The sequence below is a fragment of the Ochotona curzoniae genome, unplaced genomic scaffold (assembly GCF_017591425.1).
Source record: "Ochotona curzoniae isolate NIBS_2020 unplaced genomic scaffold, NIBS_Ocur_1.0 contig_43, whole genome shotgun sequence".
Taxonomy (NCBI): domain Eukaryota; kingdom Metazoa; phylum Chordata; class Mammalia; order Lagomorpha; family Ochotonidae; genus Ochotona; species Ochotona curzoniae.
This window is the reverse complement of record NW_024466218.1, coordinates 8,932,030-9,076,208: the sequence shown is the minus strand read 5'-3', so window position 1 is coordinate 9,076,208 and position 144,179 is coordinate 8,932,030. Positions and strand designations below refer to the sequence as shown.

The 144,179-nt window shown below is 39.4% G+C and overlaps 1 protein-coding gene across 1 annotated transcript; it reads left to right on the top strand.

Annotated features, from left to right (window-relative positions):
* Positions 1 to 27,885: 27,885 nt before the first annotated feature.
* KLHL14 (kelch like family member 14) lies at positions 27,886 to 127,923 on the top strand. The gene is made up of 9 exons (XM_040984865.1): positions 27,886 to 28,289; positions 30,406 to 31,416; positions 57,166 to 57,287; positions 106,346 to 106,435; positions 111,961 to 112,039; positions 118,949 to 119,139; positions 119,221 to 119,379; positions 122,471 to 122,628; positions 125,857 to 127,923. The coding sequence occupies exons 2-9, from the start codon at positions 30,449 to 30,451 to the stop codon at positions 125,995 to 125,997; spliced, it is 1,908 nt and encodes a 635-aa protein (XP_040840799.1). The 5' UTR covers positions 27,886 to 28,289; positions 30,406 to 30,448; the 3' UTR covers positions 125,998 to 127,923.
* Positions 127,924 to 144,179: the final 16,256 nt, after the last annotated feature.

Below are 144,179 nucleotides of genomic sequence, written 5' to 3'. Positions count from 1 at the left end.
GGTTTGGCTCATTTCCCTTAGCATTATGATCTCTAGGTTGGCCCATTAGGCTACAAAGTAATGCATTTCATTTTTTTAAATTGCTGAATAGTATTCCGTAGTGCAGATGAACCACAGTTCCTTTATCCAGTCCTCTGTTGATGGGCATTTAGGTTGCTTCCAAGTTCTTCTGATTGCTGATTGTGCTGCAATAAACATTGAGGTGCATGTTGCTTTTTCATATAACAAGTCTTTTTTATATATCCCTAGAATTGGTATTTCTGGGTCATATGGTATGGGTCGTATGGGCATGTAGGGATGATTCAACATATGTAAAGCTAGAAACATGACACACCATATCAAAAACTCAAGAACAAGAATCATACGGTAGTCACAATGGATGCAGAAAAAGCTTTTAACAAAATCCAATACCACTTCATGTTAAAAACACTAAATAAAGTAGGCATAGAAGGATCAATCTATAGCATAATTAAAGCAATATATGAAAAACCCAAGTCCAACATAATACTGAATGGGGAAAGACTGGAAGCCTTTCCACTAAGATATAGAACCAGACAAAGCTGTCTACTATCACCACTACTATTTAATATAGCACTGGAATTACTTGCAAATACTATTAGACAAGAAAAAGAAATCAAATGGGAAAGGAGGAAATCAAATTATCTGTTTGCAGATGACATGATCCTATACATAAGAGAACCTGGAGACTCAATAAAGAGACTGCTACAACTAATACAAGAATTTAGCCAAGAGCCAGGGAATAAGATAAATGAGATCAACCACTATAGTATATGCAAACAACCCAAGGCTGAAGAAGAACTAACCAGCATGTTGCCCTTCAAAATAACAGAACAGAAAATGAAATACCTAGGAAGAAACCTAAAAAAGGATGTGGAAGACCTATACAAAGAAAATTACAAAACATTAAAACAAGAAATAAAAAAAGACTTCAGAAAATGGAGAAAAATACCTTGTTCCTGGATGGGCAGAGAAAGCATCATCAAAATGGCCATATTACCAAAAGCAATATACACATTCTATGAGATTCCAATTAAAATACCAAGAACATACTTCACAGAACTGGAAAAATAATGCAAATGTTCATCTGGAAACACAAAAATCCACAAATAGCCAGAACTATCCTGAAGAATAAGAACCTAGCAGGAGGGCTCACAATCCCAGATCTCCAGACACATTTTAGGGCAGTGATGATCAAAACAGCCTGGTACTTGTACAGAAACAGGGAGGTAGATCAATGGAATAAAATAGAAAATCCAGAAGGGAACCTACACATGCACAACTACCTAATCTTTGACAAGAAAACAGAAAGCAACTCAGGAAAAAAGGAAGTTCTCTTCAATAGATGCTGTTGGGACAACTGGCTAATAGCATGTAGAAATAAGGAGCAAGACCCACACCTTTCACACAAAGATCAAATCTAAACGGATTGAAGAGCTAACCTATACCCAGACTTTTGGAAGAGAAAAGTTGAGCATATTCTGCAAGACACAGGAGTGGGCAAAATCTTCTTAGAAAAAACACCAAAGGCAAAAAAGGTCAAGACCATGGGCCCGGTGCGGTGGCGCAGTGGTTAAGGTCCTCACCTTGCACGCCCCGGGATCCCATATGGGCGCCGGTTCTAATCCCAGCAGCTCCACTTCCCATCCAGCTCCCTGCCTGTGGCCCGGGAGGGCAGTCGAGGACGGCCCCAAAGCTTTGGGACTCTGCACCCACGTGGGAGACCCGAAAGAGGCTCCTGGCTTGGGATTGGCATAGCATCGGCCTTTGCGAGTGAATCATCGGATGGAAGATCTTCCTCTCTGTCTCTCCTCTCTGTATATCTGCCTTTCTAATAAAAATAAAATAAATCTTAAAAAAAAAAATAGTCAAGACCAAAATAAACAAATGGGACTACATTAAGCTAAGAAGTTTCTGCACAGCAAAAGAAACAATCAACAAAATAAATAAGAAACGAACAGAATGGGAGGAGATTTTTGCGCACTACACAGAAGACAAAGGGCTAATTTCCGGAATATACAGAGAGCTCCAGAACAACAATAACATCAAAACAAACAAACCGGTCAAGAAATGGGCACGGGAAATGGACATACACTTTACAAAGGAGCAAATTCAAATGGGTAACAAACACAAGCTTTCTGGCAATAAGGGAAATTCAAATAAAAACAACACTGAGGTTCCACCTAACATCTGAAAGAATCGCCCATATACAGAAAACCACCAACACCTGCTGGTGAGGTTGTGGAGAAAAGGGAACCCTCCTCCACTGCTGGTGGGAATGCAGGTTAGTACAGCCACTATGGAAGTCAGTATGAAGGAAACTAAGGCAATTAAAAAGTCACCTACAATATCATCTGCATTCTAAAAAGGAAAACTTGAGTAAACTTTCTAAAAAGTCATCTGTTTTATAACAGTGAGCAGAAGAATGTCTCCAACTAGTAATTTTTATATCTACTCTTTTAAAACATTGAGCATGCTATACTCTGAGATAGGCATAATTTTTGCCATTTTTTCATGGAAGAACCCATCAAAAAAGGGTTAAATACTTTAAACAAAACTGTGCAGCTACCAAGTGCCATATCATGGACTCAAACTTAAATCTATGCATGCTGAAGACTGGCCAACATTAAATCTTGCCTCTTAAAGAAAAATCCCCACAGACTATATGGGTAGTTTAAAAACTGGAAAAGTAGACTTAAAAGATAAGCTTATTTTGCTGGGGAAAAAAAACCACCTGAAATCTATACCATTTTTTAGTATATGCAGTTTCCACAAATTTCTTGAAGATTCTTTTATAATACCTGAGAATTTCAGGTTCCACTTTATTGGAAAGCACTCATGAAATGCATAATTACTTGTCCTATCCTTCATCTGACCTAAAATTGTCTACTTATGGATATAGACTGACAATACCCATCCCTGCCACCACCTCTGGACTTAGTTCAGAGCAATCTGAAAGGCTCAGTGCCACTGGACCACTGGCCATTAACTTATGCTTCCTGTTCGCTTCTATGCTTCTCATCCATACCTTTTCAATAGTTGCTTGTGGATGGTTAGTGATCTAGACTCACAACCTCAGGTTTCAAAAAAAAAAAAAAAAAAACAAAACCAAAAACTCTTTCACCCCTTGACCTTGTATGTTTCAGAATCCTAACCTCAGTATGTGATCCCTGATGCCTATTTCCATGGATGCTGGACCCCTTACTTACTAATCTCTGCCTCAGATGACCTCACAGGAATTAATCAATAATCCACCTGCTGGTACCTTTTGTCCCTAACCAACAAACTCCCAGTCCTGGCCCCTCTGGCTTTATCTCTAGTCTATTGTCTCCAAAACCCTATTAGAATTTAATGCTTTGAAGAAATGCTCTGCGTTCTCAAAGACACGAAATCACTTTGAAGCTTTATAACACATGACCCCTGAAAAATCAGTATGTGTACAAAACTGAAAGGAGCAGCATGCTGACCACATGTCTATAGAGCAGGGCACCAGGCATGAGTCAGGAGAGAAAGGTGAACAGGAAGAAGCAGAGGTACCAGAGAGCCACTTGGATGGTGTTTACTTCCAGAGACTTGATTATCTCTATCTAGTTTGTCTCTCCCACTGATTTACAAGCTCTTTGAAAGCAGATTTGAACTTCACTCTATTTTAGCTCCCGTGTCATGCCGTGTGGAGTGCCCAATACTTGCCAGTCCTTCTCAATATTTATTAAATTAATAATTGACTCCTGTTTAATGACTTTGCCACAAGCAACCTTATGAACTCCCAGTCCTGCCAGACTATCTTTAGGACTTCCAGAAGCATGCAAATAATGCATATCCATAACCCTCTTGATGAATTTTCTGCCTTTATGGTGTCAGATTTTAGAAGTAAAGAATGAACTAAAAACATGGACCATGTGGTCTGACACTTATTTTCACTTTGTGCTTAAAAAGTTAGGAAAATTAAATACTACACTAAAGACAAGTAAAGTACTAACACTAGTCCATGTTGTTCGGGCTTAATTTCATACACACACATACAATCTTTCAAGATGTATCTGCATAGATTAAAGTGAATAACAACTCAGGGGCAAATTAAAAGGGAACCAAATGTTCTACTCTTCAAATACATTCAGGAACAAGTGGAAAATAACACTGGTGTTTTGCAAAAGATGAAACAGCTATGAGGATTTCAAAGGGACTGCCTTCTTTTTGCCTGATCAGCGGCACCAGGCCACTGAACAAAGAACAGAGGGGCTGCCTGCTATCCTGAGAGCCCCCTGCACATTTGCATTAGTGAGGTAGACAGCTCAGAGGAGGGGACTTAAAAGAAGACTTGTATTGTTCATGGAACCTTTCAAGCATAGTAAGGGTGGAATTCCATCTGTTCAGTTCAGCTCGGTTCAGTGAGCCGGTTCACTTGTAATGGTTCACTGAATTGTGACACCTAGTAAAAATTACAACCAATGTTTTAAAAAAACCTTTATGCTATCATTTATGAAACTGTGTGACTTGATCACTTTTTAAGTTTTTCACCTCCTTGTGTTTCTGATCTGTTTTCAGGGTGTTAGCCTCTGGATTTTGACAGGAAAAACATGAAAAAAATAACATCAAAATATCTGACCGGAAAAAAAGGAATAAATTTGTTGAGCTCTGTTTTTGCACACTGGCTTAATTTGTGCATGATCTCAGACAAACACAGGAAGTCACAATGCTTTCACTCGGGGTTTGCATTCATCTTGGTCTCCTAACCATGAGTTCTTTCCACACAAAAACAGCTATGAATGCTTAACAGTCTCTGCAGAGCTTAACAGATACTCTACCTTGAGGAACAGGTAGAATTCCACTCTGCTCGCTTGAATGACTCACTGAACAATACCAAGTTATTAAGTTTATCAGTACCGAGATGGTGGGGGTGGGGCACTCCATCTGATGTCTGCTTAGTAGCGTCCTAGAGAAAGTCTGTACGCTTGCAGGGACCCAAGCAGGAGGCCAAGAATGAGCCCCAATGATTATGACCTCAGTCAGCTCATCACTTTCCAAGAGAAAGAGAAACAAACTGACACATTGGGGTAGTGATGCAAAGTGACGGATGGTTTTTGGCAGGGCAGTTTGCAAGCAATGCATTGAGCATGAGAAAGATGACCTTGGTATAATGTTCAATCATCAGAAGACTTTTCTAGTCTATTTTGAATTTGCCACCTCAAAGATGCCAGACTTACTCTCATGGCTTGACGGAAGCATGCAACCTGTCAAGGGAGGAAAAAGAAAGAGAAATGCTTCAGGAATAGATCTCCTGTATGTACCAGAATTCTGAAAAAGAAAGAAAATGATGAAAGAATGCAAAGCAGAAATCTAAGAGTGAAATGTAAGCTAAAAGGCTTACCACATCTGGCAACAAGTTCAGTCGGTTATGCCTTCATAGTGGAACACCACTGATGCTTTTGTCAGCACTCATATCCTGTGTTTCAGTTCGCTCTAGAAGGTAGCTCCAATATTTTTATCAGATCATGTGCAATAAAGGAGCAATGTGTACTGCAAAACAACAAGCTATCCTTGTTTTCAGCAATAAAGAATTTCCTACGAGAATATCATTTCATCAAATAAAAGGATCCCTATGTATTTGCCAACAGAGATATGAAAACAATTGAAAGTGGAGGGCTCACTGAAGTGAGACTTTTGTCATTCTTTACTTCCTAAGCATTTCTGGATTACTGTATCTGTTCTGCAGTTCACAGGGACACACCATTGCCCCGGGACCATTCCTTTCAATGGTGTCCTAAACTTTCTTCAACATCATTCCAAGTGTTATCACTACCATATCATAGCAGGTAGGGTAAGTAGTATTCACTTTACAAAAGATTAAAATAAAAAACCAATCTGATGTCTGATCTGCTTTTCAAAGGTCTACTCTGGTGAAACTCCTTAACCTTCTGGCTGTTGAATGTTTTTTTATCATTGCTGCCTCTATTTACATTTCTCTTGAACTTTAACTCTCCTAACTGTCCCCATCTTCCCTCACAGTAACTGGATGACTAACTACAAACATGTAGTAAGACTGGTCAATGGTGTGATCTCTAGTAATATTTAGAACATTTGCTATTCTTGCTTTCAATTCTTTTTAGCATGTATTTCTCTTTTATTCATTTGCTTTCTTTTTCAAAAATTCTCATTTCAAGTATAAAAATCTGTAGGTCAAATTAGTTCTTATTAGATGGAAGCTAGATGAACTGAAAAGCAACAAAATTCTGTTCCTTATATATCTGTTCTTCTTTTTAAAATGTTAAAAATGCTTCGTATGCTAATCACTTCAACAAACATCAATACACACACACACACACACAGAGCTGTCCTAATCAGGGCTGCATTTTTGCTCAAACTAATAACAAAATGAAATGCTTCTCTATATGTGAATATAGACATAATGATTCATGTTCTTTAAAAATGAAAATAAGTGTCCAAGGCCTCTCAGGAAAGTGCAGATCAGACATTTATGTGTCCATAGGTTAAATTTTCACTTAACCTAGATGGCATTTAGAAAATCACAGCCTGATTCAAGATTGCTAGCATGGCTTGCAAGAAGAAAGGGGAAAAGAGAGAGGGTGGGATGTAAAGTAAAGCCTCACTAACTTGTTGGAATTTCTGGAAGACACAACAGACTATGGAGACCAGCAGAATAGAATGAACACCTTATTCTTGGATATATTTAAGAATGCTTTTGGTAATGGTCTGTTTTAAATACTACACAAAAAAAAATATTTAGAACAGGTGCACTCATCAAGGCACAGAGAGGAGGCTAGAAAATAGCAAGTTATTTCCTGAAGAATGGATCCAATTGTCCCATTCAGAAGGTAACCAATATTGAAATGTGTGTGAAAATTTCCACAACAGAAAAGGAGAAACGGCACTTATTGAATACCAACTGTGTTCCAGGCATGTCACACACTAACTCTCGATGAATCTTCACTCAACCTTGGATAGGTAGATATGATTGTCCTCATTTGCTACATGAAAAGGTTGATGCTCAATGAGATTAAGTAGATCACCTGAAGTCACCCAGCTGGCAAGAGAGTGAGGGGAACAAGGATTCAAACTCATGTCTAGCTGACGAACCCTTGCATTCCTGCCACCCTGCCTCTCAAGCTCCTGGTCAGATCAGCGCTGGTGTTCCTGGGACTGGCATCTCCCGGCTCCTACTCCAGTTAGGAGCTTCTGCCTCTGCACCACCTTGAAACTGCCTTCCAGCTTTCCTTCCAGATTCTAAACAGATCCCGGATTTTATCCTTCACAGCAAGGTACAAATGCTCTATTATCACTTCATTTTGACCTTGAACTCCACTCCCTCTCCCCTACCCAAATCCCCCAAAGTGTTCTGGTTTGAGCTGAGGAATTTGATTGTCAGAGGACACATCAGCACCTCTAAGGAACGAAGGGAAGAGAGGTGTGCCTTCTGCTGTGACCTCCTCCATGCATCGCACAAGCCCTTCCTTGAACATAGGTACCTTTAAATATGCATATGCCATGCACCATGCAGAGTTCAGCAAAAAAATCTTTTTGCCTAACTAGTTGACATTTTGGTGCTTAATAAAAATGGACGAGCCTGGTCGATTATAATAAGGGTACTGATCTAGAACCTCACAGGAAAGCTGGAGGGAAAAAAAATCTAAAAATACAGTGACTGGAGTTGAAGGAGAAAAATCACAGGTGAGCTTCAGTAATGGCTATGTTAGCTCCTCTTATATTGTCACTGCAGCTGTGAGATATTTGTTAATGTTGTAAATGTCCACACTTCTTAGAGCATAGATTTTTGAGCATCTGGTGTATACAATAGGGCTGCAAAATAGAATTAAAACCATGACTTTCTTTTGCTGCCAACTTTATCATAATGCATGGAAACTATGTATTTGGAAAAAAAATACACATGAATTTCAAAAAAGGCTTTCTACAAAGAGACTCACTCTTTTAACTTCTTTATTACAAATTTTTTTCTTGAGGTGACCTTCATGTTATGTGTGTTTATACACACACAAATACACATCTCTAAAATGTAACCTCAAGGTCAATGTCTGTAAAACTTGTCAAATGTAAAGCAAATTAAAACTAGTCAACACTGAACTTTTTAAATTATCCTTTGAGATAATTATTTAACATCCTGGGGTATACAAAATCTAAGTACCTTATGCTCCAGTGCTAGAAGTATTTTGGCCTTCTAAGAATAAATGGCCTGAGGAATTTACCAGAGGGACTTGCTTAAAAGGAAGAGTCGCTGCTTGTGGATCTTCAGGAAATCCACTGCCCCAGAGGGATCCCTGATGAAACCCAACACAGTACTCTTAACCTTGCTCTGTTGATGTCTTCCTGAGAGAGTGTGATTGACAAGTCAAAATGTTAACAATAGACATTTTAAAAAATTATTCATTTTGAAGAAAAATGTAAAGACACAAAGGAAAAGAGATATTCCATTCACTGTTCATTCCTCAAATGGCCGCTAAAGCCAGAAGCCAGGAACCAATATTCGTGCAGGATGCTAGAGCTCACAAGTGGCTCCTTCGCTCACTGAGCCACACTGCCAGCCCTCAACAGTGGATATTTCTAATATTTTGATCATCTACAGTAGTGATTCTCACAGCTTTTCTTCAGGAAACCTTTGCACTTGTAAAAATTTACTGTGACTACCCCAAAGAGATTTTAGTTAGGAATTACACATATTCATAATAACCTTATCAGAAATGAAAAAGCAGACATTTCAAACACATATTTAACACTCCAGCACCTACAGCACGTACATCTCATTAAAAATAAAAACATGCCATATTAAAATGAATCACTGCTACAAAAAGAGCTATATTATAAAAAGAAAATTAGTGAGAATCATATGGTTGTTTTATATGTTTGTGAATCACTTTAGACATGAAAATCCACTTTAGCAACTGGATTTTCATGTCATCTTCTGCATTGAATTCTTTAGATTATGCCACTCTGGTGAAAGTATATGAAGTAAACCAGATTTATGAAGATACTTGGAAAAGAAAGGATCATCTTAATAGCCACTTCAGATACTTTGGGATATCTTCCTTCATACTTCATCCAAACACCACAAGTAGAAACTCCCAATAGGTTAGTACAATGCAGAATATGAAATCATATTCATTAATATCTTATATCGTGTCACATTCAAATTCCTTGGCTATCTTGAATTTTTTTCATGAATTCTTTATATTACATGGTTATGCATCATGAAACATCAGAGTTTGGAAAAGGTTGATTTACTGAATTTTGCAATGCTTCTAATATTCCACAATATCAGGAAAAAAAATCTCACTCATTAATACCCACTATTAGTCTCACTAAAATTGCCTGCATCGAGTTCATGGTTGTGAATAATGGCTATTTTTAAATTTCATGTTATTTTTTAATTTCATGTTTTTTTTTTACTGAGAAATTTAGATTTTTATCATTTAGCAACAAATAGTTGATTTTTCCTTGAAGTTGAGGGTCAATTTGTTCATTTTTGAGAAAATTTCAGCCATATACCCAAATGTAAATAATAAACATCATTCTTTAAATTCATCATTCTTCCAAGAAAAGGTAGTTAGTTTAGCTTGTAATGTAAACAATTACACAATGGTTTTTCAAGATAAAATTTATGCACTGATATACATTAGAACTTCCCAGTGTAACAAAATGTTAAAAATATACATTCAAGGTTAAGAGTTAACAAGATTAAAATACTCCAATTGTTTCCTCAGATATTCTTAGACGAAACTGACTAAACTTGAAGTGTACTGAATTTAAGAATACAATTACCAGGCCCAGCATGATGACACGATGGTTAAATCCTCACCTTGCAAGCTCTGGGATCCCATATGAGTACCAGTTCATGTCCCATCTTCCTTACTTCCCACCCAGCTCCCTGCCTGTAGCCTAGGGAAGCAGTGGAGGATGGACCAAAGCTTTGGGATCTTGCACCCGCACTGGAGACCCAGAGAAAGCTCCTAGCTTCTGGTTCTAGATTTGCTCAGCTCCAGGCCATTGTGGCTATTTGGGGAGTGAACCAGCAAATGCAAGGTTTTTCTGTCTCTGCTTCTCTCCGTAAATCTGATCTACTTTTCCAATAGAAATAAATAAGTCTTAAAAAGAAAAAAAAATAAGTGCTTGAAAAAAGAATGCGATAACAATTAGTTCAAATTGGTATTAGTATGCCGATTCTTCTTTAAGCAAAAGCAATGTAACTCTCTATATCACATTTTCACCATCAATTCATTATCAACACCAAAAAAAAAATCTTTTTTATTATTAAATAGGTTTGACCTCACAGATCTGAAAGAATTTCAATCACCTCCTGAGGTTTATACACAATGTGCTAAGGACAACAGCTATACATAATTTATCTCTTAGGCCTGTGGAAGAAACTCCTCATTAACAGAAGCTTTGAATTTTTTCCGAAAAAAACTCCTCTACCAGTTTTATTTGTGATTTTATATACAAGGTATACATACCGCATGTGTGTATTGCAACAAGGATCCTTCAACATAAAATGTGCTTTAGTCATTTTTCTCCTGCTAATTTTAGTTGTGCGGTTTTAACTGCCTGTTCAACAATTACTTATGATCTTACAGATGTCTATCTTTCTCTATCATGCTTCCAGAGCTGTTATCATGTCTTATCCTCAAAATCCCAGCATATCATATCCAGCAAAGATTAGATCTCACTGAAGTAAAGACTAATAGGAGAATTTTCCTTTAAGGTGGTGATTAGAGTTAATCTTTATTTTATTGTTGATCTTTCAAAGGAAGCAGTGGTGGTAAGTTGGCAATTACATAAGAGCCCAAGGTAGGATTATCTGTGGACATCATCATTCATTTCCTCAACTTCATTTATGCCTTTAAAAACTCATCGCCATGATCATTTTACCAAAACATATGCAGGCTGCATGAATGTGCCTCTTTGGTCCCTTGTCTTTTAACACCCCAGAATTCAAGAGCAAATTGATTTGAAGTTCTAGATAACTATACAGGAGACTCGCTCACACAAATTGGTAGAGGATCTTGGTATTTTCTCAAATTTCTCATCTTTAGCTACACTAGCTCAACAAATCATGTAATCAAACTGATTTGAATTTGTCCAAAATGTGTGCTTAGAAGTAGCCATAAGAGAAAATGCTCAAGCTCACTGACTACAAGGAAAAAACAAATAAAAACAACATTGAGGTTCACCTCACTCCAGTGACAACAGCCTATATACAGAAATCAACTAACAACAATTAAGAATGTGGGGTGAAAGTTACCTACTTGGCCATTAGTAGGACTATAGGCTGGTGTAGCCACTATGGAAATTAGTATGAAAAATGCTCAGAAAACTGAAAATTGATCTATCATATGACCCAGCTATCCCACTCCTGAGAATATATACAAATGAAATGAAATCTGCACATGAAAAAGTGACCCCTACAATCCTCTATACCAACACAATCCACAATAATGAAGACATGAAAATAACCCAGATGCCCATCAAAACATGAATGGATAAAGAAATTGTGGCACATCTACTCTATGGAATAGCACACAACCATAATAATAAAATCCTACCAATTGCAACACAACAGTACCAATTTAGTGTTTTCATAGATGAACTATACAGTGGAGACTAGCACACTGGAAGGTGAAGATACACTACAGTAGGCATTTATACTCCCAAATAAAAGTAGGATCCTCAATGAAACAGTTCAATATACTGTAGCGGTGTAATATGAGATGCTTTACCTTTGCCTACACCTAGAGTGCCATAAGACACTTAAATAGTTAAACTTGCAAATGTTACTAAAGGACTATATACTACTGTGATTACATGGGGAAAAGGCAGGAGGGAGAAACAGGGAGGAAAGTGGATGAGAGGGAGGCAGGAATCTCTATACCTACAAAACTATATCATGGACAAAATAATAGAAAAGTAAAAGTTCTCCTTCATTCAGAGTTGAATCTCCCTTTATTTTTCTGGGAAAATTAATGTAGCAACCCATATTTATGTATCCTTTCATGTTTTATAAAGAATTGCCTATGCATTCTCGTTTTATAATAAGAACTGTTGTGTATATGGAGAACATTTTTCCAATCACTAGGCTAGAAAATCAGCAGATATTGTTTTTCTAGACATTAACAAAAGCTCAGTGAGACATGTGTCATTCTCATTCCCATCTTATAGATGAGAAAGCAGAGGCTTAGCATGCTAACTAACTTGGTCTTATATCCAGTAAATTACAGATGTGGACTTCAAGCCCAATTGTCTGACTCCAAAGCTTGAATATTTTCCAATAAAGCACACTCCTGGAGTTAATTTTATATGATTGTTGTTGAAAATGTTCCAATATTTTTTTTACCAGAAACTTACTACAATATACTGCATTTTTGGCTTTTCTGTTTTTTTGTAGAGCTTGCGAAAAGCTTAATAGTTTTAGGAACTATGTTATTCTTTTGAGAGTCTCAGAGTGAAGAGATAATATTATCAAACTCTAAAATATCTGGTTAGGATGAAAATCCTGAAAAAAATACTTGAATTTATTTAAGTGCTAGGTTTTATATGAGGCTTCTTTATTTGTTTATTTTTCCTATATCTTCTGAGAAAATTTTAATTTTTTTTACATCTACCATAATTTTTTCAACTACTATTTAAGTCATATTTAATAAAGTATTGGGACATAGTATCTTAATTCATATTAAAGATATAATAAAATGCATTTAAGGATCCTTTAAATCAATTCCTAAATGTTATATTTATGTTCTTGAAAAACTATACTCTCCCATCTTACAGTATTTAATAATAACACAGAAAAATATTGGCCTCATGAGTGTGACCTAATAGCTATCTGGGTTCACGTTTTCCGTTAAAATGAAGATAAAAAGTCAATCCATGCAGCACATCTGAAAGTTAGTATTAACCTTTGTCAAATGTCTTACTATCAAATTTATAGTCAGAAAATTGAAACATTTTCATAACGTTCTGTCTCTGTTCAAATGGAATTGTATTAGAACTCTCATAGATTTTCCTTCTACTTCATGAGCAAAGCAAACAAAAGCATTATTCATCTGGGTATTCATTTGTTAAATAATGTTTATTTTACCAGGTAGAGTGTTTACTGCAGAGAGAAAAAATATGACACTGACCTGCAGTTTATGTTTATTTTTCCCTGCAACTAAATTGTACCATCTCAAACAATATATTTGAATCATTGCAAAATCAAATAAAATTTTTTGTGTCAGCAGCACCTTGGACAATGAAAAAAATCATATAATTTATTGTGCTATTATTACTATGTTATTTTATCACATAATGAGTCATCTTACCATCTAGTCTTTTAATTGTAGGCTAAAGATGGATGAGATAATAGAACTATCATTAATTGTTTAATAACAACATCTGGAAATCTCTCTAGAACTTCACTTGAATGGAAATATTAAAAACTTAACTTTTTAAAAAAGATTTATTTTATATTTATTAGGAAAGTAGATTTACAGAGAGGAGAGACAGAGAAAGATCCTCAGTCAACTGGTTAACTCCCCCAAGTGGCCGCAATGGCCGGAGCTGGGATCCAAAGCCAAGAGTCAAAACATCTTCTGGGTCTCTCCTGTGGGTATAGGGTCCCAAGGCTTTGGGTTATCCTCCCCTGCTTTCTCAGGCCACAAGCAGGTAGTTGAAAGTAAAGCAGGACTGCTGGGGTTAGAACTGGTGCCCATATAGGATACTGCAAGGCAAGGATTTAGCCACTATGCCAACACACTAGGTCCAAAATGTGTGAACTTTCATTCTTCATGCATTGATTCGAATATTTGACTAGAGAGACTCTAGTCTCTAGAACATTGTTTTTCAAACTTGAGCAGGAATCAGAATCACCCAAAGGCTTGTAAAAAAAAAAAAAAAACATTTTGAACCTCACTCACACTTTCTGATTCAGCAAGTCTGGAGGAGAATCCAATAATTTACATTTCTAAGAAGTTATCAAATGATGCTGATATTGATGGTGCAAGACACAAACTTTGTGAATCTCTGTTCTAATACAACTAAGTCCACCTTAGATGTTAGAATGTGACATTTATTACAGATGATTTACGCAAGTGACTGCTGCCATCCCACATTTTGTCAGTAACAATATTTGTGTTAAAGGCTTATAACTGCATTTATAGCAGAAAGAAGAAACAACGAAAAGTGAGGAATTCTCTAATAAAGGAGTTCACGAAGGAAACAGAGAGTCATGCTGCTCCTTGCACTTGCACATCAGCTTAAAGAGACGATGTAAAGTTTAGGAGTAATAATCCTACAAAAAGACAAAGATGTGATAGTACTATGTTTAGAAATATATATAAAAATATTAAAGGGAGTAGAAAAATACAATCTATTCCCTCTCAAGTCAAGAGGAACACTTTGAGTAAGCTTCAAACATCTTTAAGACATTACATTTCATCCATATGTAACAGCGCAAGTCTTAAGCTGGTAAAGGTTAGCTTCATGAAGCATGGAGGACACAACTAAATGATCAATTGCTTTAACAGGCAATCTAGATTCTTGTATACACAGCTGTCCTTGAGGATGCAGCCCTTTGCAGAACCCTTTTGGCCCAATAGCTACAGTCAGCCTATCTCCCTTGCGTGGACCACAGCCAAAGGCCCATGTACCTCCATGAAATTATAAGCAAAGTCAGTTGTGTCTCTGATTCCTAGGCAAATCACTATTGGTATACTTACGTAAGTCTCATTTTCACTTGGGATAAGTTGGGGTACTCTGTAGTGAAGGACTTAGTCTAAAGTGAACTCATAATTCTAAATAGGTCTGTGTCAATTAGTGATCTCACTCAGTTATGAAACACAGTGCCCACCTGCCCACTCTAACAAGGCATAACATACAAGGTTCATTGTCTCATGTGAAAGAGGTTCAATTGTATCCCTTCAGTTTTACAAAGTCATCTTGAGTTAAGGTCCTTTCTACTTTTGTTACATACCAATACCAAGTTTTCATCCTTGTCCTCCTGGTTTAAGATATACTGCTTCTAGCCTCAGCTGAAAGTTCATATGTTCATCTTTCTAAGAGAGACTTCCAATGTCCCTTACATAAGCCCCTCCTGCATCTAGCTGTCAGAAAGTTTGGAAAATGTTCACTGGGCCCCAACAAACTCAGATAAGTTTAGATCCCACGAATAAAGGCAAAGAGAAATATAGACGTTGCACAAACACATCTAACATGCCTGCCATCATTTCCAAGAAAATTAAAATGCTCACATTTTACTCTATAGAATAATGAAAGGGGCAGTACCTGAAAGCACAGTACCTTATATGGGGAAATCTCACACTCTGGAGAACACTGCAGCTGCTTTGCAGTACCTCATAAAGTCCAGAGTCCTGGTGCTCTGTGGATTTTAATACTCATGGTTGTTACTGCACGTCAGGTGACAAAGACCAGAAACACTGTTTTACAGCTTCATTGTCACTGTCAGCAATCCGTCTCCTAATGCCTATCATGTTATTGGTTGCTCTTGATTAAAAACAAAACAAACCAGCTCTGTCCTGTTCCTCTTTTTTTGTTCATTCTCCATCATCAGACCCTGCATGTGGATCGGCCATACTCCCCAGTGTTTTGCAAAGTTATAATAATGACAGATGGATTTTTAGCAATGTACTCAGTCTTTCCTTCCAGGCAGGTGTTAGAGAGCTTTCCTAGGAGGAGCTGACATGGGTTCCAGAACAGAGCAGTAGAGCTGCGCCTTCTAGTGAATCTAGTGGCCAGTTGCTGCCAGGGTCGGGCACAATAGTCAATCTAACAGTGACTGATTTATAGCCAGGTGACGTCTCTGGAATTTTACTCCCTAGTCCCTGCTCTACCTCTTTAACACTCAAGTAGATGTCAAAAATGGACCTACGGATTATGGCTGACAGGGGCAAAAGCCTTCCTGTCGTCCTCCAAAGGTTAAGGTTTCCCAGACTCAGTTGGAAGCCCCAATCTCCAATAACCATTAATCCACTCTCCACTGGTAGGAGTGAGCATATTTATGACTGCAGTCACTAAAGGGTGAAATAAAGATTAGTTTTTAGTTAGGAACGCAAAGCTTTTGAGATCAATACAAACTCACTGCTGAAATCAATCTAAAGTTTGGAATTTTTAAGTAAAGATTTACTAGGCTTCCTTGTACAGCTAATTTTCCAAAGGCAAAATAAGCCCCAAAATGTAACAGAGTAATCAAATAAACACTAGTCAGTTTGCAAACAGACCTTGGTTGTGCACATATTAAATAAGTGTGTAAAGCAATAAAAATGCCCATAACGTGGATCATAAATCTGTCAGTAAACAGGTAAAGCAAAGATACGCATATAGATTTACACAACAAGAGTACCAGCAGCTACATTTGCCTATTTGAAAACATAAATAATCAATAGTCATTAATAATGAGGCTATTCATGCATTTCCCTATTACTATGCATATTAAGTGTTTCAATTATTTCTACTTAGTTTGATAGATAAATGTATAGCCTTTTATGAAAGCTTTCATAAAGGATATGGAATTATTCTTGAAAACAAAAGCTACTGTTTGGATGAAAGAGCAAGCAGACTGGAAATATGTAGCTTGTTATAGTCCTCTACTGTTCATGTTTGATGCATGTATACAATTTATTATGTAATTTCTTGAGATTTGACAAAGTAATTGTCTGGCAAACCATAGCTTTAATGATTTCTTTTTCGGTTTCATATGAAAAGACTGTAGGTATTTTATGAAAATGGCTTAATAGATCAGTGTCTATAAGCATTCTCTAGGTTGTGGAGGCCCAAAGAAGTGTGATTTCATGTAGTAAATTCATTTTCTTCTGCAGAGTAAGTGCATGAATGCTTACAGCAAGCTGTAACTTTAGGAATTATTTAGGCTACCCTTGGGCCCTTATAATGAAACTGAGTATCTTCTCAATCAGATATGAGGTTAAGAGGAGAGACCACGAGAATACGTGCACCATAAAGAGGAGGCTGGAAGACAGGTACAACCTCCAGCCAATTTCTAATTAGGCCATTGTGACAAGTTAGTAGTATCTGCAGTTATTAGAGTGTAAAATTATCAACTACACCTGAATCAACGCTTCAGGTACGATTCATGTGCTCTCACTTGCTGCCTACGTGCCAGACATGGGCTCTTAAAGTTCATTTGCCTAAAATGTGTCTCTTTCACTCACTGAGTACTTCAAGGCAGAGTCCTATAGGATTTGTTTCTAGAGATTAATGTTGCCACATTCTTGAGAAAAATACAAGCCCACAAAGGAAATAAGTGCATACGTTCCTAAACAGTAGAACTCATACAGGTCAAAGGAGACATTTGACAAGTTTATTTAAGCTATTACATACTGTCACGAAACAATATTATAAAAAACAATACAATTCAGGAATTGGCAAAACACTTGTTAAATGCCATAGGTTTCACATGTACAGCAATTACACATTCTACATATGTGTTGTAGAGTAAATATGCATCTATACAACATAAGTAACTGCAATTTTGAGTGCATACACTTTCTATAGACACATACACACACAAATCGAATCATGATATCTACACCAGAAAAAGGACTACTCTGGTTGTCCAGATGTTTTGATCATTATTTTTCAAAAATAGTTTTGCAGGTTTTAAATTATGTAGAAAAATTGAATTTTTATTAGGAGAGTCATTTAGTAAGTAAAATCTGCTCTCAAAGTCTGATTGTAGATGGCGTGTGACCATAAGAGCTAAGCAGTTTGGAATAAGGGTAGCTAAGGAGTAAGGATAGCCATCTGGAGTCTGTACGATCTCAAGAAAAGTAAGATTTGGAGTTACAATACTGAAAGAATTTCCAAGCTTCTATAGATCTCAGAGCCATCTTATTGAGTGATGTAGTGCTTAAATGATCAAATTTTCTGGTAGTGCCAGTTCTTTCACGTTTAATCCTCAAAGCATTTGTTCTAAGAATCAACACATGAGCATAAAAGTCATCTCACAGGAAACACTAAATGTTTTGTAGAATGAATGCATAATGAACTTCACCATAATTGAAACAAGCAAGCAAACCCACGTCTCCTCTGCCCAGTACTAACAGGCAAGTTGCTTCTGTGGCTCCAAGTACCAAGGTGGGTTTTTTGAAGCCACAGGATTCCCCCAGACTGCTAGGAAAAGGGTTGCAAAAATTACAAGAAAATTCTTAGGGTCAAGACCCACAAGGAGGAAAACTCTGAAAGTACTACTCTAGCAGTTACAGATGCTCATTTTACAAGAGATGACCTGAAACAGAAAGAACCGAAGAGAAAATCTATATTCAGAACCGTATCGTTGTGCATCAGAGAAATACATCTTATTCCATGGTTACTTGTTACAAACTTGGCAGGATTCTCAAAGGAGCAAATATGGGGTAGATACAGGAACAGGCACACATCCTCTGATGCCTAACATTATAAATTCTGAAAAGCCAGCAATATCAACAACAGCACAAAATATAGGAAACTAACATACTTTAACTCCTTAGCTGCATTTCATAGTTCTATAATACTCTTTTCCCTGAAAATTCGGCTTCATACCTTCAACTGCACAATGATAAGGATTATAAAACATCATTTTCTAGAGTCTTTTCTGTGTATTGCCTGTTCCTCTACCAAATTCTCACAATACAAGATATGTGAACTTCATTTTATCTTTAAGAAAACTCAATCTCAGAGAAATTGTGCCTTGTCTAATTTAACAAAATGTATTGATTATGTAGTTGGGATTTTAACCCAAGCACTCTCTTTGCAGCGTTCATATTCTTGACCACTGTGCTGTATCATCAATCTAATTACACCTGCACAGATGTAGTCTCTTTCCATTAAAGATTACGAAACAATGCTTTTGGTATTGTTGTAAGATCAAAAATCACTTTCTCATTTTAAAATCTTCTTAATAATTAGAATGGTCAGGAAAAAGAAATGTTGGAATTCCTGTTATTCCATTAAACTAAGGTCTAGGAACTTCAGTACACTTAGGTTTCCAATAAATGAAGGAAGTGACCATCAAATATATTTTCTTTCCATTCTAGATCATTTTCTTTCCTCCTATTTCCACTGTATATTGAACTATTAGGTGAATTATAGCTCTAATCACACTTTTAACAGGAAACTCTGGTGGTCGTTAGGTGCAATGGCCTAGAGAAGTAAGATCAGGCACGTCTGAGATTCTTTTTTCAATCAACTTTCTGAGTTTTAGAAATCTCTCAAAGGCTACAGAATCATGACATTTCTCTTATCCTATTAGTAATGTTGGGCTTCAATTTTAAGTATTCATTTGTTTAATGTAACAGTAAAACCAAATGTGATCCTGGTAACTAGTGGATCTGAATATGTTACTAACAAATGTCATTTACTTCTCCACTAGTTCACTTGCTTACTTCCTACGACAGTTAACTATATTCTGTGTATAACCTCATCAGCTCTAACAGAGGCACTGTATAGCCTGCCTTTCCTTGCCTCGCAGTTTCCCCATATAAAACTACTGAATTAAATAAAGTTGGCTGGCCATATGTCAGAGTTAGAGACATAAGTAAACTCACACATCACTTGATATATTTATGGACTGTTACATATATAAATGTATATAGATATGGGTAAATAGGGTATTTCCTCAAGAATGCAACAGCAATGAACACACCTAAATTCAGATATTCATTTCTAACACCATTCCTTGGATTAAAAAGAAATAGTGCTTTTCAGAAAAAAAAAAAAGGTTAATTCTATGACTAGAGCATAAAATAAAAAAGATGTTCCCATAGAATTGCTCTGTGCAAAGGAAGAAATAAGAGAAAGAAAGAGAGGAAGTTGGAGGAATCCATGAGTCAAATAAAAGAGCTCCCAGAGGCCAAAACCGGAATAGTTTGAGCAGGAAAATACAAATAATAGTCCTGGCCTATAACTCAAATAAATAACCCTGAATATTTTCCTTGGACAAATTATTTCATAAGTGAACATGAAAAACAGACAAATTTACCTTGCTGATGAATGCCAAATAATTTATGTAGATCCTCTGCCCTCAAGTAGCTGAAACATAATCTCTAACCTTTAAATGTGGGTAGTGCATGATGCCTTCTTTCCGGCATGGAAAGAACAGTGGGGAGAATTTGGGAGTAACTTTACTATGGAGAAACCAATGCAGTTTAGCATCAACAGTGGCAAGAAAAATTGACCACATATATCCTTGTCATCATGTGAGGAAAATGGGACCTTATCCCTGTGGTCTCTGCACCACACCCCCCCAAAATTCATAACTCCAGTTTAATGTATGCAGAAAACAACAGACAACTCACAGTTGAAGGTCATTCTACAAATATAAACATTCCCTCAAAATCACCAAGATCATCAAAAACAAGGAAAGTCTGACCAATTCTACAGTTGAATGGAACCTCAGAAGATACAGCAACTGAAACTAACAAGCTATTGTGGAGTCCTAGGCCAAAACAGTAACATTATACAACAGCTAGGAGCATCTGAAAAATGTATGTGCTTAATGTAATAATTCTTAGATATTATTCATGAGTTGTAACAAATTCACCATACTAATGCCAGATGATAATTGGCTAATGAAGGTTATTTTAAAAATTTTTCTTTAAATAAACATCGGTGCTAAAATGTAACACATTCTTTTAAAGTTTCTTTGTATCTTAGGAAAAAAACCAGAATGTTATACTAATAATGATTTAAACAACAAAAAAATGGGGACATACTGACAACTAGCCATGTTGAGAAACACTACCGTTAAGAACAAAAATAACAAATAATAACACACACATAAAAAGTTAACTTCAAGGTAAAATACCATATATAACACGGAAAATGTTCCCTCCAAACATCTATAGCCCAGGCTCATTAAATAGGCAAATCAACACTTAAACAAATATAAAATTCAACAACAACAGATGTTACTCACTTAAGACATACTAGGAAATTTTGTGTCTAGAGTATTATATTTCAGGCTTACCAAGACAGTTATAATTGAAAGATTATTTTTAAATTGAGACCTCTAAGATCTGCATCTTACATAGTGAGAATGCTTTTGACTTGTTCTCTGAAAAAATTTGGATTCTTTTAGGTTCTGTTTAAAAGCCAAGGAAATTCATATATATGTAATAAGATTTTTATTTTACTTTAAAAGCATATATTAGAAACACAGAGATGAGGACTCATATCTAAGCATAGAAAAAATGCATGTTACAGGGTTCTGTGCACTAGTTTAATAAATTATACATTATATAATATTCAAACATAATAAATATATCTGTCCTCTAAAATATTTTCATTTATGGTGAAAATACCCAAAATCCTACCTTCTACTGTTTTTAAGAATGAAATAGACTAACTTAATGTTATCAATAGTTACCTTACAATGTAATAGAACCCAAGAACTTCATACTCCTGGCAAACCAGTCCTTATCTTGACCCCTGTCCTTTTATTAAATTCAATAAGATGTAAAGACAAAATGAAAAGGTCACACTTTTAATCTGTCACCTGATATTAGCTGTGGCTGCAAGTTACTACTGGTAGAGTTTGAACAGCTATTTCCTTTAGTTCATGAGATGCTTTCAAAAAAAAAAAACAGAAATGACATACCCAACACAGCTAATGGGGACCTGAGCTAAATTCCAATGCTTCAATAAGATAACAACATTAACTCATGGACTTTGAATCATTTTTCTGAAATATTATGAAAAAAATAGTTTTTATAAAGCAAATATTATAAATGAGATAGGGATAATATAAATGGGATACTGTGTGGATGGAAGACAAGGAAGGGTATTGTGAAGAAAGTAAGACAGCAATGCAGAAAGATCATTCTGGAAATGGAAATTATGAGAAAGAAGAGCAAGAGAATAAGCAGGTCACTGCTGATGGAATTTTGTACCTCACCCAAGGTATTTATCCTTGTAATAATACAACTTTTGATTTATGCTTGATGATTAGAAGTATGGGCATTTGACTAAGAAGCTTAACCCACTTCTTTTTTATAAATTATAAAAAATTTTTCAGTGCACTGGTGGATATTAAAAATGCAGTCATACATATCTTCCTTTTTGAAGAATTAGAGAAAAAAATTGCCACAAATAAAAGAAAAATTGGAGATGGCACAGGTGATTAGAATAATTTGCAAATTTGGGTGATAATTCTTCATGATAAACATGCATTGTCTCATTTATAAGAAAAGAGTTCCATACATTTCTTTAATGAACATTCAGAATAAGGCATCCCCATTGCAAAACAAATGCTGCTCCCTAAACTGATTCCTCAGAAGGTTTTACACATATAAAATAATTTGTGGATATCCATATCATAATCCATATCATAATTTTTGTCAAGGCCTGCAAAGTACTTGCATATACTTGACTTGCTGTTCATATGTGCCTATTTCTACAGATTAATTGGTAAACACTGCTGGCCTAAATCTTTGGACAATCATTAGAGGAAGAATAATTTTTTTCTTGCTAGATCTATATCTTCAGCTTATCCTACAAGTGACTAGGAAAGTTCCCAAATGTACTTTAGGGATTATTCATTCTAGTCACTTCTCTTTAGTGCAGATCTACATAGTAATTAAATAAAAGGAATGCTATCAGTCTGCAAATACAGGAAAAAAAAAAACAGACCTAAAAAACCTAAACAATGTTTCTATAGTTACTGCTAATGTCAGAGGAAGAAACCAAAATACAACACCATGCTTTCTTATCCATTGACATGAAGGCTTGTTGTTCAAAAGTGGCCTTTATAGAGCTGGAAATTCACACATCAACCTATCATCAGTGACTAGTAATTACAAAACTCCTGGGGCTGGTGTTGTGGCACAGCAGACTAAGTTGCTGCATGCAACACTGGCATCCCATGTAAGCGACATAGTTCCAGTCTCAGCTGTTGCACTTCTCATCCAGCTCCCTGCTAGTGCACTGGAAAACAGCAAAGGATGGCACCAGTTCTTGGGCCCCTACCACCCACACAGAGACCCTGACAGAGTGCCAAGCTCTGGGTTTCCCCAGCTGTGGTGGCCATTTGTGGAGTCAAACAGCGGATAGAATGATCTCTCATTCTCTCTCCTTCTCCATCCCTCTCCCTGTCACTCTGCTATCCCAATAAGCAACAATTGTTAAATATTTTGAAAATTCAACTTTGATTACCCATCAGTAAATTATTCACTAACTACTATAGATAAGGTACAGAACTATGATTTTTCTAGGCAGAAGCTCACATTCCAGCTTTGATGATAAAGCAGATTTCCCTAACTCCAAAGCAGTAAATAAAAAATGCCAAAGGACTATTATAACAATAGGTACTATGGGGAAGTTAGAGATCTGCTTCTTTCTCCTCCAATAGTTCCTAACACACCTTTATTTGAGCTAATACATATTTTAATTATTTACTTGCTGTGTATAATTTACCTGTCTGTTTCTCACTAGTATGTTAGCCTCTTGAGGGCAAGGATGCAATTCTATTCATCCTTGCATCCTCATTACTTAATATACTGTTTAGGTGGATGATAAATATTTCAAATACATTTAATGAGTGAATGAAAAGACACAGGATGCAGGGACTTGTTTTGTGGCCAGGGTAGTACAATGCTTATCTCAATGGTCAAGCTTCATTGGTTAGAATTGCATCTCTCCCTCTGAAAGCTATGTGATCCTGCAGCACTTACCTGAATTTTCTGCATTTCTTGGGGAAAGTGAATAACAGTAATAGTACCTTTCTTTATCAGCTACTTTTACTATGGAACAAATCACCTAAAGCCTGAACATTTGGAACACCGGGCATTTATATGTTCCAAGGTTCCAGCAGCAATGTCAACGCTGGTGGTTCCCAGGCTCTAGCTGAGTTCATACAGGCACCCAAATTCAGTTACCAAGCAACCTTGGGAATGTCTGGCCCTTGTGATGCCTCATCCTTTGCCAGGCTAGCCTAGGCTTCTGACAAGGCCAGATCACTTTCAAGGAGTAGGCAGAGATTCCACTCTTGATGGAGGATATATCAAGGTCACAACAGTACAGATGTATATGCCATGAAGTGTGGAGAGTTGTGATCATTTTTGCATTGGCCATATTCTCTCATGAGATTTTCAAGAAGATTAATAAGACATCTTCCAAACTAGCAAACTACCATGAAGTAATGGGTTCAGCAGGTGATAGCAATCATTATTGCTTGAGGCTGCTTAGGGAAAGTTTCATAGTGGAAAGAATCCTAAGTTTAATTGTGCGCAATGGGTGGGATTTCTCTATGTGGAGCTACAGGGCCTGCATAAGAATACAATCTAAGCAAAGGGCTGAGTGAGGCAAGTCTGGAAATTGGCTAGCAAAACAGTCTGCCCAGCATAGCTGGAGCTGGATATGGAGAGCCTGGAATGCTGGTAAGGGGCTGGGCTTGACACTGGGGCCACAGTGAGTATTAGCCAATAGCACCATTTTCTATGTTTTTATTATGATTCCAACTATTTGTCTCCTATGAGCTTCTTCATGCTGCTGTCTTTGTGATATCCCTGGCTGTCTCTATTCAAAATTCAACACTGGGAAACTAGAATCTCATTAGTTAGATGCACCTGCTCTGAGAGAGCTATAGGTTCCACCTTTCCTCAATTGTATTCCCTCTGTAAAATAGAATTTCTGTCTCTATACACCCATTTCACAGGGTTGACAATCTCAATAGGCCACAGTGAAGTAGTATTTACTAATTAAAAGAAACACAGGGCGGGGCAGACTCTGATGTATACCTAATCTGGTGACACCTCACACATCTACAGCAGAAAAAATGAGAACACAAATCAAGATTCATCATGGCTACCCCTTTCACATTAGCAGTAGAATGCTTCTGTAACTGCTCCAGTCCAGTGCAACAGCTCTGAGGATGCCCTCCACTCATCCACCTGAATTTCTCCCACCTTGAAGGCTGACCAGCCCACTCAGGGCTACCATGGCCTCTCCATGGACTGCTCCACAGTGACAGTTTCAGAAGCTTTCCACTGTATATGGCTTAAAGACAGATTCACTGATGAATAATTCTGATAATTCAGTTGAAGTAGGAAGACTGCTTGAATTAGCTAGCAACATGATTATATTTAATTTTTTTTTTCCCAAAGACAATTCTGGCTTCTCTTCTGCCATGCGGAATCCATCCTGCTGAGTGCTCCTGACTAGTCACGTCTTTCCTGCCATTTTAAAAACAATAGTGGCAGAGATGCAAGCTGCTGATGGTGCTCAGCAGGACAGATCAAACACACAGATGCAATTTCTGTACGTTGAACAGCGGAGTCGGATAAAATTCAAATACTTACAATCGCTTAGTAGCTAGCATCTGATTGCTGCAAATTGAATCTTTCATAACGGGATTTATTGTAAATAGTGTCATATTATTTGTGAGTTCTGCAATAATTTCAGTCAGAGCTAGTGCAAGATATTGGTGGAGGGAGCTGTCTAGGATCTATGTGCTAGTTTCTGCACAGCTTAGAAATAATCTTTTCTCAAGAAAGACAATTGTCTTTCTTACCTGCTGAAAAAATGTAAATAATTAGGTGTTTTTTCTCGCAATTTTAAACATTATCAAATAGGGTAACTTTGAAACACAGAGGAAAAACAGATTTTTTGGCACTTCAACAGCTGTTTTAGGATTACAAGTCCCAACCCTACTCTCTACCTCTTCTACTTTGCTGCTTAATAGGTATTAAGATGAAAGAAAGTTAATATTTCTGAAATGTACTTTTTATATTCTGTGGTAGCATTAAAGGGCTTAGTAATTGCTAGTGATCAATATATACTCTCATTTAAAAAAATGAAATTTGAAACAAAGGGATTTTGTGGCCTATAAAATATACTCACAATTCATGATTAAAAAAATAGGGAGATGGTAATAATTTAAGAGATCAATACTATTATTCACCCTTGGGATTTGTTCTGAATACCACACTGGAAGTTTCAAAAAGAGCAACAGCCAACATCAAACATGAAGACATCACTTGGCATCTGTGAGTTAGATGGCACTCCACATACTTGATAAATGTAATGGCTAATGACACAGTGCCCCCCAAACAGTTGTAGCATAGTCAGATAGCCTTCTTGTTCAAGAGCCACGTAAAGAAAGTTCAAAAAGGAAAAAGTGGAAAAATCAGTAGTAAAGTCAGAAGATTTGGGTAATGTGTTCTTGCTGTCCCCTGCCCTAAACCACCACCACCACCACCACATGCCTTTTACATCATTTTAGGAGACACTAAGACATTCCTATCGTATCTGTGCATATGAGAAGGCAGCATCTCAGGGGGATCTGAAAGAAGTCTTACTCTGAGCAAAACCTAGGATTTGATAGAAAATGGCCTTCGTGGGAGATAAATGCTTTAGTTCTTGATTTAACAATAAGCATTCCTCATACATGCTAATGTTTATTCTTCTGAATGGGAAATTCCCAGTTTCTGAACATGAAAATTTTCAGCTTGTCCCCTCCCCCAAGCAGGTGTCTTTCCATCTCTCACAAAGGGGAAGGATAAAAGATGGACATTGAGTGGGATCCTGGTGTGTATGCTAACACATTTACTAATCAGAGCACACAGAAATCAAAATGATTCAGATGCATAGGCTTAGTTGCAAACAAAACTCATTTTAAATGATGTCCAGCTTTCTTTCATTTCCATTTCATTCAAGGGTATGTCTTCCTCTTCCTGCTTCTCTTTTCCTCCCTGTATGGATACATCCAACCCCCACTGACAACTGAAATGCAGGGCTATAAATGTAAGGGTGAAATACATCATGAGGTAAGTCTGGAGAACATGTCCTCTACCAAAATGCACGTCAATCTCTGGCACTGCTAAAATCCAGAAACATGCTCGAGATCGTTCTGCATGTTAAGCAGGGTCAAACATGTAAGACTGGGGTTGCCTTTGTGTATCCAATGTGTTCCAAAGTGGGAATGGTTACATTTATGAAACTGCACCTGCTTTCCTGGCACTTGAGTCTAGTTCCTGCAAATCAAAGTGTCCTAATTGAAATACAAGTCTGACAAGATGATAATCTGTCCATTACATAAATTGACTTCTGAACCCTTATCTGTTAAGAGATGGTAAAGAATTTCAGAGGCAATTGTTTAGCAGGACAACACAATAGAGAAAATGTGCAGGAAGCCCAATGTCAAGTGAGGGGCTGTCCTCCATCCTCTCCTCCAGGTCTACTCCCCCACATCCCAGGTTTGTACCTTAAGCCACTCACGTCTTGGGCAACAGCCAAGGTCCTGTAAGTTAGATCAAACACCAAGACACAACAAAGTATCATTTGGCATACTTTGAAATCACACAGTTTCCGTCTTTCATGGTGTGAATGTGTGTTGGGGGCAGGAGGGTGGGGGAAATGGAAGGGACAGGCCGCATACCAATGTAGTGAAATCTGGAAACAACAGCATATATGCAGACACACACAAAAAGTTTGCATATTGCACACAGCGCTTGAAGATCATAAATCTATGCATGAGAAAGATGTAGTGGAAATTTTGGGGGGGATTAGAGTTTATTTTTGTCATCTCTGTGAGACAGCTACTCATTCATCCAGATCACAGCTAAGAAAAAAGCTGGTCACAGAAATTAGCAGTTTCAGCTCAGCAGCGAAGTCGCCAGCCTGTGAAGGCAGAGAGAAATTGACTAATTAGCAATGCGCACTAAAACTTGACGGTTCTTTATAGAGAGAGAGAAGAGAGAGGGAGAGGGAGGGGGGGCTCGCTTTTTCCCCTTCTTTCTTCCAAAGATGTTTGAAATCGCAGTCATTTACGCTCGACAATTTTTACAATAGCCTTGAGCCATAATTTTGCGAGCCTCTCCAGCATCCATCCCCCTGTATGGTCTCTCTCTACTGGCCAAGCACGACCGTTTCTCTCCCCAACCGTGGATTTCCTATTACTCTCGTTACGACTCACTGAGCCCCAGGCCCAAGGATAATGATGTGTTGTTTCTTGGTAGCATAATTTGTCACACGTACATTTTTTCTTCTTCTTCTCTTGCAGAAAGCTCTGCTCCCTCGCTCTCTCCCTCTCTCTCTCCTCTCTTTCTCTCTTTTTTCCCTCTCCTACATTTTCTTGCTGTTGCTAATTCATGGTGAGCAAATGATGTACGACAAAATAAATTGTAAAGAGTGACTGCCTGGAGTTGGGAACCAGAAGGTGTTTTCCCCCTCCCAAGGAGAGAACAAACCTTTAAAAAGGAAGGACAATTGATTTCTGGTGGGGGGGAGCTTAAGTGAGCCTTGACTTCGCAGCTGGTTGAGAGCAGGTAAGTTTCTGGCCTTGTGTGTTTGCCTTGTCCGTATTTTTGTTCTGTGGGTTGTTGGGGGTGTACAGGAAGGGAGTCGTTCAGAGGGGTGGGGGCAGTTTTGTGGCAATCGTTCATAAAGAATACAACTCCTATTGCCAGAAACAAGCAAAGAGTGTGTGTGTGTGTGTGTGTGTGTGGCGGGTGGAGGACTGGAGGGGCGGCAAGGAGGCGAACAAGAAGGAAGGGGACTAGGAAAAGATGGGGTGGGGGGGGCGGGAGACGGCGGCGAAACATCGAAGCGGGGAGAGAGGTCTGACCGGGTCCACTTCCAGGCAGAGTCTCTGAGATGTCTCAGGCAAGCCAGAGCTATGGGGGCGGGGGCGGGGGTGCCGCCGGGGGCGGGAGCGCGAGCGAGGCGAGGGTCCACCTGCCAGGGGCTGGGAAAGTGAGTGGAGAAGAGCCCCAGTCCGGTATAAATAGCAAGCGGGCGGTCCAGGACTGGCGCCAGGCAGGGCAGAGTGAGCCGCAGTGGAAGGGGCAGGTCCGGCGGGATCCCTCGGAGCCGGGCGGCGGCGGTGGCGGTTCTCCCGGCCGGCGGGCGCGCTGGAGGGAGGATGTGGGCAGAGGGTCCCTTTCGGTTTAAGCCCTGCTAGGTGCGATTCCAGGTTAAAGACCGGGCATAGAGCTCTCGCCTCACCTTCTCCAAGACCCTACCGTTCCGCCGCCAAGATGCTGGCGGCTCCGACTTTTTACAGAAGTAGTTCCAAGGACCAGGGGAGTGGGGGTGCCCGCGTGGAAGTGGTGGTGTTGGGGGTGGGGGGTCGCTGGAGATTGCACCCACGGATTTGTCAGGAAGCTGCGGCCAGCGGCTACGAGGCCGGGGTGGGGGGCGACGCAGGGACCAGGCACAGGACAAACCCTCCCTCTCCCCGCAAAAAGGAACGGGAGAGCCCCCACCCTCCCCCAGCACCTGCCTTCTAACTTGAACTTCTCATAGTTACTGGAGTTAAAGCGACTGCGCCAGGGGCCCGGGAGGAAGAACCAGCTACTGGAATCCCTCTTGGCCTCCCAGACCTTGCTGGAAACCCACCCTATTGGCCCCACTCTCCACCCCCCACCCCCACCCACCATCCCCGGTGCCGCCGGGCGCTGCAAGAGGGTGGGGGGAGCAGGCCTTTGAACTTCCGTGCCCTGACGCGTGGGAGGCGGGGAGAGGGGCTGGAGTGGGGTGGGGGCAGTGGGGAGAGGCTGGTGCAAGGACTCCCTTGTCAGGTTTAAAGGCGTCTCTGGAAAATTAGCTAAACTGAGTGGCGATGGGGAAACCAACAGTTTGCGAAGCAGGGAAGCAGGCAGGGCCGGGGTGAGGGAAATGAGCTAGAATTGATAAGGACAGCTCCCGCCTCTGCCGAGTCCACTGAGCTGGTCCTCGCCGCGCTCCGCTGCACTTTCCCGGGAGAAGAAAGGGCTTTATCTCCTCCCTCTGACTATTAGCCCAGGAGTTTGTCGGGGCAGCACGGATAATCGAAGGGGTGCCCAGCTCTGGGGGAAGCTAAGCAGCGCCCACCCGCACGCTTATGTGGCCCCCTTCCCTGCTTCCCTGACCCCGCTCACCCCCAACTCCCCACCCCCAAGTGGGCCAACTGCCAGCGGCAAAGCATCGGGCACAAGTTGACCTGGAACCACCGCCGTCCGTCGCCTCTGCGCTCCCGGGGCAGCCCCGGGCCCCCCACTTGCCGGCCTTTCCCTGCCAGCGGCCCGGCATGGACACGAGCCCACGAGGTGTCTCGGCCGCAGCCACTACTCTGCCGTCGCAACTGCCACCGCCGTCGCTGCCAAAATCCGAGCCCGAGTGTTTTTAGGAAAGTGAGGGACGGAAAGTGCTCGGGAGGCGGCGAGAGGGGTGTCGGGGAGCAGTTCAGGCGGCCCGGACCCCAGGTGGGGTCCTTCTGGTGGCTCTCGCGGATCCAGCGCCCGCAGCCCCCTTCCTCCAAGTGTCTGGGGTCCCGAGCGCGCCAGGAGGGAGGCAAGCTGAGCCTTGATTGTTGTTCTTCACCCTCCCTTCCCCTCAACACCCTTCCCCACCCCGACCACACCCCATACCCCCTCCCTCCCATCCCCCACCCCCATCTGCCAGGTTGGAGGAGGGTTTAAAGCCAGGTGCGCCCAGTCAGCTCGCCATGTCCAGATCCGGGGACAGGACCTCCACCTTCGACCCTAGCCACAGCGACAACCTGCTGCACGGCCTCAACCTGCTGTGGAGGAAGCAGCTGTTTTGCGACGTGACCCTGACGGCCCAGGGCCAGCAGTTCCACTGCCACAAGGCCGTGTTGGCCTCCTGCTCACAGTACTTCCGATCGCTCTTCTCCAGTCACCCTCCTCTCGGGGGAGGAGGGGTCGGCGGCCAGGACGGCCTGGGGGCCCCCAAGGACCAACAGCAGCAGCCACAGCCACAGCAGCAGCAGCAGCAGCAGCAGCCACAACAGCAGCCTCCGCCGCCGCAGGAGGAGCCCGGGACTCCTTCCTCCTCCCCCGACGACAAGCTGCTGACCAGCCCCCGGACTATCAACAACCTGGTGCTGCAGGGCTGCTCCTCCATCGGGCTGCGCCTGGTGCTCGAGTACCTTTACACGGCCAACGTGACCCTGTCCCTGGACACGGTGGAGGAGGTGCTGTCGGTCAGCAAGATCCTGCACATCCCGCAGGTCACCAAGCTCTGCGTGCAGTTTCTCAACGACCAGATCTCGGTGCAGAACTACAAGCAGGTGTGCAAGATCGCCGCGCTGCACGGCCTGGAGGAGACCAAGAAGCTGGCCAACAAGTACCTGGTGGAGGATGTGCTGCTGCTTAACTTCGAGGAGATGCGCGCCCTGCTGGACTCGCTGCCGCCCCCCGTGGAGTCGGAGCTGGCGCTCTTCCAGATGTCCGTGCTGTGGCTGGAGCACGACCGCGAAACCCGCATGCAGTACGCGCCCGACCTCATGAAGCGCCTCCGTTTCGCGCTCATCCCGGCCCCGGAGCTGGTGGAGCGGGTCCAGTCCGTGGATTTCATGCGCACCGACCCGGTCTGCCAGAAGCTACTGCTGGACGCCATGAATTACCACCTGATGCCCTTCAGGCAGCACTGCAGGCAGAGCCTGGCCAGCAGGTAGGAGACAACAAAGACGAGGGGGCCAAGTGGGGGGTTGGGAGGGGGGTCTTGCTGAGAGGCCAGAGGAAAGACAGGGGGCAGGAAGAGGGGTAGAGGATTGGGCCGACCCTGAGGGAGGCTGTGGCCAGCTGGAAAGACACACAAACACTTGCAACTGTACAAAGTTGATTGCCGAGGCCCCCAAAGGTCAGTGGGGGAAACCAGCCTCCATAGCATCCCTGAGTGGATGCAAGCCCTGAGTCTCCAAATCCTGGACTCTGAGCCTTAAGCTGGCAGGCAGATGGAGGCAAAGGCCAATCCCTTAGACGTGCAGCTTTGAAAGCCTGTCTTCTGAGCCACCACCACCACCTCCCCCCACCCCACCCCACATCACAGCCGCCGCAAGTCAAGATAGGCTTGGTCACCCAGGTCAAGGGACTGTGTGATGGCCACTCTGCACCTGTCTGCCCCCTGTTAACTGCCTTGGGCAGCAGAAGCTCCCAGGTAACACTGGCAGGGGACAGCTTTACTACTCTGGTCCTACACACAAGTTGGTTGGTTGGTTGTTTACTGGCTCTTGAGATCTGTGACGTCCTTGGGAGATGAGTTCCCCCAAAGCCTGGTCTATGGTCGCTACTGAAAACGCTGACACCCAGAGCCCGGGCAGACTTTTCTATTGAGGGAAGCCTTTCCTCTCCACTTCCAAAGGAAAGCAAATCAAGAGACTTCAGGCGGCAGGCGCCCCTTGCCTAGGGACTTCTGTTCCAGAAAGGAGAGCAGTTTGAGAACTGGAAGCTGGTGGGCTGGGTTGGGGGCCAGGGGAGTCTTCCAGGTTCACTTGGTCTACGTGTTTGTTCAGGAGTCACGAAAAAGTTGGTTTTGCTGTTGTTGCTGTGGTTGCAATTTAGAATGTCTGCGTGTGTGTTGCAAGTAGAGCTTTCTGTCAGAGAGAGAAATTATGCATTTTAAAGTGCTAAGAAAAGGCTGTGGAAATCAACAGTAATGTCTTATTGGCTCCAATTCTTAAATCCTTTTTAATGAGCCCTGGAAGAGTTTCTTTTTTCCTTTTGGAAGAGGGACACAGCATCTTGTCAGGTGACTCCAGCGAGTGTGTCTGAAAGATAGGGTTCATCCTTATGTGCAACCTTAGGTACTTCAACGTGTGTTTGGGGATGGTGTTTTTATCAGGTTTCTGCCACACCTGGCTAACTAAAGTTCTAAGAAATAGAAAATGTTCACTAGAGTTGCTTAGGTAACACAAGGGTTAAAGTGAGACCAATGGGAGACATAACAATTTCTTGAACTTGTAAGAAATTCTTTACATAAATTTTTTGCTAGGATCTCCAAGAGATGTGTTAATGAACTGTGGTGTCAACAGATGCAGAGTAGGACAGACCCAAGCTCTGTGTTCTTCAACAGTGAACACAGGAGCCCATGTGAGAACAAGACCTTGAATGTATTTTTATTTATCAGGAGTGTTTCCTTTATCTAAAGATCAAAATGGCAAGCTCAGAGTGAAGGGCAAATGTGATGACTCCAAGAGGAGTTGGTGATTAATGCTCTGCTGTTTTAATTCTCATCAATTTTAAGAGATACTATCAATATATTTCACTTAGCATATCTCATACATATTCAAGAATTAGACACAACAGCAATAGTCTTGAATGCCTGTTTAGTCCATTTTTTTATAATACAGATATGTAACCTAGTATAAATTCAAACACAAAGAGCTAATAAAATGAAGACTTACTTCTTTAGTGTAATTTTGGAAAATTAACTGTATTAATGCAATCCAATACATAATTTCTAAAACCTTCAAGGCACTTTTGTCTAATAAGTATGTCCTGAGGTTTAATGTTAGGCGAGTTTACTTTCAAAATGCAAAATCCCTTTCCCACCTTCCTCTGGATTCACTCCACCAGCTGGGGCCTGCTAGCTCTGCCCTGTGGATGGCTGAGATACCAGGCTTCCAGCTTCACTGGGCCATGTCATTTGAAGGGTATGTAGTGGTGTCTGACCACTGAATGCTTACAAGTGTCATGGATGCTGCAAGAATCTGATACTTCTGCAGCAGGGGAAAAAAAAACCAAACTGTGCATCCTTTTCAAAAGGAAGATATAGAAAATTGTCCATGTGAACCTATTTTTGATCTCAAAGTAATATAATTTAGAATTTGTTCCATTATTAGTAACTGTAGTGTTCTAAATTGTGGTGGCTAATGGAATTATTCTGACTTTAATTCACAGAAAGAATGCAAAATAGCAATCAAGATTTTAACTTTAATGTGGGTTAATATGCTATAAGTTGCAACCAATAGTATTAAATCAACCCATTATGATACAAGCAACATAATGTAAAAACACTCTCAGCCTTCTGTTGGTTTCATAAGGAAATAAATGTTTTAAATAATTGTTTCTAAAATAATTTTCATTGAAGCTGACTGAATTGAAAGTCATTCTATATAATTTTTTTTTTGTCTGCAGTTTTTAAAGTCTAATTAGGGAAGATTTCATGTCTGGAGAGAATGATGAGAAATTAAAATGGACCGATCTGTGGAAGTAAGGACAAAACAGGAGCAAACAACAACTTCGAAAGAGAATTTCCTTGTTGTTAGGATACGTAATCTATAGAAAGTAAGGGACAGCAATATAAAAATAGTAATTTAAGTATGATTTTAAACATAATCCTGAATTTTAGTCCAGAAATGTGAAGCAATCCAAGTACAAAATCTATAATCCTAAAATTAATTTTAAAATATTGCTGTAGTTGCTGAGTTTTTCAAAATATGTCAGTTTCACTCAGATCCATTTCTATTTGAACAAAATGAATAGGACAATATGCAGTATAACAAACATATTACTTTGCACTCAAACACATACATAAGTAATCTAAGACGACAGGACTTGACAAAGGATATAAAGTGCCAAACAGAGGAGCAAGTTTCAGTCATTTATGGCAGTTTGATTACCATAGTTAATGATCATGTTTGTGTGTTTCAAACTTTCTAAAGGGGTAGATTTTAAAAGAATTTAGCCACAAAAATGCTATAAGTAGATAATGGGTATATTAGTTAGCTTGATTTGAAAGTTTCACCATCATATAGTTATGTCAAAACATCACATTGTATCCCCAAAGCATATATAACTTTTGTTTGCCAATTACAATTTTTGAAAAAAGACAATATTTAAATATCCCAGAATTACAATACCTAAATCTTATTTTTTGTTTCATAGAAAAAAGTAAATGGGAGTTCTTGAAAGTTTTTCTAAATATGACAGTGTTCTAAAGCATAAATTTTAATAAAATATCATGATATTCAATGCTTACTATGTTAAAGTAATTTTCAGTGTTTTTTCCCCTAAATTTGACTTATATAACTGCAAACTGTCTTTTAAATTTGTATTTTCAAATTTTAGCACATAATTGAGTAAGTATTCAAAATAAATTAAGTTGGGATGGAGTAACTGATTTCTTTCTATGCTGTCATTGCTCCTAATACAATGTAATAGCTAAATAAATGCATATTGAAATTTGAATGAATTAAGATTATAAAATACAGAAGGCTTAATGTTGCACTTTATCAATACATTACTCATTTTACATTATTATTACCATGTCACAAAAATCCTTGGAGTGTTCTCGAAGGCAACACTTGTTAACAGATACCTTCATGAAAATAATGAAATATTTCAAAAACATTTAACCGGAGCTATCATGTTCCTTAGAGACCCATGTTGTAGTTTTCTTTTTTTAGAAATTGTGTTTTGGAAGACAATGGTAGACTACCTTATATAGAGTTCATCCTTTATAAACATAGTCAAAGATTCCACAAAAATTAATAGAAAAATCAATTTGAGCATCAGGAGTGCTAATTACCTAGTAACTAAAATAACTTGCAATGATTAAAAAGCCTGTCAATTTTCTAATGCACAGGTTTGATTCCTGGCTTTGGTGCTTAGAAAGTGATTCTGTAAACGTAGGATACATATTTTGCATTTGTTCTCTATGTTCTAAATAACAACCTTAACGAAACAAACTAATCTTGTATCCATGCATTCTCCGAATTGTTACTTTCCTTTATATCAATTTGTTACCTTCAGATTAGAAGTTGTCAGTAACTAGGTTTTTGTATCAGGAGTTATTCAACCATTCAGGACAATTTGTTTATTATCTGTAACAGGACCACTGATTACAAAATTATATCATACGTATGGGAGCCAAATAGGTATGTCCTACAATCAAACGGTAATTCGTGTGGATATTAATGCATTGTATTGGCAGAGAGAACCTACTGATGAAATTTGAAATTCTCATATTCTATTATGTGCTTGTGTTTTTCCCCATATTTTATAAATATTTTGGGATTCACTACCACCTGAGATGAAGTCTAAGGATCTCAATATTCTTTAAAGCACCATGAAAAATGTGCTGCTACCTTATTACCAACACTCACTGAATAACAGATAATGTTCTAAGTACTTGGCAAACAGATGCCACTAACAACCCTAAAGACTGAATACCACAATTAGCTTCATTTTGTAGATGGGAGAAGTTAAGCACTGAGGTAAAAATTGCAGGACAGAGTCCAGGCTGGGGGCAGTTTGCTCCAGTGTTCTCTAGCATGGGGGACCTCGCCTAGGCTCTCACCTAGGGACTGACCTTAGAGATATAGGTAGATATCCCATTTTGGAAAGAAAGTTAAACTGAAATGGGCCTAATTTTCAATAAGCCAAGGAAAGGAGCTCTTGTAGGCCATAAGTCAGTAGTTTTTTCTAGGGATGGCTGTTTGTTCTCTCTGTAGCAGCGGGCCTGGGTCTGATACCTGGTTCCAGCTCCTGATTTCAGCTTCCTAATAACACAGACCTTGGAACGATGCTTAAGGATGAAGTAAATGACTTTCTGCTACCCAAGTGGCAAACCGAGAGTGAGTTTCTGACTCTCAACCTTGGTCCTAACCAGCCCCAGTGTTGGAGGCATTTGGGGAGTGAAGCAAAGGTCATAGCTCCATTTGTTTGTTTCTATCCCTGAAATAAGCAAACCAAGTAATAATTGTTTTGGTTTGGAAGTCACAAGGTCTCTGTTGTAGCTCTTCGCTCACTCTTTCCTAGTAGTGCCACCACAATCATAGACCATATGCAAATAAATGGGCATGAGCATGGTACTAAAATACCATGTAATGTTCACATGCCAGAAAACATTGCTTTTAAATTTTAAGTCATTTAAAAACATTTTAAAAAATATTGTTACTTTGGAACTACACTGAAATAGGAGGTGGACTATATTTATTCTGGGAGCCATGATTTGATTTGCCAATCCCAGTTCTAGGCACTTGGGATATGTCACTGAAAAAAGCGGGAAAAGCGTGTGCCCTTATTCCCATAGAAACTATTCCCTTCAATCTTCTTACTCCAATTTGGAAATAATTCAGTTCACAGTGATCATCCTGTGAAAGTGTCAGATTTCCAGAATAAGTCTAACAGTGATCCTGGGAACCGCAGCAGTGGTTAACAACAATCTCAGGAGGCAATAGATGAGTTGCTGCTTTTTTCAAGCACCCTGGATGAAGAACCTCATAACGCATATGGAATGACCTCCAGAACAGGCTCCAGAAATGTCTGTATGATGTTTAAATGGAAATCAGCTGTTTTAATGCACTTCGAAAGAAACTGGCATTCCAATATCAAGGATATGAAATAGACATTTAAATGATCACAAAAGCAGGTTTTTGTTCTTTAAGATGCCATCCTCCATCTCCTGCAGTTTAGAACAAAGGGCATGTGTTATCAGGATGCCTGACCTCTGAAATCAATCAGCCAGATTGGGTATTCAGACCTTCTCTGCTTCCACCAGGAAGGAGCACTCCTCCTGTCGCAGATCTGTTTTCTGTGTTCATCTCCCCAACTAGACAGTGATTTATCCAAATATTTGTAGCCAGAGCACTTCATTCAGTAGTTGACCTTGATCCAAAATGTGAATCTGATGTGAATTGCTATTGACCTTACATATAACTGAGATTAACAATTAGGATTTGTTTCATCAGAGTGTGAATTAACCAAGCCAATGTGAGATAAAAATACAAGCAATTTTGAAGACGATTACACACATACACACACAAACCAGTAATTTGTCAATAGCATTATTGTTACCACTGAGCAGCTACTAAGACCTTGAGTTATTGCTCCCATTGTTTCAGCATCCCTGTTTCAGTCATTTTTAAAAGATTAGAAAACTAAGACTCAAAGAATGTAAAAAAAAAAAAAATGAGTTGGTGGTTCTTATCAACAGTTGGAGAATGCATTCTTAATTCACGGCATAGCTTCTACTACTACTAACACCAAACTTTGTTTTGTCTCACCTCAGAGTAATTCAAAGTTCCACCTTGTTGCAGTTACTCATCCAATAAAAAAGAGCGAGAATATATTTGGAAGCCAGAGTTTTAACCTGTTGATTGAACTGAACTACTCTCAGCAATAATGAGATTGCTGAGATTTGTGACCATGATTTTGACCTGTTCAAGATAGAGTGAGCCTGGCCATGGGCGTTTACCCTGGTGGTTAATTTCCATGTCTCACACTGGAATACCTAGATTTGAACCCTGGTTCTGGCTCCTGATTCCAATTTTCCCCTAACACAAGCCCTGGGAGGTGGCAGTGATGACTCATGTAAGTAGGCCCTACCACCCATGTGGGTGGGTGACTCCTATCATTTGCCTTCAGTTTGGCACAGGCCGGCTGCTGCAAGTGTATGGAAGAGAGCCAGAAGAGATGAGGCTCACGCTATCTCCTTCTCCCCCTCCCTCCCTCCCTCCCTCCCTCCCTCCCTCTTTCTCTCTCTCATGCGAGGACTCACTCTCCACCTCTCAAATAAAAAGAACTAAAATAAATAAAAAATTTATACGTTTTAAATGTATAAAAATAAGAACATTGTTCAACTATGAAAATTATTTGTGAAAAAAAAACTTGAAGCTTGAATTTAAACAAATAGTTATTTTCCCAGGATTTTTGAGCAATGTAGCAGAATCATCTCAGGGTTGTTTCTATGATAATGGAATACTATTCAGGTTGGTGATACTTTTTGGTAATGAATACAACAGGTAAGCACCTGCATCATAAATAGGACCACATATTTTAACAATGTAGGCTACTATTACTCTAATGGAAATCTGTTCACATCTTTGTTCAAGAAAATCATTTTAGCCATTGTTATGCCACAAATGTTTATGGCTGCTATCATTCATTTAAAATTTCAGAAAATATTTTTACCCAAAGTCCTTTGTGTTAGCTACTGAGATACTTCCCAACAAATGGATTACTAACATTTTTTTTAATGGAAAACAACACTATTTTCATAAAGGCAGAAGGGCAAGTTAACCAGAGGAAGAAATATAAATTATGACATAAATGGTATAAGGAATGTGTCCATCTTACTGTAAATTTCAAATTGGTTTCTCCATTCACAAACAATATTAATGGAAACAGGGTCACACAATATTGAAAGTAAATCAGCAGGATAGTAGGGAAATCTTAAAACAATGAGGAAATGATAAGAGAAAATAAATTACAGGGAAATGAAGGAGGAAGAGAGACAAGTATTAAGGAAGATACAAAGAAATATAATAAAGAAATTACTAACAGGTAAATTACCCCCAAAAGGGATAAGAAAGAGAGCTATGGAATATGACAAGGATATTTCAGAGGTTGGTGATTAGATGTTCAATATTTACTGACAAAACTCAAACCAAGAAGCATTTATAGTGCTATGTGAAACCTTATAAAATACACAGTTATCCAGAATTCCATTTTTTAAAAAAGGTATCTGTCCATGATTCAATAATTATGTATTTATAATCTGAATGGACATATCATTTTTAATTTTTTGTTTTTAATACGAGGTAACACAATAGATTTAATAGTGTTCTCCAGTTATGCCAGAAGGAGGAGATGAAAATACATTTGCCTTCCTTGTAGAAATCATCGTAATGCCTGTTGTAATTTCAGCTGGCACGAGGCCTAAGGAGCAAGTCAACCTTCACCACCTTGAACACCTTTGCTAACCCCTGCCCGTGACAATGTCACACCTCCAGTGAGGACTTTCAATGTGCTGCAATTTAGCACTACTAAGAAGATGTGCTGTGAAATATTTTCCAAGTTTGCCTGGAACATATCTAGTGCACTGTATTTTGAGGCACAGAGTGAAATGAGATATTTTTCTTGACATCATGTAGCTTAAAGACAGGATAATTATGACACAAATTAATTGCATTAACAGTACACACTGTAGATTAGAAAAACACCTTAAGAAAGGACTTCGTGGAGCTAAGTGCTGGAACCTTGCCTTGGTGATCAGAACAGATAGATATTCTTTGCAGAAAGGGCTCAAGATGAGCTTTAAAACACAAGGCAGCTAGTCATCATGTGTCTGGGATGGAGAGGCCCAGGTGTGACAGCACACGATGGATGCCTGAGGCAGACCGAGCTTGGTGCTTTCCCTGAAAACAGAATGTGCAGCTGGAGATGCACAAAGGGGTCGTCATCTGAGCAGGGGTATAGGACCTACTAGGAGAGCTGCTGCAGCAATAAACTGGGTCATGGAAAAGTCGGCATATTTACATGGAACCAAGAAAAGATGCAATGCAATTGTGGAAACACTATTACCCTTGAAATTGAAAATCTAAACAATGGTCTTGACACCACCACATCAGGAAAATGGGTTCATACTGTAGTTCTAACTTTGTCAGCTGAAACAGTGAAAAACTGATAACTATCAATTATTTTTATTATCTTAAAAGACATGAAAGCAAAGTTTATCTCAGCTGCAGTTCTTCCTATCAAAATAACTCTAGGATTTATTTGTGACTTCACCTATGGTACAGCAATTGGGACTTTTAAGACCATAAGAATGACCTTGAAATAACCCAAAGGTTAAATCAAGGGCATCAGGAGGAAATGGGAAAATCTGCCACTTCTCTTTAATTCTTCAAAGGGAAAGTGATGGCCTTATTACACGTCAACGTCTTTCATTTGTTTCCTTCAGAGAAAAAAAATTCCTTTTTTCTTTAATCTCCTACATTTGATTTTAGAGGCTTCTTTTTTACCCTTTACCAGACCCTCTCACATACGTCTGGCTTCTTTACTCCCTCGAGTGCCTGTGAGTGGGTTGGTGAACTGCACCTGCGTGGGGACTCTGAACTTCCTCCCAGCTCAGCTGGGCCACCGTATGGAGACAGGCTCACTGGAGGCTGCAGAGAAGTGAACTGAAGAATTGCAGGCAGTTTCACTTCCCTGCCTTATGTGCCTTCAGGTGCCTCTGAAGACAGGCAAGGCCAGGGAGATGCAGGAGGACAGCAAGCATCAGAATCCCACAAGACCAAGTTTTTGCAATTCTAGAGGCATTGTGAGAGAATGTGGAGACACAAGAGATGTGTGCACGAAGCACATATTGTTGGGTGCCCCCTCCTCATCTTCCTTTCAGTGATTTCTGAGATTTTTTTTTTTTAGTCAGATAAATGTCTGTTGAGTAAGTGGAGTGGAGGTGAGATAATAAACAAATTACTGGGTAATGAGGATCCATTTGTTGCCAAAAATAAAAGTCATATTTGTAAACTCTGCAAACAAAGTAGCAGACTGTTGTCACTCCTGCTATTTAATACCCCTCAATCTCAGCCACACCAGAGCATTCCAAGCAAAAGGAAGTGACTAGAGGTGGGGGTGTAAAATCTGCTATGAAGGGGACCTTGGAAGGGAATGTTTTAATGCTGTAAGAAGGGCAAAGGGCCTTGAGCACCCACAGGAACTCACTGATACTCTCAGGATCTCTGGCGCAATGGGGGTGCTTTGGAGGAGCAGTATGTGCCTGCAGAACAGACCAAGTTGGTAGATTGCTTCCTATGGCAACTTGACTGCCAGTGCCAATTATAACTCCCCATCTTCCTCTCTTCAAGTTTTCACAAGCGTTCATTCCAAAGTGAGGAAGGGGAAAAAGAAATCTAATTGACTGTTTCAGGTTATAATGTAAACTTCTTAAACAGCTCTATTACATAGTAATTAGTACCAAAATATCAGATAGATGTGGTTTCTAATCCTACCCCAACCACTTACAAGCTTCCTGTCCTTAGGTAGTTTTCTTAACCTATATCCGGATTCCTTATCTAATAAAGGCATATACTACTACACTCCTCATTAGGGCAATTGTGAATGTTGAAACTAGTGTGTCCACAATAATTAGGGTGGTACATGGCTGTGAGTATTTAATAGCTGACAGCTTTTATTTTAAAATTTTGAGGAATTTTTGGTTAAGTAGGACTCTTCACAAAATCTACCCAGTCTAGAGCTGGCTTCCCACAGCCTGCATCCAGAGCTGTCCTGATGAAGCATTATATATTTTGTCCCCTATTTTGTGCTTTAGGTTTATGTTTGATTTTATCCACCTTGAGTGATCTATAGAATAGTATCTGTTCCCATCCTTATGATCTATTCATGTTAACAGAAAATTTAGAAACACAATAGCAGATTTACAAAGAACAGCTTTATGGGATGGCAGTTTGTATATTATAGAATTCACTTATCTAAGTATATATATGTCAGTGGGTTTTAGTATATTCTCAGGGTTGTGCAGCCACAGTCACAATCAATTTTAGGGCATCTTAATCATTCCTTCTTCCACTTAACCAACAAGCAAAACTATTAGTAATGAACTCCTCCACCCTAACTCCCCTACCTTATTTCTAGGTAGGTACTAGTCTACTTTCTGTCTTCCTACATTTATCTATTCTGGAATTTTCATGTCAATATCATCATGCAATGATAGACTTCTCTCATGTAGCAATCTTTTCAAGGATAATACACACTGTAGCCTTTTTACGGCTGAATAATGTTTCATTGCATGAATATGTTACATTCAGTTGGTCTACCAATTGATGGTCACGTGGGCCATTTCCAGAGATTCATTTGCTATTATGAATTATGCAGCTGACATTTATGTCAAAGTTTTTGTGTGAATCTGTATTTTCAGTTCATTTAGTCATATAACTAGAAGTGGAAGTGTTGGCTCATTTGGTAATTCAGTCTATGACAAACAAATGTTTAACCTTTGAGGAACTATCAGATAGCTTTTTTTTCCTTCCTTTTGCCATGTCACCAGCTGCATCGGTGGTACCAATTTAATAGCATCTTCACTTGCACCTGCTGTATGTCTTTCTCATTCTATCTCAGTGTGTGTGAAGTGCTCCTTTATGATGGTTTGCATTCTGCCTAACTATAGTGAACATCTTTTCATGTCTTACTGGTCATGTGTGTATCTGTTTAGAAACATCTGTTCAAATCCTTTGGCCACTTTTTAGCTGCAGTATTTGTCTATTTACTATTGCTCCATGTCTTTTAATCATTTTAGTAAACTTTCTTATGCTTTCTAGAGCATATCTAGGCTACCTTCTGTAAAAATGATGTGTTCTATTTGACAAAAATGAAAAGAAAATGCATACAGATGTATAATGAAAATTTTTGTAGAAATTTTTACATGACCCTATTAATATCATTTAAAAATCTTGGTGTTTGATGCGGTGCTGAAAAATACCTGTGACTAATTTTGATCTTTTTTTCTTCTTTGTGTGATTCTTATGGCTTTGTAGACTTAGGCACTGTGTTTCTCAAATGATAGTCTAGACTTACTTTAGCACATCTTTTATTTAAAAAAATTATTCATTATTCAAGTTATTACTTAAATATTCTTACAAACACATCAATATGTATTGCAACAATGTTTAGACAATAATTATTTCAGGGAAATGAGGTGGAATTCTTTGACTGCCAAGACAGTGATAACTCATAAAGAGAAGAAATATGTCAAAAGAAAGCAAAAGTTAAAAAAAAAAAGCTCTGTTTAATGGTGATGCAAAAACATTCTTTGTGAGGATCAGCAGGAAACACTGAAGCACACAATTCCAGTCATGGCTGGAATCCAACAGAGGGCTTCACCACGCACATCACCAAGGCAGAGCCTGACACAGAAAAGCTAAATTCATCATGAGAATTGCTTGTGCAGTTTCCTCTCTCCTTCGATACAGTCTCCTCATCGTATTTCATAGGGACAAAAATATCTGCAGCTCTTAACAATACAGGTCTCTTACTGCGCTTAGTACATGCAGTACTATGACGTCACTGACTTGGTGGAAGTTGTGGAGAGGAAGAAATGTTCAGTGCACACACTCAGTGCTTGCGTTTCTGATGAGAACGCTCCGTTCTGATCATGACCCTTTCTGAGAAATCAAACTCTTGCTTTCTATGAAGAGTTGTATCACTACTGTATAACAAAGACAACGCATGGCCGTGATCACTGCTTAGAGTAGAAGGTCAGAAGAATTTTAACACAAACACTTTCTCTTACCTAAATTTAGGGAAATCAAGTATCATCAAAGTCCATGACAATTTAGAGTGTCTTTTCAAACATTAGTGAAAGACACCAAGAAAGCCATTTACCTTTCCCAGTTAGCTACTACCTTGTCTCAAGACAGCATTGTCTTGCCTTGAAAAAGGCTTATTCCCTCTAGAAGGAATTCTGGATAGTAACTTCAGACCGTAAGTTGTGACAGACCTGTTGCCAGGCATGATTATCCTCAAAAGTTCAACAATGAAAAAGCAGAATGCAAAATGGAAACATCATCCTTAAAATACTCAGAGTCAAGGCTTGCAGTTTCTCAAGTGTTAAAGCAGTAGCAGCCAGCTCAGGTAAAGTTCTTTTCCAAGAAACATGCCCCCCAGACAGCAAAGAGCGCACCTCACCACACACATACACACAGGCCCTGCCTTAGTGTGCTGCAACTAACAGTCCCAGCTTCAGACAGTAGTGTTTAAGACATAGCAAATAATCATCTCACCTCAGAAATCATTTCGTGGAGAGTGCTTCACATTGTGTGTGTGTGTGTGTGTGTGTGTGTGTGTGTGTGTGTGTGTGTGTGTGTGGTGTGTGTGTGTGTGTGTGTGTGTGTGAAGAGAGTGTTTAGAAAATGCTAAAGCCTTACAGCATGAGAAACATTTTAAATTTCTGAAAACTCAAATTCTCATCTGCACTTTCTAGACGTGGTTCAGAGTTCACAATATCAGGTTAGAGGAATCACTTCTCCACATAACTGCCTTCGTCTTTTTCCTTCCTGGTTATCCGTCCCACCACTGCAATATTCTTTTTCATTAATATGCACTGTTCCAGTGCCCAAAGCAACAGCAGAGGAGTAACCGCAAAGCCTGTCTCTGCACTCGTGGGATTCTCTAGACTGTAGCTGAGAGACTGCTCCAAAGGATAGTTACTGCCTGACATGAGTAGCAAGATCAAGGCAAGTTTGACCATAAGGTGGTCTCCTCCAGTGTCAGTGTGCAAGACCGAGTGTGAGACTGCTTGACCTTTCTCAATCCCAGGCTCCTTTTGACAAGATAGTTCTGCTAAAGATGCCTGTAACAGCCTACTGGGGCTGCCATGACAGAATATCAGACATTGGGTAGCTTCACAGAAACTTACTTAATCACCCTTGTAGAGGCTGGAAGATCAAGACCACGGTGCCTCAGAGTTGATTTCCGGTGAGACCTCTTATTTTGACTTGCAGGTAACCATCTCCTGTGTCCTCTTAAGGACTACCCTCTGCTCACTTAGGGAATGGGGGAAGATCAGGTGGATGTGTCCTAGTTCTCCTCAGACCCAGTTCTTGCTTTAGAACCTGTCTTCATGACTTCATTTAACCTTGTTGCCTCCCTAATAGCCATGGCTCCAAATAGGCACAGGTAGGGAAGGAGCTCGAATAAGTCCATAGCAAGACCCAACCAACACAAAGATTTAGTTAACAGATTAGGGAAACGAACTGAAATGGCACTTTCAAATAGATCTGCACAGGCAAAATTATACAGGAAATGAGAAGTTAGAAGAGGGGAAACATGCACATCTTCTTTCCTCAGTCCCCTAAAATCTTACCTAGGCTAGTGGGACTCTTAAGAATGACCAAAGAGATTTTTAATGAAATACATGTTCCTCCAATCTATCCTAGAGGCTTCAAGCATCCCAAGTGGTTTTGTGACAGGTGGATTTTGGGCCACACTTTAAAAATCATGGGAGAAAAAATGATTGGTCTTCATTTATTTACTGCATATCTAGTGAAGATCAGAGAAATAGATAGTAATTTATTTATACTTATTTAATAACTTATTTTGACACAGTTTGGGCGAAGTATAATACAAAATTAAAAGAAATCTGGTTAACTGACATGAGAAAAAAGGAAATGGCTCATGGGAACAGTTACTGGAATGACCAAACTCCAGCGGTCATAATTTATGGGGATGAAAATTAGGTATCTACTGCTCTGGAGAATTTACACACTAATTAAAGCTACACAGTACACTGTGTACAATTCAGCTTTCAAGAATGTGGGAAGCTTTCTCAGAATAACTGGTGTCTGTGATGCCTGAAAGGGGTACTGACCCAGGGTGCCTTGACGGTATGGATCTCAGAGATTTTTGCAGATGCCCTTCTGGGACTGGGGCCTAGGAGGGCCTCCCAGATGTCACAGAGCTCTCCAGCTAGTGTTAACTTGGGCACTAGGGTCCTCCAGGGTTGGCAAAGCAAAGAACAGAAAGAGCTAGTTCACTACAGGGAGTGAGAGGGGAAAAAAAAGAGTCCTATTGCACCCACAGCAGCAGGGTTCCTCTAAGCCAGCTCCCACAAGCCACACCTCATTGTCTCCACAGCACACACCCCTGTGCCTGCCTCATTCGCTGGATGCAGATTTCTCTCCTTCCTTTGTCCTAACCTCAGGATGATTTTGCAGACTTATTTTTTCTCTTACAAATTGCAGGCCCTTTCAGAAAGTAGCAATTGAAACTCCTTTTCTTAAAGATGAATACCAATTTGTTAACATGAATATTTCAATAAAAGACTGGAGTCTTTTCTCCCTGTCTCCCACTGTGGCCATTCCCTCAGTAACTAACTGGAAGGAGCCTGGTTGGCAGGAGGTTGCCTCCATTTCTTCTGCACCAGCTTCCTAGTTGTCTCAGGAGGAATCCCTCCCAAGAGTTAAAGTACCAGAAAAAATTGAGCTGTGGACCATGAGGTGGGACCTGGCCATTTTTCTCCCTCGGCATCATCTGCAATGACTCAACTCCTTTCTCAGACACTCAGACAGACATTGTTCGTGAGAAGAGTCACAGCCTTCTGAATTGACAATTTCATTATGTTACAATGATCTTGGGTCTTTCTGCACTTTTCCCTTTGCTGCAGGTATCAAAGTCCCCTCAGGCTGGAGGTCACTCTTATCTCCTCCAAAATCAGCCAGATGGAGAAAGAGAAAGAAATGTCAGTAATGAGATTGTTTCTCAGGAGGCTGGTTGTCTAATAATTGGGTGTTGTTGCCAGTTTAAATGCAGGCAGTATTGAGGAGTCCTTCACTAGGCTGAGAGTGATGCTTTATCTCAGTTTGCCACCAGGCTAGACAGAGCTTGAATGGCTCCTTAGTGGCAGGCTGCATGGAACCATTCCTCCCTCTTGGACGAGAAGAGCTTTCTCCTATCACACACACAGTGGTTATTTTTGCAGCTGCTTAGCTAGCCAGTAGTTGTGTTAGCAAACCACAAGCCCTCTACATCTCTTGCAAGCAGGAGGATTAGCCTGAGAGGTGATACAGGGACAAGGATGGGGCTGCAGGATGGGATTAATGAGCTGCTATTTCTACTGCAATGTGTGCTCTTCAGGAGAAAGGAGCTAAGCACTGGGTATTAGAATTAGGGATTATATAGGTAATCAAGCAGAGAAGATATTCAACTGCTTCTAGTTGCTGTGGGAAGCTTTAATCTGGGAAGTAGAGAAAGGAGGAGAATGCTGTGAATATGAAGTTGACTAGGGAACCAAGAATGGAGTGTGAAGTTATGTCCATTACCAAGACACTCATCTTAGCCCTGATGGCTAAGGACTGAAGGACTAGGAGCTACATTTTATGGATTCTGATTTTGATCCTAAGGATTTTTGTTTGTTCGTTTTTGTTTTGTCTGTCCCTGCCATCAGTCAGTGTACAGGTTTGGTGCCTAGACCAAAAGCTGTCTAGGCTGCCAAAAGCATGAGCAAACTACCCCATTCACACACTAGAGGATGTCGTTAGGTTCTGAAACTAGGACATACTGGGGAGGAACTGTTAGGACCCCTGGGAGCTCTGAGAGCTGGAATGAGACATCAAGCAGAAGGAAGATGGTCAACCCCAATGTTGATGCAGAAACCTGCAGTCAATACAGGTGTTCATCTCCATGGTCACACAATGGAAAACTGCAAAACTGGGATGTACCTAAAGAGTTTCTAAAGGCCTGATTTCTTCTATTATAGTATGTTTCTGAGTGTGGTTTGTTTACCAGTGGCAGTATGTGAGACTATTTTGGCGGTATATGAGGAAAATTTTAAAATCATTTTAGTGGCTAGCTTAGGTATTATGTTTAATATGTGTTAGAAATAAAACTTTTAACTTATGAATTCTATACTTTCATAAATATTAATGCTGGGAACAATTTTTCTAGATATTGGTTACACACTGGAATTGAATGGAAACGTTTATAAAAAATGCTGAGTCCAACCTGGATTACATATTTTACACACACACATGAAAGGCAGAGTTGGAGAGGGAGAGATCTTTCACCTTCTGGCTCATTCCCTAAATGGCCACAATGCCTAGGGCTGGGCAAGACTGAAGCTAAGAGCCAGGAGCTTCTTCTGAGTCTCCTACAAGGGACAGGGGCCTAAGTACTTGGGTCATCTTCCCACTGCCTTTTCAGGTGTATTAGCAGGAGGATGGATTGGAAGTGGAGCAGCCATGACTCAAACTGGCAGTGCAGACAGATTTACCCTCTGTTCCAAAATGTTGAGCCCTACCATGAATCTTGAATTAGAATCTCTGAGAGATTCCCCAACTGTGAACCACTGTGCTAGGTTCAAATTTTTTTCAGAGTATATAAGTGAGCAGTTTTAAAATAAAAATTAAATAAATCATATGGCAAAAATCATGAAGGTCCCATACTACACCACAAGTGAATGTTAGCAAACTTTGCACTCCATCTTGGGTGACTCCCAGTCCATGAGATAATCCTGATTTATAAAGAAGAGGAAAGTGAAGCAGAGATGTTCAGTAAAAATGGTGGATGGGGTGGTAGTATAATAAGAAAAAGGCTAATAACATAGGTAAGGTTAAGGTGTGGCACTTGGTGAAAGGAACAGGTTAGACTTAGGGCTAACCAACAGCATCATCCTCTCAATACATGGTCCTCTGCCTCTTCCACAGTGAAGCTGGGAAGTGTAACTTTTCTTTCTCCGTTGCCTTTGACAACACCTGCAATAATCGCCACTTGACTCAGCCTTAAATTGGTGAGAATAAATTTTGAAAAGACATGCAGAGTCTACATGTCCTGGGTAGCAGGATTACATGTGACTTCTGCACTCTCCATTCATTTACTCTTTTCTTTTTCATAACTTCCACCCATAAAGCCTTTATTGAGCACCTACTGTGCACTGAGTCTATTTGGCTTTTTTAGTCAGAATTAATGTGTATTGTCTTCATGTCATGATCAAACAAATCTTCAAGTAGCTTTCATCTTAGATAAATACTTAATGAATATGATCACATTTCACAGTTACCACATAGCCTGACTCATGACAGAGAAAGAGGGGTGGCTGCTAGGTTCTGAGGTGAAAACTGAACCGTTGCAGCCACACCTGCGAGTCTCAGTTGTGTGAGGAGCCTCTAGAGACACTTCCTGTGTGAAATGGAGAAAATCAAAGCCATCACCAGGCATTGGAAAAGGTGCCCAAGCCCCCTTTCCTCTATTCTTTCATCTGTTAAATGGGGATAATGATACTTCATGTTTACCCACCTCAGAGAGGCATTATCAAGTCTATTTAAAGTCTCTTCCAATGAAAGCTGCTGTGTAATTACCAAGCACAGCTATGATAAAGAAACCTAAATACAACAGCAAATCAGCTGGAACAAATTCTCAAGGGAATTTGCTTCTTTGGAAAATTTTAAGAAAAAGGTAGCAATTCTCATTTGAGGAGTTTAGGGATTTGTTTTTGCTCGAAGTAGAAGGCAGGCTGGCCCACTTGCCAAGCCTTCTCCTGGCTAGTGACTTGGGATCTTGCCCAGCTGATTGGTTTTCCTATGATCTAACAAAATTCTGTCTGAAATTCTTCTTTCACATTTTCTCCACTCACAAACTCCCTTACCCCTGAAATGAATTTCAGGCTATGTATGTGCCTGTGAAAGAGAAAAAGAGAAAAGAGAGGTTATAATATGGAGAAAGGTGAAGTTTTATACATAATAAGTAGTGAGGACCTCTTTGACGGTTTCTAAGAGATTGAAATAATTGATCATAAATGTCAGGGTTTGTTAAGCTCATCAACAAAATACATAATTTGGGATAGCTGGAGGCAGGACCATCACCAGTACCGCTCAAAAGAAAACCAACCCAGCTCAATCAGGTTAATGAGGGCTTGGCCAGAATCAGGAGATAGTTATAAATCATTACAGCTATGGACACTCTAATATGCACTCCTGAAAATAGGGGGTTAACAATAAGACTTAGTGACTTGAATGTCAGAAAGTTTAGAGGTTGTCTTAACAAAAAGATTTGTTAGGCAAGAGAATAAATAGAGTGAGTTTATGAATGAGATTAGGATCCATAACATCTGTGGTTATATATTTTTTAAACTTATGCTATAAATGTTCTGGCAATTTATAAACAATGTAACATGGTATCTGAAAAGCATCTAAGCAATAAAGATTTCAGAACACCAAAGATTAGTTTTCAGATGAATGCTTTGTGAAATTAATACTTCTGCATAACTATTATTTATCAATTGATTATTAAAAAACTATATAAATATTTTTCCTATATAAATATTTTCCCAGATGTTAACTGGGGGCTTCTCAGGTCTAGAAAAACTGCTACAGATCCCCATGTAACCTGTAGAAATGAAAAATCCATTGCTGCGGATGAAATGTTTGTGTTCTCCTCCCCTCAGCAGTCATCCATTGAAACCCTGATGCCCTGTGTGATACTGTTTAAATATAATCTTTGAGGGGTAATTGCCCCTTGTGATGGGTTTAGTGGCTTCAGAAGAGGAGACAGGCGAGAGCTTACTTTCTCTCTCCTTCTCCATTTAACCCTCCACAGTGTGGCAACAAAAATGGAATGCCACCCTAACTAGGAACCGTATCTGCTAGCTCCTTCATCTTGTACTTCTCAGCTTCCAAACTGTGTGCAATACACTTCTGCTGTTTCCAGTTGCCACTCCATCTGTAATACTTTGATTATAGCAACCTGAACAGACTCAAACACCCATCCCGTACCCATGAACTCCGAGAGGCTTTCTGTTTTCTTGATCAGTCCCACACATGAGCACTGTACATGTGAAATTGCCCATTTACCACTTTCATAAAATATGACACTATCATGAGTTAAGTGCTCTGAAATTGGAAGGTCATAACTTCTTTTGTCTTCTCCAGCCCCACCATATTGGATCACACTGAAAGCATCAACCTTGTTCTCCCTTTGTGACACAGAGACATTTAACTTTCACGCTAAAAGGTGCACAGAAGGTTTTTCATTTGCCAGAGAGACTGGTGCTAGAAGGCGGCTTTGGTGATAAGGAGGAACCGTATATTTCCCCATCCATTATAACTACAAACCTCTTTTAACCCTTGCTGCATTTTTGTAAGAAGAGATAGTTCTCCCCATCGCACAAGTGAGGCAGTTGAGGCTTAGAGTTGACCCAATGCCCTAAATACAAGAAATCATTGAACGATGATTTAAATTCATACACGGCTGATTCTTTACTTGAAATTAACTTGGAAGATGAGATAATGATGATCTACTCTGGTTTACTTTGCCACTTCAAAACTAGAGTTCTTGCAACAACTCTTTGTGTTTTAAAAGAAAAAATACCCCCAAAAGATCATCCACAGGAAATTCCCATGAAACCTGTGATTCAGCTTCTCTTCAGAGATAATAAGTAAGATATCTGAACAATATAAATACAACTCATTATTTTCAAATGATAAAGCTTGGATGGAGACGTGGACCACCTGTTCTCAAGCCTGAAAATTACAGAAAAGAATAGCTAACATAAGTGAGGAGGATGATGAGGAGGGTAATAGCAATGGTCCTGATGACAGAGAATATGGTGATTTAATTTTACTAATACCATTTAAAACTTTTACCTATTTTATTTAATCCTCAAAACTAAGATTATACCATAGATATCTTATTATCTCTGCTTTAAAAATAAGGTTTAGAGGGCCCGGTGCAGTAGCCTAGGAGCTACCAAGATCTCATATGGGTGCCGGTTCTAATCCCATCGGCCCCACTTCCCTTCCAGCTCCTTGCTTGTGACTGGGAGAGTGGTGAAGGTTGGCCCAAGACCTTGGGACCCTGATCCATGTAGGAGCCTCAGAAGAGGCTTCAGGCTTCTGGCTACAGATTAGCTTAGCTCCAGTCATTGCAACCACCTGGGGAGTGAATTCGTGGATGGAAGATCTTCCTCTGTCTCTTCTCCTCTCTTTGTATCTGACTTTCCAATACTTTTTTTTTAAAAAAAGAATAAGATTTAGAAAGGAGAAAGAGGCAAGCCCAATGTTGTTTATCTCTTTTAAAGTTCTAAAGAAGAACTTTAGCCAACTGTCTCAGCATAGCTTTAATGTCTACACTCTTAATAAGTAGGCTGTTTTGTCTCAAGAACCATGATATTTTAATTCGATGCCTCCCCTGCAAAATGGTGTTAAATATAGTGAGGGAAAAGGAATTGATGCCACTTGTTGCAAACATCACTTCAAATATGGTAGGAACTCAGCTAACAATGGCCAAATAATAAATGAAGCAACATGTCTAGATCAGTTGGAGGAAACAGAAATGTTTAAAAAAATGTAGTCAATTATGGCTATTTAAAATCGTTTCAATGAGAAGAAATGGAGGATAGGGAAACCTGGTTTGACACTATCAGTCTGCTTTAAAAAACGAACTATATCTGTCAGCTATAAAATGAAAAGTAGCGCAGGATTGCATATGACCGCTACAAGAGTGCCGTGACTTTGGAAAACATTCAAGGAAAAACAGTACTTTTGTCCTGTCATATATCACCTTTGTCACACAGTGAACAATTCCAAACTCCCGTTTTAGAAGGAGCAGTGGCCCTCTAAGTACTGGGAGGAGACTGGGATACATGGCACAGGAAATGAGGATTTCCAACATGAGGGAGAGAAATTCCGGTATTTGAAATGCTGGCATACCAAAACCCTGGGTGCTCGCTTTTCCTCTTGAAGACCTAGGTAGGTTTTTCAGCCCAGCCTATGGGAAAGAGAGATGTATTTGTTCAACAACTTGTAACAACTGTTAAAACTGTAATAGCTGGAAAACTATTACTCATTTCTAAACATATAAGAATATAGTAATTATGAAAAAACTGTGAAAAAGATTTCTACATTATGTAGAGGACTGCACTAAGAAGGTGGCCTCAAACCTGGCTTTTGTTAGAAGCAACTGGAAGGCTATGAAGACGTATTGAATTTAAAGGACCCATCCGAGTGAATCATAATCTCTAAAACTTGGGAACTGAAAATCTCTGTCAATAATCTCAAATTTTTCAACCCCTCAGATGTTCCTGATAATGTACTAAGCTTGGTAATCACAAAATGAAATTGCCTAAGAGGTTTCTGTTAAATATGATTTAATAATTCTTAGAACATTGGAGAATGCTTACTTTCTTCAAAGAATTATTAGTAATCTAAAATAAACATAATCTTAGAGGCACAGTCGTAGCTCTCAAGTGCTAGCAAGCCAGCTGTTTTGTTTTTTTTTTTTAATAGGTTAAAGCTCTCCTTATGATCTGGCTAATGCAAACTTTTTTCATGTATCATGGAAAGGATAACTTGGCATGTTTCCCAATTATTAAAGTTCCAAATCACTGAAATATAAATAAATGAGATTTTCCTATACTTAGAGCACCAGTATGATGAAAAATTTGTTTACACCAGGAGATTTTGGGTCATCCTTCAATCATTCATCCCCGTAACCAAAGCAGGTACGCACAGGCACACACACGCACAAGCACACCCCCAAATGTGACACATGCTAAATGGTGGGCAATTACTGAGATGGAACAAAGGAGACCTTCAAATTCCATTGCCTTTTTCATGTGATGCTTTCTGAGTGAGAATCCAAGAACTCGGACATCCAAATAGTATTATTAATCATGATATACTCAGTTTTTGGTTTAAATTTTGCTAATTTTCCTATCTTTAATATGCATTACTTGTCTCTAGGTAGCTGAAATGAGGAATGAAAAGTAATATCTAAAAATATAACAAAAACAGGATGAGAACATAGTAATTTTGGCTACATTTGTTCCCCATGTAGGAAGCTTCCCCACAACATATCCTGGCCATTGAAGGAGCTCTAAGGATTATAGTGAGGCTGTATTTGTAGGTTAGGTCTAATCTAAAACCCAACCCATAAAGCTCTGATGGTATTTTTCAGAAAAGAGTCATTAAAACTCCTTTTACCCCAGACAGTTTAGATTTTCGTGATTTTATTTTTCTAGTTCACAGGGTATGCTTTCTTACGCCACGATCTTTTCTGATTGAAATTCACCCATACCAAGTAAATAGCATGATAACCAGGGGTCTCCTATCCGATGTACATTTGTCATTATCTGTCATTATTATCATTGTAGTATTATAATTGTACATTGTAAAAAGAATGAAAGCTTTTCCACAGAAATTATTCACATGCGTTACTTTCTAGAAGTAATTGAATAGTTGACATTGCATTTACATCAAAGTAAAATATGTGATGGTTTTGCTCATTTATATTATTCTTAAGAACTAAGGAATAGAGAAAAATTCCCATTATTCGGATCCAGGAAGGTTTATAGCTTTATGTAACATCAAATATAAGTTTTCTAATAGTAACTATGGGAACTTTTACACTGTGCTATAAAATGGAAATTTATACCATTTGGGGCTTTTTGAAAGTCAGTGGGAAAATGGTGAATAAATGTGTTCTGTTACTTCTGCAGCTTCTCACATGCATTGCTCTATTTTGATTTCTATGCAGTTCACCTTTATACAAGGCATAACTTTAGGCTTCATTTTAAAATGAATACTCCTATTGAGGATGAGTTGGAAAATTGAGTAACACAAGCTTTACAAGCAAACTAGACTAAATGAACACCATAACAGAATGAGTGAGGATACATACACAACACTGTGAAAAATTAGGAATGGGTTTCCATTCATAGTGGCACTGCCTCTGCAAAGGAAACATCTAATGAGGGGAGGTGGATTTCTTTCCTTCCTTGTCATTCTTCATCACATTACCAGTGGACACTCGATGACCTAAAGATTTAAATCCATAAATGTGTGCAGAACATTTCCTGTCTGCCATTGTTTCCAGGGGTAGATTGTTACCAATTCCCATCTATGCAATGGCATACATATTGCTGGTCTCGCTTCCTACTCTCACAGGTCAGACAGGAATGGCTGCTTCTTTATAATGAGAAGATAGACTCTAGAACCCTCTTTGCATCAACAGAGATGATCAACTCAGCTCAGTGCTGGACAATCTCCAATGGGCATAATCCAGGGAAACTTAACTTGGCATTGAATGAAATAACCTTACAAATATATTGGAGCCACAAGATGCTGGTCCGTTGTAGTAACCAGATTTTTAAAGCAGAACAGATTGATAAAATATATTGCTTGTGTCACAATTAGCTCTTCACTGAATTTTTCCTGTGTCTACCTTATTGAAATTGATTCATTTGCTCACACCTGAAGTTTGGTAGCATAGAGACATGTGATGATTTCAGGCCACACCATCTACACAAGGTAACTCACAGCAACCAAAAGATGGTTTGCTTTCATCTTGAATTCTTTTATATATACATAGTAGTTGATTACCTGGCCAAGATCTATAGTGAAAAGAATAGCTATCAGTTTTGCTACCATATATTTTGGAAATTACGTGGCACGTGAATTCTGTTATTTCTGAATAAATAGGTACTTTTCACACATATTTACCTTAGCTTCCTTCTAAAATCACTGCAATCATTGAAATTCTGAAAGCGCAGAGCTCTCTGCTGTTTTGTGATCTGTTTCTCTGCCAACTAGTGTCCTGCATACAAGCTGAGTTCAAAAGCACACTAAATTCCAAGTTTGTTTTTTTTTTCTATCACCTACATCCACACAGTGGCAAGATGAACCTTGTTAGTTATTCCATTAGTCATTTGTTTACACACGCAGCTCCCCCTATTGATAAGTCTCTAACACAGACGTTTTGCTAAATTTTTCCTACTGAGGTATGTACAACAATTCAATGGCATCAGAGTTTCATTAAAGGAATTCTCTTGTTCCTACCTTCAGTGCAATTAACTGCATTAAGTAAACTCTCCCAGTGTTAGGTTCTTCACCAAGAAACAATGCTTCTCCACAAGGGTATATTTTGTCAAGCATCCCTGAGTCAGAACAGGCTAAGTATGTAACAATATATCCAGAGCTACATTGTGGGCTTGGTTCATATTTTAGAGCAACATTTTTGCATGTATTGACTTTTTCCTTCAGTCATGGTTGTTCCATTTCTTCCACCACCACCTTGAGTCTTTCAGGTGAATTAAAAGTTCAATTACATGTAAAGCGACTGTTAAAGCAGCAGGCCCCTTGTAGGGGTCTGGGCCTCCGCTCACTGCTTCAGCGGCAAGTGTTCTCAATCCATTACTGTTCCTGAGGATTGTACATCCATCAGGTCGAGTGTGCCGGCCAGGGTGCATCTTATAGCTTTTACTGCATATGAGACATTGCAGGCCTCTTCTCAGGAACTGCCAGGCAGACTGGGAATCACAGTCACGGTTAATAGCAGCGAATTGCCAGCTCTTGATGGGTGGGTAGTCACTCCTTTCAGTGGCTGCCCCCTGGGGGAGAAGGTAGAAAAACAGAGGGAGGGAATTAGAGTGACTTTGCACAGTTGAGCAGGTTCATGCCGCTGGATCAGTGGCAAGCATTGGCAGGGCTCCACTCTGGGGAGGCTCACAACAACATCACAGTCTCATTTTTACCAATTGGTGCTGCAATATCGCCAGTGGTGCACAGGGGGAGAGCAGAGGGGAGGGTGAGCTGGGAGTAGGGAAAGAGGATGAAGGCAGAAGTGTAAGCTAAATGAAACAAACAAAAAAATTCATGCTCAAACTGGTGAACCCACCCCAGTTAGCACTGTGCTAATTGTACCAAACTGGTTTTTGAACTACCCTAGGTGATTAAAGAGTTGGCTCACAAACTCTCTGCATAACCTTAATTTTTTCAAGGTTCTTTGAGTGGAGAATGGCTTATAATAATGATTTTGACTAATACGATTTTTGACATGCAACTTTAATGCTTAACCTTAGTACAACTCCAGAGCATTTCATGTGTACTCAGCTGTAAAGAGTGATGATTTAAAGGGATAATATAAGAAAAAGGTCGTTCTAGAATGAACCTCTAACAAATTGCATAAAGGGAGCTTATTATTCCACGAGTATGGGGATAGGCAGCTCTTCTGATCATTTTTCTGCTTGGCTCAAAAGAAATGTTGAGACATGAATGGGAGAAGCAGCAGGGAAAAAATGAAATAGAAATCGGCAAGCAAGGAACATTCTTTTGATGGTTATGATTTTGTTGCCACTAAAAGGACTCTACAATAATGTGGTTGTTCATCTCCTCTTTTGTTTTGGGTGAAGAATTCGTTCTAACAAGAAAATGCTGCTGTTGGTTGGAGGGTTGCCTCCTGGACCGGACCGGCTCCCCAGCAATCTGGTTCAGTATTACGATGATGAAAAGAAGACGTGGAAAATACTCACAAGTGAGTGACACTTACTTATTTACTCACCTATTTATTTCAGGTTAGAGCGGTCTTGATGAGTTTGAAAACATGGTTAATCAAATTAGACATTGTATTGATTTGTTATCCTTTGGAGGTTTGCTTATGTGTTACAAGGGGATTTGGAATAAAGGACAAAATTAACATTGCAGAGGTGACCAATTTGGTAGTTGAATGGGCCTAAATTAAAGCTGCACTTAGAATCACTCTACTGGCTGAGGTTTCGGTGGGTGTAGGAGGATCGGAGACATCCTCTCTCTCCAAAATTCTTGGTATTTATTGTTGATTGCTTAGTTGTACATTTTCTCACATTAAATTAGTTGGTTAATGCATAGTTTGTGTAGCTAACCTTTATTTCACTTCTTCAGCATTTCTGTTCATGACTCTTTGGCCTGTGGAAGCCAGGCCTTAGAGAAAGGTCTCCTTATGTTGCTCTGTTACACTCTGGAAGGGCAGCTAGAGAAGTGTTCCTGGTCTTCCCAGAGTGGCATCAAACTGAGTTTCCAGAATGCTCCTCTCCCCCTGCCTCTTCCCTCCCTTCCTTAAAGGGTGATTGTGTTTTACAGCAAACCTATTGCCTTGGGCCCTGAGATTTGGAACTTATTGCTATATTGGTTATGATTTCCAGTCTGACTCAGTCATGGGATCAAAAACCATCGTTTCCGTGAGTGCAGCAAGCTGTGGGCACAAGTCCCCTTGTGGGCACAGTGACTGCACTGGTCAATAAAACTACATTTTAGCTGTCAAAAATCACCCAGAGCTGTAAAGATAAAATAATAAATGAACAATTTTAATCCACCTCTCAAAGCCAGACTTTTAAAAACTGACAAATGTGAATGTTAAATGTTACTATGTATGTCTTTTAAGTAGGCTTTTTTATGAGCTTAAAAACAATAATTTTCTGTGTTCTTCTTGAAAGCCCTTTAAAATAATAGAAACAGAACAACAGTTTGCCCATAAGAGCAGAAGAGGAGTAAAAACGTGTGAGGTGGTGCTTGAAATAATACATTTTGGAGCTGGCTTACCCCAGCGAAACCTGCAGTAGCATTGTCCAGAAACTGCAACCAGGAGCTCCCTGGATACCACTAACAGCACCATGACAGTAAAGCAGTAGCGGAGTAGGAACAGGGAAATTAAGGAGAGGGAAGGAAGAAGCATATGTTAAAGATACATGCTAACAATTTTTATTTTCCTTTTGACAAATTAACCATCTGACTGCATGAACAAAGCTGTCCTTTAAAAACGTATCAGAGTCTAAAGCTAAAGTAAAACCAAACCACTTTCGGACACTTGATCAGTCAAGACACCTTACACAGATGACACATGAAGACAAGGAGAGAGAAAAGAGGCAGGACTAAAGATTGTCAAAGGAAAGTGACATAAAAACAGAACATAAATGACATGAAGACATTTGCACTGGATCTGGATAGGAAATAGCATTCATTTACAGATCTGTCCATCCCCTTCCAAAATACCAAGCTACTTCCAATTTGCCACTTGTTGGAAGCCATGATTCAGCAAAGGCAAAGATATTAACAACGCTTAGTGAATATGACCCAAGAAAAACTTTGCCTCATTATGCTAGACTTATTTATTTATTTGAAAGGCAGGGTAGTATACAGGAAAGGGGCGGGGGGAGAGAGAATAAGAATGAATGAATGAATGAATGAGAGATCAACCCTCCATCCACCAATTCACTGGCCAACTGGCCATAACAGCCAGAGGTCTGGGCCAGGATAAACCAAGAGCCAGGGAATCCACCTCGTCTCCCCTGTGGTCAGAGAATCAGTCTTGCACCATCATCTGCTGCCTTCCCATGTATGTAAGATGTTACACCAGAAAAGGAGTCACCAGGATTTGAACCACCATTCCAGTATGGGATGCTGGCACCACAAGCAGTGGCTATACTACAGTGCTGACTAGTCCGCACCACCTACCGTGTTCATCTTAAATACTGCTCACAGATAAGTTGCTTCTCACATATATTGTCCAAATTTAAATTTATTTTAGCATGAAAAGGAGATTAGTTTTTCTGGGACAGTAGTTACAGACTAGAATATAAGGTAACTCTATTTGAAGTTTTCCCATAGCCTGATTTAACTGTCTTCCTGGAGAGAAATAGTAAGAAATCATGACTTTTGAATCAGATAAGCCTTTGTTTCAACATAGTCTATAACCTTGAGGAAGTCATAAAACTGAAAGCTTCTTTATTTTCTGAAGATAATTTGAGTTCATTTTTAATAAATCTAGTGTTTAGTATTCACACAATAAATGTCAGGAATAGTTGCTATTATTATGTCACCATCACCAATATAAGCACAAGGACTGTTCCTTTATACCCTAAAATCATCAGTCAATAAAAATACTTCCTGGGCCCAGTGTGATAGGCTAGTGGCTAAAATCCTCACCTTGAACATGCTGGGATCCCATATGGGCAATTCAATGTGTAGCTATTCACTCAATTCACTTGATGTGAAAGGGAACTTCTATGTGTGCATGTGTGTGTGTTTATATACATATAGGTATGCACACATGTAAAAGAAAATATATATATGGGAATGAGATTTCCATACCATTTGAGCCATGCTAGTAATATATGAAGAAATATTTCTCATAGGAACAAGGAAATATCCAAGTCCAATAAAACATCAAAATGGCATACTTTCACACTGCTAACCTGACTTTTCAGGGAGCTGAGGGTGATCATTAATGACAGAATACAGTGTTCAGGTTTGAATTCTGCTTGCCTACTGAGTGACTGTCATTATGCAAACTAACAAACTAGTAACAACCTTAAACCTGGGATTCGCCGGTTTCTCAGTCAGCATACTTGGCCCACTTAACTCAGGCACATACTTCTCTCCATGTCTTCATGCTCCTGTCAAAGATTCCATCCGCATTCACCAATGGGAGCCACAACATTCACTCACATTAGGTAACAAAGAAGAGTTAAAAGGAAGGTCCATACAAATTCCCTCTAGATCTCACCTTGTTATGCTCTTTATTTTTATGAAACACTACACTAGGGCTACATCTGAGTAGTAACTAATTGAATGGCATGGACGTGAATAAGAGTGGAAAAATGGGTCTATTTAACATAAGGAATCAAAATTTAAAACATCAACTACCCAGTGTTTTGCTGTACCCTAAGAGCAAAGAGAACACTTACTCCCACTGAAAGGATATTTGTGGTAACTTGCTAGCACAAACTGAATTTAGATTAACATTTTGGGGTAAAAAAATTAATCCAATGGTATAAAATTGATGTGAAGAACAGTGACAGACCGCCCAACCTTATATGAGAAAAGTACTGACAAACGACATGTAAAAATGTCTATAAGACCCTTTGGTAAATGTGAAGCGTTAAGTAATAACAGTAAAATTGGCATTGTTGTTCTCTTGCCTGCTAATAAGAAAAAAAGTTGAGATGCACTTTCATTCATTTTTATTTTACACTACTGCTTTTCTTGCGTTTCTCACTCTTGTACGCAGTCTCCCGTTTCATTCTTAACTTATTAGAAAGCAGTACAGGAGACATGAATACTAAAATGGCCAATGCGAAAAAAAAAAAAAAAGAGAGAAAGAGAGAGAGAAATGCCTCTCAGAGGCTGCAGGCCCTAAATCCTTAATGCAAAGATCAAACAAAGCAATTTCCAGGGCAACTGTGTACTTTTTGTACGATTTCTCCCATGCCAAAGTTGTCGTGAGGTCCACATGTGGAAGCACCTTTCATCTCTTCCCAATAGGAGCAGTGAAGAGCTCTCTGTTCTTGTATCCCCCATTGGCCAATTTCATTCCTGATGGATAAAGGTATTTATTTCTCAAAAAGTGCCTTCCCTTTTACCTCCATTTCAGATAAGAGCTTCAATTCACCAAGTGCCTTTTTTGCTTTCTGTGAGCAATGACAGGAAAAGGGGTTTCAAAATATAGATTTATATTTCCAAGTGCTCATGCTGACTTTCTTTGATAACAGGAGAAGGAAAATGATGGAGCCGGGTTAGAAAGTGTTGTTCCTTCTTTGGACTGTTCTGCTTCCTTTGTGAATGGTGGAGGAAATGTCTTGTTTCTTTTCTGCTGATTTACAGCTCTCTCTGCTACTGTGCAGTATAAGGACTTTTCATTGAAAGGAAAGGGAACTCATGACTTGTGGTCCCTGGCTTGTCTCCTCTGTGAGGACATTTAACTTGATCCCAGTCACATAGGAAGGGCTTTTGGAAGAATCAAAATTAGAAAGCTGATGGACTCTTTGTGTATAAAAAATACATATTTTTCCACCCTGTCAAGGGAACAGTAATGGGAAAAAGCAACCGCATATAAGATATTGAATCTCAGTTCTATATTCAAGATAAATGTACATTTGACCATATTCAATATTCAAGTAATGCACAATGCTTTAACTGCCACTTGTTTAGGAAATAACGAACCTGAAGGTTGGTATATTCCATGGGATTTCTTTTCTGACATGTCTGTTTTTTGATTTTAGTTCATTTCTATTCTTTGAGCATGTAGAGACAAGAAAGATAGTCAAAATATAATCATTTCTTTCCTTTGCTTGTTTTGAAGGGAATATAATGTTCAAGTGAATGGTTTGTGCCTGTAGGTTTCTTTCATATTATCCTTATCAGTAGGACAAATCCACAAATGACTTAAGTTCTATACAGGTAGATAGAATTTACAGACAGTACCACTCTTATAAGAACCTCAGAAAATGAGTTACATTCCAGAGTAACTCTTAAGAAACAAGAATTTTGACTTATTTAAAAGTTCCTTTTCTCACGTAGCAAGCAGTTACTGAATATTCACTTTATATTGAATGGAAGGATGAAATAAGAGAATCTCAATAATGTAAGAACCCAATTATAATGCCTTATGCTAAGATAAAGGGGAAATCCTAGACAACTACAGCAGTATAAAAGGGGCACTTCATCTACACACGAGAGGTTAGGGAAGTTTTCATAGAAGTGGTTTCATGTAATTATGAAAATGGGTAGGAATTACCTAGGGCAAGGGGCAAATGTTCTACTAAAGAGGCTGTTATAAGGATAGCCCTACATGTAAGAAGCAATACAGTACCTTCCAGGGTCTGAACTCTTGCGTATCTATGGAAGATTCTGAACTTGGGCATATTATAAATAATGAAGCTGGGAAATCTACCAAGAGCCATGTCATGAGGGGTGGGCATTTGGCTCAGTGGTTAAGACACACAGCATGCCAAACAGGAGTGGCTGGGTTCAAGTTCCAATTCCGCTCGCTGTTTCTGCTTCCTGCTCGCGCAGCAACATGAGAGGCAGCAGGTAAAGGCTTAAACACTTAACTCCCTGCCAGATTCAGGTTGAATTTCAAGCTTCCAACTTCAGCTTGGTTCAGTCCTAGCTGCAGTGGTCATGTGAGTAGTGAAATACATGTTTGTATGTGTGTGTGTGAACACACTCATGCCTTAAAAATATAACGATGTCTAATATTTTATAAGAACCATGCCATTCAGTGAGTATTTCCAGCAATTTTCAAGAGAATTTCTTCAAAACCTAAGAGAAAGCATACTCCTCTAATTTTTGTTTCTGCTGTTAGTAAAAACACAATGATCTAAAGATTTCATACAATAGCATAGCAGTTCAATGCTCTCAGCTTGGAATTTTTTATTTCAGCTCATGGAGCAATTGTTTCCATGTCTTTGGACAAAGTAGGAAAGAGAATTGTGTTTAGACTTTTTAAATATGTTAGCATCTAATTTACCTTCAATGAGCTCAGTTCTAATTTGAGATACATGGCTGAACATTGCCATATATCTTGAATTATTTGCTACTGTGTATTCATGCACCAGTGCATTAGTGGATTTTTCATAGATTTTTCTTAAAAATATGTGCAATGGTCACCCTGAACCATGTATTGCAAGTAAGTTGAGTCCACAGAGAAACCAGTTGACTTTATTTCCCTATCTTGTTTATTTCTGGTTCATACTCATTTGAATACTGCAAATATTTTTTTTTCTTCAGAGAACAGTATGTGTACAAATGCTGTTTGTACAAACCAGGTATGGTACTTGGCACTAACCGAGTCTGACATGAAGGAAGCATGGGTTATGTAGGCCGCTCATATTTGTTCTGTGTCATTCCTAGAAAAACTGACGAAGCATGGCTCGGTCTATAATTTTTATAAACCACTAAATGTGAGGACTAAATGATTTTTAAATGAATCTCCTTGCCCAACCCTTACTTTACATACTCATTTTGTGCGGTCAACAAATGTACTTGCTGTCTCTTAGGTAATAGACACTGGGCTAAGCACAGAAGATGCAATGTTAAGTCAAAGCAAGTATCACTATGACCTCACTGAGTTTAGGACACAGCATCAGTAAATATTCCCAACATGCAGTACATCATAATAAATATGGTGGTGCTCCACAAAGTGTTAAGTCCACAAGAGCTTGCCCTGGAGACATCTGATCTAGTTTGGGAGACAGAGGTCCTCACATAATGATCATAAAATAGAGGTCTCTGCTTTTAAAACAAAATTACATGTTATAAAATGTTAGGTGGATAAAAGTATGAAATGGAGCTATGGATGTCAGCAGACCAGGCCATGCAGGAATTCTTATGTCAGGTTCACAATCTTGGCTGATACTTTAAGTGATGAGAAGAGAGGGAGACGTGATACCAAGAGTCACAAGATGACTGAATGGGACTGAGAGGTGGAGAATACTGGTCTCTGCAGTATTCCATGAGACAGTGCTGCCTTAGATACGACATCAATCTATCTCACCAAAACGCCAGAGCCCAAGAACATTAATAGGATTCATCAGTGCTGATCCACTTTACCCAGGAAAATCTGAATGCCAATCATGTCCTTAGCAAGGTACCATGGACATCGAATACAACTAGAAAGGGGCAATTGAATAAATAGCTTATGTCTAGATACACAGAAATATAATCTTGGTTTACAAAACAAATGGTAAAATATGTGACATTTGCATTTAAGATAACCAATAAACCTTAATCCTATGCAATTTTCTGGTATTTCCTATTTTGAAAGCATCACCATGTCAAAAAAAAAATGAACCTATACATACACAGAGTGTCACTTTTTGGAACTTGTAAATCTAAATTCAATTTTTTTTGCACATAAAGCTTTTTAAAAACATCTACTTGAAAAAGAACAGAGAGATGGGTGTAAAAGAGAGAAACAGAGGTCTCCCATCAGCTGACTGACACCCTAAATGGCCATAAAGGCAAGGGTACATCCAGGCAGAAGCCAGGACTCCATCTGGATCTCCCTGTGGGGAGCAAAAGCCCACGCACCTGGGCCACTTTCTCCTTCAAATGCTTGGAGCTTGATTGAAGCAGAGCAGCCAGGACTCAAACTGACACTCTGGCCCCACGAAGCTGAGTACGTTTTTATTTATTTATTTTTTTAGTGTGTGTGTGTGCATGCATGTGTGTGTGTGTGTGAGAGAGAGAGACAGAGAGACAGAGAGAGATTTAAATGACAGCATGACAGAAAGAGAAATCTTTCTTCTTCCAGTTCATTCCCCAAACAGAAGTAACTGCCAGAGTGGGCCATTTTGAAGAAAGGATTCAAGATTTTCTTTTAGGTCTCCAATGAGAGAGCAAGAACCCTAGTGCTTGTGCCACCATCCAGTGATTTCCAGGTACATTAAGAGGAAGGTGGATCAGAGGTGGAGCAACCTTGACCCAACTGGTGCCCATATGAGATGCAGGTGCTTCAGGTGGTGGCCTCACCCACTAGGCCATTGTGCTGGTCCCTAAGCTCAGTTCTAATGCACTTGCTTTGCTCAAAAGACTTCTCAGTTTCATATTTTACCAAATGAAAAACAGAAAAAACCTTTGCTTCTTCCAAAGTTCCATTCCTGTAGATTTATGGAATCAGTTACTTAGTGACTTTTTTCTAAGAATGAGAGCCAGAGGGGGTGGGGGGTCGCTGAGGAGAGAGAGACAGGGGATAGGAGAAATGGCTGGGCCAGGCCGAACACAGGAACCTCATCATGATCTACCATGTGGTGCAAGAACTCAAGCACTTGGACCATCTGCTGCTGCTTTTGTAGGCCATTAGTGTAGGAATCAGGCATTGTAGATGGAAACTTCACCCACTAATCCGCAATGCCTGCCTCTCAAATATTTTTCAATCCTGCTTATAAATGGGCCAATTCTTTTTAAAGATCATTTTTGGTTGTTAACATCTAGCCAAATGCAGGCAACAGTAACCAAAACAACACTCATGTTTTATCAACTTGTTCCATTATGGGTTGGAGTTCATTAAATAACTGATTACCCTTTTATTTAAGCAGATATCATTTTTTGCCAGATGACTTAGTAGAGTGGAACATGCATGTCCACCTATCCATCCTGTCAGTCTCCTAGTTATCAGTTACCAAGCCTTCCTCATAGTAATGCCTGTATCAGTCAGCTAAAGCCATTACAACAACAATTGCCAACGCTTAACAACTTACAAATGTAAGATTTAATTTTTTGTGATGCATGTCTATAGCTTTGTTCTACTCATTGCAGCACTGGAGTTGATGGAAATTACACAATTTAGTATTTCATCATTGCCATGGTGAGGAGAAACTTCATGCTGATTTCTAACTCAAATTTATACATTATGAGGCCAGTGGCAAATTACTGGCCCATACTAGTCTCAAAGTGGAGAAGGAAGATAACTAAAACATTTGTTTGATGGTCCTAAGATGAAAATAGTGTGTCCTGACATATGCAGAGATCCTCCATTGAAAAATTACTAGTCAGAACAGACAGCTGCTCCATTCATGTAAATCATTTAAAGACAGAGCAGCAGCACGATCTTCTACCTGCTAGTTCACTCATTCAAATAGCAGCAACAGTCAGGTCCAGACCAGGTCTAACCAAGAGTCTGATCTCCCACATGGAGGGCTGGGACCCAAGCAGTTGGGTCATCTGTCATATTTCCAAGCACATTAGCAGCTGAATGTGAAGCAGAATAGCCAGGATACAACCGAGCATCTGATGCAGGCACAACAAGAAGAGGCTCAGCTCATGCATTGCAGCCCTGGCTCCTGTACATAGCTGCCTTACTCTCACTACATCATGCTTTCTTGTCAGGACTTGGATGTATCAAAGAAATCTTGATGCCTCTGTAAGAATGTGAAAGCTTAGAAATACATTCACCATGTTATTATAAACCTTCTGGCATTGAACTTTTCAAAAGTTGCCTCCCCTCAAATAACTTAAACATGCCTCGGTTGAAATATCTTGACTGCTCCTATTTATATTCTGTAAACCACTATCTATAATAGTCACACAAAAGCCTATATAACTATATATATATATACACACAGAGACATATAAGTTCAAACAATGCATAATTCTCATAGAACACAATAGACTATCAGAATAAAAAATAAATAAACAAACAAACAAAAGAAAGAAAAGGAATCTTTTCAAATCAATGAGATAATTCAGTGATGATGTCATTAACATCATTAACCAAACCTCCATTTGAGGACTACTCAGACACTCAGAATTTGGGGTTTTGTGAATTACATGTGAAACACCCACATTTCTGGGGAATGTCTGGCAACTTCACAGTCACATCTTTGTGCTAAGGGCTGTGATGCACAGAAGGCACCTTAAGGATCTGACTGCATTTTGCTGGCATCCGGATGCTTCTGTGAAAGGGGAATGACACGCAGACACTCTCCCAGCCCCTTGTCTGGGTCGTGGAGGCAGGCAGCTGCTCCATACACTGTGTTCTAATTATTAATCGCACTGACATGCCTCGTTTGGCCATTAAGTCTTAATTTACTTTTAAAAAAATTAAGATTGAATCCCAGTGATTTAGCTAGAACAATAATCATTGTGAGTTTCAGAGACCAAAATGTTCTCACATTTTTGTGTTGAGAACTGCATAGCTCTTTCAGAAAACCCTACTGCTAAGGCAATGATGTATCACTTTCACTTTCATTATATGTTTTTAATCAGAGCGTGACTTCACACTAGACAAAGTGATGCTTTATGCATGGTCTCACTTGTTTTTGCTAAAATCTTTTGACATGATTAATTTTACTTTAATGCTTTTGTCTTGTTGTAATGGTAAGGATGATGGGTATAAACCAGGCAAAAATACATGCTTTTTCCATTATAATGCCTCTGAGCATTCAAAATATCTTCAATGACAGGAAAAAAAAATCACAGGAGACTGGTCTGACTGGAATTAAATTTCTTGCTACCTGAACACTGAGTACATGAGATTTTTTAAAAATTATTCAGTTATTGTTTTTAGTATTATTTTTTGGTATTTTTACAGCAACTTATTCATCTGTATGATTAGATCTGAAGAAGAAGGGAAAGATTGTAGCTCATGGATTTCTTGATCTTTCTCATTTGTTGCTATACAGCATTTAACTCCTTCACCATGTCAAGGGACCAAAATATGGACCACTTTGACAGAAAGTACATCTCCACCTTACCACTTACCCATGCCATATCTAGAGTAGAACCTCTGCCTTCGCCTATTCAGTAACACCACCTAGCCCTGTTCCTCTTTGCGATGACGGGAACGTTTTGTATCTGCACTGTCTATCAGGGCAGCAGTGGCCTCCAGTAGCTACTGAGCATTTTAAAAATAAGCCTACTATGACTGGGAAACTGAATTTCCAATTTTATTATTTATTATTGAGCAGATGCCTTCTGTATCAGCAACACATTTCCAGGAGGAGGAAGCTGTGTGATGTGTTCACAGTCAACCAGGGGCACTGTCTTCCAACCTAACCTTTCTGGATGGCACCCATTCATCTAACAAGCAAGGGGAAAAAATAGGTGATGCCCTATGAAGTGAAATAACTGCATGAACTTCATGTCAGCCTGGTTCTGGATACCAGAATTTCACATTTTCTTGTCTTCCCTTCTACAAACTCTCATTTTTTAAAATGCAGGTTGCCTGTTTATTCATTTTCTGGGACTACAGTAACAAACTACCAAAAATGGACAGCTTAAAGCAATGCTTATTCTGTTGACAGATCTAGAGGTCAGAAGTCCAAAACCAAGGTGGCATCAGCAGGGCCCAGTCAGCTCTTCACATTGGGTGAGGGAGAATGCTTTCCTTGCCTCTTCCCAGCTTCTTCTACCAGCAGCCCTTGGGCTGCTTGGCTGAGTTTCCTCTTTGCAGTCTTTCTGTCCACATGGACTCCTCCTTCCTTGTATCACTCCTCTGTGCTTCTGCATCTAACTTTTTGTCTCTTCTCTCATGACATCTATTGTTGGTTTTAAAGTCCGCGCAGTCCAGTGTCTTTATGTACAAAAACTATTTCCAAAGAAAGGTCTGGCTCCTGGGTAACTAGGAGTCAGGACTTCACATACCCAAATCATGACAGCCAGAGAACAGCACACAGAAGGAGCAGACACAAAGTGGAATCCAGAATCCCCAGCACTTCACTTGCATGTATTCATTTAATTTTCACAACAGCCCTCTACAATGGTAGGCGCTGTAATTGTTTCTACTTGAGATGAAGTAATGAAAGCACGGAGACATGAAATCGTTTGCTCAAGGTCACACAGATGGTAAATGGCAGAGCCAAAATGTGCATCAAGTAAAGCTCCATAGCTGTGCTCTTCGCTGTTTCTCGTTACTGTGGTAATACGGGGCACATGGCAGGAATATTCAAAGGTGAAGTGGGATGAGACCCCAGCATTTATACAGAACACTGCAGAATATCCACTGTACAAGTTGAATATACTAACACCTGAAATACACATTTATCTTCCATTACACCCTGTGTAATTAGTTATGTCTAAAACATGAATATGTATTGGGTTATTTCCTAGGGTAGAATTCTGTCAATTATCTTGAACTTATCTTCATGCATGTGCTGAGCACTTGTAATTTCCACCATCAGTTTTTGTTAACTTCTTAATTTGAAAAAATTTATAATTGTAGGGTATGTGTGTAGAAAGGATTTTCTAAAGAGGGAAAAGCTGTGCATTTTTCTTTTTCCATTGTCCATTTCATTTCATACGAAATGATTCAAAGGCACTCCTCTGCCTGACATCCCATGGAATCTTGGATCTTTATTTCCTGTAGAGTCATAAATTTGTTCAGAGTTTTTCATTGCCATAAACTCAACCAAATATCAGTAGCTGCTCTTGTGCCTATATAAACATCTTGTAGAATTAAATGACCTCTTTGACTTTAGAGCTTGCACCATCTAAAAAATGCTAAAGATCTGTTTCCTTCAAAAACCCAGCAGCACAGGCAGTTGGCATAATGTTTAAGGCATTCCTTAAGATGCTCAAGTCCCATATTTGAAGGCCAAAGCTGAAGTCCTAACTTTTGTCCCTGATTCCAGCTTCACACTAATGCAAACCGTGAGAGACAGCTCAGGTGGGTAGATCCTCTGCCATCCCTGTGGGAGTCCTGGCTGAATTTCCATCTTACAATTTTTGGCATGGCCTAGTCCTATTTCAGGCATGTGGAGAGAATACAAAGATAAAAATCTCTGCTTCTCAAATTAAAGAAAAAATCATTTTTCTCCACCAGAGCAAAAATTAGAAGATACATGTGCAAATGATTTAAGGGAATGTGCAGTGGCTATTTACTTCGAATATTGTCATTAAATTTACAAAGCTTTGGTGTACTGTATTGTATTTGACACAAACATATGTAAATGGGCCTCCAGATACAGCCCAGAAAACCACCCATCATGCTTCCGGTCATTTCTCTGTATCTCTAATATCCAGCCCATCTGCTAATGTTAGCACTGGACAACCCCATTCCTGAAAGTGAAACATCTAAGTAGACATGCATTCAATGTTAAACCAAAAAGTTAGTTCTCCCATTCATCCTCATGAGACAGAAAAACCTTTATCTTGGGGAAATTTAAAAAAAAATTTTTCCATAATCTGTTTAAAAAAAGATACAGTATGTAACCTGTTAGAAGATATCTTTTTGTTCTTTTTATACAATAAAATTTAGTCATTTACAAATATGATAACATATCTGGTTCTGGAATGGACTGTGTGAAGCTAAAGTTGAGAATTTAACTACCTTTACAGCTCAGCTAGTTTCACAGAGAGGAAAAAGTCTTTTGCCAAGTCACAGATTATACCTCAACCTGCTCCTTATAAGCATATGTGACTGTTGATAACAGAAGTCCATTGAAAGGGAGGCTGGAACAGCACAAATCCATTAACACTACTGGAAAATAACAGGGCATTTATTCAGCTGAAAGTAGGTTAGCAGCATCATCCTCATGCGTGTTGTTTCCTTAGGCAGAACTGATGGGGACAGAGAGAGCACACAGCAGTGTGAGCGTGGCCATCTCAGTTTCACTTGTTTGCAGTGGATAATGTCACTTGAAAGAATGCAAATGCATGAGCATAAGCACATGTCTCAGAATAAATCATTTCTATGCCAACTTTTTTTGACAAAGACTCATTAGTAATGGTTGTCTATCCAAGGCTCAGGAACTGTTCTGCGAAAGGCCAGAAGGTAAATACATTAAGGCTTTTTATCCTCGACTCTTGTTGCAGCTATTCAACTCTACCATTGTAGCTTCATAATATCCATAACTACAGAACTGAATAAGCATGGTTGGGTTCCAACAAACTTTATAAAACTAGGTGAAGAGGGCAGCAATGTGTCCTTGGAGGTAAGGCTTTGAAGTCAACATCACATATGGGCATCCGTTTAAGATCCAGCAGCTCTGCTTCCAACTCAACTCCCTGCTAATGTGCGTGGAAAATGCTGTAGAAGATTGCCTACTTCCTTGGACCTCTGCAGCCACAAGGGAGACCTGGAAGAAGCTCCAAGTTTCTGATGTCAATCTAGCTCAAACCTGGCTGTTGTAGAAATTTGGGGAGTGAAAGAGCAGACAGAAGATCTCTCTTCTCTTTCCCCCCCTCTTTCACTAGTGTTTCTCCCTCTCTTTCTATAACTGTACCTTTAAAATATAGAAATCATTTTAAGCAATTTTAGATTTTATTTTTATTGGAAATGTAGATGTATAGAGAGAAGATGAAGAAGAAGAAGAGAGAGATCTTTCATCCACTAGTTCATTCCCCAAATGGCCACAGTGACTAGACTTAAGCCAATTCAAAGCCAGGAGCCAGGAGCTTCTTCCAGGTTTCCAAAAATGGGTGCAGGGTCCCAAGGCTTTGGGCCATCCTCTACTGCTTTCCCAGGCCACAAGCAGGGAGCTGGATGAAAATGGAGCAGCAGAGAAACAAATTAGCACCCTTAATGAATCCTGACATTTGTAAAAGGAGGATTAGCCAAAGGAATCATGATGCTGGGCCCTAAATAAATAAAGCTTCAAAAATAAAATAACAAGGCAAAAGGTTGAATATAGACAGTAGGATATAGCCATATGCCACCCTTTGTTCTCTAAAGATGTAGCTGTTTTTATTAACAAAGTATACAATTTGGTAGTGAAAGAATACTTGTAGCAATGTGATAGTGAGTCTATTTATTACTAGTAGTATTTATTGTTAGGCTGAGCTATTTGCATGTATAAATTCAGTTAATCCTCACATTAGAGATGAAATCCTTAAATCAAAAATTATACTGTCTGTATCATTTCCAGCCTTTGTCTTGTAATTCAGGTAGCCGTTGCTCTTCTAAATATCCATAAAACCCCTTCTCTGACAGAAGAATGAAGGCAGATAATCTCTCTGCTTCCTTGACTAACAGAACTAGCCCATGCCTTGCTCCAGGACACACTGCACAGACCTTGGGCAATCCTGAATCAGAGATCAACCGTCATTCCTGTCCAAGGGCCATAGGTAAATGTTGGCTGATTAGCCATAGAACCTTCTAGTAGGACACATACAGGTTGTTGCAAAACAGCAGTAGCTGACCAAAGAGCTGTATAATCATTGCATGTGGATATGTACATTTTCCAGCATATCTTAATTCCACACTTGAACCTAAAAATATCTATTACATAAACTGAGCTTTTCTGAAGACTACATATGTCAAAGAATTATGAGATAGAGAAGCAAAGGGAAAAGTTTATCTTAGCAAATGAGAATAGTAATGTACACTTTAATTGAGCACTTATGATGCATTTGATATTGTTTTGAATACCTGATGAGTATCTTACTTAGTACTTATATGGCAGATATAATTCCAGGATGAGGATGAAAAGCAAACACAAAACAATACTAAGACCCAAATGCTTAGACCCAATCCTTTTTTTTTTTTAAGTTTCATAGTGGATTTTATTGGGGGAAAGTTAGTGTAAAAAACATTCGAAATCATAAAATTTAAATAAGAGTAAAAAACTCAATTCTTTTCACTTACACAAGTAGTAAATATATGAGCAAATATTTGAAGGCATTATTTTTTTTTTACTTACTTAAAGTGTTCTCTCTCCACCTCCTATGTAATGAAGCTATAAATAAAGGACTCATATGCAAGACATTAAGCTCTTAGATAAGTTCAGAATAATACCATGAGGTCAATATCATGAATGAATTAAAAAATCAAAGTCAATGAATATGTCCAAACCAGTTGATGCAGAGCCAGCAGCTGTCTTCAGACCTTCCTCTTCAACTCAACATGGCTCTGCTTTTTCCTTGCTATATTTTTAAGGATAAGAGTGAACATCTGTTGAGGCTTTTCTAGGCTAATAGACGTTTACATATTTATTGGACACATTTTATCCTGATGACCACTCTAGCAAATATTCCTGTGTAATATTTGCAGTTGGAAAGCACTTCCAGGCTATCATTCATTGCCAATGCTACAATAACCTGGTGAGATAAATAGGTCACCGTTTATTATCATTATCTGACATATGAGGAAACTGAAGTTCAGAGCGGTTAAGTGACTTGTCAAGGTCACACAGTAATTGATGAATTTGTGACTCACACCCTTGGCTTCTGACCTAATTCAGTTCAGTGTGCTTTCTATTAAGCCATGTTCTATGAAACCTTATTAGGAGTTCCTTGACCTGTAACTGACATTATTTGATCTCTTTCTAACATGATATTTTTTCCCCAACTGGTTTGTTTGGGAGAGTATTTATACAGCAGAAGCTTTTGAATCACACTAGCCATTTAATAAGGAAAAGCAATTAACTCTTGATTTGTAAATAAGGCAGAGATGACAATGCACACAGTCTCATATTAAAATTCAGGGATGCTCATGTATAATACAGGTTTCCAATAAACAACACACAGTGGTGTTTAGTAATAAGAGAGTGACTTAGACAGACATGGGCAAGAAGGAACCTCTCAAGAAACTGTACTTGTCTGCTCTATCTCCCTGTGATGCCAACAGTAGGGTCCTATTACCACCAACCCCAGGTGGCAAGGTCAGGAGGGTTTAACGGGATCAGGTGCAGAGAGGGCTGTATTTAAGAGGCCCAACCAATAGGATTTTGTTCCAATGGGAAAGCAAGCTAGGAAAGGAAAGCCAGAGCTGTAAATATCATGGCTTTCCTTTTCAGTTTTCTGAAAGCAAATGTAGCCTGAAGTCAAGGCGCATTAGAGTCCCTAACTAATTTAGTACCCTCTGTAGCTACAAGGGCAGAGTCAGGGTCACAGGCCACAGAGTGGATCTGTAGGGGCAGTCAGGGGATGCCCAGCATACCTGGAGTACTGTTTGCAAATACCTCCTTTCACCAGAGAGCAAAATCTAGCCCTGGAAATGACACGGTATGAGGTTGCTCTGAAAACCTCATATAAACCGCTTGTTAATGAAAAAACAGAGCTGGATTTAGACATTTTTCCCCAGTAGAATAAACTTATCTTTTAATTCCATTTTCTGAGAACTTTTGGAAATACCCTCATGCAGATACATTTTCAGGCCTTTGGGGGACCACAGTGTCAGTCTGGCTCAGCTAAGCTCCCTAAAACCTAAGCAGCTTTATATTTCCATTGGGTTCCACTGGCCACATAGCAAGAAAACAAATTAGAGTGGAAGCAAGTTGCCAGGCAAGGGGCTGGAGGGTGGTCAGCATAAACACTACCACACAACTGTCCTGCAGGTGGTGCAGGACAGTCAGCATGGCTCCAGGCCCATACGCCATGGTATGTACAACCTTGAATGCTCACATGATCTTCTTTGCCAACTGAAGACAATCATGGGGTTTGTATACATCAATGGTAATAGGATGAAAATGCGTGTTTTGTTTGTGTTTATAATAAAGTCAATTCTATTCATGGTGAGAAACGTGGCTTCTGTGTCTTCAGCTAAGTCCTTCTGGGTGCTACTCATTCTTTATTCGCAATATGTGACTTCTGCTCATTTTCCCAGGTTTCTTTTGGTTAATTCACTCAGTCATTCATTCTCATTTTCTCTCATTCTCTCTTTCTTCTTCTTTTGGATTGGCTATTGTTGCTCTGCAAACTAAACTTGAGGCCATCTCTGAACGAGAAACATTACTGCATGTCAGAGCAAAGGGACCAGCTTCTAGTGGTACCTCCTGGTGGTTTCAAATGCTGAAAGAAGAGCCATGGTGGGGAAGATCTTGGGGGTGAGTTACATGGCTGTTTTGAGGTCAGATGAGACTTTGTGCAGCCCAGTGACTAAGCTACAGTGACACGTGAGCAGGTTCACAATGGTTTTGACCAAACAGGGCCCTAGTAAAGGGTTCCCCCAAACAGTTTATGCTGGAGAATTAACAGATACTATCTTTTTTTTTTTTTTTACCACATCAAGATGTTTAGATTGGAACGTGAGGATAGATAGTCATTGGGAAAAGAATTGTAAGGGTTCTGCATCATGGCATAGCAGGCTAAGCCTCTGGCCTAAAAACATCCTACAGGGTGCAGGCTTATTTCCAACTTCTTGTTTATGACCAAGGAAAGCAGCAGAGAATGGTGCATATCCTTGGGACTCTTTATCTACAGTAGAAACCTAGAAAGCTCCTGGCTCCTTGCTTTGGATTGGCTCAACACTGGCCACTGCAGCCATTTGAAGAGTGAGCCAGCAATAAAAGATTCTCTCATTCTCTCTCTCCCTCCCTCCATCTTTCCATCTCTCTCTATCCCCTTCCCTCTCTGTCTCTCCCTCTCTCTCTTTCTCTTTAAATCTATCTTTGAGGTACAAGTAAAAATTTTTTAAAAAATAAGAATAACCCAGTCTGTTCTACACTTACCCTGATGCTTGCAAGCATTAGAGGATTCAGGAACCTAACCCAGTCTTGTACACCACAGTGAATATTGAAGGATCTGGGGTCTGACTATGGAGTGCATGTGTCACAACTGGGCCCCCTCAGTTGCTGAGGCCTGTGCAATGGAATGCATGCCCAGATGCTCACGGGGGACATGACAACCAGTTCATTGAGGCCTGCAGAAGATATCTAGTACCACAGAGGGCAGAACAGATTGGATAGCTCTCCTGTCCAAGCCTTGATGGTGAATATCTGGGAAAATCGAGACTCTAAGGTGGACTGTGTCACTTGGAGCAACAAAATCAACAGCACCTCAGAGCCATTGAAACTATTTAAGCAGCACCATCGGAACATGCTCCACATCGGGGACCCTGGGATGATATCAGGTGGCATTCTCCCATTCCTGGCTATTGATGTGGTTGGGTTACTGGAAGTGACCCTCTCCCCTTCTCTTTCCACTTTCTCCAGATACCAGAGAGAAAAAGGAGATTGGAGGCAGTTGCTTCCTCCACTTTTCCCCAATCTTGGTCGTCTCTGCCCTAATTGGCAGTCCATATGGGCATGTATCCCTCTCAACTATGTCAATATCACCAAAAATAAAATGAATTTATTATTAAAAATGAAAAAATATGAAGAAGACTTTGAACAATTAGCTCCTTAAAAGAACTGTATCAAATTTGAGGAGAAAGGATCCTTCCTTCCCTCAAGGGAACAGAAAATAGGTAGAAACGTAAATTTCACGTGAATCAAGCCTGAACAAATGTTCAATGAGTACAGAGAGTGCAAATGCACTTGCTCCCTCTAAACATTCCTCTGTTGTGTGGTGCCAGGGCTTCCAGTATGCTGATGCCTCTTCCCAACCTCACCAAAACCACAAAAATGTGCATAACACTCTGTATGATTCTGCAAAATGCACAGGATTACAGACCCTGTTGTGATCCCTGCTTGTTAATGTTATCCGAGTGTATAGAGGCAAGGGACTGATGTTGTAATTGTGAGGGTGGCAGGAAATAGGCAGTCTGACCCTCCTGCCTACTAGGGCCTCCCCCATGGAGAACATGTGTAGTTTGTAATTTCATTTTGCATCTTGCCACACTGCCATGTCACCATTCTCTTCTATTTCTGTCTGAGAAAATGATGGGAATGGGGTGACCCCCAAAGCCCTGTGCTTCATGGGACAAGAGTAAGAACCCGACATGGAAGAGCGCCATAACCATTATCAACCTGGATGAGGAATCTTGGTGGGTCTGATAGTGCAACACAAGGAAGACACAGTATTGCATTTAGTAAGACTTCTGGCCCAGAGAAAACTCATTTTGACCTTGTGGTATCAGTAAGATACCCATCACCTCAATGAAAGTTCTCTCTCTCTCTGGCTGTCACCTTCTTAGAAAATGCAGCTGTGTGTAATCTTCTTTGGGCACCTTCCTGGATGTCTCATGTTTAGGTGTCCTTCATGTGCTAGTGGCTGGCAGGCTGTCCTCCTGGGCCTCTTTTTGTCCTTGGGTCTATAACAGTTGACGACAATATAAGCAGATAGTAGCTGGCAACTAATCAGGATTTCTAACCCACACCTTTCTTACCACAGTCTTTTGTATTTCTGAGTATCCTTTGAGTATCTCCTTTTTGCATTAAAATCCTTGACTTCAAACCTGTCCTTGGTTGTTAATTGGGAAAATCACATCTCTATCTCCCCAACCTGAAAACCTAATGTTTCCTCCAACCTGTTCCCCTGCTTATCACAAAGTGCTGTCACTGTCATTTCTTCACCCTTTCTACTCTGTTTCCTTATTTCCAATCACATGCCAAGATCTGGGAATTCTCAGGATGTGCAAGAAAAAAATCCACTTAGCATGGCTTTGGACTAGTGTCTTCCCAGAAGGACTTTCCATCTTTACTCTCATTCCACACCTTCCTCTAGCTTTACCCTAGAATCTGGTCCTGACACCTAGGCCTGTTCTCCCATACTTCCTCCTCTGGTGTTCTTCATTTTTGGCTAAATCCATACATAATCATACTTTATGGTAGGAATTTGTGATATAGCAAAGACATGATCCTTCTTCTTAATTGACACAGGAACCATACATGAACTCATTGAATATAATGCTACAGCCAAGATAAAAAAAAAAGAAGTGCAGGGCACTCATGAAGCATAGAGCACTTGGTTACGCATATTCTTCTGACAAAACAGTGGGTAACTACTGACCTGCTCACCTCTCATAAATTATTGCCACTTCCTCAGTGTGGTCACAAAGCCCTACCAATACTTATAAGGAAGCTTACTGTTTCATGTTGCAATTGTTTAAATACCTGCCTTCCTAGACTGAAAGCAAATATGCTATGTCTAAATCCTTATAGCCACTGTCTTAATCACATATAGCAATTATGGAAAACATGATTGGGTGATCCCTAAACAACAAGAGTAGCTTAAGCAACCTTAGTAAACAATAAACCAACAGAAATCAAAATCAGTTTATCTTCACACCTTATGTATAAAGGATTCAATTTCAATGATTGCTAGATCAAATTGTTAAATATATAAACTGTTAGGGAATGAAGCCTAAAAAGTCTTATAGTTTTTAATGAGAAATAGCCATTTATAAATGTATACTTATATTGACACACTAGTGGACTTGGGAGTTAAACATGCTTATAGTTCAAAAATGTGAACACCCTTAAAATATATTCTTTTCTGTTTAAGTATCTATCATGTTGGCACAAAGCAGAGATTGGCTAATTATCAATTTAAAGCATGTAATTCCAAAAAAGATATAGGATACTACGAATTTTGATGAAACTAGCAGTTGCTATTTTTCCTAAATGCTCATAAAAGACTAACAATTTCGTATGCATGTATTACGGTAGGCACACAAAGATTAAAAAGAGGGTAGAACTAGGCATAGCAGCTCTAAAGTGCTCTTTGTAAAACAGTATTGTTATAAATCAAAAGGTTTAAAAATTGGCTCTGTATGTAAGAGAATAGCTTATATTAAGATATGATGCCACATATTCCAAGTCTTTTTTATTCAGTAAATGTCTAAATCTTATCCTAATCTGATATGGATTCCGCTGCCCAGTGACTTTCATTATCTGGACTCCCTCGCCAATCATAAGACTTCAGCTAGCTCAGAAGTCATTTACACGGGCAGAGCCTTGGCTCCTCCAGTTCTTAAATCCAGGGGCAAAAGCTCCTACCTCCCTCACAGAAGGCGTGAGGAAAAGTTCCCTATAAACTAGAAGGTGTTGTACAACTGTTCTGATTGTGTTGGGCAGAGAACCACATCAGCACAGGCAGAATGTGACATTGCCTTTTCAATTTAGGAAATTGCAAAGAGTTAGGAGTGTTTCAAAAAGAAAGTTAAGCTCGGGTGTAAAGGATTATGTGAAAACCATTTGGATCTTATTCTATAGCCAGTGGGGAGTCCCCAAAAATCTTTAAGTAGAGAAACAACATAATTAAATCTGTGTTTAAAAAGCTATTTTGGATGAACTGGAAAAGGAGAGATTGGAAGTCAAGTTCAATGTATTGCATAACCCAAGCAGGGGATAATAAATGTGATTAACAGAATTGTCTATGAAAATGATGAAACGATGACAAATTTGAAACTCATAAACATAGCTAAACATTTCTCATAACTGCTGGGAAATAGGATGTCTGGCTTGACTGGCTATATTAAGCTGATGCCCTTGATCAAAAGAGGAAACCAAGAAGATGTGTTTTAGGGGAGTAGAATGAATTCAGTCTTGGACATGTAGAGTCAGAGTGTCTATATCCATCACATGTAGCCTTGTGTCTGGCATGCCTGTAGGTATTTGGTAAATATTAGTGTGTGTTGATGAAGAAAGGAACATTTTAAGGCTGAAATGTTCAAGAGAAGTTATACAGAAAGGACTGAAAGGGTCATAGATACAAATTCAAAGTCAAAACTTAAACACCATCACTGAGAGAAAGAGAAAGTAGGAGAGAAGAGATGGAGTGAAAAGAGTAACGCAACTCTAAGGAATCAAGATTTTGTTTGTTCAATGCCAGGCATAGGGCAGAGGTCAAGGACTAATTCTTCTTAGAATATGTGAAAGAAAGAATGAATGAATGCCAACTTCTCAGGGATGGGTGAATAAAGAACAGCTAGAAGTCTTGTTGCAGCCCTTGTATTTTCTGAAGTGCTTTGTCTGAGTCATAATCTAATTCTATAGTTCGACATCTGGATCCCATGAGGATTGAGTCTAAATTCCAGGCAACCCAGAACAAATTGTTCCTCTTCTCCTCTCACTTCCACATGCTATCCTATAAGATTGATTTATTGGCAAATCCATCATCAAATTGACCTTCAACAGATGATTCTTCCCTTCAGACTGGCCATACTAAACTTAATGGCAGGAACTTAAAATACTTGTTCATGCACTAAAAGTGGGCCAAAGAGAATCAAAACATCAGCCCATTTACTGCCTGTACCAGAATCCATCAACATGGTCCCTTTGATGACAAGTTTTATAGGTACTGGTCCAACACTCTATTCATCAGTGAGTAAGCCCTGCTTTTCAATACCAGTCCTAATTGGCCTTGCTCTTAGATGTCTCCCTTCGCCTGGACTGGCAGATGAAGATAGAAGTAAGAATCTATGAATAATAATAAACTAAGAGGAAACTAAAAGTCATAGGAATCATATAGAGAAGGCTTTTAAACATAATGTGAAAAACCAATTTGAAAATATAAACTATATGAAAAGGGGCAAAATTGATTGTAAAAAGTCAAACAAATTTCAAACTTCATAACTTGTAATAATACCTTTAACTTACCAACTTTATTCAGTCACTACACAAACACCATAACAGACTCCTAACTTTTCTCATAGCTGAGATATGATCTGTTTACATTGGGCAGTATTTGTGTTGTCCAGCCTCTGAAAAGTTAAATTATCAAAGGATAAGCTAAAAGAAGGTGACAAAAGAAATAATTCTGGGATATTATACAAACCAAACCATTGGTCCTTGAATAATCATGAATTGATTATGTTTTTAAAAATATAGTCATGCTGTATCATTTTGGTCCAAGAAATCTGGCTTCTCAGCTAATAAAAGCATGTCCCTTAAAATTACTTTTAAATGTCAAATGAACATAACTAAAAGAGAACATGAAATTACTGCCTGTTTTCTAAAGCATTATTAAATGTTTTTAGTAATTTCACTTTTTAGATTTTCACATTGGAGATTCACCTATAGGCATTTGTTATCTCACTACTATGCAATGGAAATGGACTTCCAGCAGCTCTTGTCAGCTCAGAGATCCCGACTGGCTTGAGTTCTGTTTTCCCCACAAAGGATGATCCTACAATCCTCTTTGATGATTAAGGATTCAGACAGTTAACTACTGCTTGAGAAGGTTCTACGTCAGCATAACAAGAAGGAGTAGGAGATATATTGAAACTACTTCATCAAAAATAAAATATCATCTATGAGTATTTGCAAAAAAATCTGAGGTGACGTAAAAGAAAGAAGTTATTTTCATCTTTTGACTTTTGTCATGAAGATATTTCTTAACAGTGCAATTTACTATACAAAAATGAATTCCATAAAAAGCAAATAATATGGTGAAGCTCCTGAACACATCCTTTAATCCTTGGGTAAATTCAAATGTGTTTATAAAAACCTGGTACTTCACATTCAGGTAAAAAAAAAAAGACTTTATTCTTTCAACTTTTCTAAAAAATTTTGCTCCTTACCTTAAAGCAATTTACCATTTTGAAAAGTGCATTTAATAATGTTTGGCCTTTGTGTGGAATTATTGCTTAAAAGACAAAGAAAATTGCAGTTTTCCAAACCATATATATGACAACACCACGTATAGAACTATAAGTTTATGCTGAAACAAGGTAACTTATCAAAGATAGTATTGATTTCATATGTTTCATAAACAATATACATAGTATTTATGTGTAAATCTCTCAAGATATTAAAAATCTAACCTGTATTTTAGAAATTTAACAATCGCAGCAGGGATTATTCCTATGTCCATATGAATTTATAAAAGGCAAAACTGTCTTATTCTGCCTTCAGGACTACAGTATGAAGTTCTAAAGTATACTGAAATGAATAGACAATCGGAAGATTTGGTCCAATTCAATTATTTGTTATTACTTAGGGAATGTAAAGAAGATGACATAGATATTATTCTGCAACCCAGTGTAATCTGCATTTTTAAGTGAGTGCTGGAGTTTTAAAAAGCAGACCCCTTGTTTTCCCCTTATCATTGCAGCTTTCCTCTTTGTTTTGTTGCCCTTAGGGCCACCTATCTGAGCATCGTTCTTAGGTATTTTCCTGGGGGGTGAGTAAAGAACAGTGTGCACCATCTAGTGGCATAGTTCAATATTACACCAGATATTAAAGAACGGAGGGTTGGAACAGGAAGCATCAAGAGGCACCTACAGTAGTTAAGACTAAGTTCTCACCTTAACATTTTGCCAAGAGCCAGAGAAATGTTGATATTGACAGGAATTCCTGGGTTTGGGGGAGTGCTCACAGTACATAAAATATTCAATATAGAAGGTTCATTTAAATAGCCTACTTTATTCCAGCTATGTATTATTACTCTACCTTGATAAGAACTTTCAACTTGCACTCTGATTATAACTTGATGTTACTGCTGTAACACTCTGTAATAAACCAAGCAACTTGGGAGAAAGAGAAAATAGGCTTTATTTGGTCAGATGCTTAAGTGCATTGCCTTTTTAACTCAGCATCACTGAAGCTGTGGTCTCTATTCTCCACAAACCTGGGAGACCACTGAGGCCAGAGGTCCCAGTCACAGGAGCACATTCTATAAACTTAATATGCATGACTTTCAACTATATTAGGCTCATCACTGCTGTTCAAGCATAACTAATAAGAATTACTAGATTATCAATAATTTATTATTTAATTTTTTAAGCATTAGTATAAACACATTCATTTAGGAATTTGTGAAAAATCTATGTGTATGAATATAGCAAAAGTAATGTTTTTTTTTTAAAAAAGGAAAAGATGTTTATTTTTCTGCCACAGTGGAAGCCCATGTACATCACCATAATACACATTTCCAATGAACATTTTAAAAATAATAAATTCATTTTTTGATGATGTTTACATGGCTGAAAGAGATGTACGCCCATACGGACCACCAATTAGGGCAGGGACAGTCAAAGAATGGGGAAAAGTGGAGGAAGCAACTGCCTCCAATCTCCTTTTTCTCTCTGGTATCTGGAGAAAGTGGAAAGAGAAAGGGAGAGGGTCACTCCCAGTAACCCAACCACATCAATAGCCAGGAATGGGAGAATGCCACCTGATATCATCCCAGGGTCCCCGATGTGGAGCATGTTCCAATGGTGCTGCTTAAATGGTTTCAATGGTTCTGAGGTGCTGTTGATTTTGTTGCTCCAAGGTTAAATGGACCTTTGCAAGGTCCATTTGCTGACACAGTCCACCTTAGAGTCTCAATTTTCCCAGATATTCACCATCAAAGCTTGGACAGGAGAGCTATCCAATCTGTTCTGCCCTCTGTGGTACTAGATATCTTCTGCAGGCCTCAATGAACTGGTTGTCATGTCCCCCCTGAGCATCTGGGCATGCATTCCATTGCACAGGCCTCAGCAACTGAGGGGGCCCAGTTGTGACACATGCACTCCATAGTCAGACCCCAGATCCTTCAATTTTCACTGACTGGAGTTCTGAATAGAGTGGTCCAGTTGGAGGGTGCTCAAACAAACCTTCCCAGAGATGACCCCAACCTTACTCCTGTATGCCAGCCAGTACGGGGTCTGGCTCAGTCCATCATCTACATCAGCCTATATACACACTGGTGGTTGCAGTCATCTGGTCAGTTCTGTTTCCAGCCCCATCTAATACACAAACCAGTGACTGCCACAGCCCAACCCAACTCTGCCCACCATACACTTGGCCTTCATGCACACCAGTAGAAATTTCAGCCTAGTCAGCAAGACCTGCAAGAGTTCCCACCAGGCCTGTGCCCAGCCCCAGTTCCTGCACATGCTAGTAAGTGCAGCAGACTGGTCCAGTCTGTCCCACATCCTATTTGGCTCTAGTATAAAAATGGGCATTGAGTCCTAGCTCAGTCCAACCAACCCCACCATCCAGCCTTCACTCATGCTTGAGAGGGTCACCACCTGTCCAACCAGGCATGCCCTCAGTTCTGATTCTCACCAGTGAGAGCTGCAGCCTATTAGAAGGTTGCCCACAGTTTCCCTACTAGGCCCACTCCCAACTCTGGATCTTTCACTTTCCAGGTAGTTCTGTGGCCTTGATAAGACTTGCTCTCAGTCCTAGCACCTGCTACCTATTGCTGTGGCAAAACTCAGCCAGCTTGCACTTATTCTGGCTCATGCAAGCCTCCGTGGATACAGTTGCTTCACCCAGTCTTGTTCTCCCCTTACCCAGCTCACATGCAGGACAATGTGCTTTGCATCCCTACCCAGCTTGGTCTGCCCCTATTCCCAGCTCTCACATTCACCAGTGACAGGAGTGGTCCAGTGGCACAGCTCCCATCCTGGGTCTTACATATGCTGGTGGGTGCTGCAGCCCTGACTAGCATAGCTCACCTCACCTCAGCATTTACCAGTGGGTGCTGGAGCCTGTGTTGGCCTGGTGTGACCCAGTTCCAGGTCATGCTGGAAGGCACTGCAGCTTAGTCCAGCCCAACCAGACGCTAGTCCCAGTCCTAATGTGAAGTGGCTGGAGTTATGGCCTACCCTGACCTGTCCTGCAACCCATCCTGGTTCTCACATATGCTAGTGGGTGTTATAAACTGACTTAGCCTGACCTCCCCCAGATGACCAACACATGTGCCAGCTGGTACTGAAATCTGGCGTGGTCCGGGCTGTTCCCAGGCTTGGTTCTTGTGTTCATCTGCACAGACTGTGTCCTGAAAGAGGAGTTCCCCCACTGTCCTGTCAGGTCACCTCCCAGGGACAGATCTCAAGCACATTGATGGGTCCTTGGCCCAGCCTGACTTGGCCCACTTCCTGCCATGGCAGGTACAGCAGCCTTGCCTAACCAGCCCACACCTTTTCTGGTTCTTACTTTTTTTTGTTTCATTTTGTTTTAAAGAAATATTAAACTTTTATCACACTTTGAGACATTTGCCTTAAAGGAAACTATCATTTGAATGTTCAAAGATAACCATCTCAACGTTGTTTACAAGAACAAAAAATTATAAGTAAAGTTTGACTATTTTTAAGATTATTGGGTAGTAGTCTAGCCATACAAAAAAAAGACATAGCACTATTTAAAAAAAAAAAACTATTGATGAAGATCCATCTTCATTAGAATGTAAATAGTTCACAACATATTCACAGGTGGAAAGAAATTATAAAGGCATATATCCTATAACCCATTTTTATGTTTCTATGGATAACAAAGAAAAAGTCTAAAGGTATAGTTCATACCAAGAGGAAAAATTTATTTTACTAAGCATAATAATAAAAAAAAGGACTGAAAGAAAGACCTGAGAATGTTATTTTCAGCAAGAGAAACAATAAGGTTGACGTTCCCTTAGGTGGTAAGGAGAATATGTGGAGGAAAAAGCCAGGTGGTTGGAGGTAAACTGAAGAGACCTACGTGAGACACACTGAGCTGTATGTGTTTCGTAAGCTTTCTGACTGGCACATCATCAAAGTGCTGAGCTTGGGGGGGAAGTAAGAAAGATATATGGTACAAGGTCTGGGGGCCTGACCAAGTTTATAGATGGAGGTGAACACCCAGTGAGAAAGGAAGGAGGCTCCAGAGAAGACACATCTCCTAGAAGGAGACCTTGGAAGGAATGACCCGCTGTGTCAATGTACCCGACACATCATGTGAAATGAACAGGAAATGGTGACAGTAGATTTAGCAACCTGGAGGTTAATTTAAACAGCAGTTTCAGGGGAATGATGGAGCTAAAACTTGACTGGAGAAGGTTGGATTGACAATGGAAGCATAAAAAGTGGACACTTTGAGTAAAGACAACTTTTTAAAGGATTATTTGTATAGAGATAAAAATTAGGAATGGGAGAGGTAGAAGAGGATATTGAATCAAGACATGTCCCCTTTTTAAAGTGAGCAGTGTAACAGTGTGCTTCTCTGCTGATAGGAGAGATCTGATAAAGAGGGGAAAGTTAATGACGCAGGACATGATAAAATTGCTGGAGAAAATATCCTTGAGTAGTTGAGAAAGAATGGGACCCATACACAAATAGAGGGCTTGACTTTAGAAATAAGCAAGAAGAGTCCATCTATAATAACAAGAGAAGAGGCAGAATGTATGCATACTGATGCTGGTAATTGGAAGGTGCCAGGCTGGGAGCCCGTGGGAGTTCTATTCTAAATGTTTCTATTTTCTTAGTGAAATAAAAAACAAGGTTATCAACTACAAGTAAATCAGAGAACAGATGTTACCGACTTGAGAGAGAACAAAGTATAAAATCGTCATTTAGGACAGAAGTGAGCAAAGTTTTTCTTAGAAAGGTCAAGACAGTAAGTAATTTAGCATTTACAGTACAGTAGATTGCTGTTGCAACTATTCAGCTGTGTCACTGTAGCAGAAAAGTAACCATAGGCTATCCATTAGCTGTCAGTGCCAATAAAAAATTATTTACATCGAACACTTGTTGAGTTAGTTTTTACCCATGAGTCATAGTTTGCTGGCCTTTGACCTAGAAGAGTATAATAGTAAATGGCCAAGGAAACACACAACAACTATTTCAGGCAACAATTACATCCATTTTAGATGAGCTTATTTGCATAGTGGTATAGAAGATTTCTGCTGGGTGAGTGCTGTTGCAGGATGTAGTAGAAGCAAAATTTGGTTTTGCCATACAAGGAAGAGGCAAGAGAGTAGAGTGTGTGTGTGTGTGTGTGTGTGTGTGTGTGTGTGTGTGTGTGTATACCAGGAAACTGCTATGAGCTATAAAATCCAAGCAAGGACAGGAGGAAAATAAGGATAATGAGGAACTTCAGCTTTGGGGAACAGTCAGTTCCTCCCATGGCAAAAGAGCTTGCTCTAATGGACTTAGATCTCATGAAGGTTTTCAATGCTCTGATACTTTTCTAAGGAAAGAGCACAATTCATTTGCCATTTGTTTAGCAAGTAGGAAGTGAACAGTAACTAACTTTGTAGAGTGGCAGTGCATAACTGAAGGGGTAAATACAATGTTACCCCTCATTTACCAACATGAAGGGCAACAGAATTCATTTCAAGGGCACAGTAGGCCTGACTGAGTGTTCATAACAGTAACGCCTAGCTTGTTATTAGCATCACTCCATTTCCTTTTTTTTTTTTCTTATTAATAAATTTTATTTTGACATTCTTTACATAGTTAATTAGGGTAAGAAGGTTCAAGGGCTACAGGAAAGTGGATAATACTAGTATGTTTTCCATATTGTTAGCTTCATATTCAAAGGGGGGTATTTAAGGGAGAAGCCCACCCAATTTCCCACCCTCCCCAGGTCCCGGATATAGGGCATGCTCTGAGGTTCTTGCTCAAGTGGTCTTGATATTGCCACAGTTATGAATCACTGTCAATCTTGCCACTCCAAGCACTATGAGATCTTTGAAAAATCCACTGATTGACATAGTCCATCATAGCTGAGATGGTTGGTTGACCTGTTCTGTCTTCTCTCTTTTCTTCGTTAGGGTTCTGAGTCCAGCATTTAGATTAGGAAGATCTCCAAAGAAACTTCTTGTATGTGCTAACAAGTACAGGGCCTGGCACCGTCCATCGCTCCAATCAGCTGGTGGTTGCAATTCCTGGGTTGGTTCTGTTTTCACTCCCGACTTCCACTGGAACCAATGGGTGTTGCAGTCCAGCCTGGTTCTGCCCAGCACATACTTGGCCCTCACATAAACCAGCAGGAGCTGTAGCCTAGGTTGGAGCGACCCACAATAACCCCAACCAGGCCCACCCCCTACCCTGGTTTGCCAGTAAGTGTAGCAGTAATCCAGTCTGTCCCACATCCCATTCCACCCCAGCCGCTGTCTTAGTTTTATGTCCTCCCATGGAAGTGGTAACCCAAGAGGGATGAGCCCACTATTTCCCTCCCAGGCCTCTCCCACTCCCAGATTCCAGTTGATGCTGCCCAAACAAACCTCGCCCACTTTAATTTTGTTTGCACCAGTAGGAATAATCCGCCCAGCCTGGCCTTTCCCTGATCTAGTCCACATGAGGCGCACAGGTGTGGTAGCTCTGCCTAGTCTGGTCTGCCCCCATCCCAGCCCATGCTCTCCTGTGGAAGTAGCTGTCCAGCAAAGGAACCCTCCCTTATTCCCCTGCCAGCTCTGCCCACTTCCTTTCTTGTTCTCAGGCTGGTTGGGCGCTGCGGTCCCTTCCGGTACAGGCAACCTCACCTCGGCAGTCCATAATGTGCACTAGTCTTTGTTGCGACCGAACCTGGGTCGACCCACACTGGTGCCTGGATTTGCCAGTGGATGACGTGGACAGATTCAGCCTGGTCTTGCCCCCACGTCTGCCAATTGTATGCCAGTGGGTAGTTTTCCATGGCTTTTTCTGGGCTGTTTCCTATCATGTTTCTTATTTCCTTTTTTTAAAAAAAATATTTATCTTTATTGAAAAGGAAGATTTACAGAGAAAAGGACAAAGATTTTCTTTCTGCTGGTTCACTCCCCAAATGGCCGCTATGGGCAGAACTGAGCCTATCCAAAGCCAGTAGCTTCCTCTGGGCTCCCAGACAGGTGCAGGGTCCCAAGGCTTTCAGGCTGTCCTCCTCTGCTTTCCCAGGCCACAAGCAGGGAGCTGGAAGGGAAGTAGAAAAGCCAGAATATGAACCTGACACTCATATGGAGTCGTGGTTCTTGCAAGGGGAGTCTTTTGCCACTGAACCATCACACCGGGCTGTGCTTTCCCTTTTAATATATAAGAATGGGCTTCTCTACTCCCTCTCTCCAGATACGACAGATGCTTATTATGTATGAATGAATAGCCTACTGTTTCTTTTGGCTGTCCAAAATTCCCATTTTCTTTGCCTCTTGGCCTTCATACGCTGTATTTTACTTTTTTCTGGGTCAACACCTGAAGATGTTACACTCGTCATAGCTTTTCTCCTAGAGATGTGTCTATTTTTTTTTTTTTTGGAATTCTGCATTTTGGTCTTACTAAAAGAGAACCAAGATGATGAGAGAGATTTCTTATTCAGAAATAGGGATCCTTAAAAACCTTCCATGCCTTTTCTGCTAAAAGTAGCTGAAATCTCGCTATTTAGGGACTTGGGCCATCTTGTCTCTTGCTACCTTTCCATTTCATGCTCCATGGTTCCTCAAACTTCCCTTTATACTGCAGCTGCTCAGAGCTCCCCAGCACCACCCTTTGTGCACACAGGTGAGTTTGACTGGAACCCCATGAGCTCCTCTCTGTCCAATCTCACTCTTCCTTTTCAAGCCCAACACAGATTGACCTGTACTTAATGTTTCCCAAGATAACCAAACACATCACTCTTCTCATTCTTCTTTCCTTGCACACTGACCTCTTTCCCATTGTTACTGGTAGTCTACTGTGTGTTAAATTTAGATACGTGTTTAAATTTTCTTCCAACAAATGTGAGCCCCTATCAGGCATTGTATTATTTTATGTTTCGTGTAAAGCACATAAGGCATTATATTATTTTATGTTTCATGTAAAGCTTTTAAAAGCTCAGTGGAGAAACAGAATTAAAAGATGTTTGTTTTGGTACAAATTTTTTTAAACCCATGCATTATTTTATCATATTATTCATTATCCTTGACTTTTAAAAAGATTTATTTATTTGAAAAAGCAACAGAAAAAGAGTGAGAGAAAGGGGTAGAGGAAAGGAAAGAAAGAGGAAGAGAGAGAGGAAGGGAGGGAAAAAGAGAGAGAAATGTCAGAGCATTCAAAGCTGTTCTGGTTCCCTCTCCAAACAGCTACAACAGCTAGGACTGGGCCAGGCTGAAGCCAGGAGCCAGGAATTCCATGCAGATCTCCTGCACAGAGAGCAGGAAGGGGGGCCTTCCTGGGGTGCTTAGATCACCTGCTGCTGCCTTCCCAGGCACCATTAGCAGGGAGCTCAGCGCAAAGTAGCCAGAAAATGGTTCAGCATTCCATTAGAGAATGCCAGCATCAAAAGGAGTCACCTCAACCCACAGCGACACAACACTGATCCCTCCATAAACTTTTTGAAGTCTGTCCAAAACACAAATTAACAATGTTTTACATAAAGAATAAACTTGTCTGAAAGGTCCTTTTCCCAGTCATTTTTTTGGTAATTATTTTATCTTGATAATCTTTACTTAGTTGATTAGGGCACATAGGGTCAAGGGCTACAGGAAAGTGGGTAAAGCCACTGTTTCCACATCATCATCATCATTATTTCTGCATCTGGGGTGAGGGAAAAGATAAATGGAGAAGCCCCACCCAGCCTCCCACCCATCCCAGGTCCCCAATGTGGGGCATGCTCCAAGGATCCTGCTCAAGTGGTCTTGATAGTTCAACAGTTCTGAATTGCTACCAATCTCGCCATTCCAAGCACAATGAAACCCCTCCAGAATCCACTGGCTGAGATAGTTCATCTTAGAGTCTCCGTTTGCCCAGATTTTCACTGTCACCACATGGTTGGGGTAGATGATTGCTTTGTTCTGTTCTCCATCCTCTGTTGTGGTACTAGGTATTCTCTGCAACTTCCTATGGTCTGCCATAATCTCCATGTGCCCCTGGATATGCTCTCCACTGCTCCATATGAGCCTCTGAGGAGGCTCAGCTTTTACACATGCACTCCATGGTCAGATCATGGAGCCTGTACTTCTCTTCATGGTTGGGGTTCTGAGATCAGCAGTTCAGTTGGAGGGATCCCTAGAGAAACTTTGTCTGAGGTGATCCCAGCCCAGATTCTTGTGTGTGTCTCCCCAATCAGCTTTTGCACATGCTGGTGGTTGCAACTGCTGGGTCAGTTCTGTTTCCAGCCTTGTCTTCCAAGCAAACCAATGGGTGCTGCAACCACCAGCCTGATTCTGTCCAGCACACACGCAGTTCTCACACAGACTGGTGGGAACTGCAGCCTAGTCGGAGCGACTCGCAATAACCCCACCATGCCTGCTCGCATGCCCTGGTTCCATTCATTTTTGAAGCACTCTCATGAGTTAGTTTAAAATTATGTAATATCCCTCATTCTCATCTAACACATGTTCTTGGGAAATGAACTTAAAACACTTTGATCACTTGATGCTATATCACAACATCAGAACTTCTGACACTTTTGGGGTCCTGTGTCCCTTCATCCTATTCACATGTACAGTTGTAATTAGTTTCTGGGGGGCATATTTCTAGCCTCAATAAGCAAAAAATGAATCTTAATGTAGTTCTACATTGAACCTGTGCTTGAGCAACTGCAGATTTTTATAAAAGAACTGAGTATGTTAAACGAAGTAACTTTCCTGGCTGGAGATATTTTGTCCTGTGTATGACTAAACACTGATAGAATGTTTGGTGAAAGAACTATAGAATGGAGAAAAGAAGAAAAGTACCTTTTGCAATTTGTCTATAAATGAGCTTTTTGCTTTACATAAGATAGAAATCCTCACAATGGTCCTTTGAGGTAAATATTCTTATCAACATCCTGAAAATCAAAACCCTCAAACTCACACAGTTGAATGATATCAAATTTGGCCTATGTAATAATATGCTGTCTTCCAGTTTAAAAAGCAAGATGTATATAAACCTCCAATATCGAACCAAGTAGCTAAAGAAGGTGCTTTCTCTCCTTAACTAAATTGCTTTATTTCTCCATAGGAAATTTAGAAGCACTGGATGTAAATTATAGTATTCCAAGCTCAGTATAACTTAAACTATTTTGCCTTAAATATAACAAAACCTTTTGAGCACCTACTCACTATAGGCACTAGGGACTCACTGGTAGGCAACTCATCCTTGTCTTTCCTATGCAGTTAGTACACTGGTAAACTGATTGCATCCAAACAAGCCAACAAAAAGCACTGTCCATGGTGCTTCTAAAGCTTTGTAGAAAATGGAATTATAGATGTTTTTTAATTGGGTTGCGCTATGGCATCAAGGGTTAAGCAGCTGTCTGTGGCACTGCAATTCCACTTGGGGACTCGTTTGTACCCCAGCTGCTTCACTTCCAATCCAGCTCCCTGCTACTCATCTGGAAAAAGCAGCAGAGGATGGCTTGAGTGCTTGGACCCCTGTTACACATGGTGAAGACCTGAATGATGCTCATGGCTTCTGCTTGGCTCAGCTTTATCTTTTGCAGTCATCCGGGGGAGTGAAATCAATGGATAGAAGATCTTTCTCCTCTCTGACTCTCTCTGTACCTCTGATTTCAAATCAGTTAAAAAGCTTTTAAAAAATGCTTATTTCCATAGAAAGTTTTGAAAGCCACCATTTTTTTTCATAACGCATACTTCCCAGGGTTTTTCTGAAATACATCCTCCCCATGTGAGTGAATTTCAGAAATTTTTACAACAAGATAAACTTCTTTTAACTTATTTGACAATGCTTTAAGAAAAACTCAGAAAAAATAAGTATTAGGCATTATCAAGAACATTGGACATCATAAAGAACATTGAGTCAGGGCAGGGGTATAGAGAATGATGGGGAAAAGGAGCCCTTTTAAATGAAATTAATATTTCAAAAGAGGAACATTTCTCTAAAAGACACCCGCGTTATACATAGGAACAAACTCTGAGACCACAGGGAGGAAGAAGATGCAGAGCAGTGTGCATCAATGCTGAGGATCTCAGAGAGGTTAGAAGTGCTGGGGAGAAAGAGAAGCCAACACGGGCGAAGAAGCTTCTCCACCAGGGCAGGATGGCACAAAAGGAAATGCCAAGGTAGCCAGGATCCAGCCCATTCTGAAACTTTAGAATTTAGTGCGAGGGTAATAAGCACCAAAGAAAGGACTCACTACGTGCATTTGTCCTCATGTGACTCAGGCTTCAGAAGAACTGTTCGGAGCACTGTGAAAAATGAGCTCAAGTGGGGTGAGCACGAAAGCCGGGGGACCTATTAGGAGGCCACTGCACAAATCCAGAGAGAAAAGACACTCAGGGCCTCACAACCAGGAGGCCAAGGCTGCCTCAGGACAACTAAACAACAACAATCTCAAAATCCTACCAGGATGCCTTCAGTGCTAGTGTCATTTCTCTGACTGTGTGAGCCACTGCTTAGCTTAGAGGGACTTCCTCAAGGACACCCCTGTGATCAGAAGAAACAGGGGTCACTCTTCAGCTGTGCTATTGAAACCCCTGGGAAGTATCTGGCTGGCTCACCAACTGTACACCATTCACCTGCTGTATGCACCGCTGGATATAAGGGCTAGGATTTGTGGCCAGGTAACAGGGTATTCCAACACCTCTTAAGAAGGGCAACACCCTGAAAGCATTTGTGCTTTCTGTTGTTTTTGTTTTTGTTTTTTGTTTTTTTAAAAAACAAGGCAACAGAACCTGTGAAGATGGCAGAAGGTAATGCCTAGGGAGAAGCTGAAGATGGCACATTGCTACCTGGCTCACCCAAACCCTAGTGATTTCTCCTTAGATTGCTTTGACACAAATTGCTTTGTACACTACTGTATTACTTCTTCCAAACTGTCTCAGATCTATTCCTATGGCATCCCTGTTTAGATCACAAATTTCCCTAGAAAAAAATCAAAAGGGATATAATGTAATTACTGTGATCATCTTGCACCTCAGGTAAGATGGCGTTGAACTGGGTGGGACTCTCAGGAGAGATATGTGCCTTGCTCCCAACAAACAGAAATTGGGAGCCCTGACTGCCCAACTGAAAGCATTGCTGGGGCATCCAGGAGTCATTTTACTGGAAATGCACACACCCAGGAAGAGGTATTTGACATCAAGTTAAGTCTTTGCATCCCAGAACAGAGTGTTTAGCTTGAGTTTCAGCTCCTTTCAGGCCCAGTTTCTCTCTAATGCACACCCTGAGACGCAGAGCAGGTGATGGCTCAAGTACTGGAGTTCCTGTCACTTATGTGGAAAAAACAGATTGAGGTCAGAATTTGTGGCTTTGGCCTGGTGCAGCCCTAGTTATTATCATTTAGAAAATGAACCAGCCAAAGGATCTCTCTCCATTTTTCTCCCTCTCCCTCCCTCCTTTGCATCCCCTGTCAAATAAAGTGAAAATAAATCTATTTCTTAAAGAAATACACACATCTATAATCAGCTCTTCCGGTGAACTTTACAAATGAGGCCAACAGAAACAACTCAGATTTTTCCAACCACTAACATTTAAACCCTCTCTGTCAGAGGTGTCATCTTTCCCTGCAGGCTGTATCTGAGGAAGTTCTCACTGCAACCCAGTTATTTAGGTGTGCTAAGCCAAAACTTTACTCTCTAAATATATTTGAGGTTTTACATTTTCCTATGGTGTCAGATATTGCCAAGGGCACTCCAAGATCAGTGATCCACCAACAGAACAAACAGAATCATCATGCAGTTTGACTCTCAGCTGTAGTTTGCAATAGTGAAAGGACAGAAAGCAAAATCAGCAAAAGTAAAAGGTATATTAGGCTAGTCAAGAGGAAGCCTTGGAGAGCTTGCAAGAGTGATGCTTCAGTTAAGTTACACAGGCCACAAATCCTTCAGTATCAAGTTGTGGCAACACATGCCAAATGCTATTTACCAGGGAAGTTTCAAGGCCCACTGCTTAACTGGGGGCTGATCAGGGGCATATCCCAATCCTAGAGGAAGAGCAGGCCGCCAGAATCAATCACAATGTGAATATTGAGAGCTTCTGATCAATAAGGCTAATCAAAACCAGATTTGCAAGATCATTGGCATAGACACAGTCTGTGTTAACTCTCCCACACGTGTGAGTTGAAGTGAGACTGACCTGCTCTGGACGAAAGCAACTCTCTTTAATAACTCGGTTCCACCAAGGATCAGGTAGGGTGGAAGAGATAGAGCTCTTACTTGCTTGCTATTTTTAGAATCTGGCTGGTTTTTTGCTCTTCAGGACACAACTGCTTTAAAGCTGACTTCGTTTTCTATGAGCTCCTCAGATTTTCATTCATCCAGGGTTCATCTATTGTGAGCCTATTTATGAAAACTCCCACTCCACAATGATTTAAGTACCATAAAGATCCTTTACAGATCACTTTGAATTGACAGTTAATTTTGGGTCAGGAGCAAAACTCTGGCCAGCCAAGTTTCCAGAACGCAAGTATAGAGAATGGAAAGGCCTGGATGTCATTTTCTTACCATATCCCAAAGTACAGGCCACTTCCACTCCAGCACTCCCTTCACACTCCAATTACAATCAGTTAACCAGCTCATCTGCCTATCTCTACCAAACTCCAACAGACTTGGAAACATCCAACTAAGAATGCTTCTACCATTCTTTTGTTTTTAGGAAGGAGAAGAAACATTCTCCTTTTTATCTTATGGATGGAGATTTTATATATATATATAGTCTTCCCACAACTGACTAAGTATTTTCTACCTTATAGCATACATTTGAATACAGACAAAACCAGTAAGAACAAATTTCAGAGCAACTCTTGGAAAGACCTACATAGGTAGCCTGGGAAATATCTTTTGATTAGTTTCAGTATTCAGATTTCAACCTATATTTTGGGACAGAACAGCTGCCAAAGATTCATATACATTCATAAATATATTCACGAATTCTACTTAATATTCAGGGAGTGTCTCGATTTGCCAGTGGGAAAAAAATGTTGCCAAAATCACCCATTTGTCATACTGTACTAAATGTTTTTTCTTCTTACCTGCCCACGTGTGGTTGGTTCTGCACATTTCCCAGGACTACAATTATAGAGTTTCCTTCAAAGGTGGCTGCTAGAAATTTTCTCAGCTGTAACCCCGAGCTCCTCTCCAAGAATCATAACTGCACTTGAGCTTCACTTGTATGCTGACTCAGTAAAATCTTAACTACCTAGTCCATCCCAGTGGACTGAACACAACATGTACACAGAGATGTGCCACACCTGTGGGTACACGCCACATACACATGCACAGACCATGAACTCGCCGCTGAAGAACATACAGTAAGCTCCTTAGAATCTTTAGAGCAGATTATCCTTTAATGTCAAATCAGCAAGAGCAAATGAGAAGAAAGAACAACAACATTATAATTCTGACAATGCCATAGACTGCTTACAAAGTGAGTGGGTGTCTCCACATGCTGGGAGAGACTGAATTGGAGTTTGGGAACACCAAATTGTCTAAGAGTGCTCCAGAAGAGAACTTGAGGAGGGGAACTGGATAATGGTTAAAAAGTATGGTATAGATAATTGGTCAATTTTTTTTAATGGCTTCATTTTCCCCAACATATTTTCTGGACCACAATAAAATGATTGCTTTTGCAAAAATTTGAGATTTTATAAATAAATCTAATAATCCCTTTTTAGGAAAAAAGCAAGATAATATCACAAGGTCTAGCATAACAGCACACAGGAGGAATTCAGTAAGCATTTGTGGCATCAGGGTAACTTCACTAATAATGACTTGTGCTTCCATGTCAGCTTGGGGAAAGCAATCTTCAGTCATGTGATTCAGTCTATACCTCACTTTCTCCCTAAAACTGTTTCTAAATATTTATTCTTAGTAGAAAGAGTCATACACACACGAGAGAGAGAGAATCTTCAATCCACGAGTTCACTTCTCAAATAATTGCAATGGTGAAAGGTTGAGCCTGTCCAAAGCTGGAAGCCAGGAGAATCTTCCAGGTCTCCCACATAGGTATAGGGATCCAAGGCCTTGGGCCATTCTCTGCTGCTTTCCCAATCCATAAGCTGGGAGCTGGATTGGAAATGGAGCAGCCAAGACTTGAACTGGTACCTATATAGGATATGGCATTGCAAGTGGAGGATTAGCCTGATATGCATCTACATAGGCCCCAATCCTGACATTTTAATCATTTCCTGGGATGGCTGAAGAGGCTGGCCCAAGGCCTTGCACCCCATACCCACATGGGAGACCTAGAAGAAGCACCTGTTTTCAGATTAGCTCAGTGCCAGCCGTGGAGGCCATTTGGGAAGTAAACCAGCAGAACTTGCTCACTCTGTTTTTCTCTCGATCCCTCATTTTCTCTAACTCTGCCATTCAAACAAAAACTACATTAGTCTTTTTTAAAGTGATTTTTTCTAAAATAGACTAATTATCAAATCATGAATTTTAACTAGCATTTAGTTTCTAATATTGGTAATGTGTGATCTATATTAGCATGCATTTCTTACATACTTGAGCTTCCTAGCCCACTTCTTTCCTTCTGCCCTCGATAGCTTGAGGCAACCAGACCTTCATCCCATACGGGTGAAAGTTCATGTTCCAACTGCTCCACTTCCAATACAGGTCCCTGCAATGCCCTGAAAATGACAGAGATGGCCCAAGTGTTTGGGGCCCTGCCACCCACATGGGAGAGCTAGATGAAGCTCCCAGCCCCAGCCATTGTGGCCATCCGGGGAGTGAACCAGTGCATAGAGAAGAGAATTCTCTTTCTCTCCCCACTTTTCATCCCCCCTCCCCCACAACTTCTCTCTCCATCTCACTTCCAAAATAAAGAAACAGAGACCTTTTTTAAAAATAGAAATGTGGAATCATTTCTAAGACAGAATAATATTAATCTTTAAAAGAGATTTCACATTTCATTCTGAAGACTTCATTCTTTCCGAAGGTGAAAATAAAACTATTTTTACATTTTAATCTATCAGAATGTATTCAAAATAAGATAGTTGAATATGGTAATGACAATTATAATTAGTTAAATACCATATAAAAACTTTTAGTTCACATTAAGACTTAGAAAGTCAGTTATGCTTAAACAGCTAACATAAGTGTTGTTTTAAGTCACTTTACTCTCATTTGTTATTGGTGCTTACCCAAAATAAGCGTTTAGAGCTAAAACTGTAAAAGAACAAAGATTTCTTAAAAGCTTTTGACCTTGGCATGACGGTGCTATGATAGCTACTGAGAAAAGAACATGTGCTTGAAGATCCTGCACATCTCCTTTACTGAAACTGGATGACACATGTGTTGCCTAGGATAACGTCTCTCCCAGAAGCCACAAAATTCTCATCCAAGGCAAACTCTATCTTTTCTACTGTCCTTCCTACTCTATTCTTCATTCAAATCTTGTGCCCGTCACTGTTTTTTAAATGTATCTATCTTTATTGCAAAGTCAGATATACAGAGAGGAGGAGAGACAGAGAGGAAGATCTTCCATCCATTGATTTACTCCCCAAGGGGCTGCCATAAGCAAACAGCAGAGCCGATCCGAAGCCAGAAACCTAGAGCTTCTTCCAGGTCTCCCATGTGGGAAGAGGGTTCCAAGGTTTTGGACTGTCCTCTACTGATGTCCCAGGCCACAAGCAGGGAGCTGGATGGGAAGCAGGATCACTAGGACATGAACTGGTACCCATTTGGGATCCTGGCATGTGTAAGGCGAGGACTTCAGCTATAAGGCTACCACCCTCAGCCCATCTATCATCCTTTATATCTTCTGAAAAAGTAAATTTCATTGTCGCTTTCAGCTAACATTCACGTATGCCACTGACACTTATGGGTCATTAATATTTCTAATAATTATGCTAGGTGTCAAAGTCAAGGGGATGCTAGAATCTAGTTAGTACTGTGTGCTATATTTTGTACTCAGCACAAAACTACAGAGGTAGCAAAGTCTGGCCTCAGGGAGCTCAAAGAGCTTCTTGGGGTGGCAATCCAGGACAAGCAATCTTAATATACTCTACCACCACCTAGTAAGCCATTAGAGCTAAGGCATGCATTTATTCCAACAGCTGCATAGAATATAGTGTTACATAAGATTCAGGAGAACTCTCCCTTTCCTCTCATGTAAACTAAAAGAAAGAAGCCATCCTGATCATTATGCAGCCTCCTAAAGCTCATATCAATATGTATTCTTTCAGATATATAATCTTGAATTCACTTACTTTAGTGTGTCAGAACAAGTTATGAATGAAGCAGAAAGTGATTCCAAACCTTGTTCAACTTCTCATTGTATTTAGAACATACACATCTCTTCATAGGTTCCACTTCCCATACTATCTGTCCATAACTGTCTAATCATACTCAAACACACAAATTATTTATGTATTTATATCTTGTCATTGTAGTACAGCCCAAGTATAACATAAAGAAAGTAACAGAGCCCAGTGCAGTAGCCTAATGGCTAAGGTCCTCACCTTGTACACACCAGGATCCCATATAGGTGCAGGTTCTAATCTTGGAGGCCCCACTTCCCACCTTGCTTCCTGCTTGTGGCCTGGAAGGGCAGTCAAAGGTGGCCCAAAGCCTTAGGACCCTTCACCTGTGTGGGAGACCCGGAAGAGGTTCCAGGCTCCTGGCTTCAGATCGGCACAGCTCCGGCCATTGTGGCTACTTGGGGAGTGAATCATCGGATGGAAGATTTTCTCTGTCTCTCCTCTTCTGTATATCTGACTTTCTAATAAAAAAGTAAATAAATATTTAAACATGCATATTTATATAAATACACATTATATATTATTATAATATATATACATATAAATGTAACAGAACCTTTCTATGGATTGTACAGATTCAATAATATAAACCACCTTCTAAGCTGAGAAATGTTTCATTGTATCTCTCTCTCTCCAGAAACGGACTGACCAACTAGCTAGATCTTTACATAAGAACTTGTAGCAATCTACTAAGTAGTAAACTTTTAAAACCTGTATTTCTGAAATGTATTTACTATGAAATTGCTTTAAGTCTTAGAACCTGATAATAAGAAATGTTCATTCAATATTACTGTAGTAAGGCATCTTTCTTTTGGATTATATTTGTTTTCAACAGCATGTAATTGCTATTTGAATCTGCTTCAATGAATAAGTATTTCACAAACATATATTCTGGCAATATCATGTTTCCAAAATGTCATTTATTTTACTTGCTTAGATAACTCTCCAGAAAATATTTTAGAAGCAGAAATCATGTAATTATGTAACATAAATTATATCAAGAAATCAAAGCACAAGAGGAAGATGTATAGAATTGGTTGCAAATGTATGAAAAGCTGCTCAATCACCGTTATGATTTTTTAAAGGCAAATTTAATTTTCAATTAGATACCAACTGTTCACCTACAGTTTGGGCAGAGATGCAAACGAAAAAGGGGCAAAACATGACAATTCCCACCAAAATCTAAACTATATTCCTTCTTTAGTCCAGAAGTATCACTTGAAGGGATTCATTTGAAACAAGCTCGTGTGTGTGTGTGCACGCGTGTGCATGTGTGCATATGCGTGTGTGTGCACGTGCATTGCACCTACAGGGACATCCGGGACATCCGATCTGATCCAGGCCTATTCACAACTGCAGGAACCTTCAACACATGTCCGCTTTCTCAGTTAAACCTCCCTCATGCCTCATCTAAACCAGGAATGAGACGCTTCCAGTCTTCCTGTGTTCCCTCTCGCTCCTATAATATTGATAGCATATGGAGTGATATGTATATATTATATTTCAAAGGTAGAGACACAGAGACAGACAGACAGACACTTCCTCAAACGCCTACAACAGTGCAGCTATAAACAGGCAAAACCGAGCCGTTCAGTCTAGGTCTCTCATGTGAATGGTAGGAACCCAAGCACTTGACTCCTCAATTACTGCCTTCCAGGACACACATCAGCAGGAAGCTGAAAATGGGATCAGAGCTGGGACTCAGACCACAGCACTCTGATTTGGGATGTGGGCATCTAACAGCAGTCCCAAGAGTGATGTTTTAGAATATAAGTGATATGTCATCGTGCTGCCTACACTCCTCTAATGCCTTTCTCAGATGCTTGTAATAAAATCCACCCCACTTATCTTGGCTCATACAGATCCATGTACCAGTTTTTTTTTTGGCCTCCTCAATTCATCCCTTACCTCTTTAATACTTCCCCTTGGTGCTCCCAACAGTCTTTCTCCCTACTTCTCAGCTATAGCCAATCAATTCCCCTTCTGGACTCCTGTGTGGATTCTTTCTTCATGTTCTGCAATGGGTGACTTCCTCTCACCCTTCACATTCTATGCAAATGTCACTCCCTGCAGAGGTCTTTCTTAACCACCCCAAGCAGAGTAATAGCCAGACCTTCATTCTCTACAACATCATCCCTTTTGATTCTTTTCTTTATACCATCTCTCATTAGCTGGCTGTATTCTTCTTTGTTTATATGCCATGTTATACACGTTCTGTGAGAACAGGGACATTGTCTATTACCCTCACTGCTGTGTCATCAGCAAAAGTGTTGAGATGTTTGTTCAGTTAATAAATGGCCATCTGAAGGGCAAGGGATGAATTACAGGACATACATCTAATGGAACAGTGTGCAGCAACAGACAATGCCAGCGTTGTCTTCAGACACCCCTGAAACACTGCACTGATGTGGCCTCAGCCTCCTTCCCAGGCATTGCCCCAGATCCATCGGTCATTGGTTCCTACTGTACTCAATCATCCCAAGTGTACTTCAAGTCTTTCGCATTTGCCCCTTCTGTGTCTACACTATGCGTGGCTTCCTTTTTCACTTCAATCACTTCTCTACCTAAAATGCTTTATCAACTACTATCAAACTCCTCACTCTTATCCTTCTTTCCTCCATAAACATCTTGAACTCCTAGTTGAAATGGATTTTTGATTCACTTTCCCTCATTGTCATCTGAAGTAAAAGAATCTAGTTGTGTATGTGTGTGTATTATGTGTGTCCTCTGGCTAGGCTCTCCCTGGATTTTGCTCACCATGTCTTTCCAAGCAGGTTCGACATTACCTGGCATGATATAGCTACAAACCAAGTATTTGATTATAGGGGAATGCAAAATAAATGAACTCTTTAATGCAAATAAAGCAGAGTGCCAAATACTGTGTCTGTAGTGTACTGATGCCAGTTGCATTCAATGAAATGTCTCATAAATACAATCTCCCTGGAAGGAAAATCCAAGAGTACAACAGCAGTGACAGCCCTTGGCTAGCACAGTGAAAGGTGGGATGGCCATTTGATTCAGTAATGAGCAAGATGGCCTACATCCCATACCAGAATGCTTGGGTTTGAGTCCCAGCTCCTCTTCCAATATCAGCTTTCTGCTAAAGCACACCCTGGGTGGCAGCAGGTGATGGCTTAAACACTTGGATCCCTGCCACCTACACAGGAAAGCCCAATGGAATTCTGTGCTCCTGGCTTCACAGTAGAGACCTAGCTATTGCGGGCATTTTGGAATGATCCAGCAGATGGAGAATGTCTAGATTTCAAACAAAATGAAAAATAAGGAAATGACAGTTTAAGAAAAAAGAAAACTAGAGAGCAGGGAAATGAGGGAGACTTTTATGGATATAGTTTTTTTTCACACACAATTTGAGAAGGTTGTCATATTTGGACAGTTTTAGAAGGCACTTTTCAATGTTCCATCTCAATGACAAACATTCCATAACCATCACTTAGCAGTCCTGTATTCTTGGCATAGCCCTATGTACTCTCTTGTTTGAATGTTCATGAAAATTTGTGAGTTGTGAAAGATCCCTATACTTTCTGCTTGAAGAGATATAAAATCTGGGAGGAGAAAGAGCAGGGTGGACCTCTAGTTAACTAAGGCCTCCATAAATACAAACAAGTCCACCAGGAAAATGGCCTCTTTAGCCAAGATACTGTTTCAAGGTTAAACTCTGTCTTCCTTGTTTAAAAACTGTAATAAAAATCCTATGCCAATGGTCTCCAACCACCCTTCATAGACTGCATTGCTCAGTGCTTCTCTGATTCCATCAAACAAATGTCTACTGCACAAAAGCCAACTGCATACCTGAATATTTAGATTATAGGAAAAAGACCCAAGGAACATCTCTTTAAAATTCAGACTAGAACCACACTTAGAATATGTTTCAATATTAAAAAAAATTATAAACAAGTCTCAGAAGCCCTGTCAGTGAACACTCAGGTACTCAGTAATGACTTGCTGGTTGGATGAACATACCTATTGAAAATCAGTAGAGTGAGATGGATAAGAGCGTGGGTTGGGATCCAGATATCCCCATGTTTAGTTTCTGTCTGTGCCATCCGTTAGCTGAGTATGACCTTCAACAAGTGACTTCTCCTCTCAAAGCCTCAGTACTTCGTGCAGAAATGAGATGGAGTGGCATTGCCCCCTTTGTAGTCAGTCATATGAAATGAAAAATGTTGTGTAAGTGGAGATAAAGAAATCTACCCTATATGCTGTCAGATAATATCATGTATAATTTTTTCACTTAATTTCTGCTTGCCTGAATAGAAGAAAATACAACAGCATGAACAAAATACAGATGTTGTAATATTTCCAAAGAAACAACAGAGGTAAACAGATAATTGTATAGTTAATTTACATATACATGACACATAATAAATGTTTGGCAAATGGTAGTTATTACTGTGAAAAATAACACATCATATTCTAAACATTTGACTTCCCATTTTCACATTCACAAAGAACAAGTTTGTGCATAATATACTGAGACATTTTAGTGCACTGGTTCAGGGAGGGGTGAAAGGCTTTCTGTAGCTGAGATTTTTATGGCTTTAAAATTATGGAAAACAATTAGCAGGTGTATAATTGTGGCAGAGTTAGCTTGTAACTGTTGCTAACATCTATTTCATGTGTGATGAATAGTCATTCCACAGAGTAAATACCACAATATTATCTCCAAGTCTATTTTATAGTATTACCTGCTTCCTGCTATCTAAATTTAAAACAGTACATTTAAACATCTTAACTCCTTCATTTAGAGTAGAATATCTGCCGTTTGGACTGGGAAAAGCTAAACTTGTTTAAATTGCTTCAAATCTAAGAGACATCAGATGACCAACACTCACTTTTTTATTTCTCTGTGCTCCTCTGCTTCTGGTACTGCTAGTTTGCTTGATAAAGTTGAGAATTTGCATAAAGGACCTTATAAACACGTGTTATGAGATTTTAAATCTGATTTGAAAGTGCCTCTCTCCTACTCCCTCTGAGTAAAGTGACCTTTTTAAATGGAGGGAAGTGGGTTTAGATGACAGTCATGATGAATGCGGTCATGTTCACTCAATAAAATAAGGCCCAGTGCATTTGAGGATAAATCAGTGAAATGTACAGCCCCACCTGTCTGTCTCCATCATTCATTTCCACTGTCACTTTCACAGTGGCTGATGGATCACAGTTGCTGTAAAATTAGACAGCCTTTAATCTCATTTCATCCTGATTAGCTTCTTTCCCCTTTCCCTCTAACTCACTGACTGACACGCTAAAAACTCACATGAGGCTGTAGATGAGCCTCAGCACACACCTCCTCCACTGCCAGGCTGCGCGGTAGGTGTCCACCTCAGGAGAAATCTGGACAGGAGCAGGTGAGTATTTATTGGCACTCAGAACCAACCAATGTGATGCCCAGTGCCATTTTAAGCACACTGTTCTCACACACTATCCTGTTTATTTTGCTTCTCTTTGCGTTTCTTCAGAAGTCAAAGACATTATGTATTTTACATTTCAGACACCGTTTGAATATAGATTTGTACCCTGATAAATGTGGAGCATTTTACATGCAGAATAATTTCAAGAAGTTATTTGTAGATATTTGCAGTCTCCTAATTCACTGTAATAATTCAGGAAATACAATAATTCAGGGATGAGAAAACCAAAACGTTCAGGCAAGATATACAGCATGCAGGTTTTATTGTGAAAATTAATGTATAGACAAATGAGAGTACCTTCACGCAGATTGTACATTAAGACTTCAAAGACCTTCTTTCCCCTTATTTTGAAGAGTTCAGTAGTTAGCTTAGTGCAATCGTGTCATTTGTTTGCAGAACGCATAACAATAGAGGTAATCAAATGAGAAAGAGGCTTAAAAATAAATCATGTATTATTTCCTTCACTTAATTTCTGTGTGCCTGAGTGGGAACAAATGAATGGCAAGAACAAAATACAAGTGTTAAATTTTCAGAGGTTGTGCAGTATGAAGAAGCTGGACGTCCGACTAAAGAGAATATAATTTTTCATTATTTAAAAGACTTAGGCTGACCAGAAGGTTAAAATAAGTCTTTGCAGCACAGTGACAACTAGAGTGAGTTGATGACAGCTTATGGCCTGTGCCCTATTGCCACATCCCCTGTGCCTCGATGCATACAGATGACATTGCTGACAAGGTTTAGACTGACCAAAGACTATCACAGGGAATTAGGGGCAGCACCAGGCTGCTCCCAATAGCACATGGTGCATCCTGATTCTATGTTCAAATTTTGGACCCAACATCAGAATACAAATCATAAGAAGTTAATGTTTTAAAAGGATGTTTACAACATACTCAAGCCTAGTCACTCAGTGAGCCCAGCATATACTTCTGTACCACAATGAATTCTAAGTGATGCCATTTTCCAAATAGATAAACTGAGGACTACTGAGGAGCTAAAGACCATTCCTAAGCTGTTTCATTGGCCACACAGACCATTTTATCACCAAATCAGGGGTATGTGTACCAACAGGCATTCCCTGGTTGATACAGGTTCAAAAAGAATAAATATTCACAGAACAGATAATACATTGCTAGTTAAGGAACAAAAACTAGCAAAGTCCTTGGTTCAAAAGCCTCATAATCTTATTTGCTATTTCAGAAACTGGGCTGTAGGTCTGAAAGCTATGCCTGTTCTTATGGTTATTTGTGTATCCTAACTGCACAAGCACTGAGAAAAAAATTTATTTTCAAAAAAAGGAATAAGAGGTATATATCACCCAAAATAAGTCAGGTGTGAGATAGGCTCTCTTCTTCTCTGTCTCTGCATTGGCAGAAGAGCACAGGGTAGGAGTTGGCTGGGACTCATATTGATTTCCCACTGCACTGGTTTCTTAAGTGCTCTGTTGATCCGTGTCAAGCAATAAGTTCCCTGCCTGAACATGCACATCACCTCCCCATTTGTCCTCACCTAGATTTAAGGTGCCCAGATGATGAGCTGAGCAAGGACATCATTTTTCCTACTGGTGTCACTGGGCCCAAACCACGACATGTGATGCAATAACTAATGTCAGGTGCATGTATATTCAACATATGATAATAGCGAAACCTAACCCCAGGTGGCACACAGAGAAGGGTGTCCTAAGATGTACCCTGTGACTCCCCAAAAGAGACACAAGAGAGAAAAAATATGGAGAAACTCCAATTCCTTCACTATCATGTATCCCTACCAATACCACTCCCACCCACTCACAGCCACTCTATTTGAGCAGGAGAGATGGGAGAGCTGAGGGAAAAAGGATACTTGTGACATTTCTGACATTTCTGACAGTTTCCATCTTTGTTACACAAGAGCTCCTATGCAGATAGATAGAAAATGTGTGATTGTACTGCTAATGACATTGTACAGGAAATTAAGCATATACATTTGGAGGAGGCATTAAATCAGCAGGACCTTAATTTAAAAACTTAAAACTGTATGGAAATTCAGCTTGCTCATTGCTGTGGAATAGAAAGCTACCAAGCACCCAAGTCTGTTTATGGAAAGATTGCCAGCAAACTGCTTGGGCAGAGCACGTGACTCTGAGGATACAGAGGGTGAGTTCTTCCCAGCAGTAGCCCCTCTGCTCTGACCAATGGGATGTCACTCCGTTTCAGAATGCCCTCCCCATGGGCAGGCAGGTGGAGAGAACTTGCAAATGGCAAGTAGCATGACAGGCTGTTGTTGACTAATCTGTGAAATAACATCATGTAAAATTCATCAGAAGGGGTGGGGTTTGAATTCACCGAGACGCAGCACTGAGCCGCTAGTTGGGGCTGGTTGCCTGGCTGGCTGGGGGGTTGCTGTGCTGCCACCTGCACTGTTTTCTTCCTTTGGAATGATTTTCACTTGGTGTGCTCGCTGGTGAAGCACATAACTAGTGTGCCAAGGTCTTAGGTCCCCAGATGAAACATTTCATACATCTTCTTTTGTTTTCTTATTTCCAGTTATGCCATACAACAGTGCCCACCACTGCGTCGTGGAGGTGGAAAACTTCTTGTTCGTGCTAGGTGGAGAGGACCAATGGAATCCAAATGGTAACTGTTGAGCAGCCTCATTGTAGATACTCAAGAAGTACATGTGGGCCACAGGGCCTTAGGAGTAGTCCGTGTTGTATTATGGAAAAATGTGTATTTCTCAGGAGCTGGAACAGGTGCGGTAGTCAGGCAATTGGGCTGAAGGCTGGAGGGCGGATCAGTTGTTGAACTAACAGAATATATATGCAGCAGAGCATTCACTCTTCGACTCTCTGGGGATTTGACTTCACAGCAGTACCGCAACCTAATCTTGATCCATCCCCTGATGAATGCCACCAGCACAAGCTTCCTAGAGGCTGTAGCTGTTAAGAATCCTCACCACCTTCCCCACTTCTTTCTTCCCATTTTAGTAAAAAGCAATGCACTTGCAATAAATAAGCATTATCTTCAATTGCCCTGTCCAGAACTTCAGCTGGTGTTACTGAGAGGCTTGCTATCTTCAGCCTCCTGCTGCGACTGCCTGCTCTCTAGGTTAACCACCATCCTCCCCACTGACACAATGGAACCTGTTCACACGTTTCTCAAGCCAATTGCTAGTACACTGTGTCTTGCAGACTATGCAAAATTATCAAGATATTTTTAGAAAGTGTGCACAGAAAGGAGGAGTTGCAGTTGTAGCCTTTGTGTAACAGAGACAATTAGGACTGACAAACCATACAACAGCTTGCAGGACACATTTTTATTTTAAAAGCCCAGAACATCCAGCCAAAACTGCATATACTGCATATATTTTATTGTGAACACTCTTCTTTCAGCATCTGCACCAAGGCAAATGATAGAAAATTGTCACATCTGTTCACTGTAGAAAATCTTAAAGGAATACAGTCCAAGAACATTTCCTTTAAGAAAGGGGGACCATCCTCACTAAGGCCTGTAGCTTTGTTGTGTCAGATCCTCTAGTGTGGAAAGCACAAAGTCCCCTGACTTTGTGAAGGCCAGACTTGAAAAGAGCAAAAGCATGATATTCAATCTCTCTCCTCTAACTGACCTGTGCAATGAGCGATCAGTCGTCAGAAAACTCTGAAGTACACGCAGCCCTCTCTGCAAAATCCTCATTTACTGTTTAATTTCTCCTTCCACGGAAGTGATTTGAACTGCATGGAGCATTTGGAAGCAAACACACTGCATAATCCTTGGGTTTATCTAAGCAGAAGCCCTGCAAAATGTTCCTGTTGAAGGCCAAAGTAACACAAAACCATAGTAAGAAAGGGCTAGAAAGTCCTGCTTCAGACTACCATGTGTTGTTGGCCCACTTCTTCCCAGGTGAACTGGGCCTCTATGAACAGACCAATGATGCCACAGCACTATGTACCTCCCATTCCTGTGACTCTCATACTCATCAGTAACTCAGAAAATCTGCTCACTAGGCTTAGGTCAAAAAAGAACAACTTGTTATCACTTGCTGTTGAATCAGAATCACCCTAGGAGAATTGGAACAGGAGGAGGTAGGAGAATTTAAAGGATTTGCTCCTTCTAGAGCAAGAGTGGGGAAACCTTTTTCTGCCAGTAGCCATTTGGATATCTATAACCCCATGTGAAGGCCATATAACATCATCCATTAACAAATTAGCCTGCTTTGGATATACTGAATTTCAAGTCCCACCTGTGGTTGCCTTGGCAGAACCAGACAAATTCTTTCACTAGATTTTTACAGCCCACTTCTGCTTTAATCAAAAAGTTATTTTTGAACCAATTTAGACTCCTGAAAAAAGCATACAGTGGAACTACCCTGATCTTCCTTCCCCCATTTTTGAGAGCTGTTGGGCTTAAAGCCCTCCAAGAATATGCCATGAAAACACAGAATTCAGAAAACAACTGCATTTACAGGAAGGGCTGTCTCTCCTGTTACTCAGTGTGCTGCATGTGAAGCCGCTCTGGGCAAATTGTTGCCAGGCCCAGGTGTTTTTAAACATTACCAGTGCTGATGGCATGACTCTGTTGATTCTCTCAGTTTTAAGCACTAGGACACTCTGAGCAGAAACTGACTACAAATTTAGTTACAAAATGTTAATATTGTTTTTAGTTTCAATATGGAGAGTATCAGTTTGGAAGCTTCCTCCTGGGAGGCTGTTATTCTGTCCCTGATGTTACAGGCAGGTGGCATCATTTAATACATATCTGAGCAAAGATTGATGACTCACTCCCCTAAATAAGAGAGAACTAGTTACATCTTGAGACAAGCAACCCAGCCTTTTGAGCCCTTTTCAAGGAACCAGTCAATGCGCTAAAAAGCCTTTCTCCAGATGGAGAAGGAGGCAGGCAATGAAGTGGCCTATTCCCCAGAGCATGAACACCCAGCATTCATAGCACCTGCGGGATAAGCACATCAGTTTAGTGAGTAGGGTTGGAAAGTTATCACTGCATCCACTACAATCCCTTCAATATTTTCCATATGGTTTCATAATGTGTTCATCTGGTCAACCTCTGTTGACTTCATTATGATTAGTACTAATGCTTCTTGAGGATATGATATTTACCAGAAATCTTGCTTAGTGCCTACATCACAATCATTCAGACAGACATATGCTGTGATAGTTCTAGCTTTGCTGGGAGACTAAGCCTGAGGAAGTTGAATAATTTGCCAGGACACAGTTTAGATACAGCTGAGCCGATTCCAATACCAGTTGGTCTGAACCAGAACCTTATTGTTTCATTGTTATCCTACCCTGTGCTGTTACATAAACATATGTATTTGATAGATATTTAACTGCTATCATGTTTTTGCAGCTGATCTTGTGAAATTAAGCCATGAATTATAGCACAGTGGGAAATAGCCCCACAACTCACCAAGAATTCAGCGTCATTTCCTATTTATAAAATTATGAAGAGACTCAATCATCTCAAAATATAGGATTTTCATATTATAATGCCTCATGTAATCTATACCAAAACTGATCAAGAATAACCTTTGCACAATCTGTAGCACATTTGAATATCATTACTGGCAGTGAAAAGATTTTAGATCCATGTTGTTTAAATAGATAGCAACTTCAAAGATGAAATTTGCTTATGTTAAACTTTCTCATGAAAATTATGCCTGAGGTTAGTGTCCATGAATGAAATACAAGCTTGTAAATTTCAGTACATATTCATGAAACAGAAATGTGTATTCATGGAACTCAAATATAATTTTATTAATGATACTAATTAAAAGACCAAAATTTGCAGACAGCAAACTCACTAGACACTAGAAACATCAGATTATAATTGTTTTTCTGCTCACCTTCCTCATCTACCACTTTCATTTCTCCTAGACTTCATTATTCCATTGCTTCTTGGCCTTTTGGCTAAGATCAAGTGTAGAGTTCATTATTCCCTCTGTACCTTCTTTGCCTGCCTAGAGTACCTGCCTGCCTTTTATCTTCCCAGCCCTTCCTCATCTCCCACTTCAAGCCCATGTTCTGAACCATTTCTCCTACCTCTATAAACCCTTGCCTCCTCTGCTATCCGTATCCTTGTTGCCTTGTCTCCAATGTGGGTGTTCAAGTACATGGTCCATCTTCTGTTACTTTTCCAGCCCCTTTGCAGGAAGTTACATTAGAAGCGGGGCGGCCGGGACATGGATCACGTTCATATGGGATTCCAGAATCACAGGCGGTGGCTTCCAGCCTGCAGCTTCATGCCCCCAGACCAATGACACAAAAATCTGTTCCCGTAGGCTTATTTAGACAGTGACTTTCCAAAAGACTTTAGTCTGAGAGCTTATCTGATTCTCAGAGTTCAAAACAAAGCCCACAGCTTTTCTCTCCAGCTCTGAATTTTATCTTGGCTTGGTCTTCCTCAACAAATTGCAAATTGTATGACCTTCCTTCAAGCTTACAAAACTGGCAGCCATCCTTAATGACTCATTTTCTCAGTACCAATATTCACTTCATTGGGAAATGTTCAGCAAGCCTGTACATAGAAAATATTTCAAATCTAATCATATCTCACTGACTTCACCTTCACTCACACCATTGTCAACACTTGGCTTGATGACTGCAACAGCTACCCAACCTTTCCCCTGATTCAGGTAAACTCTGTCATCTATTTTTCTACATGGCATCCAAAGATAAATTAGACATTTCTTACTCCCTCAAAACCCTTCAGCAGTTTAAATATTTCCCGACACAAAACACAGAGACCTGCATCAGTCCAGCAAGCACACTGTATTCTAGACCCTGAAACCTCTCAACTTTTGTACAGCCACACCAGCTTTCTTGCTTGTTTTGAACTCATTTCTAGTTTATAGATTATTTTTTCCTGTGTTACTGTCCGAGATGATCCTTCTGCAGACATATGTATAGCTCTAGAAAAGCTTTGTGAGCAGTTAGCCACCCCTCCACCATGCCCTACTTTCTTTTCCTTTATAGCAGTCTTATCTATTGTATGTTTCCTATTCATTTATAAGAACAGGGACCAGTGTTTCTTGTATCCCAAATTACTTCTAGAGACTAGAATGCCAAGGATACATCAAGAATGCTCATTATATACCATCTGTGTACAGTAATCAGGTCACATGTGCATTCCTTTCTTTTCATACCTGCCATGGACGTGAACCTAAACTTCACTGCACAGTTGCACATACATGCTTAAGAATAGATTTTAGGATTAAGGCATCAGAAGCTTGAGGTGATTATCATTAGTTGCTTCACAGAAAATGAAATATATTCTGTTTGCAGTTCTTGTTTTGATGACAATATGAATGCAAAAGCAGACTAATTTTAGTATCTTGAAGGCATGACAGTGCTTCAGCCTCTCAACAGAGGGAACAAGCTGGAGAAGCGGTTCAGAGGACTCAAGTGTCCCATGGGGGCAGATGTACCTGTATGGATGTTACAGCATCTGTGCTGCCTCTAAAAACACACAGAAGTACATGACATGCAGGTGACACAAATGATTTCCCAACTTAGGCTCTCTCTCACTGTAGCAACTTCTGTTGTCTCTAAGGGAAGACAAGGGACTCTGCCACTGCCAGAATCTTGAATCATTAGAAAATACTGTAATAATGAAAAACTATGCATTATATACCGAGGAATTCCCCGTGTCTTCCTTGCAGTTTTCATATAAACCTGAAAATTTTCTAAAATAAGTCTTTTAAATTTTTTTCCAAAAGAAAAAGAAGGAAATCGTCCAAAAAAAAATTCATCTGTAAATGTCTTTAAACAGAGATACAATACAACTTGGTCTCTGGAACAGATCATATACAGTAACTTCTTATTTAGAAACAAGCAATTTTTTTTTTTTACTTTAATACTGTATTAAAACTGGCTTGACAAAATTGTTTATAATTATTACTATGATGGCTTAGTTTTATTTCAGCTCATTCCAAAAACAAGCCAAAGGAAAGAGATGGGAAGGGAGGGGGGAACATTCAGGTGGCACATTTACTCTGTCCTAACCCATTACTTCTCCTACTATGTTAGGTAACTCTCTCCTTAACTCATCTATTAACCCTGAGAACAAGAGATATCTCATAAAATGGTACCGATGTTCAGATCAAAAAAGAAATCTCAGTGTTAAGTGTTTCAAATGTATTTTTGCAGGAAAACATAGCACAAATTTTGTCAGCCGTTATGACCCTCGATTCAATAGCTGGATACAACTTCCCCCCATGCAAGAAAGGTAAGTGTTTATTTCCTGTGTCTAAACTGCCTGTGGCTGCATCTTAAGGAAGTGTGAATGCCAGAGATTCCCATAAGAAACAGTGCTACACAGTCAATGAAAGACATATGAGGTCAATTTAAAACCGGACCTGACCAACTGAAATTACCTGCTTTGTTAGCTCAATAGAAAATAGTAATTAAATAAGTCAATCATTTGTCCTAACGTAGAAAGAAAAAAATTATTTGTGACTTATTTCCCTTGACCACACTGATCAGCATTTTGCAAACACAGCCATAATTCCCTTGGATGTCTTATTCTTCATGGTAACATATTTAAATCCCAAAAATGTAAATATAAAACACCATCCTCATAATGATATACATTTTGATGCAGAAATTTCAATATTAAACTACCCAATATTAAATTTAGATAACTAATGCATAAATCTTTAAATTTACTATTTTAATAATTAGTTTCAAGTCTCACTATCTCAAATTGTTCTTTGGCCTCATCATACATTCATCAACACATCATTTGTTAACTTTCCTTCAAAAGATTGTTTTACAAAGTGTCATCTTAGTTTTCATATAGATGTTTGTTTCTTCTAAGTTTCCTGCTATCTGAATTTACATTTTGACTCACTTGGCTGGTACCCAGACATGCTACCGTGTGTTTATATGCTTATGCAAGTTTACATGCTAGGTTTAAAGCACTTGGCTGTTTCAAATCTAGATGTCCTCAATTAAATTTTCCAAAAAGACAATGTAAAATTTCTATTATTTCCTTCCTTCTACTTGTTTCCTTCTTACTAACTGAATTCTTTTTCCTGTTTCTGCATGTCCCCTTCATCTTAGTATCTTTAATTTTAAAATTCTTAAAAACATTTCCTTTCATTTTATGTAGAAAGCAGAGAGGCAGAGACAAAGAGAAATATTCCATCTGCTGGTTCACACCCTGAATGCCCACACCAGCCAGGTTTGAGCCAGGCTGAAGCCAGGAGTTAACTCCATCTGGGTCACTCAACTGAGTAAGAACACAAGGACTTAAGTATCACCTGCAATCTTGCAGGATGCACAGCAGCAGGAGGCTGAAATTGAAGCACAGGACCTGGGGTTCAAACTGGGCATGCCAATGCAGGATGTGGGCCTCCAAAAGTGACCTCACACCACTCTGCCAGAGTGGGGAATCTCCATCCCTTATCTTTCTTTTAAGGATCAAGTACAGTGAGATCAAATTAGATCCTTACTAATAAATTCCAAGTTTAAAGGAAATTTTGCAGCAGCAACAGCACCATAATTAAAAGATATACATTAGTGTGGCAAGACAGTACGAGTGTACACTTTAAGCAAACTAAACATTATTTTGTAGAAACATGTTAATACTTTCAGGAGATTAAAAGTTATATACTGAAACTGGCAAAGCACAATACATCACAGATCACAGAAACTTTTAGGAAAGGTAGTTGAAAGCTAACTTAAAAAGTAGTTTTAAGACAATGAATATCCTGACAAACTTCTCCATGAATCAGAAATTTCCTTGTAATTTTTTCCTGAGCCCTCTATTTCTCATTTTGGGGGTGATTTCTGGAATGGTGTCATTGTAGCTGCATTACTTTACCATTTAACAAAAACGACTCAAAAAAGTTTAAGAAATAGCAATCAATACATGTTGGAAATGTCATCATCTCATTACCGCAGTCCCCTTTGCTGGGGGCTGTACACCGCGATAATTAACCTTCACGCCTTCGACCTGGGAGGCATAACTCACGTTGCGGTCAATTATCTCACTGTAGAGCCCCTAAGGATGGGAAGTACTGCTGCAAAACCTAATTAGTAATTTTTTTAAAAATGTGTATTGTTTACTTGATCATCTATAATGACTTCCTCTGAGGCACTATGGCCTATCATGGCAGGGTCCTTACTTAGACAATTTTTAGCAGCTCATTGACCTGATAAAAAGACCTGCCATGGTCTGTCGGCGCCCGGCAGCCACCGTTGACAGGATGGACTGTTTAACGTTTCTTTCTAAGTCATTATGGTATATCATGTCAGGTCCCTAGTAAAAGAAGGGTTTTTTTAGATTTAGAACAATCAACTCGATAGACCAAATAAAGAGTTCCTTACAGAGCTGAGTGGGAAAAGGCAGATCTCACAAATGCCCAGTCAATCTTTTAGCTTCATCTGTCCTGTGGGCGGGTTGACCCAGGCAGTAATCCTTAACTTCAAATGAAATTTCTCTGTCACTGCCAGGCTCCCATTCAAACAGCAAGCACTGTCAGTTACCAGTATGGATTAACTGACAGTTGAAACTAGAGGAAAAAGAATCTAAAATATAGGAAGGCATTCTTCAGAAAAGTTTATGGAAATCTTGAGTTAATTTTATATTGCAAAGAGCAAACCAGAATTCCCTCACCTACATCTTCTTGTTACACTGCTACCACATTGCTGAGAAATTACACTGAGAAGGCTGTAAGAATTCTGTAAACCACCTCCTTCAGAGAGCCCTGATTCAGAGCACAGAGTAGGTCAGGTAGATTCCTAGGAAAACTTACCTAGTCATATTCCAATGGAGCACAGCAAAATTGCTGGAAACACCACCCTCCCCTTGCATGGCAGGAAGCTGGCATGCAGCCTCTAGACCTACTTGGGCTTCCTGCTTCCCTGAATTGCATGCCTACTAGTTCAGGATTTACTGCAAGAAATGTTCAAAAATATAAATTTAGATGTAAGACTGATAAATTAATTTGGTCTCTGGATTCGATTCCTCAGTAACAGCAAAGTAAAAGCAAAATACTTAGATCTTTATAAGTGCTTTGGAATTCCATTTAAAAAAAAAAAAAGGAGCAGGCAATGGAAGTACTATTTTCAGAGAGCACAGCACCCAGCTATTCTAAAAGGTAGACAAAGCAGTATGGAGAGCAAAAATAGCCAAGACACTGTTTCACAAAGTTAATGCCAGAACCTAACACTGTGCATCAAAAAAAAAAAAAAAAAAAGATTCCTGAGCCCAGTGCAGTAGATTAGCAGCTAAAGTCCTCATCTTGCACTCTTGCACTTACCAGGTTCGTATATGGGCACCCATTCTAATCCCAGGGGCCCTGCTTCCTATCCAGCCCCCTGCTTGTGACCTGGGAAAGCAGTCAAGGACAGCCCAAATCCTTGGGAGCATGCACCCACGTGGGAGACCCAGAAGAGACTCCTGGTTCCTGGCTTCAGATCAGCTCAGGTCTGGCTGTTGCAATCGCTTGGGGAATGAATCATTGGATAGAAGATCTTCCTCTGTCTCTCCTCCTCTCTGTGTAGCTAACTTTCTAATAAAAATAAATATTTTAAAAAAGGATTCCTAATCTAAGTTAAAACTCTAATACTCTTTTTAGAAACAGCAAAACAAATACAGCATTCAAACAGAATATATGTGATAATGAAGATCAAAAACTCGAGACAAGATCACAGTGATTCAGTTTCAAAAACTTGACCAGCCTAAGTGTCAGAAAGGACTTGTAAAGACATGTTGTAAAGCATATTTGTAAAAGTTACTGATTTTTTAAAGTTATTTTAGCACAGCAAAGCAAACCTCAATAGCATTGAAGCGTGTGTGCATGCACACACATACACACACACACAAATGAGTATTTTCCTCATGCGGTTGAGAAGCAGGGAACATCCCCAGCACAGACCTAGAATGGTAAACTTTTAGCCTTGAGCAGACATTCAGTTGCTGACAAAGCATTTTCATTCCCACATGTCTGGAATGCATCTTAGGAACTCTCACTTTGGACATGCAAAGGAGTGAGTCAGGTGGTGGCCATCATTACTGTAAAACCAATCAAAAAGGCATTTTTATGCAGGAAGTGAAAGCTACTGCGTTGTTCCCATGTAGATCTAACAGTGACACTGTGTGGATAAAGACAGGAGTACACATGGAACATCACATTAAGGCCTTGGCTGAAAAAGGCAGCATGTTCTGACGACTGACTCAGTGTCGCAGTAAGGAAAAGTGAGGTCACTGGCATTTAGACTAAATCAAAGGAATTCCTGCTGCCAGAGCACCGTGATTCATCACAATCTACAAAGGGACTTCCAAAGTTCATGAAAAATGAAATTAAAGCACATGTTGTTTTGCTGTGAACAACTTTTGAAAATTATGTGTAGTTTCGTAATATGCATTTTCAATAAAGTTTTTGAAGACTCTGTGAGTGCAATTAAGTAGAACACTTTCATATTCATGACCAATAAACATTTTCTCTCCTACACTAGTATTACAGAATTCACTGTTGTCATCTGACAACCCAGAGTCAAAACTATTTTAAGACGACCCATAGTTAAATTAGTACATTTATTATTTAGAGGTTCAACAACTGTGAGAGGACGTGAAGGAAGAGGTACACTGACCTGACCTTGTGACAGTGGTGCAAAGAAACGTGTGCTACTGCAAGAGATTTTTGTTTTGGCAGATGTGTCAATTTTATCAACAATCTTTTTAGCAGGTTAAAAAAAAATAGCTTTGGGCTAGCTGTAGCAATTGAAATCTGCTTAGAGACAGAGAAAGCAAGAATCTACCTATATGTATCTAATTTTGAATCTGTTTTTAAACATAACTGTGTTTAGATGGGTTTTTGTCTATCCCATGTCAAACATTTTGGCTCTGATATTCCTTAAAGCATCTGACTCAAGCTATGAAATAATCACCTTCAAAAAACATACATGTGGACAATCGTTTAGTGGATGCCACAGTTTATTACAATTTCAGAGCCTCACAGACTCCTTAGAAGACCTGGGTTCTTAACCTTTAATAACATTCATGAAATATAACTCACATTCTTTTTATTATCCTTTCTACTTTTATACATTTTGTAACTACCATTACTGTTCAGCATCTTTCTGAATTTTCTGCAGCACAAATTTCTTCCAAAACAAAAATAACTCAAGAAAATCTAGAAGACTAAATATAACAAAGGTATTATTTGAAATGATCAATGATTGCTATCAGGACAATCCCATAATCACTATAGAAACAGAATACATCACTATATAAAATGCAATACCTTCAGGGGTTTTTCACAAAGTTCATGAAAGCTGGAATTAAAGGATGTGTTTATTTTCGTGTAATGCTTTTTAAAATCCACGTTCTATAAAATATACATTTTCCAAGAGCTTTTAAAAGATGCTTTTCATATTCATGCATTTCTAATCTTTATATCAAAAATATATCTTTTAATTCCATTTTGAATGAACCTTTAGAAAACTCTCATGGGGTCATAAATTATATAATTTATAACTTTGTATGTAAATTCTAGTTATATAATCTAGAATATTTTGCTCAATATTAGCAAAACTGTACATGTTGACATTGTGTGAGCCAGTTGCTAAGAACTTTTCAGATAACACTGACAGTTTCTGAGCATGAACAAAATGTGAGAACTCAGACACACACTATTCATAAATATCCAACGAGAAAGATTCCATAAGTTGCCATGTTACTGATAAGCAAGGTACAGCTGAGAGGGGTGAAGTCACATTGAGCAAGCAATATACCTAAAATCACATAGCCAAGCTATATGACTCCAGATATGAAATCATCATTTAAGATCCTACATGTTACATCCTAGATGTTTTGTCACTTCATTAACACAGCCCGGAAAATCCCCAAACAATGCAGACTTGCCTGATACAAAGCCTGCAACACTCCTTTGCTTGCAGTAGACATTGTACAAGACAATGCATCAATCCTTATGGAGATCATTAACCCATACAACATAGAGTGTGTTCTGTGTGGGGCTCAGTACTTCTATGCTGAGCTCCATGATATCATTGTGAAATGTTGTATTCCACTAGTCCCAATGGAAAAACAAACAAATAATCAAGGATCTGCTTCAAGCTTTAACCTACTCATGCCAACTTCACATTTTTCATTCCTTTCAGAGGTCTTGTAAGATGCTATTTTATTTCTTAAAATATTTGGCTTCTGCCCATTCTGTGTGTTACACTTAAAATTCTAAGTCCTTAATTGCATTCTACTTCATAATTACCTATCTCCAATCCTTTGAACTCAGTTTGTATCTTCTGCTTCTCATGGCGTATCAAGATGATATAGTCTATAACCACTCTTGAAAAAATATGACAAAATATTCTACAGACTCATAAAAATCAAACCATAACCTACCTAACTTCTTATAATTGGTACATAAGGTAAAAACTCTAACAATATGTGAAGTTCACAAAGTTATTCTATTTGCAGTGAAACTAAGGGGAAAAAATGATAATTGAAGAAAAATGTTGATGATGTAGTTCTCTTATAAATTGGGAACAATGACCCTTGAAGGACCATAAAGAAAGTGAATGTCAAGATAATTTATTATTGTTCTATATATTACTACCTCATTTTTCACTTGTGTTACTGAGCTCTGATATCCCTAGAAGATACCAACTATTCCAAACATGAATAAACACTTTAACAATGTATTAGAAGCAAGATACACAGAGCCAAGTATTGGTGAATCTCTCTCAAACTATTTTAACCAGAGAGGGCAATGAATATGATTCTTGAGTAAGATGTAGGGTACAGATGTGTTCTTTTTAAAGGTGTATAAGCCCTTCTTTCCCTCACTACCTGGATAATCTTAGCCTGTTACCAAAGGTAATATAACAAAGTGTCCATTCCAGGTTCAGCTGTTTGGCTCCTGATTCACCTTCCTGTTAACGCACCAAGGGAAGCAGCAAGTGGTACCTCAAGCACTTGGGCCCCAGTCTCCCAAATGGGAGAGAGACTTGGGTGACATTCAGGGTTCTTACCAGCATCTGAAAAGTGAACCAGTCAGCCAAAGATCACTCAAATAAATGCAAATAAATGTACTGATTTTAGGGGTGGGGAAGGTGACATTTTGTAGCTTCCTCTATGACTTACCAGGGCTTCTTCTTGTCATTGTAGAAGAGCCAGTTTCTATGCCTGTCGGCTGGATAAGCATTTGTACGTTATTGGCGGAAGGAATGAAACTGGCTACCTGTCCAGTGTGGAATGCTACAACCTAGAGACAAACGAATGGCGTTATGTGTCCTCCTTGCCACAGCCTCTAGCAGCTCATGCAGGAGCGGTGCACAATGGGAAGATATACATTTCAGGCAAGTCATTCCTTCATCTTCTGATACCATGCTCAGTTTCATTGCACTTTCTTGACTTGTATGTGTATGTTTCATTCACAGGGGGTGTGCACAATGGCGAATATGTCCCCTGGCTATATTGTTATGACCCTGTAATGGACGTCTGGGCTCGAAAACAAGATATGAACACGAAACGTGCCATCCATACTTTGGCTGTAATGAATGACCGCCTGTATGCAATTGGAGGAAATCATTTGAAAGGTATTCTTTTTTTAAAATTACAATACATTTGCCTCTTGTGTTCCTTGCTAAGGGAGTTGCTTGTTAGTTATATTTAACCAAGTAAAAAACATGTTGATCAAATAAAATTTACCCTGTGTAAATTAGCAGTACCCTTGAGCAAGTATTTATTTTGGCTTTTCTGAAGATCCGATTATTTTTTTAAGTTACCACGCACATTAAAGTAATGAATAATGATGTCTTGAGAAAATAAGAAATGGGAGCATGAATAACTGAAAAGCACCAACAATTTGTCATAACAATGAATTCACGAAGTAAATTATTCCTTGCCACCAAAGTCTCAGTAATGATTTTTCCCCAAAAAAAACTTGTTTTCACAGTAAACATAATAATTTTTGTCACAATTCCACAAAATTGCTTCTAATTTTTTTTTAAAAAAAACTCTGCATGAATGTTATGTTTAAATTTCAAATCAATTCATTTAGAGACTGAATATCAAATCATCTAATTCCTCAACTCTACTGTTTTGATTAATTAAAAAAACTTAAATCATATCATTTGCAAAGCCATGATTTAGGCTACTTCCTCCCTCCCCAATACATGTATGATTACAACTTTAGCGGTTTATCTATGTGCATATAACTTATGTTGTATGTATGTAACATAGAATTTGACCAGAAAGCAGAACGATACTGATATTTGAAATGTTCTTGAACTGCCTTGAGCCTTGGTTCCCTCATCTAAAGATGAAGAAATTGATCTAGTTCATCTCTAAAAACTCCTCCAGCTCTTGCCATCCCATGACCCTTGAAATTGAACGAAATAGGAAACAGGCATTCTGGGTATGGAAGACAAGACACAGTCGTGAATTTACAAGGGTCTGTCCAAAAGTTCATGGTAAAATGGAATTAAAAGGTACATTTATTTGGGTGTAAAAGAATTTGGAAACCCATACCAGTTTTCTTAACATACACATTTTCCATCAAGGTTTTGGAGACCCCTCCTATCTTACAGTAAGTACATCTTTTAAAATGTACTAAAGATTTTTTCTCTTAAATGCAACTTCATTCCTAAATAGTATAAAGGTCACACAGATGTGATTTTTATATAGATATTTCCAAGTTCATGTGCAGTTAGAAATGTCAGTTCACCAGCAGATGCTGTGCATCAATGGGAAAGGACAGTTCACCACACATCTCTTCCAGTTAGTCTGTATTGCATTCTCTGGTGCACTTTTATTTGCCTATCCATCACACCCCTACCTCGACACAGTCTATATCAACTTTGTAGCTCTCTGCATTAAAATGTGGTTTCATTTCACTTGCACAGCATTTTAGGAAGCTTCCTTTGCTTATGTGTTTTAGAAAGTTTTGTAATATTACACTCGGGCAGAAAGATTCAGGTTCTGACAACCCAAGTAACAAATAGCATAGGAGGACGCATGACAAGGAAGGGACAGACTTTGCACCTAAACCTTGAATTGAGCTCTGCTAGTGCATTTACTCACTATTCAATACATGTATCCTCATGTCTAAATAAAAGATAAAAGATAGTGTAGTGGTTAAAGTCCTCGCCTTGAGCACACTGGAATCCCATATGGGCGCTGGTTCTAATCCCGCCAGCCCTGCTTCCCATCCAGCTCCCTGCTTGTGGCCTGGGACAGCAGTTGAGGATGGCTCAAATCCTTGGGAACCTGCACCCACGTGGGAGACCCGGAGGAGCTCCTAGCTCCTGGCTTCGGATTGGCTCAGCTCCAACCGTTGCACTCACTTGGGGAGTGAACTTCCTCTCCGCCTCTCCTCTTCTCTGTATATTTGCCTTTCCAATAAAAATAAATAAATCTTCAAAAAATAAATATTAAAAGATAAAAGATAATTATTTTTGATAGCTACTGTGATGGATACAGTAGATATTTGACACAGAAAAGTCAGCACATCTATACCTTCAGAGCCAGGGATTTTCCCAATTGCTTGTTCTATGTATATGAGCTACAAAAATTATCAATAATCTTTATTGGTAAAAGAAAGAATACATCACAGCATTACAATGAATCCATTGCTCTACTGTCCTAACAGCTGAAACTCAATTTATATAAGATAGTAATCTGAAATGCCCTGTTTGCCTCTTGAAGAAAAAAGAAGTCCACTTTTTGAGTCATCTTTTCAAGTATGTTGAAAATTGAGTATATTGATTAGTGGATGCAACTCATTGTAGGCAGGTACATATTCATAACATACATTGAACCAGACCCCCAAAAAAGCATTTGGAATACTCAGTGACCACGAAGTTCCCACTATTTGTGGTTTTTCTTTTTTTTTTTCACCCACTAAGTTAAAGGCAGGGTTCCAGTGGATTCCAGCAACCTAAGTTGTTCTCAGCAGCCCTGTGACTGCCCCAGCCTCTAAGAAACTCTCTCAGAAGTCGGGAGTCCTTCCTGGGAAAGTACTCAACCTGTCAGCCAGACCTTGCAGACAGTGGAAACCAGTCACATTATTTATAAACATAGTTATACTGTCAAAAAGATGAAAGATTGTGAACACTGCATTTTCAATAAACTAAAACATTTGTTTAAGAAAGCCAATGTGGTTTAGTCTACAAGGGTCTGAACTCAGAAGTCTTGTTGGCCTGGGTTCAAGCCTCAGTTCATATACTTATTGGATTGTAACATATTCAAGTCACTGTTTAGTTTTCCTATTTATAAAATGCAAATTATGACAGTAATGATTTCATATAGTGATAAAAAGGACAAAGCACTTAAACATATAATAAGCACGCTATTAAAGCTTGATTTAACTATTATTAGCATAAACCTCTTAAATAAGGATTTCATAAGCCATTTTTAGTAAGATCTACCCTCCCCTATGTAATTAACCCACAGTAATGAAATATGGTTTCAGACATTCTTGCTTTGAATTAATTCAAAACACCCAGAGGTGTTTCTTATTCCCCCTTGGGCCTTTCTGACATGTCATCCAGTTAATTTCCCCAGCGAATTTAAGCATTTGTGTCTTCAAAGACATTATTGTCTATGTCTAGGCCCTACGTGCGTTTTCTTAAACAGAGACACTGAAAGTCTATTCTTTCTCGGTTCCTCATTTTGCCCACCTTTTAGGTTTCTCCCACCTTGATGTCATGCTCGTGGAATGCTATGACCCAAAAGGTGACCAGTGGAATATTCTCCAAACTCCCATTTTGGAAGGTCGAAGTGGGCCTGGCTGTGCAGTGCTTGAAGACAGCATCTTCCTTGTGGGAGGCTACAGCTGGAGTATGGTACGTGTCTGTGTTCATCCCTCTTCCTTTATGTCTGTACTCACCTTTCCTGTTTCTCTCCAACAGTATTATCCACCTGCACACCTGTTAACAGAATCATGCAAAGCTGTCATTTCAACTAGCAGATAAGATGCCCATGTCCCACATCAAAGCTTGGATGTACTTTCTGCATTTAGCTCCTGACTCCTGCTTCATGCCAGTCAACACTGGGAGGCAGGAGTCTTGCTTTAAGCAACTAGATTTCTAAACCTACACTGGAGACCTGGATTGACTTCCTGGCTCTTGGCTTGGAGTCAGCCCCACCCCTGCCTCTGTGGGCCAAAGCAGAAGAGTAAGCAAGTGGACAGAAACTCTGTCACTCAAAAAAAAAAAAAAAAAATCAGCTATTTATTGCTTTAAAATCATGCTAATTAAGAAGCGGTAGGTCTCCTTAAACAATGAAATAGAATCAGCATTCTTGTCAGCAAACTACCTATCAGCTGTAGAAAAGGCAAGTAGGCAGCCCTGTGGCTTTCTCCTGTCCCAATGTCCTTGTGATTAAGGCTTTCCAAACAAATGCCAAAGTGAAGTGCTCTTTACAAGTAATCTAACTGAATAAGAGTTTGAAAAGTTTCTGAATTAGTGAAGCATTAAAAATGGAAATTAACTCTTTTATATCCATAAATTCTCTTTAGGTACATAATTTGTCATTGCTTTGTGCTTTTAATTCCCTCATCATGAAAATTTCCAATATACACAAACATAGGAATTATAAGTGAATCTCATCAGTCTGACATGTAGCTTCAAAATAAATCAACATCTCATCAAACTTACTTTATTTGGATTCACTTTTAAAATTTTTTGAACTGGAGCAATTTGAAATAAATCCTAGACAACAAGTTATTTCATCCTAAATGCCTTAGTGTTTTTTATAATAGTCATTCACTTATTTAAACATTACTCCTATCACATTGAACAAAATTAACAGCAAATCCTTTGTATTTAATCCATATTTAAGTTTCTCCTATTGGCTTGTAAGAAAGATGCTTTTTTCAAGTCAATGTGCTGAAATCAGTGTTCAACGAGTCTCACTAAAATTTATTATGTCTCATAAATCTCTCCCAGTCTAAAACATTGCCTCTATCCCACTCTTTGCTTCATGCCATTGACTTGTTGACAAACTAGGCTTGTTATTTTATATGTTTTCCTTCATTTTGGAATTAGTTCAGTCTCTAGATCTCCCAAATGTAGGGATATGTGTAAGATAACAATCCTAACTTGTCATTTTTTTTCTTTTGGCCATTACAGTCAGGTCAGTCATATCTGTGGATGTTCCATCTGGAGATCGAGCCAAACACAGATGTAAAATTTTCCAAGCAAGTAGTTCATATGTACAGATTTTTTTCCTTAACATTTCATAAGCAATAAAGTAAAATACTTTATTATTTGAAAGGCATCCACTGTTACTCCCAGATGCTCACAGTGCTATAATGGGGCCAAACCAAAGCCATCTGTGTCTCCCATGTGAGTGGTAGAGATACATTTGAGCCATCATGGCTGCCTTCTCTGGTCTGCATTAACAGGAAGCTGGAGTCAAGTTCCAGAGCCAAGGATTGAAAGAAAAATTCCAATAGGAAATACTGGTGTCTTAATCAGCATCTTAACCTAAATTGCAGCCCCACATCTTTTGAAAAAGCAATTTAGAGATTAAAATTATACAAGAGGAGGTGCACAGGTTTTATTTGATCTATGCTTGTGGTTTTTTTGGTCATTCTTACACATCTCCCAAAAACTCACCAGTAGATTTTACATTATGAGGGACTTGGGTGTTGCTGTCCAGCAATGATGGACTTGGTGCACGGAGCCGATAATAACACACATGGACAACTGACTGATGATCAATAGCCAAAGTTTATTAGTGGCCACAGACTTTATACACTGAGGGTCCTATAGGATTAGGGTGGAGGTATTTAGCTCATCAACAAACCCATCAACTGTTTCTATGCTTTTGTTTGGAAGTCCTTTTGTCTTGTATATTCCACCAAGTGTTCTCATACACATACTTTCCACTCAACTGTTCTTATACAAATGATATCCAATCAGGTATACATAAGGAAGTCATTCAGTTGTTCTCATGCAAAGGATATCCAATCAGTCACACAAAAGTCACCCATTCAGTTGTTTATCATTACAAATATTGTCCAATCAACTGTAATCCTGTGCTCACTGACCTTCTAGGGTCACAATGTCCTCCTACACTTGGGCATCCACAAACTTTTCTGTCCTAGGGAAGACAGGACCCTGAAACCAGCTCCTTGCTTATATCCAAAGAACAATTCCACATGTTAGAAGAGTCACACTTGGATCTAGTGATTTATATAGTCACTTTCAAACCAATGACAATTTTTATATTTTCCTATTTATCTGATTTAGCTTTATGACATTAATTTGAGGTTTCAATGCAATTGTCTGATTTTTTTTAATTTTGTGTCAGAATTGTGACACAAAGTTTAGGAATGCTTTAAAAAGTTATTAGTTACATGGAGACAAGAATTTCTTGGTGTGTGTATAACAATGTATCCATATATGTGCCTGTCTGATGGAGCAAACTGTTAGCTATAAGAATGTGGGTGTTTGGGCATAGATACCAAAACCACACTTTATCATTAATATATTAATATTAGATTAACATTTTGTTTGTTGCCTGCCATTTAAAAAATGTCATGTTGGTTTAGAGAAGGAAGTATCACTCAAAATCTGGCCCTTGATGTTGAAAATGAAACAAAACCAAAGACATTTTTTATTTCTCATGTGGCCTCTTGAAAATAAGTTAATATACAGGAATTAGAAAAATCTGCTTTCTAGTTTCCTGTAATCCAACCTAAGCTCAGATTTTCCACAATACCAAACCAAAAATAAAGAGCAAATCAGATCCCAAGTTACTTCGAATATCTGAAGATTTAAGATGCATTCTGTCCTTTAAACTGAAAGTGAGCTAGATAATTTGATCAGTTGAAAACAGGTTCCAGGTTATTTGTGGACTTTTATTATTAGTTGTTGAGAATATTTTAAAATATCTTGAAATATTGAGGATCTAAACTTTCCCTTGAAATAAGACAGTTTAAGATCTATTACTGTCATTTGGGATTATTTAGTAATAGTAAAACAGGAATCCTGTGAAATGCAACAGGCCTGTTACAGCAATTCTCTGAAAACCTTTTACTAAACACTCCTGCTCTCCCATTACAGGGAGCCTACAAGTCTTCTACAATATGCTACTGTCCAGAGAAAGGAACCTGGACAGAACTTGAAGGTGATGTAGCCGAACCCCTGGCAGGCCCTGCTTGTGCTACAGTGATCCTGCCTGCCTGCGTACCATACAACAAATAACACTAAGAACTGCTGGAATGAACAGTGTCACATTCGAGGAAGCAGTGGCAGGTGATGCCACCATCATCATAGGAGCAACACATTCCCGTGGTACAGCCAAAACCCACCCTAGGTTTCTGGTACTTTATAAGCATTGACAAAAGAGACCTGTTCTGGACAGACACTGTGTCTGTAACTCAAATCCTACCAAACTTCCTGTGGTGACAGACTCATTTCAGACTGGTTTTAACTTGTCCCAGCTTTACAAAAACTCCTCATATGGCGGTTAACTTTCCAAAAGAGAAAGATACAGAAGACTGACCCCCGAAAGACCTAAGATCTGTATTGTGCATTGTAGTCTACCTGCATGCGATCTATGTTGAAGTTTTGGGGATATTGTGTTCATGAATGATTCAAAAATTGGACCCATCAAAATCTTCACATTGCATTTCAGCAACTGCAACTGGATTCTGTATTCCTAACCTCTGACTACTCCATCCACAGACTCCATCCAGAACACAGTTATTGAAAATCACTCAAGATTAAAGAAGGGCATTTTGGTTTCTTTCCAACTTCATTTCTTATCACTCTGCCCTTACAGCACCTGACTGAATCAAAGAAAAGAAACATGCTGGCTCTTAACAGTAATTGCTTTCTGCTGTATAGGTTTCAGGCTAGCCACAATCATAATCCCTGTGTCTTTAACTTTATCCAAAAGATTGAAACAAAATAGACTATGTCACTTGGTTCACAAAGAACTGTGCTTTCTCATTTGTTGCAGCTATAAGTAGTGAACACGTATTTATTTGGTTCAAAAAACAGGGCTGATAAACTCAGTCCCAGAGTACTTCAGCGATTCTGTTGCGTAACACATTTGGCCCAAACTTGATTCATAATAAAAATGGGGTATATTGCTTTTGGGGATTCAGGAAAGAAAAGAAAGATTAATTCCTCTTCATTATAATATCAGGTCTGTGTTCTTAAAACAGAAACCTAAAAAGGGGCACAGGAGCCAATCACAGCATGTGAGAAAGTCCTTCTCTTGTTCCCCTTTGGCTGCCTCTGGACACCACTTACCCGCACTATTCCTTCCACGCATCTTAATCTGGTCAATTATCACAGAGATACCTGAACTCAGGTAATCAACCAACTACTAGTCAGCAGTCCTCAGAAGCATGAGGAATACAGCAGTCGAAGATGAGGAGGGCATGAGATGCTCTAAGGGTGACCAATCAGCTAAGCTAGCAGGAACATGAATTTGGTGTTTGAGCTCTTCTTGTATATCAACTTTCAGACGTAAATGAAAATCTCAATTATTTTTTAATCACGGAAAGATGTAACAAATCTCTTGACCAATACGTCATACAAAACAACAGAAAGCCACATATTCAGATTGCCTTGGCGAAAAGCTATCATATGGAGCACATCATGATGGATGAGTATGTCAGAATTCAATGCATTTCTACAGTAACGTGCAGTCTTCATTGTTTTTGTATTTATTTTATGTTCAGATCCAAAAGATCCGTTGTAAAAAATATATATAAATAGATATATCCAGTGCAATCAACACCTGTTTTTTTTTCTTGAAAACATGCGCATATAAAAAGTCACAGTGCTTTGTGTGAAAATTCCAGCTGACATCATGAAGAGAGCGAGGTCAGCTTCAGAATCTTTTACTGTCTACTGTCACCATGGCTTCCAAAAGTCACAGTTTATAGGAGAATATTTGCGTTCCTTACACTTGTCCTTCATTTTATTTTCATTTCTACCCAAAATAAATAAAAGTGTTTATGAGAACTATAAGCTTTCTGTATTTCAGAAAGACGCAAACTCCTAGAAAGTGAAAAGTGAATAAATAAATCACAGGATGTAAATTTTGTACAATATTAGAATGTGTAAATGAAGCTTGCTTGGAAGGGGAAAACTTTAAATAAAAACTTTATGTACTAATTCCAATGTCTCTCACATTCCTACTTTTGAAGCATACGTATAAGTTACATTGATTTGTTTGAAGATTCGGCTGAAATGCATTGCAAGTACGGCTTAATATGTAAAAACATAATATGGATGCTGCTAAAATGGTAGATTGCTTGTGAGAAAATGATGTGAGCTAAAAATATCAGTGGATTCTGAGTTTTCTATTATGTGCTATCCAACTTGCCCAAGATTCAATACCTGAGTATGGATTAAAATACCCATACACTTTCTAGGGAAGAGTTGAATCAGACAATTAAATCAACTCTCTAAATGTGTAGCATTCAATTTTATTTTAAAAAAATCTGACAGAATAAGCTGTTCAGGGAAATTAGAGGGGCTAATGGGAGTTAAAGGAGGAATAAAGGTATGGAGTAGAACAGTAGCTGTGGGGCAGCCCTCTACATAAGGTCAATAGCTAGGTCCAGAAGTCTGCAACTAGAAAAAATTTACTTTGATGCTTCTCAGCCAACTTTGTCGTTTTGATGATGATAGTCACAATTAAAGTACCTTTCTTTAAAACTTCAAAAGAAACAGCAAGATAGCAGCCAGGGAGAGCGCATATTCCCTAATTCACTGTGCAAATGCCCCGAACAATCAGGGCTGGACCATGTCTAAGCCAGGAGCTGGGCACTCCATCCAGAACTCTTCCGTGGGTAGCAGAGATCCCACTACTGGAGTCTTTACCTATTGAACCCCAGGTTGTGTATGTATAAGAAGCTGGAATCATCAACAGATAGAGTTGGGCATCAAATTCAGCATTCCAGTATAGGAGTTGAGAGGGGTCCTAACTACTAGGCCAAACCCCTACCCTGAAACACTTTTGGATCCTCCCAAGTATTTCACAAAGGTAAGAGTAATGTGCTGCTTCTCCCACTGGATCTCCTTCTCTCCATGTTAAGGTACCAAAACTACAAGAGGCTCCTCTTGAAGGTGGCCCCTATTGTCATTTTTTCCTGAACAGTGATTGACTTGCTGCAAGCCATCTCCCCAGTAACTGAGCCTCCCCGAAACGTCCACTGTGACCAAATTCCATGAGCAGTAAAGGAAATATAGTTGGGTTGTCTTTTTTCACAATCCCTGGGAATCATTTGCTTTAAATCCATAACTAGACCTCATACTTCCTGTATTTAGTTAACACTTGAAGGAGTTTGTAGCAGAAAGTGGAAACAACGAAAAAATTAATTCTGAAAATTTTGCCAAAAAATAGGCCTATGGACCAGATTTCTTTAAACCAATTAAGCTGTGTCTGCAACTTGAATTTTTTCTTAATATGGAAAGTAGCAGAGTATATTTGTTCCATTGGCACAGTTACATGAAGACAATAACTCCTCTCACTCCTCTAAACCCCAGTACTGCTCCCTGCTTTTCCTCTTCAACACTACTTGCAGATATAATTTTAATCTGCTCTATATGCACAGGCCTAATTTGCCACTAATAATAATATTTAACAAGTAAAAAAACAAGAAGATATGGTATTAATATTCATACATGCATTTGTTTTCCCATAGGTAGCTTTATCTATACTTTCCCAACTGCATGATACATCACCTAACCAATGCCTATCATTATCAACATGGAAAGCATCAAGGACTTGTAAACATATTGCAAAAGCATCATAATATAGGCCAGATCTCTGATCAAACCTGATTCTGTAAGAATGCAGATGATACTCAGCTTATAAAGAGGTGAGATCCTTACAAATGCATCCTAAATTGAAAATATTAGAAATAGGAAGTTCATTTAATGTCCCTTATCTACAAAATTCAAAGTATACTTTCTATTGAGTATGTATCACTTTTACTGTATCATAAAATCAAATGTGCAAACTTTGTAAGTTTAAAAAAATAAACATATAAACTTGCTATATCTGTGTTAGTAAAGCAGACCAAAGCCAACTAATACACATGGATCACTTTCTGATCATGACTGATAAAGCCTTATGTAATACAAGTCTCTGGCCTAAGGATTATCTAAAATCAGCAAAATATAAAATAGCAATGAGACGAAGCAAAAAGATCACTGTAAGAAAGACAGCCAAATACAAAATACATTTGCTTTATTGAGTGGTAGCTATTTAGTACTGTTCTGGATAACACAACCAAACATGGCAAAATTAGGTGGTATTTCTTGAAGATTCTCTTGGTCTGTATTTATTTGGTATCAACAGAATGACAATAACGGGCTAATTTATAATGAAAAATTTTATTAGTTCACAATTTTAAACACTTGGAAGTCCAATATCAAGGTTCTAGTTCCTGACAAGGTCTTTCTTATGAGTGCCTTTTGGTAAAAGGAGAGAGACAGAAGCCTCAACTTGCTATTTTATAAGAGTAGCAATCCCACCTGAGGGCATAACCCTCGTGGACCAATCAGATCTTAAATTTTTACCACTTACCATGATAACTGGATTTAATGTGGGTTTTGAAGGGAACAAGCATTCCAACCATAGATAGCAGAGGTACTGTACATTTGTTAATTCTACAGGCTTGAAATTATAACCAAAGATTTGATTCTAGAAATATATACTAAATATGTACTTCAAGAACACAAAACAGGGCCTGGTGCAATGGCCTATTGACTAATTCTTTGCCTTACACGCACCAGGATCCCATGTGGATAATGGTTCGTGTCCCAGCTGCTCCACTTCAAATTGAGCTCCCTGCTTTCAACTTGGAAAAGCAGGAGAATATATCCCAAATTCTTGGGGCCCTGAACCCATGTGGGAAACCAGGAAGAAGCTTCTGGCTCCTGGTTTCAGATAGCTCTGCTCTAGCCTTTGCAGCCATTTGGAGAGTGAACCAGGGGAGTGAAGATCTTTCTGATTCTTCTCATTGTATATCTATCTGCCTTTACAATAAAAATAAATAAATTTCTTAAAAATAAGAAAAAAGAATGTAAAATAGTGTCAGGATAAGAAAAAATATAGATTGAAGCTTGAATGACCAACTTCATTCTATAACACTGGCAAGAGTAATATTTTCTTATTTTTTTAGCTCACTAACGATTTTTAAAAAGATTTAAACATAAAGGAAATTAATACGTGCAGGTGTCTACTCTTCATTGCACATGTTTCATTGCTTAAAGAAGAGTTAACCTCAATTGCAACATCCCCTTCCACTCTTAGGCTGCAATCATCCAAGTCCCTTACAGAAGACAAAATGGCCTGTGGTGGTAGTTAAAGGCAATACAAATACCAAGTGGCTGGACAAAATCATCCTATATTTAGGCAGCTGGCAGTTGTTTGCTTTTAATTATGTTTCCAAATCTGGGACATGTAGGAATTGACTGAACTACATTAGGAAAACAGAATAAAATAAGGATAACTTATTTATTGACTCAAAGTTGTTATATCAATTATTGTCTTCAACAACAGCATTAAACTCCCCTTAATGTTTATTTTAAGTTGGGGCCAATGTTGGCCATCTTTTAACATATTTTCTGTGAACATCCTTACGAAGTATTGCCCAAATGCTGACACTATAAATGCATATTCAGAAACAGTAAAATTATGTTATAATGTAAAATAGCTGGTTGATTGCAGATCTAGGATTTATATCATCTTGAATCAAAACCCTTTCTCTAATCAAATGCAAAATATTAAGGCAATCTTTCAAAATCATGTAGAATCTGTTAATGATTAGTTTTTCTATATACAAATAAGATATAATGAAGGAAAAGTGCACAATTACAGTAAATCATGAAAAGGTTATTTGTGTGAATGAACAACTGGAAGGACAAATAGAGAAGGAACCTGCCCTGTAACCTTGGATGCTCGCTTGTCTGATTGAAATTTTTGGCCAAAGGTAGCATGAAAATCTCCCATTCAAATTTTTTCATCATTGAGAAGAACAAACAGAATATGAAAGCACCTTGCATCCTGCACAATACGTATATTAGTGACCATGATGCAAACACTGAAGCCCAATGTATAGCCTACATGCAAAAAACTGATAAGCAAGAATCACTGTCACTTTCAAGTCACATGTTTCCCATTCTTTCCATTGAGCAACATGTATCTTCGTTATGCCACAAATACAATTATGCTTTCCCTCCTTTTCCCCCTTTGTGCACTTTCTCCACCAAGAAATGAACAACACTGTTGAATTCTAACCTTCAACATTCAGTTCAAATTCTACTGCCTTCATTAAGCCTTTGTGAACATCAGTCTTATGTGGGTATGTCTCATTTAACTTATTGCGATTTTATTACTACATTACATACTACTTGTAAGATTGCAAGTATCCTATCCTTTGATGAGATTCTGCTTTTGGGGTGTGTAGTCAATATGTAATAAGTTGTTAAACCTACCACAAAGCCATAAAATATTTGTGGGACAGAGCACTGCTTTCTAAAGATTTATTTATTTAAAAGGCACAGTAACAGAGAAACAGGCAGAGATAGAGATGTTCCATCTGCTGCTTCAACCAGGCAAGAGTCCAAGTAGCTGTACCACCTCCTGCTGCTTTTTCAGGCTCATCAGAAGGGAGCTGGATCAAAACTGGACCATCTGGGTCTTGAACTGGTAGCTGTTTGGATTGCTGATGTCACAGGTAGTGGTTTAACCTGTGATACACCAACATTGGCCTTGGAATACTATTTGTTTTAATTATAAATATAATAAAATCATGGAACTCTGAATGAGTTCAGAAGAAGAGAAAATTGCCTATAATCCATACAACTTTTAGGAGCATCAGAGCTCTTTCCCATCTTTCATTTGTACTTTTTGCATCGTATACAACTGAATTTGTTCGTTAAAATCATAAATGTTAATTATTCCCCAAAGATGGCTCCTTATGATGAGGTGACTTTCATAATAATAGTATTTACTAGTTGCAAATTATGACATCTTTGGTTTAGGGGGTTTTGCTTTGTAGCAATTAGGAGCTTTGTTTCAATTACATATAAGAACTAAAACAAGGGTTTTTTGTTGTTGTTGTTTTGTTTTTGTGCTTTTTCTTGTTTGTTTTGTTTCCTTAACTGGGGATTATGAGCCAGAAATATCAATACAACACATCCCCATTATGTTTCCAGGAGCAACTTTGTTTGATAGAAGTGAGTGAATTTGCAAAATATGAGTAAGCTTAGGCCCAGCATAATGGCTCTATTGACCAACTCTCCGCTTGCAAATGCTGGAATCCCATATGGGCACTGATACGTGTCCCAGTTTCTCCACTTCCCCTCCAGCTCCCTGTTTGTGGCCTGGGAAAGCACTGGAAAGTGGTCTAAAGCCTTAGGATCCTGCACCCACGTGGGAGACCCTAAGTCCTGGCTTTGGATTGGCTTAGCTCTAGCCCTCACAGCCACTTGGGGAATAAACAAGCTGATGAAAGTTCTTTCTGTCTCTCCTTCTCTAAATCTGCTTTTTCAATAAAAACAAATCTAAAAAAATGAGTAAGCTGGCCTGTAGTGAGGGTCCCCAGGTTCACATAGTACAGTCAGGCATCCAGATCTCAGCTGCAAAATTACTTTAACTTCAGAAACCTACAGTGCTCTTCAGAAAGGAACCACGGCTGTGGTGAGCCTCCCCTGGGAAATTTCTCCATCTGAGGGACCACAGGGCCCAAGACCCTGGGCCTAAGATGGCTGTGCTGTCTGCAGCCTCCAAGGGTTTTGCCTTTAGCAAGAGCACAGATTCAAAAGGCTCACCATGGGTGCCACAACGCCGCAGCGAGCTATGACAGGGTCACTGAGGCCACAGCTGACTTGGTGAGCACAGGGCTCCCAGCTGAGAAGCTCTGTCTGAGAGGTGGCCCCATGTTGGGCAGCAAAGCTAGACAGAAAAGCAGGGAAGCACAAACATTGACAATTTTTTTTTATATTTATATACTCAAGCAACATTCTTATGTGTTCCCTCTGCTGCTCTCCCATCAGTTTTACATTCTACCCAACTACTATTTCACCATAACACTTGGAGATATATAAAAGCTCTGCCTCTCCAGAGATGGTGTTTCTTTAGTTCCTCTTCAGTCATTTTCCTCATTTAACATTTCTGGTGAGAAATACTGCAACGCCTCCCACCCCAGGCCCTTCCAGAATAGTTGTGGTAAAGTGTACTTTCCTTATGAATGGCTGGAGACCACCAGGATCCTTCTCGAGGCCACATGGCACTCACAGAGTTGGGCAGGACGGTCTTTTCTTGCAATACTGGTTTTCTCAAAAGTAATTGAGACTATTAAATCCAGATGGAAGAAGATGCCATATTAAATTTAGTCATTTCTCTTCCAGCATGATTGGCCACAATAATCAAAATCACAAGGAAGACAAGAGAAACACTTTAAAGCCTCAATCCTTGCAGGCTCAATAAACTCCATGGGGTCATCTGACAAGATATAATCCAGGTCTCTCGGTAGATCACTGCTGGGGTGGTCATCTTCTCAAAATCTTAGATTATCACTATCTCTGTGGTGTCAAACCTTTGGCCATGCATTTTCTTATATTGATAGCTTTTAGACACATGCTATGTTTGCACTAAACAATCTGGTACAAAATGGGGAATTTCTCAAATGTATTTTACCAATGTGTTGCCCACAGCAGTGCTAAATAATTGATGGTGATTGATTTTAGGGATAGAATTCCTAGATTAGAATAATTTCTGAAATCTTTGGCACATAGTATTGAAGAGTGAAGTTGTATATGGATTTTCTCAGTTATGATTGTGGCCTCTATAACAAGCCCCATAAAAGTCTTTGATAAAAAAGACTCAGCATATAAGTGTGTAAAAAATAAATGCTAGATCAAAAATATAATAATCTCTAGATTAGTATATTACATGGTGATATAAATGATGAAGAAAGTATGAAAGCAAGGACTTTCATGCCCAGACAGAATACCATAGTCCACATCAGGCTTCAACTTTCTGATGAGTGCTATATTTAAAAAAATATTTTAAAGGCATTACAGATTTATATATGCAATTAAGACTAGGTTGATTGGGGTTCCAGAGGAGAACAGCCTTCCATGATGAGTTAATGATGGCCAGATATCTTTTGTGTCTGAGAATATTTTTCGGCCATACGTGGATCAACACTGGCAGAAGAGTACCCAAACTATGGAAAAGAGAAATCTGCAACAATCTTTAGCTATTACACAGAGCTTCGAGGACAAAAACTAGAAACTTCAAACACATAGCCAGATTTCCCTATGTGATGTTCCATAGTTCTGGGGTGGAGTAGGGAGGCAGGTCAAAAACAAGAGGTGGGAGAAAAGTCCCACAGTTTCACAGTGTCAAGGAATTAAGACTTGCCAGGTGAGGAGAACTGTACCCAATGCGTTGCTGCCCACCCTTTCAAGACAAAGTGTTGGAGGGTCTGCCCTAGGAGGAGAAGCCAAAGTGAGTGAAGCTAAGATACTACGGTCAGTCCTTGATTGAACTAAGATGATTACCTCCTCCCTGTATCTGCAAAACAGAGAAAGAAGAAGCCTTCTCTGAAGGCACATACAATCATATGGAGCCTAGAGTTCCATCAGACACCAAACACTCCATTTAGGCAAAAGTAGTAGATGCAAGAAAAAGTGCACCACACAACCAATAATCAACCAAAAAAAAAAAAAAACAAACACAAATAAAAACAAAGCCACCTGCTGATCTAGATAACCATAGTCAATGCTAATAGAGAAAAAATAAGGATCTTTCCTGCCTTGCAGCCCCCTCTTGTCACTCTGACAGGAGACCTCTCAAATCTCGCTTTGCACACTGAAGAAGAAAGAGAAGAAAAACGAAATGAAAAGCTGGAAAAAGTTCACTACAGAATTATAATCTCTTTTAAAAGAATCAAGTAGTCATTCTCTTACATAAAAATGCAATGTCTTAGGCCCGGCACAATTGCCTAATGGCTAAAGCGTGGTGGCCTAATGGCCAAAGTCCTTGGCTTGCACACGCCAGGATCCCATATGGGTGTTGGTTCTAATCCCAGTGGCCTCGCTGTCCATCCAGCTCCCAGCTTGTGCCCTGGGAAAGCAGTTTAAGAGAGCCCAAAGCCTTGGGACCCCGCACCCGGGTTTGAATCGGTTCAGACCAACAGTTCTGTCGTAAGCTGCTTGCAGAGTGAATCATTGGATGAAAGATCTTCCTCTCTGTATATCTGACTTTGCAATAAAAATAAATAAATCTTTAAAAAAATACAATGTCTTAAATTAAGAAATCAATGAATGACATTAACAACAGGCCAAATGCAGCAGAATACAGAACCGGTAAACTGGTAGGACAATTCATAAAAAATAAGTAAAATGAGCACAAAGAAAACAAATAATTGGAAAAATATATTTTACAGTGAAATACAATCCTAGGACATCTATTGCTATATACAATGCATATTACATTATATAAGAGAAGTGACAGAAAATGAATAGTCTCCAAAGGAACTGGCTAAGAATTTTCCAAAGCAATTAAATACTATCAATCCACAGATGCAAATAGTTCAATATACCTTAAATAGTATAAGTACAAATAATACCACATACACATTCCTGAAATCCACATACAAACACGGAAAACTTTCTGAAAAACAGGAATCTTTAAAAACAAACAAGAAAATGTCACTTTTTATTTTCCAAAAGAGGAACAATGTGATGTTCAACTGAGTCCTGCACAGAAATGATGGAAGCCAGACACATGAAAGCCTTTAAAGTGCTGGCAAGAGACAAAAGCTATCCCAGGGGCCTCTATCTGGTTACAATGTCTGTCCAGGCTCAAATGAACAAAAGACCATTTCAAGCAAACGCAAACTAAGGATATTCATTAGCAGTAGGCCTCCACTAGAAGTACCAAAGGGAGGCTTGTCAGAACAAAGGAAATGATCATAGATGGACATCTGGGCAAAATGGTGGCGAATGAAGAACTCTAGCAAGGACACGTGTGTGATGATCAGTAAGTGTTAATCACGTAAAAAATAACTGTCATTCATGAAAACATTTATATCCACATGTACATGTGAGTAAAATGAATAATAAGAACTATTCAATGCTAGAAAGGCGGTGGTAGTAAGAGTTCAAATATTTTAGCTTCCCTAGCCATATTTGGGCAGAGGTAAAAGTATTAAATGGTAATAAGTCAAGAATGTATCTTGTAATCTCTAAGTAAACAACTGGAAAGTAAAATTGTAAAATTAAAAATGAAGAACAGGAATGAAAACAGTTAAGTACTCAACTGTTTAAAAGGCTAACAAGGAGAGAAAGGGAACATAAAACAGTTCAAACACAAAGCATGTGAAGCATATAGGAACTGTAACACCAAGTACATCTGTAATTTCGGTGAAAATAGACTAAATACCCTGAGGAAAAGAATAAATTTCAGACAGGTCAAAAGCAAACACGTTGTGTGGTATTTAAGCAGATGAAATTTACATATAAATATGCACCCCAAAAACCTGATGCTACAATACAGTTAGGCATATCATGCAAGCAGAATAAACAAAGAACATAAAGCAGACATTATGCCCTCCTGCTTTAGCAGTGTAGGACACACCCATAAACTGAATAGCAAGCTCATGACACCGAACGGACATACCATAATATTGTGCGATGTTATAAATCAATTGTAGCTAACCAATGTTTTAGGGCATAACTTTGTACAAAACGTCGTACAGAGAAAATGAGATGTTGTGACTCCAAAAGTCTTCCTACTCAACGAAAAGGGATAAATTAATAACAAAGGCTGAGCATAATGACAGGAGCTTATTCTATATGAAAGAAACAGATGGCCTTAAGTGCTAATAATAAAAGTGTTAATTTTTTTTAGAAAGGTTCTTTATGAATATAAAGCCGGGAAATCTCTAGAATCAATGTATAGCATCTACTACCTCAGACTACCAGTAAGCTCTCAGATTCAGGCTTGGTCATCTAAAATGCCAGCAAAAGCATTTCAAGTACACTGTATGAGGAGTGAGGAGCTAATGGGAAAGGCGGAGAGGGTAAATCAAAATCCAGAAGACTTTTTCTATCCACAGAGATGGCACTAATCTGTAGAAGCCTAACTTGTAGGCCCTCATCACACATACCCTGCTAGTGTCAGTGTGCACATCAATTATACACTTCAGAAGGGCAATCAGAGCAAATCTTTGCCCTTAATATGTAAGCCTACACTGCTGTAACTAAGACTGCAATTGGACTGGGACAAAGCTCTGTGATCTTGATATATGAAAATTCAAAAGAGATGGTTTCCATAGAAATGAATAAAAACATTTCCAAATTACTTATTCAGGATTAATCCACTGTAGCTCTGCAAAGTGAAAACATTTGATGAGGCTCGGTAAAGCAGCCAACAAAAAATAAACTAAAATTGTCCACTAAAGGGGTTCTCTTTGCTAACAGAAAATCCATACATAGCTAAAATAGAGGTTTAGTTACAGTATCATTTTTTTAAATTCTGAGTGTGTAAAACCACAGAATTAATCATTGAAACACATTAAAGATTATTGAATGCAGTTTTAAAGATTAAAAACACAAAGACAAAAGTCATATAAATCATTTCTATTGTGCTCTTGTTGATTTGATTTTAGCATGTTAAATTTTTCTCCCTCTACTTTAGTTTCAACATTGTGAAATGGTAGTACTAGTATTTTTCGTTAGGTCTGATGAATTCATTTTATATACTGAAGTGTAATGCAAAGAGGTGAATGGATGCATTCAAGACCAAAGCTAGTAGTAAAGGGAAGAAAGAAATGCTAGGGCCACAAAGTCAGCCTCACAGTACCTCAAGATTCCTCAGTTATTATTGTGCCATGTCCTTTATGGTTGGATTTCAAGTTTTACTGACAAAGTAGATAACATGGAGCATTTTCTTAAACATCTAAGTGAAAATAATTTCTTCTTCAAGTGCTCCATTGATTCAAGGCTACTTTGCCCTAAAAACTTTTTGGCTTCAAATATCTGGCACCGATTTAAATATTCTGATATTTGAGCCAATGGCATATGTGAAAGGGCATTGATTGAGATTTTTTTCTAAGATCTCAACTTAAGAGTTATAGCTAGGGCCAAGAGACTGAAGACAGTGGGTTGTAAGTATCAATCTATGTTAGTTCAGGTTCCCTGAGAAGCAAACAGTAAGATAAATATGGATGTGTAAGAAATGGAACAGGAGGAATCCCTCTTGGCCAAAGGGGAGGACACCATGGAAAACATGGAGACCCTGCAGATTGCAATCCTGACTTGACCCATGCAGGAAGATTCTTAGCCTGAAGCAAAGCTCTAAAATCTGAGTTAGGTCAACAGAAAGTCCTCCAGCCCAAAACATTCTTCAGAAAAATTCTCCAAGTGGCAAAAACAAGACTATCTTAGTGTTTGTGACACTGTCCATGGAAGCCCGGTTCAGCACAATACAGGGCTAGCAGCTGAGGCTGTTTGAAATGCTACAGGAGATCTGAGCGGTCCATTTTCCCAATGACCATTCATGTCCCGTTGATGACAGTCATTAACCAAGAGTGTTGGATAAGTCGATAAACCCAGTGACAATAACTATCAAATACTTCTGAAAGACAAGAGAGAATTGTCCAAAGCAGATCTGTAGAAGATCATGTTAGAGAAGTTATCTCTCCTCAAACACTAGAAACTGGAGCTGTCTGAGAGGAATCAAGGATCTCCCACCATTTTACCCCAAGATGCACATGGGCTAGGTCACAGAACACTGGGCAGTTCCACAGCATAAACTAGAACTTCTTTGGGATTACATAAAAGATACATCCCCTACCCGCCCCCACCCTCAGCCAGAGCTCAACTTCTTTAGATAGACCTACTGCTTGATGTATAATAATAATGACATTAAAATTTTGTAACATTTAAAGGTAATACATAAAATCATCTTCATTCCTAGTCTAAGCATTGTTTTAAATGTTTACTGTCTCTTGTAGCAATTGTCTCATCAGAGGAATGTCTTTCCAAATGGAAATGAATTTAAAAGCTATGTAAGAAGCTTAAGGTATCAAGAAAAGTCGCATCCTTGCTCTCAATGAAACACAAATTTTGTGAAAATCTTGATAACATAATTGATGTTTTTTCTAAAATGAAAAGTTCAGTTTATTTGACTTGACAGGATAGCCTCCAGCTTCAAGTATGTTTTTTACAAATGGCAAAGTCACACTCTTTTACAGCTAAATAATATTTCACTACACACACAAACACATGCTCCCAATTTTCTTTGTCATTCATCTACTGACATAAAACCTAAGTATATATAACATGAAGAAAAATACAAAAAGAGTCTCAAGGGAAAAAATTTGATCCTAGCCAAAATGAATATAAAACATTTTCAGCATACTATTAAAGTAACAGGAAGAAGGAAGCACTGAATATTTACATCAGAAAGAAAGATTTAAAACTAATAGTTTAAGTTTCCATGTTAAGACTAGAAAACCACAAGGAAAAACCCCTACAGGATTTGAACAAAATAATAAAGCAAAAACCAGTGAAATTATTCAAAAGAAAAATCAATTAAACCAAAAACTGCTTCCTCAAAAAGATCAATAAAACATGTAGCAATGCTAACCGAAAGACAAAACTTGCCAATGTCAAGAATTAAAAAACAGATATCACCAAACACCTGCAAATATCAAAAAGGTAACAGAATACTATAAAATCTACGTAAGTAAATTTAATGTCAAATTAAACATGCTAGTTCCTCAAAACTGTAAACTACCACATAGCATTTATTATGCCATTAACTCAATAGCCAAATGATGTGAATACTTCAAAATATTCATAAAATTGGAAGTAAAAATCAGTTTAGTTTGGTGCAAAATTTGAAATCTACTGTTTTAATATACATTTGTTAAGAATAATTTGAAGATATCTAATGAATATGATTTTCAAAAATTTTTGCTCCCCACAAGTTTTTCTTAGTTTCAATTCCATTTTGCATGAATGTTTTATAAAGGCTTTCATGTTTTTCTGCGTGTCTAAATCTTTTTATTTCATTAATGTTTTGCAGTTCAACAGCTTTATTTTTTTTTTAAGATTTATTTATTTTTGTTGGAAAGGCAGGTATACAGAGAGGAGGAGAGACAGAGGAAGATCTCCTGTCCAATGGTTCACCCCTAAGCAGCTCCAATGACTGGAGCTGAACCAATCTGGCCGTTGTGGCTGCTTGGGGAATCAGTAGATGGAAGATTTTTCTGTCTTTCCCTGCCTCTCCTTTCTGTAAATTTGCCTTTCCAATAAAAATTAATCTTCAAAAAAAATGTTCATGTCATATCCAAGCTCTTGCTTCCGATTCCAGATTCCTGCTAATGTAGACCCAGGGAAGCAGAAATGATGCCTCAAAGAATTGGGTTCCTGAGCCCAGCATGATAGTATATTGGCTAAAGTCCTCCCTTTGCATGCACTGGGATTCCATATAGACACTGGTTCATATCCCAGCTGATCTACATCCCATCCAGTTCTCGGTCTGTGGCCTGGGAAAGCAGTAGAGGATGGCCCAAAGCCTTGATACATTGCACCTGTGTGAGAGACCCAGAAGAAGCTGATGGCTCCTGACTTCAGATTGGCTCAGCTCCAGCAATTGTCGCCACGTGGGGAGTGAACCAGTGGATGAAAGATCTTTCTCTTTGTCTCTCCTTCTCACTATAAATCTGATTTTCCAATAAAAATTTTTAAAACTAAATTTAAATTTTTTTAAGAATTGTGTTCCCACCTCCTCTGTGGGAATCCTGGATTGCATTCCTAACTCATGGCTTTAGCTTGGTCCAGCCTGGGGAGTGGTAGGCAAATGAATCAATGGATGAGAAAATCCCTTTTCCTTCTTCTCTCCTTTTTGCCTCTCAAATTAGAAACAAAAAATTTTAAAGATGCCTACCTCTGTTCTCCTTTTCCTTTCTAAACGGCATAAAAAGAATCTCACTGTGTAGGGCAGCTTCTCATCTTAGTAATCCAGTATAAGATGATGTCTTTGCACCTGAATTTATCATCTTTTTTGCCTTCCCTGTGAATTCTTTTGAGAAACAAAACTGACAGATTCTATGCCAAAAGCCTACTCAAATTTTCAAGTTTCAGTCCAACCTTCCCATGCCATTCGTAAGTGTCAAACATTGCAATTCTGGCGTCAGTGAGGTGCATTCATGCATATTTTAATTAATGCAAACTGCAGGGTGTAGCAATGTAGTGGAAACATTCCCTTTTAAAAAGTGTTATCATCGCAGAAGGATATATGGACTTAACCCATATATACATTTTTAGTTTTGTTTCATTTAAGAGGCAGGAGAGACAGAGAGCTTCCATTTACCACTTCACTTCTGCAATATATGTGCAGCCTGAGACTCAGCAGTAAATGTGGCAGGATCCCAAGCACTTGAGCCCTCACCACTGCCTTCCTTTGCATACATGAGCAAGACCCTGGAGCTGGGAAGATAGAAAATCAGAGTCAGATACTTGGATATGGATTGTGAGCCTCTTTGCTGCTTTAGTTAAACGGCATCTTCCACACATAATTTCTAAGTGGCTTATTCCTCATGAAAATAGGAATATCATGTTCTCTGAACACTAAAATCACTTTAATTAGTGATTAAGGGATATGTCATTCCAGTTAGAAAACAAAATGAACAGGGCATGGCGCAATTGCTCAATGGTTAATTCTTCTCTTGCAAACACCAGGAACCCATATCAATGCCAGTTTGTGTCCCAGCTGCTCTAACTCCCATCCAGCTCCCTGCTTGTGGCCTGGAAAAGTAGTAGAGGATGGCCCAAAGCCTTAGGAACCTGCATCTGCATGGGAGACCCAGAAGCTGCTTCTGGCTTCTGGCTTCAGACTGTCTCAGCTCACAGCCATTGCAGCAATTTGGGGAGTGGACCAGCAGGTAGAATATCTGTTTCTCCTTCTCTCTGTAAATCTTTCTAGTAAAAATAATTAAATCCCTAAAAAACCCAAAATGAACAAATATAAAATCGTTGAGGGTAACATATTAAAGCATAGTTTTAATGTCTGATTATTAATCATATCACATTTTAATAGTCATTTCTCATATTTTTAGCACCAACTCCCATCTGAAATTCATGACAGTAGTATGCCACTTTCAGAAATAATTTTAATTCTACATATGCATCAATATCATTCAGGACCAGTGAGTCAAAGGACAGAAAAACAAGATGGAAATCTGAAAAAATCTTCATGTGAAATTAAAACATATATAACAGTGTTAATATATAGTTACACTGTATCAAATATTATCAGTTTTGTCGAACAGAACATTTTTCTTATTGAAAACTTTCTGCAATCACAGTGCACCCCATGACTTCCCAACAGTGAGATACCCAATGGAATAACTCACTGATTAGGCTGACAGAGCCTCCATTATCCTAGAGCAAAACCGCCTGGAACACAAGACCCCCTAGCTCACAGAACAACGAGGAGCCTGAAGAATGCAAACCACCATCCATATGCCTTTACACCCATTATTTCTGTTCACAGATTAGGAAACAAAGCAAATGCTATGGCTAAGTCCTTGGGGGTAAGGAAAATATAACCTATGTGACAACAGAATGGAGTAAATATATTAGTAAGCAGAAATAGCATCTACCAGAAATAGGAACCACAGGTTGCAGGAAGGGGTTTTGATTTTTCTCTTGCTATGGGGATGACACTCTGTTCATGTATAACCCAGCAACAATATTGAAATGGAGTTGGGAAGGGGCAAGGGAAGATAAAATGGGCTTCATCCTCCTGCCATCCGAGGTGCACTCGCAATGTTTTCCTCTTTCCACCTGCTCCTCTCACCTCTACTTCGGTTTAAGAAGTCTCCTCCCAGAGATTTAAAACAATGCAGGTAAATAGGATTTAATACACTTCTTTTGTAATTTCATAGCGTTACGGAGTTATTAACTGTCAATTTTCAAATAAAAACTAAGTGCTTTCAATTTAGATAAATGAATGTCAAATATATACTTAATACCTAGTTAATGTTCATACAACAGCATCTTCACCACAGCAGTTAGAATTTTCTATTAATTCAATATCTCACAAGACTGAGTTTCCTTGATCTTAGAAACTAAAAGCAATTCACCACTGAATATGCAATGTGTAGCATGCAGATGTATCTAGCATACATCCCTTCTACAGGTTCACACACACAGACACACAACAGATGTTTGAATTGAATGGGTGAAAGATGAAGGAATCAGCATCCTTTTATTTTCCTAGCATTTCTGAATAACTTCCTCTGATGCTCCAATTTGTTTCATAGACCATCCAGGAAAAACCACCTTGGAGGACCCATCATCCTCTCTTCTTTATGCTCAAGGACACA

Coding starts and splice junctions, on each gene's coding strand:
- KLHL14 (XM_040984865.1), top strand. CDS start 30,449: ATGTCCAGATCCGGGGACAGGACCTCCACCTTCGACCCTAGCCACAGC. Junction 57,288..106,345: donor GACGTGGAAAATACTCACAA/GTGAGTGACACT, acceptor TCTTATTTCCAG/TTATGCCATACAACAGTGCC. Junction 119,140..119,220: donor TGGGAAGATATACATTTCAG/GCAAGTCATTCC, acceptor TTTCATTCACAG/GGGGTGTGCACAATGGCGAA.